Source organism: Lithobates pipiens, unplaced genomic scaffold (assembly GCF_037356315.1).
Source record: "Lithobates pipiens isolate NorthernLeopardFrog02 unplaced genomic scaffold, aLitPip1_a1.2 Scaffold_3, whole genome shotgun sequence".
NCBI lineage: Eukaryota > Metazoa > Chordata > Amphibia > Anura > Ranidae > Lithobates > Lithobates pipiens.
Window position 1 is genome coordinate 266820975 of NW_027507790.1, and position 144179 is coordinate 266965153.

A 144179-nucleotide genomic window follows, 5' to 3' on the forward strand; every position below is an offset into this window, starting at 1 on the left:
GCATAATGTTTGGTGTTCTGCAGAACATCCGAACAATCAAAGTTCGGCCCGAACTTATGCTCGGGCCAAACCGTTCACCCATCCCAACTGCCTATCAGTGTTACCTACTAGTGCCTATCAGTGCCCATCACTGCCACCCATCAGTGCCACCTATTAGTGCCCTTCAGTGCCACTTATCAATGCCCTTTGGTGCTGCCCGTTAGTGACACCCATCAGTGCCACCTATTAGTGCCCACCAGTGCCGCCTATTAGTGCCCACCAGTGGCGACTTATCAGTGCACATCAGTGTCGCATTATCAGTGCCCATAAGTGCAGCGGAGAAAATCTACCTGTTTGCAAAATGTATTACCAAAATATAAAACGGTTTTGTATTTTTTTTTTAAAAAGTTCGGTCTTTTTAAAAATCCAGAGGTGATCAAATATCACCAAAAGAAAGCTCTATTTGTGGGAAAAAATGATAAAACTTTCATCTGGGTACAGTGTAGTTTGACCGCGCAATTGTCATTCAAAGAGTGACAGCGCTGAAAGCTGAAAATTGGTCTGGGCAGGAGGGGGGTTTAGGTACACAGTTAGCAAGTGGTTAAGTTGGTGACGGGCCTCTCCTCTTGTAGAAGCTTGAATACTGATAAGTGGAAGTCTTTCGGAGGTGAAACACTGTGACTGCCGTGCAGGTGGAGGCATAGCACAGCGACCAGTCCAGTGCAGACACGTCCGATGTCACAATGTTTTCTTCCTGATGAGTAAATGATGGTTTGCAGACAGAAAATATGTCATTGGTAATCACTGGAATACATCTGAAGATTAAAGATCTTTGGAGAACCTGAAAATGAAAGAACATTCTTACCGTGCACCTGACTCCCCGCTCCATACCTGTGTTGGGAAACACATTGTTGCTTGGGGGAGTTTGTTAATAAAGCTAGCTGTGACTTCTGGAGTTATAAAGTACTTTTGTTTTTTTAAAGATTCATTAAACATAGGACTAGAATTCTAAATAATTCATAGAATTTAATCATAGATCCCCATCATGAAACCATAATACATTGGGGTTGATTTACTAAAACTTGAGGGTGCAAAATCTGGTGCAGCTCTACATAGAAACCAATCAACTACCATTTTTTTTTTGTCAAAGCTTAATAATTGAACAAGCTGAAGTTAGAAGCTGATTGGCTACCATGCGCAGCTGCACCAGATGAGGCACACTCCAGTTTTAGTAATGCCGCGTACACACGTAGCTGACTATCCGTCAGACTTAGTCCGGCAGACTTCCCGCCGGACTGTCCGTCGGACTTTCCGAACGGGCTACTTGCCCACACACGGCGCTTTTTCAGCGGACTAATACGGCGTGCTAAGTCCGCCGGACTATCCGCCGTACTTTTTAAATGAACGGACTCGCCCACACACACGGAGGAAAGTCCGCTCATTTTGAGCATGTCTCCAGGTAGGCGGGGCCCACGAAGGATGCGTCGCTGGCAAGGGGGACGAGCGAGTGGCCCCCCCCTCCTGAGCCGTACCAGGCCGCGTGGGGGGGTGGGGGGGTGCCTTGGGTAAGGGGGGCCGCACGGCCCCCCCACCCCAAAGCACCTTGTCCCATGTTGATGAGGACAAGGGCCTCTTCCCGACAACCCTGGCCGTTGGTTGTCGGGGTCTGCGGGCGGGGGGCTTATCAGAATCCAGCAGCACCCTTTAATAAGGGGGTCCCCGGATACCGGCCCCCCACCCTATGTGAATGAGTATGGGGTACAATGTACCCCTACCCATTCACCTGTGAAAAAGTACAAAAAAAACACAACACAGGGTTAAAAAAGTTTATTGCACAGCTCCGGGGGTCTTCCGTCTTCGAGGGTCTTCCCGCTGGACTTCTTCGCTATCTTCTGCTAGCTCTTTTGCTAGCGGAGGAGCCTGGCTTTCTTCCTCGCCGGCGGCCTCTTCTTCGGACTTCGGGGGTCTTGTCCCCCTCTTCAGTTCTTCTTGCCGGGCCACCGGGCCTTCTTCTAGCTCTTTTACAAGCGGTGGCCCGGTCTTCTGTCGCCACTGTCGTCCCCGCCTTCTGTTCTTCTCTTCATATGTTGCCTCGTCGCATCTTCCGCTCACAATGGCACGGACCCGACGCGCGGCGACTTATATAGGGACATCACCGGATGATGTCCCCGCCTATTATGATGTCACAGTCCCAGCATCCTCTGGAACTGTGACACCATAATGGGCGGGGACATCATCCGGTGATGTCCCTATATAAGTCACCGCGAGTCGCGTCGGAGCCATTGTGAGTGGAGGACGCGACGAGTCAACATCTGAAGAGAAGAACAGAAGAACAGAAGGCGGCGACGACAGCGGTGACAAAAGACCGGGCCACCGCCTGTAAAAGAGCTAGAAGAAGGCCCGGTGGCCCGGCAAGAAGAACCGATCGCTCGTCCCCCCCTTTCCTGGCCGGCCGGGTAGCGTGCTCGGACAAGGGCCTGATGTGGACCTGGGGGGGACCCCCACGCCGATTTTTTCGGCATTGGGGTTCCCCTTTAAGTCCATTAAGTCCATACCAGGTGGCGGGGCCAGCGACGCATCCTTTGCGGGCCCCGCCTACCTGGAGACATGCTCAAAATGATACATTCAAACATTATAGGCTATTCTAGGTGGCAATAATGAGCACCTATGAATGTTGGATGCATCTCTTCTCTCTCTCTCTCTCCTGCCCAGCCCCTCTCTTCTGTCCCCTCTCTCTTTCTCTTGCTCTCCCCCCTCTCCCTTCCTCTCCCTCTCTCTCCTCCCCCCCCCCCTCCCTCCCTTCTGTTCTCTCTCTCTCTTTCGCGCTCTCCCCCTCCCCCTCTTTCACTTCCTCTCCCCTTCCTTCCTCTCTCTTCTCACCCCCCCTCTCTCTCTCTCTTTCGCTTTCTCCCCTCGCTCTTCCTTTCCCTCTCTCTCCCCCTCCCCCTCCCGTTATCTCTCTCTTTTGCTCTCTCTCTCCCTCCCCCTCTCTCTCTCCCTCTTTCACTCTCTCCCTTTCCCCTTTCTCTTCCTTTCCCTCTCTCTCCTCCCTCCCCCTATCTCTCCCTCCACCTCTCTCTCTCTCCCTCTTCCACTCGCCCCTCTCTCTCTCTTCTCTCTTTCCCTCTCCCCCTCTTTCTCTCCCTCCCTCTCTGCCCTCTCTCTCTCCTCTCTCTCCCCCTCTCTCTCCCTCCCTCTCCCCTCTCTCCCTCTCCCCCTCACTCTCTCTCCCTCTTTCTCTCTCTCTCCCCCTCTCTCTCCCCCCCCTCACTCTCTCTCCCTCTTTCTCTCTCTCTCCCCCTCTCTCTCCCCCTTTCTCCCTCTCTCTCTCCCTCTCCCCTCTCTCTCTCTCCCCTCTCTCTCTCTCTCCCCTCTCTCTCTCTTCCCCCCCTCTCTCTCCCCCCTCTCTCTCCCCCCTCTCTCTCTCTCTCCCCTCTCTCTCTCTTCCCCCCCTCTCTCTCCCCCCTCTCTCTCCCCCCTCTCTCTCCCCCTCTCTCTCTTTCCATCTCTCTCTTCTCTCTCTCCCCCTTATAGATCAGGCCTTTTTTCGCCTCCCCTTGGTCCTTGAAGTCTATAGAAACTTCTAGAAGCTAGTGGGCGAAGGAATGGATCTTTGGGGTGTGTTTGGAGTGCTGTGCTCCAAAAATGCTCCTGCCCATTGATATTAATTGTCAGTGATTAAAAGAGATTCGAAAGCACCGCATAATTTTTTTTTTTTGCTTTAAGGTCACGTGGCATACCTCCCTCTATTCATGAAAGCCTGGGCTCACAGGAAGTGGCTTAAATGACACTGGTTGTTAGGGATGAGCCGAACACCCCCAGTTCGGTTCACACCAGAACTTTCGAACGGACCGAAAATTCGTACGAACGTTAGAACCCCATTGAAGTCTATGGGACTCGAACGTTCGAAATTAAAAGTGCTAATTTTAATGGCTAATATGCAAGATACTGTCCTAAAACAGGTTTGGGGACCTGGCTCCTGTCCCAGGGTACATGGGTCAATGCCTAAAATGTTTTTAAAAATGCCCGTTTTGGTGGGAGCACTGATTTTAATGACGATTAAAGTGAAAAAAAAAGGTGAAATATTCCTTTAAATATCATGCCTGGGGGGTGTCTATAGTATGCCTGTGAAGTGCCATGTGTTTCCCGTGTTTAGAACAGTCCCTGCACAAAATAACATTTAACTGAAAAAAAGTCATTTCAAGCTGCTTGCGTTTTTAATGTAACATCTGGTTCCGGCAATATGGATGAAAATCATTGAGAAAAATGGCATGGGTAGCCCCCCCCCCCCCCGCCCATTACCAGCCCCTTTGGGTCTTGTACGGATACTAAGGGGAACCCCGTACCCATATTAAAAAAAGGAAAGACGTGGGGCCCCCAGGCCCTATATACTGTAACAGCAGTATACAGGCAGTGCAAACAAGACAGGGACTGTGTAGATTTGTTGTGTTAAGTAGAATCTGTGTGTAATTTTGAACTGGTACATTTTTAAAGTGTAGCTCCAGTCAAAAAATCTATTTTTAAGCTTTTTGGAAAACATAGAGAAGGGATATCACCCCTGTATAATTTGTTTTGCCGTCCATATTTTTTCATCTCACTTCCTGTTGTCTCCTTCCGTTTGCAAGTAGGAGACGTTTGTAAGTTGGATGTTTGAAAGTAGGGGCCTGCCCTATATGCTCTGCAGAAATGGCGGAACAAGGTGTTGGTGTTGCCACAACATTGTAAGCCCTCAAAGTGACTCTTGGTGGGCGCTGGAGCGCCCTGCTGTGAACGATTATATCAAGAATTGTAATTACATGCTATTGTTGAACAGTGGTAGAAAAATTGACCTTTGGTGGTCGTGGTGCTGGTGCCACAACACTATAAGTCCTCACAGTTACTCTGGGTGGGCACAGGAACGGGCCCTCCTGTGAAATATTATATCAAGAATTGTAATTACATGCCCCTGTTAAACAGGGGCTGAAAAATTGGGCTGCTGGCACTGGTGCTGGTGCCACGACACTGCAGCCTCTCCCATATACTCTAGTTGTGGTGCAGGAATGAGCCCTGCTGCAAAGCATTGCATCAAAAATTGTAATTAAACGCCCCTGTTAAACAGGGGCTGAAAAATTGGGCTGGTAGCATCACCCAGAACCAAAAATGTTCTTCCAACATATCAGCGGAGGAAGAAGAGGATAGACAATCAACATAACAGGACAGTCACTCAGTATCAGCATAGGCAGTCTTGAAGGGATGTGATATTTCAAAAAAAATTATTCAGCTTCAGGTGCTTGGTAGCTGTGGGTGATCCAAGACTGATTCAACTTGATGAAGGTCAGTCGATCAACTGAGTCGGTGGACAGGCGCACCCTGTGATCGGTAACAAAGCCACCAGCAGCACTGAAGGTGCGTTCCGAAAGAACGCTGGATGCATGACAGGCCAGTAGCTCAATTGCATACTGTGCAAGCTCTGGCCAGTGATCCATCCTCAAGACCCAGTAAGCCAGAGGATTTTCGGTGGGAAAGGTGTCCAAGTCTGACCTTGCCCCTAGGTATTCCTGCACCATGTAAATCAGACGCTGGCAATGGTTGCTGGAACCGATCATACCTTGGGGCTGCGGACTAAAAAATTGTCTGAACGCATCGGTCAGACGGCCACCTTCTCCACCGCTCCTTCTGACCGATGCCTCAGCAACACGTTGTCCAGGACCAGGAGTTTGTAACCTCCCAGTCTCTGGGAACGCATTGCACAGATCTTTCTGCAAGGCCTCCCGGAGATGTCTCATCCTCTGCTCCCTCTGCAACGGCAAGATAAGGTCGGCAACCTTACCCTTGTACCGTGGATCAAGGAGAGTGGCCAGCCAGTAATGGTCCCTCTCCTTGATCCGAAGAATACGAGGATCCTTCCACAGGCTTTGCAGGATCAGGGAGGCCATGCAGCGTAGGTTAGCTGAGGCATTCGGTCCGGAGTCCTCTGGGTCACTAAGGACAACATGATCCGCAGCTACCTCCTCCCAGCCACGTACAATTCCACGGGTTTCTTGGGACTGTAAATCATCACTACAAGACTGCTGCTGCTGCTGATGCTGAGTGCCAGCCTCTACCTCCATGCTGACACAATCATCCTCCTCCTCCTCCTCATCCTCTTCCTGTGTGATGGGTGGCACAGCAGGAACACTGTCTAGATAAAGGGGGCCTTGAGAGGCAAGGAAGTCTTCCTCTTCCTGCCTCTGTTCTGCCTCAAGTGCCCTGTCCATTATTCCATGCAGCGTATGCTCCAAGAGGTGGACAAGAGGTACAGTGTCACTGATGCATGCACTGTCACTGCTCACCATCCTTGTGGCCTCCTCAAACAGTGACAGGACAGTGCATGCATCCCTGATCATGCCCCACTGGCGTGGTGAGAAAAAAAATCGAGCTCCCCTGACCCTGTCCTGGTGCCATAGTCGCACAGGTACTCAATGATGGCCCTCTGCTGCGTGTGCAGCTGCTGCAGCATGGCCAACGTTGAGTTCCACCTGGTGGGCATGTCACATATAAGGTGGTTCTTGGGCAGGTTCAACTCCTTTTGGAGCTCAGCCAGCCGAGCACAGGCATTAAATGATCGGCAGAAATGCACACAGACTTTCCTGGCCTGCTTCAGGACATCCTGTAAGCCCGGGTACCTGCCCAAGAACCGCTGCACCACCAGGTTAAGGACGTGAGCCACACAGGGCACATGGGTCAGTTGTCCCTGTCGGAGGGCAGAGAGGAGGTTGGTGCCATTGTCGCAAACCACCATTCCTGGCTTAAGCTGGCGTGGCGTCAACCACCTCTCGGCCTGCCCCTGCAGAGCTGACAAAACATCTGCCCCAGTGTGGCTCCTGTCCCCCAAACAAACCAGCGCAAGCACGGCACGGCATTGTTTTGCCTGCGTACTTATGTAGCCCCTGGAACGCCTATGGAGCACCGCTGGTTCTGAGGACAGAGCACTGGAAGAGGCCATGGAGGAAGAAGAAGAGGACGGGGTAGAGGAGAGAGGTGTGTCACAACCAATAGTAGCATTTTGGAGGCGTGGTGGCGGAACAACCTCCAACACTACTGCACCTTGTCCTGCATCCATCCCAGCTGCCAGAAGAGTGACCTAATGGGCCATGAAAGACAGGTAACGTCCCTGCCCATGCCTGCTGGACCATGAGTCAGCGGTAATATGCACCTTACCGCTGACCGCCCTGTCCAGCGAGGCAAGGACATTGCCTTCCACATACCGGTAGAGAGCCGGAATCGCCTTCCGTGAGAAAAAGTGGAGTTTGGGGACCTGCCACTGAGGAACCGCACATTGTACAAACTCACCGAAGGGGGCCGAGTCTACCAACTGAAAAGGCAGCAGTTGAAGTGCTAGCAATTTAGCCAAGCTAGCATTCAACCACTGGGCTTGTGGATGGCTGGGAGTGAACTTCTTTCGACGGTCCAGCAGTTGGGGCAGGGACATTTGCCTGCTATAATCGGATGTTGGTGTACTGCTTGCAGAGTGCCCGGAAGCACTTGGCTGTGACACACCTAATTCTACACCTTCATTCCTCTCAGAGCAGGTTTCAGAGAGGACAGGTCTAGTGGGTTTGGAGATCCCAGCTGATGAGGAGCAAGGAGGGGTCCGCTTTGTTCTTTGGTGTGGGTCTTTGAGGTACACTTGCCAACGAGATGCATGGCAGGTCAACATATGTCTGGTCAAGCATGTGGTGCCCAAGCGGCTGATGTTTTGGCCACGCGAGATACACGGTCAGGGCACGCAGACAGCACGCACAATCTCCTACAACTGACTGCAAGCTTTATTAAAAAAGAGCAATATAGCTAGCTATATAGGTGGATATAACGGTGGATATAACGGTGTATACTGCGGTCAGGGCACGCAGACAGCACGCACAATCTCCTACAACTGACTGCAAGCTCTATTAAAAAAGAGCAAGATAGCTAGCTATATAGGTGGATATAACGGTGTATACTGCGGTCAGGGCACGCAGACAGCACGCAGAATCTCCTACAACTGACTGCAAGCTCTATTAAAAAATAGCAAGATAGCTAGCTATATAGGTGGATATAACGGTGTATACTGCGGTCAGGGCACGCAGACAGCACGAACAATCTCCTACAACTGACTGCAAGCTCTATTAAAAAAGAACAAGATAGCTAGCTATATAGGTGGATATAACGGTGTATACTGCGGTCAGGGCACGCAGACAGCAAGCACAATCTCCTACAACTGACTGCAAGCTCTATTAAAAAAGAGCAATATAGCTATCTATATAGGTGGATATAATGGTGTATACTGCGGTCAGGGCACGCAGACAACACCCACTACAGAAGAGCAAGAACCCAAAATCGGCCGATAACGAACGGTGTATACTGTGTTGAAGGTACACAGAACACCCACTAACTCCTACAGATGCCAACACACTACACAAGGCCGCCGCGCTGGCGGCCTTATATAGTGTGGGGCGTGTACTACACAGTCTGAGCTATGATTGACCACAGGCATCCTGCCTATGGCCAATCATGGCTCTCCTCGCTGCCGGCGCTGTGATTGCCCAAGCATGTGGGGTCACAGTGCATGCTTGGCCAATCATGAGCCAGCAATGCACTGCGATGGCGCAGTGCATTGTGGGCCGTGAGCGCCACACGAATTTGGCGCGAACGGCCCATAACGTTCGGTATTCGCCGAACGGGCGAACAGCCGATGTTCGAGTCCAACGTATGTTCGACTCGAACACGAAGCTCATCCCTACTGGTTGTCATTCATCCCAGAAGAGGTGTGCCATCTGGTGGTGAAGAGGACCACCTACTGAGGACAGCACTGGATTAAAAATGATTATCGCAGCAAAAGATGCTTATTTATTTTTAATACTTCAGGGCTACTTAGTTCTGTTTTTAGTTCTGTCCTTCAGGGTGCCACGTGACCTTAAAAAAAAGCACCCCACTAGCGCCCGAAAAGCGCAGATAAAACGCCACTAAAGCACTGCAAAAACGACCGGTGCTTTAGCAGCTGTTTTAGCAGAACTTCAATGTGAAAGGGGTCTTATAGTAGCAAGCTTTCATTGAGACAGTGTCGCTGCTCTATGTCCAAGGGGACAAAGAGCTCCTGTAAGAAGATATTTGCTACTGATCCATTAAGGGCTGACTTTATTCCTGAGGGAGTACAGTCTAGGATCCATTTTTTTGTACATGGAAAAGAAGTTTGTCATCAAGTTGCTCTACTAAGTTCAAGTGAGGAATCTCATAACCCCTCATCCTTATCCAAATTGATTTCCCTCAATAAAACAACAAAAACAAGCCCACAAACTGGTTACTGACTGCATGAAAGTTGTAAAATGTGCGTTGCCTGGCTGTGCAGGACTAGAGGGACCCAAAATCCAGCAACCCTCTAGGAGGTAGCCATAGATACAGTTGTGCTCATACGTTTACATATCCTGGGAGAATTTATGATTTCTTGGCCAACACAAAACAAAAACGTTTCTTTCACTCATGGTTAGTATTTGGCTGAAGCCATTTATCATCAATCAATGGTGTTTACTCTTTTTTGATCACAATCACAACAGAAACTACCCAAATGACCCTGATCAAAAGTTTACATACCCCGGTCATTTTGGCATGATAACACGCACACAATTTTACACAAAGGGGTTTGAATGGCTATTAAAGGTAACCATCCCCATCTGTGATCTGTTTGCTTGTAGTTAGTGTATGTGTATAACAGGTCAATGAGTTACTGGACTCCTGACAGACCCTTGCATCTTTCCTCCAGTGCTGCACTGACGTTTCTGGATACTGAGTCATGGGGAAAGCAAAAGAATTGTCAAAGGATCTGTGGGGAAAAGGTAAAACTGTATTTTATAAAACAGGAAAGGTATATAGAAAGATATCCAAGGAATTGAGAATGCCAATCAGCAGTGTTCAATGTCATAAAGCGGTGCAACCAGGGGCGTAACTATAGGGGGTGCAGCAGTTGCGACCGCAACCGGGCCCTGTGATGCAGGGGGCCCATGCAGCCCCCTCTACATATGGCCGGCAGCAGCATAGGCAGCTAGGGGTACGGACCCGGACCCCCACCTCCCCTGGGGACAGGGACCCCCTTCTCACCTGGGGGCAGTAACTTCATCTGCCCTAGAGAAAAGGACCTCATCTCTTCTGGGGACGGGGGACCCCATCCTGCCTAGGGACAGTCCCCCAATGGGGCACCTAAAAAAAAAAAATAATAAAAAAAAACTACTGATACCAGTGGTGGAACTACAGGGCTCACAAAGGTCATACCTGTGACCACGCCCTGGAGTTCCACCGCAGGACTCGGAGGGAAGGGCCCTGGCTGGGGTTCAGGGGGGCCCTTCATGGTTTCTTGCATCAGGGCCCTGAAGGTTCTAGTTACGCCACTGGGTGCAACCAATAATGTGTGGACTGCAGTAAGGAAGACCAAAAGTGATAATAGTAAGATTGATTAAAAGGATAAGTTATAAACAATAAAACAAACAAGCAAACAACCATGGTGACACAATAATAACATAAAAACTCTCTAAATCAAACATGAATACAGGAGTAAAATATAATCATAAACGTAATCAAGCCAGGGTCATACACGAGAGATCAATCAGATAGAACAGGGAGCAGGACAGGACAGGGAGAGGAAGAAGGGGTTTGTCTGCAAGACAGATATCCAGGGATGGATGCAGGGTTCAGGAACATAGGACATAAGGTACAGGATTCAGGAATACAGGTCAGAGCTCAAGGAAAATGTGTGAGTATCTGCCGTGTATATATACACACCTCCTGCAATCAGTTTCAGGTGACGCCTGATTGCAGGAGACGATGTCGGCTCCAGACTGCTGGGAGATGCTCACTGGTGGACACCAGTACTGCTGCCCAAAGATCTGCAGGTGAAACCTTTCTTGACATTCAAACTCTAATCAAGAAGTGGAAAATGACGGGTTCTGTTGAAACCAAACCACGGTCAGGTAGACCAACTAAAATTTCAGCCACAACTGCCAGGAAAATTATTCAGGGTGCAAAGAAAAACCCACAAATAACTTCAGGTGAAATACAGGACTCTCTGAAAACATGTGGTGTGGCTGTTTCAAGATGCACAATAAGGAGGCACTTGAAGAAAGATGGGCTGCATGGTCGAGTGGCCAGAAGAAAGCCATTACTACGCAAATGTCACAAAGTATCCCGCTTACAATATGCCAAAAGGCACAGAGACAAGACTCAAACCTTCTGCCACAAAGTCATTTGGAGTTATGAGACCAAAATTGAGCTTTTTGGCCACAACCATAAACGCTACATTTGGAGAGGAGTCAACAAGGCCTATGATGAAAGATGTTTTGGGAATGTGTGAGCTACAAAGGCACAGGAAATTTGGTCAAAATTGATGGCAAGATGAATGCAGAATGTTATCAAACAATACTGGAGAAATATTTGCATTCATCAGCCAGGAAGCTGCGCATGGGACGTACTTGGATATTGCAACATGGCAATGATCCAAAACACAAGGCCAAGTCCACCTGTCATTGGCTACAGCAGAATAAAGTGAAGCTTCTCAAGTGGCCATCTCAGTCTCCTGAACTCAATATCATTGAGCCACTCTGGGGAGATCTCAAACGTGCCGTTCATACAAGACAGCCCAAGAATTTACAGGAACTGGAGGCTTTTTGCCAAAAGGAATGGGCAGCTTCACCATCTGAGAAGATAAAGAGCCTCATCCACAAATACCACAAAAGACTTCAAGCTGTCATTGATGTTAAAGGGGGAATACACGGTTTTAATAACTGGGGTATGTAAACTTTTGATCAGGGTCATTTGGGTAGTTTCTGTTGTGATTATGATATAAAAAAGAGAATAAACACAGTTGATTGATAATAAATGACTTCAGCCAAACACTAACCATGAGTGAAAGAAAAGTTTTTGTGTTATTCATATCCTCAGAAAAATGGCCAAGAAATCATAAATTCTGCCAGGGTATGTAAACTTATGAGCACAACTGTAATATATATATATATATATATATATATATATATATATACAGTTGCAAAAAAGTATATGAATGATATGGATTTCTGCACAAATTGGTCATAAAATGTGATCTGATCCGATCTAAGTCACAACAATAGACAATCACAGTCTGCACTGTGAATGTTTACATGGTGTGTTCAATAAAAACATGGTAACATTTAATTCTTTGTGTGTTATTAATTTAAGCAGACTGTGATTGTCTATTGTTGTGACTTAGATCAGATCAGATCACATTTTATGACCAATTTGTGCAGAAATCCATATCATTCCAAAAGGGTTCACATACTTTTTTTGCAACTGTATATATTGTGATATTGGGGTGTTTAGCTCAAGTGGTTAGAGCATTTTTCAGTCCACATCAGGCAGGCGTTTATAGTTAAGGGCCTGGTAGCCCACGTTTATTAAAAGGAAAAACAAAATAATAGTCCATCCAGGAATCCCACGCAGGGGTCCAATCTTAAATTAAATACACACAATCCAAATGAAAATGCTAGCCCACCTGGCTACTCTTCAGCAGTAGTGCTGCTATAGGTACTTGCCCCTCAAATGAGCTGCTTGGATACACACAGTCTTAGGCTCCTTGGATGCACACAGCTTCAAGCCCTTCAACACACAGCTTTGGACTCCTTGGACGCACACAGCTTCAACCCTTCAACGCACACAGCTTTGGGCTCTTTGGACATGCACAGCAGCAAGCTACTCTACTCCCAACAGCCCCTTCGTTATATGGGCTGTGTGCAGCTGGGCACACACCCTGCTCGTTATCATCAAGACCCGGACACAGGGTTGGAGATCCCTTTTTCCTCCAATTTCATAGGGATAGAGCCTCGCTCTGTCACAATATATACATATATATATATATATATATATATATATATATATATATATATATATATATATATATATATATAAAATAAAAAATTGTTGTTAAATTGTAAACATCAAGCTTTAACACCTATAAGCTCCTACATTACTTCTCATTCACCACACATTCACTGGCAACATTCACCACATATATAGCACAATAAATGTGCATGTACTTGAATGTATATAATACTGTAGTTGCATTTTTAGGGCCAATCTGGGGCAAATGTTCAGTAAATGATGAGTGAATATTTAGTGAGCGCTCATTAAATCTACAATGAATGTTCAATAAATGTGGAGTGAATGCACAGTGAATGTTTTGTGAATGTTCAATGAACATGCATTGAGTGTTTTATTAACCACTTCCCGACCGGTGCACGCTGATGTATGTTGGCAGAATGGCACGGGCAGGCATATTGGCGTACAGGTACGTCCATTTCTATGTGCTGCCCTGCCATCGCGTGCGCGCCGCTTGCGGCGCACTCGTGTGCCATTCGGGACCCCCCCGTGAGTCCGGTCGCGGGTCCCGCGGACTCGATCGCCGCGGGGATACCTGCAATCGTCTCACGGGGAGGCTGAATGGTTAGATGCCGTTGTAAACAGCATCTCCTTGTTCTGCCTAGCAACAAGTGACACTGATCTTTGCTCCATGAGATTGGAGCAGAGATCAGTGTTCACTAACACAAAGCCCAGCCCCCCCCTAACACAAAGTAACACGCCCCTAGGAACACTTAACCCCTACACTGCCACCCCTGGTTAACCCTTTCACTGCCAGTGTCATTTACACAGGAATCAGTGCATCTGTATAGCGCTGATTGCTGTATAAATGACAATGGTCCCAAAAATGTGCCAAAAATGTCTGATGTGACCGCCATAATGTCGCAGTCACAATAAAAATCGCTGATCGCCGCCATTACTAGTAAAAAAAAAAAATTATTAATAAAAATGCCATAAAACTATCCCCTATTTTGTAAACGCTATAACTTTTGCGCAAACCAATCAATAATCGCTTATTGCGATTTTTTTTTTACCAAAAATATGTACAAGAATATGTATCGGCCTAAACTGAGGGAAAAATTATTTTATATCGATTTTTGGGGGATATTTATTATAAAAAAAAGTAAAAAATAATGTGTTTTTTAAAAAATTGTCACTCTATTTTTGTTTATAGCGCAAAAAATAAAAACCACAGAGGTGATCAAATACCACCAAAAGAAAGCTCTATTTGTGGGGAAATAGGACATCAATTTTGTTTGGGAGCCACGTTGCACAACCGCGCAATTGTCAGTTAAAGCGACGCAGTGCCGAATCGCAAAAAGTGGTCTGGTCTTAAGCCAGCAAAATGGTCCGGGGCTGAAAGTGGTTAATACACAGTGAATGTTGAATTATTGTGCCGTGAATGCAGAGAAATATTTGCTTTATTTCTTGGCCCCATTATAGACCATCTAGTGGTGGCTGCTGGTCCAGCATGGTACTCGATGACGTCAGCATGGAGGTGGCCACATGACCAGAACAGAGGAGCAGATTTGTGGGTCGTTCATACCGGTAGTAGTGAGCAGGAAGCCTGTTGGATTGGGGAATAATGAAATACACACTATTTTGTCCCTTATACTAAACAAGCATTAAATCCTATATAGGAACAGAGGATTATTTTTTTTTTTATAGCTGACCATAGTCCTAATTTAATGAATGTTCAGTGAATGCTACATTCACCACTTTATACATATGCCCCGTATAACTAACATTACACAGCCAGCAAAGCATTGTATGGATGTAATTAGATCTATTAATGTATGGTCAGGTAATTAGTATATGGTGTAAGCTAAATAAAAATCCATTCCATCCATGTAATTTTTGTGTAAATATCTATAGCAGAACACAGTTATATATAGGGAGGACTTTCCATTCTACAAATCTTTGAAGATGCAGATTCCTGAGCCGTGTTCTATGGATATTGAAATACATCTTTACATCCAGCAGCCGACCCGTGTTTTTTTAGGCATTCGCTGGGCTGGTAGATATCAGTCGCTGGTGACACCTTCCCGGGTGTTAGGTTCAGGCAGCTGACTCGCGGTTGGAGTAGGGTGCCATGTAGAGGACAACGTTACATTATACCACAGACATCAAACATGTCAGAATATCCATCAACACCCCGAAGGAAATGATATGTGGGTAAGACAGAACTCCACAAATAAGTAGCCTTGAAGTATTAAAAATAAACAAGCATCAAGCATTTTGCTGCAATACTCAACTTTAATACAGTGCTGTCCCCAGCAGGTGGTCCTCTTCCCCACCAGATGACACACCTCTTCTGGGTTGAATGACAACCAGCATCATTTAAGCCACTTCCTGTGAGCCCAGGCTGTCATGATCATACCTCCTAATGCAGTGATTCTCAACCAGGCTTCCTCCAGAGGTTGTAGGGGTTCCTTCAGCATTGGGCCATTTCTGCCTCTCAGATAAGTTCCCACCGACACCATTGATCTTTTTAGCTATCTGTAAGGAGGTAATTCTTCCCAATGATCACAAGTGTGAGGACCATTCTTCCCACTGACCATCACACTAATGTATCATGAGTTGTAGATTTTTAGCAGGGGTTCCTCGAAACTGGAGAACTATTTCAAGGGTTCCTCTGTGTTGAAAAAGGTTGAGAAAGGCTGTCCTAATGGGAGGAAACCACATGGCCTAGGATCATAGTACCGATGTCATGTGTCATCCACTGCAAGAGAAAGAACTGCCTACTCCTGACTCTGGAGTAGAAGTGGAAGATCCTGTCACCAGACCAGCCACAAGACTTGTAACAATATATATTCAAGTAATCAAATAGAGAGCAATACCTGAGATTTAAGAGCAATATAGCTCTCAATCCTATATTCAAGCGGGTTTCAGGGGATTCCAAACCTGAGAAAGTCTCCAGGAGCAGAGGCACACTTTAATGGTAAATAAAGCACAATATGACACTTTAAATTTAATTGGTTACCTTTCTTCAGATTGGCTCTATGAGACCAGACAGGAGGAGAGCAGAGGAATGACCCCCTTTATATCAGGCCTCTCTCTTCTGTCCTCTGACACCACAGGCCCAACTTTAAACACTTATTCAAGTCAACAAGTAATGGCCTAAGAGTAATGGCAAGTAATGGCCTAAGAGTAATGGCAAGTAATGGCCTAAGAGTAATGGCAAGTAATGGCCTAAGAGTAATGGCAAGTAATGGCCTAAGCGCCGCTAGTTTTAGCGGTGCTTTACTGTCGTTTTTTTACTGTGCTTTTTGTACGCTAGCGGGGCACTTTTAACTCCTGCTAGTTGCCAAATAAAGGGTTTAAAACACCCGCATAGCAGGCGCTTCGACAGCGCTGCCCATGATTTCAATGGACAGGGGCACTTTAGGAACAGTGTATACCCCGCTCCTAAAGCGCCTCAAGGAAGCTGCTTGCAGGAGTTATTTTGACGTCCTGCCAGATCAGCGCTCCAGTATGAAAGCACTCTGGCTTTCACACTGGGATTTCAGATGAGGCATTTTTTTTACAGAGCCCTGAATATGTATGTGTGGATCCGTATGGCACTAGTGACTTCAGTCCTTTTAAAGACAAAAAAAAATTGGTGTCTTCTGCTAGCCACTCTCGTTGGTGCACTCCTGTATAGCGGGCCCAAACAACACAACTGGCCCAGCTTATCAAGTGAAACAGGCAGGATCCTTCTAAGCAAGGTGAGAGGACAATGAGGTCTGTATACAGTGTCCCAGAAATGGATAGCCTTATCCCTGTGGTACTACAAGTGTCAGCAAGATGACTCCCAGCAACAATGTCTGTATACAGTATTCATACTCCTCCTATGGTGCAGTGTCTCTGTTCCCTGCAGATGGGCAAAATGCCCTCTCACCAAATCCTGTAGTCAAGGCCCAAACGCACGTCCTGGAACAGCAGGCTTTCCTGGTGACCCAACTAGGCACCTCACAATGGAATGCCTCACTGTTGGTGCAGGTGTGCCTCGATATGCACCTGGGATCTAGGGTTGCCACCTTTTCTTCAAGCCAAACCCGAATACATTAACAGCACAGGACAACTTTTTTTTAAAGGGGGAACACTGTGCACTGTGGTATAAAATGGAACTCTGATGTAAGCCCCCACTTACATCAGAATTCCCAGCATCCCCCCTTAAATCAGGGTTCCCAAAGCTCCCCCTTACATCAGAGTCCACAGAGCACTCCTTACCTTTGAGTCCTCCTTACCTTGGTGTACTCATTTGCTCAGGGGCAGAGCAGAGAAGGGAGGAAGGGGGCCTATGCACATGGTGATTGTGATAGGTGGTTAATGGGGAGCATAGGTGTGTGCAACATGAGCAACGGGGGGAATCTGCGCTGCACTGGGTGAATGGGGGGGGGGGGGGGGGTTTGCAGTCCATTTTGAAACTCAGACACATGATTCAAAACTGGTGAATTCCGGACAGGTGGCAACCCTATGGTGAGCCATCATTAGTCCCTGAAACTGCAAATGAAGACCCCTCCATGGAATTGAGGTTCAGGCCGATGTCAAGGAAACAACCAAAGATTCAATACAGACTGCTGAAACATATTCACCCATGTGGTTGAGGCGGGATGTGCACCCTCCCAAGAACGTTGTAATGAGCTCTTTCACTTCTTCTACGATCTCCTATTGTAGGTCTTCACTCAACTGAGCTCCCAGTCTTTCACTAGACTCGCTGATCCACTGTCACTGGATCCCCTGAGCGCTGCCAATCTTCTCACTGAGTATCTTCCTCAAGCCTCACCCCCGCGTCCCTGCTGGGTCCCTAGCTTGGCACTCACAAATACTCCTCAAGCGTCACCCCACTGGTCTGCTCGGTCCCTGGCTTGGTACACAATATTGCTCTGCAAGCGTCACCTCCACTGGCTGGGTCCCTGGCTTGACATCTGCTGAAGTTTTCCAATTCTTCAGATGTTCCCAGGATAGACCTCAGGCTCCGGCCTAGCAGCCCAGGGCAGCACAACACATGTCCACCCAGACAGCCGTCCAAGTGGCACAGAATCCCGATCACCCAAATAAATGGGCTCTCCCAGCAGGCCAAGGGATCCAAGAAAATCCCTGCCCATTGGCTGGGAAACACCATCTATTCCTAATCTGCCCTTGCAATGCCCTTGTCTTATCTAATGCCACCAGATACCCGATCATCTAGTAACAGACGAGAGAAGTGCAGCAATTCCAGAATTAGGGTGAAATCAGCCAAGGCAACTATCACTTGGCAGGTAAATTTTCTACCAACCCTGCCTAACAGTGGCGTAACTAGAACCTTCAGGGCCCCGATGCAGGAAACCTTGGAGGCCCCCCCCCCCCCCCCCCGACCTCCGGACAGGGCTCTTTTCTCCGAGCCTGATGGTGGAACACCAGGGCCCAGTCCCAAGTGGGTGGCCGCATATAAAGGAACTGATTTAAAAAACATCAATTACAGCCACTGTGCCCATCAAACGCCACCACTGTACCATCAAACGCCACCACTGTACCATCAAATGTCACCACTGTGCCCATCAAACGCCACCACTGTACCATCAAACGCCACCACTGTACCATCAAATGTCACCACTGTGCCCATCAAATGTCACCACTGTGCCCATCAAACTCTGCCGCTGTGCCCATCAAACTCTGCCTCTGTGCCCATCAAATGCCACCGCTGAGCCCATCAAATGCTGACAGTGTACCCATCAAATGCTGCCACTGTGCCCATCAAGTGCCGCCACTGTGCACATCAAATGCTGCCACTGTGAATCCCCACCACCCGCTCACTGTCTGCCTGCCACTTACCCTGTCTTGGTGGGGCAGCTGGTAACGGCTATGAGCGGGGTCCTCCATGCATCTCCAGCCATCCTCATCTCCCGTCCTCTCCTCCTGAGATAGGCGTCCAATAGCTGCGCCTATCGTTTCAGCCAATCAGGTGATGGGTAACAGACCCGCAAACCTGATTGGTGGAGAGGCGGTTCAGTGTTAGGAAAGTGAATATTAATTCACTTTTCTAACACACCTGGGTAGACTGTGAGCGTCAAGCATGGCGCTCGCAGTTTACCTATTTTGAAGCCTATTAGAGCCCATGGCTCTAATCAGGTGCTGCAAAAACACCCCCCGCCGCTGTAATTCAGGTGCCCGGCACCCCAAAAGGGACCAGACACCTAATTATGGGGGTGGCAGCTGTGGCCATGGATAGATTCATGCTATGCTAAGCATGAATCTATCCATTGGTCATAGAGGGGGTGGCTGGAGAGAAGGGGCGGCACCTGTGCACCCTTTTGGATGCACCACCACTGATAAACGCATGCACATTCACATACATACATATGCATACATGCACACTCACATGCATAAATACACATATATATATGAACACACACACACACATACAAGCATGCTCACACACACACACACACATACATGCATGCTCACACACACACACACATGCATGCTCACACACACACACACACACACACACACACACGCTCTCACACACACACACATACAAGCATGCTCACACACACACACACACACACACACACATACATGCATGCTCACACACACACACACACATGCTCACACACACATGCATGCTCACACACACACACACACACACACACACACACACACATACATGCATGCTCACACACACACATGCATGCTCACACACACACACATGCATGCTCACACACACACATACAAGCATGCTCACACACACACACATACAAGCATGCTCATACACACACATACAAGCATTCTCACACACACATACAAGCATGCTCACACGCACACATCACACGCACATACAAGCATGCTCACACATACATACAAGCATGCTCACACACACACACACACACATACAAGCATGCTCACACATACATACAAGCATGCTCACACACACACACACACACATACAAGCATGCTCACACACGCACACATACAAGCATGCTCACACACACAAGCACATACAAGCATGCTCACATACACACACACACACATACACACAAGCATGCTCACACACACACATACATACAAGCATGCTCACACACACACACACATACAAATACAGTAACTAGTCTTATTAAAAAAAAACGGCAGACATTTACCTTGGCTCTTACTGCTGGGTACTTGACCAATGCATTAGGGACATACCTCTCCATACTTTCTACCCCAGGTAATTAACCTTCTTTTACTTTATATAATCCCAATAACCGTTATTCTATACATTTTCCCTTATCCCAATAAACATGCCACACAGGAGTTTGGAGTATAACTGGCCATAGCAGCCTTTTATTAACACTCTTCAAACCAATAACTTAAATAACTTTATTAAATATCTATATATATATATAACACTTTTTGGTAACGGCAATTTTAACGAACTCCCAGTCAGTTGGTCTTTGACGGTACCACGCTCCACCTTTTAAACATAACCTTTTACCATTACACTGCGGGACCACCTTTTAACCATACTAGGCCTCCGGCCGTTTATAAGCCTGGAGACAACCACCTACCCGCAATGCCACCAAATCCCGTATCCAGCCTACCCTTCCGCTGTGATACACCAAAAAAGGGGAGGGGCCATATCCCTATGAGCTCCCCCCCCACATTTCCATCATCTGTTTCCTTTTTTGCCCCATCAAAGACCAAGAGACACCGCCGCTACAGCTGCTATGACGACCTTCAGCACCGAACCTGCAAGAAAGAAAACACAAACAACAGAACGACCACAACACCAATGACACCTCATCACTTTTTTTTTTTTTTTTTTTTTTTAATTATGGGACGGGTGGGTGGGCAACTCTTTTCCTCTTCTGCGCCGCGCTGCCGTGTCAGCTCCTCCCCTTCCTTTAAATAACACTCCGCCCCCCTTCCATTCTTTTTCTCCGGCCCCACCCCCCTTACCTCACCTCCTTACCTTAACCCTTTCCGCTCTTCCCCTCAGCCTTCGTCATGTCCGGCCCTCCTCCCAGCCTCTGGCTTAGTTCCGTGCCTCTCTTGACCAATGCATTAGGGACATACCTCTCCATACTTTCTACCCCAGGTAATTAACCTTCTTTTACTTTATATAATCCCAATAACCGTTATTCTATACATTTTCCCTTATCCCAATAAACATGCCACACAGGAGTTTGGAGTATAACTGGCCATAGCAGCCTTTTATTAACACTCTTCAAACCAATAACTTAAATAACTTTATTAAATATCTATATATATATATAACACTTTTTGGTAACGGCAATTTTAACGAACTCCCAGTCAGTTGGTCTTTGACGGTACCACGCTCCACCTTTTAAACATAACCTTTTACCATTACACTGCGGGACCACCTTTTAACCATACTAGGCCTCCGGCCGTTTATAAGCCTGGAGACAACCACCTACCCGCAATGCCACCAAATCCCGTATCCAGCCTACCCTTCCGCTGTGATACACCAAAAAAGGGGAGGGGCCATATCCCTATGAGCTCCCCCCCCACATTTCCATCATCTGTTTCCTTTTTTGCCCCATCAAAGACCAAGAGACACCGCCACAGCCCGCAAGGATGACCCCCCTTATCCTTAAGGGCACCTCCACACCCGCAGGGCCCGTTCAATCCCATCTTGCAATCCCAACGCCCATAGATCAATGCCCACTGCCGTCAAATGGACCCCATCCCCACGAAGGTACATCCCAACATTAACCTCCAACTCCATGTGGCGCGCCACTAAACCCCCATTCCGTGTTACAAACCTCCCCAACACCTTGTTAACTTTTATTCTGGCCTTATTGAGTCTGACTACAGACCGTGCCATCCGCCATGCCGTACGTGCTACAATGTCCGACCAGACTATGACCATGTCAGGGAAATCCCTCCGAAGTGTCAAAAAATCGCACTTCACATCCGCTATGATATCCCGGGTAGACCTAAGCCCCAAATCATTCCCCCCAGCATGGATTACCAGCACATCCGGGGGCCTATCAAGCCTAGCGTACCTGTGAACTTCAGGAATGACCCTACCCCACTTCATCCCTGGGATACCCAACCACCTGATGCAAGCCTCTCTACGTGGGATCCCCAGCTGTCTTCCTTCCGGTCTGACATCTGCGCGCCGAGCCCCCCAAAAAACATATGAGTGTCCGAGAATCCAGACGAGGCGTGGTAAACCTCCATCTGAAAAGACACAGACAAAAATCAACACCCCATCACACCAGCCTGAAGCCCACCCCGACCCATAAGAAACAGCCTACACCAAGTGCGGCCGCACATAGGACCTAAAACGTTTGGACTCCCATCGCCCTATCCGTTTTACCGCAGTCTCGTCCAACCCGCATCTGGCAGCCTCTGTGGCTGCCCCGATGCGGAAGGAGTGCGAAGCAAACTGCGCCCCGTCAAACCCCCCTGCCTTCAAACATTTGCGAAACACCGTAATAAATTGAAATTTGGATAGAAAACTCCCATCCCGATGCACCAGCAGCGGGCCCTCCCCTTGTGGTCGCATTTTTACGAACTCCGTCACCGCCGCCACCGGACAGATCTCCGAACCCGGCAATGCATATAACCAAACGTCCACCCCCTTACCCGACTGATCCGTTTTAGACCGGCGTAGTTTCAAACACAGGTAACCATCCCCCACTGTAACATCCTGTCCCAACAAACCCCCCCCAACAGTTTTTGCCGGGCTGACCAACTCACCCACCCGGAAGGCCCCGAAAAAGGCCAATGAAAAGGCCGTACGAAACAGGTGCGCTTCATAACCTGACGTACACAGACCCCCCAACTGCCGGCTAATCACGCCCAAAATCGCAAAAGTCACCGGCCTCCGCCCGTCCTTCTTCTGATTACCCTTCCGGTACCCCTTCAGCGCCTGACGCACCCAAAAACCTTTTGTCGCATCCATTTCGCCCCGCAACTTAAACCAGAAAGCCAGAGCCGCCAGCTTCCGTTCAATCCCAGAAACCGACCCCAACCCTTCCATCTGTCTGACCACAAAGTACAAAACTAACAAACCACTGTCCGCCCCCACGTCCCCCAGCTCGGCATCCGCCAGCCGTAAAAATTCCAGCCACTCACCCCAAACTCGACTATATGCTGACCAAGTCGATTCGCTCACCGACCTCCTGATCCATCCCGCGGCGATCCCGAAGCAATGGTCCAAAGCCGCTCCGGGCAGGGGACCCCCTCTTCTGCCGCTCCCGGCGCCAAGTCCCGAAACCTCTGCCACTGAAAGCGAGACAAGGCATCGGCCAGGTTATTATCCACCCCCGGAACGTGCACGGCATACAACAATATGTTCATCTGCAGGCACCGCAGCACCAGATGACGCAGCAACCTAATCACCGGAGGAGAAGAACCCGACATCCGATTAACCACCTGCACGACTCCCATATTGTCACAATTCAACCGAATCTTCAGATTCCGGCAGGACCCACCCCACAATTCCAATGCCACTACCACCGGAAACAGTTCCAGCAGCACCAGGTTCTTAGTCAACCCTTCCTCAACCCAAGTCTGTGGCCAGGCCGTGGCACTCCACTGACCCTGAAAATACGCCCCATAGCCCGTCGACCCCGCCGCATCCGTCACCAGCTCCAGGTCGAAATTACTCACCGGCCCATCCATCCACACGGAACGTCCATTGTAGTCCTCCAAAAACGTGTGCCAGACCCGCAAATCCTCCCTATGTTCCCCCGTCAACCGCACGAAGTGAGTCGGACTTGAGACTCCCGCCGTGGCCGCCGACAGCCGTCGGCAAAAAACCCTCCCCATGGGGATGATGCGGCAAGCGAAATTGAGCTTGCCCAAAACCGACTGCAGCCTCCGGAGCTGCACTTTACGCACCCCCAGCAGCTCCCTAACCTCTAGCCGGAGTCCCTCCACCTTGTCCCTCGGTAGCCGGCACTCCATGGCGACCGTATCCAGCTCGATGCCCAAAAAACTCAACACCGTCACCGGCCCTTCCGTCTTGTCCGGTGCAAGAGGGACCCCGAACTTCTCCGCAACGTGCTGCAACGTGGCCAAAAGGATCGCACACACATTGGAAGCCGGAGGACCCACCACCAGGAAGTCATCCAAATAATGGATAACTGAACCCCACCCGGATAAATCCCGCACTACCCATTCCAGGAAAGAGCTAAAAAGCTCAAACAGGGCACAGGAAATGGAGCATCCCATGGGCAGGCATCTATCCACGTAAAAACGATCCCGCCAACAGCACCCCAGCAAACGGAAACAATCCGGATGCACCGGCAACAACCGAAAGGCTGACTCAATGTCCGATTTGGCCATGAGCGCCCCCCTCCCAAAATGGCGCACCCAACCCACCGCCGCGTCAAAGGAAGTATAGGACACCGTGCAAGCCTCCGGGTCAATCGCGTCATTCACGGAGCCGCCTTTCGGGAACGAAACTTGTTGGGTTCCTTCTTAGGCACCACCCCCAACGGGGACACCACCAGATCCGCCAACGGGCGATCTAAGAAAGGGCCACTCATCCTCCCCAGCGCAACCTCCTTAGCCAATTTCGCGGAAACTACCCCCGGATGCAACAGCGCGGAACGCAAGTTCCGCGCCATCGGCGGCACCCCAGCCATGGAGCACGGAATTTTGAAACCCACAGAAAACCCCTCCCCCAACACTCTCGCCGCCTCCCTATTCGGGTACCTATTTAGGAAAGGTTGCATCCTTTCCACCCTCACCGGCGTTGTCCCTCTTAAATGCAGCGTCAGCCCCGCGCTTACCCCGTTTGAAGCACCGGGACAGGGCGTGGCTCCCGCCACAGCCGGAACACTCATGCCGGAAACGACAGGACCCGCCAAACTTGCAAGACCCTTCGTTGAATTGCCAGCACACTCCAAACTTCTTACCGGCTTGCTGTCCAGAGGCGGGGGTACCCCCGCCCCCCCCCTGAAAAAACTGCGACGGAGCCCGTGCCGACGACATCAACTGCATCCACAGGCTGATATCCTTGTGATCCCACCTGATATCCGGCCGAACCGCCCTCCTCTGCCTAAATTGCTCGTCGTACCGCAGCCACGCCGAGCCCCCGTATACCCTATGTGCCTCCCCAATGGCGTCCATGTAGCAGAAGAGAGCCGAGCAGTGTTCCGGAGATTTTTCCCCTATCACGCTGGCCATGATGGTGAACGCCTGCAGCCAGTTTGCGAACGTCCGCGGTATAAGCCTATACCGCCTCTTCTCCTCGTCGTCCTTCTTAGAGTCGTCCGGCTTCACCCTATCCAAATTAAACTTTTCGAGGGGAAGCAAGGAAAATATCTCCACATACTCACCCTTGACGATCTTATCCCGCACTTCCTGTTTCAGATGCGCGCCCAGTGGCCCTTCGTAGCACACATACACCTCGCACTTCGCAGCGTCCGCTATCCTGACCACATCAACCCTGGGCGCCGCTGCCTCCCCCTTCTTTTCTGCCCCAGCCGTACTTACCGCAGCGTCCCCCGTCGTCGATACCGCCACCGGCACTACCACCGGCGGGGCCGTTGTAACGGGCGTGGAGCCTTCCTCCAGCGGAGTTCCCACTGCTCGCGGCGCTTCTTGCCGCGCACCCGGCCCCCCCGGGGCCTCCAGTCCCCCTGGGGACCCCAGCACCCCACTCAGCCCGGGACTTCCCAAACCGCCCCCCGGTGTCAGTGACCCCAGCCCCAAGTGCCCCCCCGGGCCCCCAACCCACGGAGCCGCCCCCGGGTGAACCCCCGCGGCCCCGGCCGCAAACCGTTGAAGCAGCACCTGTAGCCCCCCCAATAAGGAGTGCAGTGGATCCTGTGACCCGCCGGCGTCGGGCCTACAGCCCGTCCCCAACGGGCCCACTGTGTCCCGCGCAACGCCACCCCCAGAAACCCGCACATCTCCCCCATCAATCCCACACAAATCAGCATTAACAGTAATAGGAGAGAGAGTGAAAGCCTTACCTGGCTGCCTGGGTCTGCTCCCGTCAGCCGCCTCCCCGGATGCTCCAGCCGCCGCAACGCCGTCCCGGATCTCCTCCTCTGAGCCCGACAGCTCACCTTCGGATCGCTCACCTGCCGTGGGTAGCAGAGGCGCCGTCAGCCCACTGGGCGGCTCCACCCCAGCGGCCGCAGATCGACCACTGCTCGTCGTAGCCCGCTCGCCGTCATCGGTCCTCCCCCTGGCTCCGCTCCGCGTGGCCGCCGCCGCCATCGGTCTCCTCACCGGTCCGACATCCCTCCCCCGCACATCCTCCGCCACTCTTCTCCCAACCGACCGTCCGGACCTGCCCGCAGCGTCTGGTAGCTGGCGCACAGGCGTTACACTGCTCCTCCTCCGCTGAGTCCCCCCATGTGGCGAAGGCGCCACGCTTCCTTGAGGGACCGCCGTCCCCTCCTGCACTGCCCTCGCTGGCGGGGAGCTGGCCACTTCCGACCCTCCAGCCCGACTCCCCGAGCCCCGCCAATGAGGAGGATTCCGCCCGGACCCCCCTGGCCTTGAGGTGCCCAAACGTTTTGCCGGGGGGGCCGGCGGGTCCGTCACCGGGCTCCTAGGGTGGCGCTGGGCTCTAGTAGAGGGGCCAGGGGAAAAGCGCTCCGGCGGCCGAGACCGCCGAGCGCGTGGAGTAGCCTCCCCCCCTGCTCCCGGCCCCCCCACCGCCGAATCCGTGATGGCCGCCACCTGACTCTGCAGCCAATCTGTCCCACGTGATGCCGCTGCGGCCCGCAGCCGATCGAATATAGCGTCCAAACCCTCCATCCCGACCTGGATTCCTCCCCCGCCTCGTGGCACAAAAAACCCACCCGCCGTACCGGACAGTCCCACCGAGTACCCACCCCCCTTTTGCCGCTTCGCGCCTCCGCACTAGCACCTGATCACGGAGCAGGTCCTCACTCTGCAACTCTTTTCCTCTTCTGCACCGCGCTGCCGTGTCAGCTCCTCCCCTTCCTTTAAATAACACTCCGCCCCCCTTCCATTCTTTTTCTCCGGCCCCACCCCCCTTACCTCACCTCCTTACCTTAACCCTTTCCGCTCTTCCCCTCAGCCTTCGTCATGTCCGGCCCTCCTCCCAGCCTCTGGCTTAGTTCCGTGCCTCTCTGCACTGTAGGGGGAGACAAAGAGCACACACACTTTAATGTGAGGAGCTCCCGCACAGTGCCGATTTCAGTTCGGCTAATGATCGGGGAGCTCCTCTCAGCCTCCCCTCCTATGGAAGAGTACAGGGGGTCCTTGCAAGGGGCCCGGTCGCCATGGCGATCTTGGCGACCCCTATAATTCCGCCACTGCTGCCTAAACATCAGGGTGCTACATCTGCAATCAGGCAGGTTCTTGCACTGCATAGTTGAAGGTAAATCTAAAGGAAATCAAACAACAAAACATGAAATTTCAAACCTTTTTTGGATAAGGTAAGTGAGAGAAAAGAACATTGCGATTGCTGGGCCAGAAAATTATATTATAAAAAAGGAATCTATATGACACCAACTATCAGGTTTGTGCTGCTCCCGAGGCCAATTGACATGGCCACCTTAGTCAGCACTCATGGGGGCACGGTGGGGGTGGCAGAGTGGCCAGAATGTCCATACTGGGGTGGAGGACTGTTTTGGCATTTGAGAGGAGGGGGCTGGGGCAAAAATGGTCACCCCAGGCGGCATGTGCCCTGGCAAGGCCCTGCCTCTGAAATCCATGTCAGTGCTGATGTGGCGATCACATGGCTTTGTTAGAAAACAAACTCATGCAATTTTTTTGTTGTCTAATTAACCACTTGCTTACTGGGCACTTAAACACCCTTCCTGACCAGACCAATTTTCAGCTTTTGGTGCTCTCACACTTTGAATGACAATTACTCAGTCATGCAACACTTTACCCAAATGAATTTTTTGTCCTTTTTTTCCCACAAATAGAGCTTTCTTTTGATGGTATTTGATCACCTCTGGGGTTTTTATTTTTTGCGCTATAAATGAAAAAAAAAAACGCATATTTCTTTGTTTCTGTGACAGAATTATGCAAATTATTAATTTTTCTTCATAAATTTTGGACACAATTTATACTGCTACATATCTTTGGTAAAAATAACCCAAATTAGTGGATATTATTTGGTCTTTGTGAAAGTTAGAGAGTCTACAAGCTGTGGTGCGAATCGCACAAAATTTATCACATCTGATGTACTGGTGGCCTATCTCGCTTCTTGTGACCCGAACAAGCCAGGAAAGTACAAATACCCCCCAAATGACCCCTTTTTGGAAAGTAGACATTCCAAGGTATTTAGTAAGAGGCATAGTGAGCTTTTTGAGGTTGTCATTTTTTTCCCACAATTCTTTGCAAAATTAAGATTTTTCATTTTTTTTATTTTTCTCCACAAAATTGTCATTGTAATAGGTTATTTCTCTCACATGGCATGTGTATACCACAAATGACACCCCCAAAAAAATTCTGCTACTCCTCCTGAGTATTACAATACCACATGTGTGTGACTTTTTCACAGCCTGGCCACATAGAGAGGCCCAAAATGCAGGGAGTGCCATCACGTGTTCTAGGAGCATAAATTACACATCTAACTTGTTGACTACTTATTACACTTTTGAAATACCAGGACAATGACACATGACACTGATGACAGATGGCACTGATACGTGGCAATGATGACACTTATACGTGGCACTGATGACACGTGGCACTGATGACAGATGGCACTAATATGTGGCACTGATGACAGATGACACTAATATGTGGCACTGATGACACGTGGCACTAATACGTGGCACTGATGACACGTGGCACTAATATGTGGCACTGATGACACGTGGCACTAATACGTGGCACTGATGACACGTGGCACTAATACGTGGCACTAATACGTGCCACTGATGACAGATGGCACTAATACGTGGCACCGATGACGCGTGACACTGATGACAGATGGCACTGATAAGTGGCATTGATGACACGTGACATTGACAACAGATGGCACGTGACACTGACAGATGGCACTGATGACAAATGGCACTGATACGTGGCACTGATGACAGATGGCACTAATACGTGGCACTGATGACAGGTGGCACTGTGGCACTAATGACACGTGGCACTGATGACAGATGCCACTTATATGTGGCACTGATGACAGGTGGCACTGGGGACAAATGGCACTGACAACAGGTGGCACTGGGGACAGATAGCACTGGGGGCAGGTGGCACTGGGGTGGGGTGGATTGCACTGGGGTGGATTGCACTGGGGTGGATGGCACTGGGGCGGATGGCACTGGGACAGGATGGCACTGGGGCAGGATGGCACTGGGGCGGATGGCACTGGGGCAGGATGGCACTGGGGCAGGATTGCACTGGGGGAGGATGGCACTGGGGGAGGATGTCACTTTTTTTTTACACTTTTTTTTTTTTTTCTCTGTGCACTGACGGCTGCTGCAGCCGTTCATCTCTCCCCTCTCACACGCTGTCTGTGTGAGGAGGGAGAGCGGCGCTGAGAGATGATCTCATATGTTTACATATGAGATCATCTCCCATTGGACACGCCGATCACGCTGTAAATGGCCGCTGTGATTGGCCGTTTATAGCGATCTGTGTTTGCCTGTCCCCGGGGGACACGGCGAACACAGAACTTCCGCGATGCGCGCCCGCGGCGGCGCGCATTGCGGAAGTAAACAACAGGCCGTCCAGGGACGGCCAATTGCAGGAAAGCGCCTGCTCTAAGGCCGTAAATCGGCTATAGGGCGGGCGCGAGGTGGTTAAATTCACCTAAGCAGTCCACATGGTGAAATATGAGACCAATTAGATGAAATTTTAGCAAGAAGAACTCAGTACAGGGATGGTGGGAACCCCTCATAATGGGCACAGTAGGTGTACAGATCTGGGAGCTCAGCACAGGGATGGTGGGAACCCTTCATAATGGGCACAATAGGTGTACAGATCTGGGAACTCAGCACAGGGATGGTGGGGACACCTCGTAATTGGCATGGCCGGAGTACAGACCCCAGGAACTCTGCACAGGGTTGCTAGGAACCCATTATAAAAGGCACAGCAGGCATGAGGACCCCAGGAACTCAGTGCAGGGATGGTGGGGACCCCTCATAACGGGCACAGTAGGTTTCAGGACTGGGAAGATACGAAAAGGTGGTTTCACTTTCCAAAGTCTACCCAACACTAAAATATCAATGTTGGTGGGGGGACTTTTCATAATGGGCACAGAAGGAGTACAGACTCAGGAACTCTGCACAGGGTTTTTAGAACCCCTCATAATGGGCACATCAGGTGTGCAGACCCCAGGAACTCAGCACAGGGATGGTAGGAACCCCTCATAATGGGCACAGCAAGTGTGCAGACCTGGAAACTCAGCACAGGGATGGTGAGAACCCCTCATAATGGGCACAGCAAGTGTGCAGACCTGGAAACTCAGCACAGGTATGGTGGGAACCCCTCATAATGGGCACAGCAGGTGTTCAGAAATGGGAAGATACTAAAAGGTGGTTTCACTCTCCCGATTCTAACCAATACTAAAATATCAGTGTTGGCTGCAATGACCCTTTGGCGCTCATCTACATGATGATTAAAAAAATATATGGTATCAGTTGGAGGAATAGTGCCCTATCGTTGGTGTGAGTGGGAAAAATGATTCCTCACTGTAGGTGTAAATAGAAGGAATGGTGCTTCATCCTTGGTATCAGTGGGAGGAATAGTGTTCCATTGTTGGTGTCAGTGGGAATAATTATGCCCCACTGTTGATGTCAATGGAAGGAATGATGCTTCATCCTTGGTATCAGTAGGAGGAAAAGTGCCCTGTCTTTTGTGTCAGTGAGAAGAATTATGCCTCACTGGTGGTGTCAATGGAAGGAATGGTGCTTCATCCTTGGTGTCAGTGGGTGGAATAATGCCCCTTTATTGGTGTCAGTGGGAAGAATTATGCCTCACTGTTGGTGTCAGTGGAAGGAATGATGGTGTCAGTGGGATGAATAGTGCCCCATTGTTGGTATCAGTTGGAGGAATTAAGCCTCACTGTTGGTGTCAATGGAAGGAATGATGCTGCATCCTTGGTGTCATTGGGAGGAATAGTGTCCCAAAGGGTGGGATAAATGCAAGCAAAGGGCTGCATCTGTCCCACAGGCCACAGTTCTAGAAGGATATAATGGGAAGAAAAGCTCCCTTGTTCTTCTCTTTTCCATTGTTCTTCTGTGTTCTCGCTCCAGCTTTGAAATGTAGATGGGTCCTCATGAACAATGGAGGATCAATGGTCCTGCCATGATGTTATTGGCAAGGGGGTACCGGATGACCAGTGGAGGTCCAGTCGACTAATAGGAAGGAATCCTGAAGAGCAAGGAATAAGGTATTTATGTATATTACATGTACCCTGCATTAAACGAGCATTAGACCCTTATTATAGAGAGATTGTAGACTGGAATTGCAGACCTTCTGAAAATGTTAGGTCTCTTACTGTAGGTTGATCCTCAGCCTTCCAATTTTTCTGAGTCAATTATAATATTCATGTTACTTGTTTACCCGTATCAAATTATAAAAAAAATTGACTCCCAACAATAAATGTAAGTGACATACTTTAATTTCGTAATAATTATCTGTCCTCATGCAAACCCATTAGTGACTCATGATGTATTGACGTTAGCACATAAATTTAGGCTGGGCTCTAATTACATATGATAAAAACTAGCAGATACTCCAGCCATGCAGTAACACATTTACTAGTGAAGTTTCTCTCAGGAATTACTAAACAAATATTGGGAATAGATCATATAAAAAGGTGTAGCTTTATGAAAAGACATCCTGTTCTACTACAGAACCAGCAATGTCAAGGGAAGAGCGCAGCTGGCAGTCATCATAGTTCAGCATCTCTATCCTTCTCTGTTCCAATAGCGGGCACAGTGCCATGCCTATGCCTCTGGTAAGGGGGGGGGGGGGTATGGGAAAAAAATTATTGGCAGGTATAGCAAAAATGGAAAATTGAAAGAGATGAAAGTGCAGCCATGACCATGCCCCCAACAAATGTTGCGCCATTACAGAGCACTGTCCTCCAGTATAATCCCTCCTTGGTCAGTCTGTCCACCAGCAGGCCAGCCCTTCCCTTTCTTGGTCAGCCTGTCCCCTAGTACATCCCACCCAGGTCAGTCTACCCTCCAGTATAATCCACAAGGTCAGTGTGTCCCCCAATATAATCCTCCCAGGCCAGTCTATACCCCAGTTACAGTGCCCCCCCCCACCAATATAATTGAAAGCACTGGAAGCCAACGGGAGGGGAGAGGGGGATAGGAGGACTGGTGCTGCAAAGCTGCCACATATGTGTCTGGGTTATAGGTCGACTGAAATGTGGACACAGGGTCTAAAACCCGGATTGCCTGGTTGAATCCTGGGGAATGTCCGGGTTGCCATGCCAGACAGATGGCAACCCTACCTCCATGCTGCCGGGTGAATGTAGGTCATAAAGAGAGCAGAAATACAGCATCAGAATGGCAGAAGCCATCTGGTATTCAGCAGAGCATCATGCAAAGGGTTGGGTATAATAGGGTGTTGTGGTGCAACTGCCTCTATCAAGATTTGAGCAAGTGGCAGAGCAGGGAACGAGCTGCCGATCCTCCTGCTGCAATAGCGGCCAAAAGTGGACACAACAATTACATGACCGTTGCTTACATCTGGCTGCAGAGGACTGACTTGTATCACCTTTACAATTAAGTGCAATACGGGTAAAATGTGTGAATATTTCATGGAGTGACATCAATGTGTGAAAAGCATAGGTGTAGTGTGGAGCCCAATGTCCTGTGGAAAGTTGTGACCACTCAAAAATCAGCCTCTCTTGCCATGCAATCTCAACAAGAATCTGCATAAATCTAGATCAGTGGTCTCCAAACTACCTGGCCCTTTGCTTGCCTTTATACATCCCTTGGGGCACTATTGCTCCCACTGACATCAACCATGAGGCATCATTCCTTCTACTGACACCAACATTGAGACATAATTCCTCCCACTGATATAAACTACAGAACACTATTACTCCTACTAGCACCAAAGCTGGGACAATTTTCTTCTCCCTGATACCATAAATTGGGCTCCATCCCTCCTACTGAAACCAACAATAGAGCACTGTTCATCTCACTGATACCAATGTTGAGGCACTATTCCCTCCACCGACACCAATGTTTGGGCACAATCCATTCCACTGACACCATCAATGGGTCACAATATTCCCACTGACACCAATAAAATGATGGGGCACTATTCCTTTACCTGACACCAATGATAGGGTATTATTCTTCCCACTGACACCAACAATGAGGCCCTATTCCTTCCACTGACACCAATGTTGGGGAACTATTCCTTCAAGTGACACCAACGAAATGATGGGGCACTATTTCTCCCCTTGACACCAATGACAGGGTATTATTCCTCCCACTGACACTATGACAAACCCAAATGTGACAGAAGCTTTTGGAGGGGACTAGAGGCTAGCCTTCTACCCACTGATTATGGCCTATAGAGCAGACTGGGGATTTTGTCTGATTCTCCCGCTCAGAGCATGGAAAAGAGCTCAGTTCAGCTTCTGATCCCATGGACAGAGCAAATAATTCTCTAATGATGGACAACAGCGTGATGAACGCTGAGAGCAAGGCTTGGATTACTTCTCTGAATAAGGACAATAAAGCTTCCCTTCTGGAGTGGATGGAAAGCTTTAATATTAATCTTGTACAGGTTAATGGTCAGAGAAAATATAGTGGCTTTTCTGCAGACTTGGCTGGAGAAGCCCTCTACTTGGGACAAAAATATTTATCAACAATATCCCTCAAGAAATCCCTAAGATAAATTAATTCCACTTTGTAAGACTGCTGGGACATTGTATGAACATAGACTGTTGTAGACTGGTGCCAGACAGTCTGAAGTGAGGTGGCATCCCTGATTAATCAAATCATTGTCTAGGTGACTAGTTGTTAATTAGATCACTGTTAACTGTTGTCTGTTACTTAGATGTGCTAATGAGACTACTGTTTACAGGTTGCATTGTTTAGGCCCTTACCTGACCTTGTATGCCCTATATTCTGTGTGAGTTTTCACAATAAAGAGAGTTCCAGTTTGCACCTAAGCTAGTGGTGTCCTGGTTCCACACTGGAGAAAGCTGTATCTTGACGGAGGCACCCAAACCAACAATGGGGTATTATTGCTCCCACTGACATCAATGGTGGTGCACAATTCCTTCCACTGACACCAATGATGGGGCACTATTTCTCCCACTGACACCAGCAGTGGGGGACTAAACCTTTCACTAACAGGTAGATCAGGGGTCTCCAAACTGTGGCCCGGGGCCAGATGTGCCCCTTTGTTTGCTTTTATCTGCCCCTTGGGGCACTATTGCAATCACTGACACCAATGATGGGGCACAATTCCTCACAATGACACCAACAATAGAGCCCAATGACACCAATGATGGGGCACAATACCTCCCAATGATACTAACAATGGGGTGCCATTCCTACCAATGAAACCAACTATGGGGCCCAATGACACCAATGATGGGGCACAATTCCTGCCAATCGCAACATTGTTGGCATTGTTTACTCCAACTGATGCTGAGACATTTTCTACTCCTGATCGCCACAGTCCAGCTCCCTAAAGTCTGAAGGACAGTAAACTGGTCCTTTGTTTAGAAAGTTTGGATACCCCTTATCTAGATCAGGGGTCTCCAAACTTTCTAAACAAAGGGCCAGTTAACTGTCCTTCAGATTTTAGGGGGGCTGGACCAGAGCCAATGGGAATAGAAATTGTCCTGGCATCCAGTGGGAGTAAACAATGTCCTATCTTTGGCAGAAGGAGGACTAGTGCCCCATCATTGATGTCAGTGGAAGGAATAGTTCTCCATTGTTGGAATAAGTTGGAGGAATAGTACCCCATTTTTGGAGTCAGTTTGAGGGATAATGAACCATCGTTTGTGTCAATGGAAAGAATTTTGCCCCATCGTTGGTATCAGTGGAAGGAATTATGCCCTTTTGATTGTGTCAGTGGAAGGAATAGTTCCCCATTGTTGGAATCAGTTGGAGGAATAGTACCCCATTGTTGGAAACAGTTGGAAGGATAGCGCACCATCGTTATTGTCAATGGAGGGAATTCTGTCCCATCGTTGATATCAGAGGGAGGAATTTTGCTTTGTTCTTGGTATCAGTGGGAGGAATTTTGCCTTGTTGTTTGTGTCAGTGGGAGGAAAAGGGACCCATTGTAGGTATCAATGCAAGGAATTATGCCCCATCAGTGGTGTCAATGGAAGGAATTATGCCCCATCAATGTTGTGAAGGGAAGGAATTTTGCCCCATCGTTGGTGTCAGTGGAAGGAATTATGCCCTTTTGATGGTGTCATTGAGAGGAATAGTGCCCCATTGCTGGTGTCAACGACAGGCCCCAAGGGCCGCATAAAGGCAAGCAAAGGGCCGCATCTGGGCCCTGGGCCACAGTTTGGCGACCGCTGATCTAGATCACAAGAATCTTCTTTACTTTTTGCACACATCCCTGAATAAAACCAGACATTTCCTGTACGGTCCCTTAAAGATGAGACAAGGGTGATCTGACAAGCTGATGTCATGTTTCTAGAAACATCTAATAACTTTACTGAATGTGTTCATAGTGGGAGGCGATGGCTGAATAGTGAGTTGTGATGACATATAATTGATCCCCAGTAAATGTATTTTGAGCGGTATCTTCTGTAGTACATAATTACTCTACCACCTCCTCCACCTTTCTGGTCTGTCACCACTAAGTCCCATACTTGTCTTTCATGTTTCTATCAGGACATTTTGTGTAAAGTAAATACAACATCTATTCAAAAGGAGATTAAAAAGACAATTATAGTGGCGGAGCTGCTTCTGATTCTCAGGGATGTGACATCCTGGAACTTTTTCACATCTAGAAGTGTCCTTGGTTTTCAGAACTGCACAGCTGTACCAAAAATACCATAAAGACCCCTCCTGGGTTGCAAGTTAATCCCCATTTATTTTAATTAAAATTAATAAACAAAATTGTTAAAAATTAATTGATTAAAAAACCACACAGGCCTGTGATGGGCAGAATAAATCTACAATGGCTGTAACAATCTGCTAGTGGCTGTGCTTGGGTTGCCGATCACACAGGGCTAGACTATTCAAGAGATTTTGAGCTACCGGAAAATTTCCTTTCATCATGAATGCACAGTTTCTGTCACTGCAGAACTGCCACTGTGTAGCCTATATACCTGATCCTCATTAATTACCTGCAAAGAGAATTCAGAAGTTTTAGGCCATGTTCCCACTGCTGCGACACAGAAGTCACACAACTTCTGATCCGACTTTGCCCTACGACTTCATGTCCAGCTTCTATGCGACTTCAATGAACAGGATCCAACCTTGATTAGACTTAGCCCTTGTACACACGGTCGGACAAACCCTCTGCATTGAACTGGATTGTCCCCAAATTGCTGGGGAAGTGGAGCGAATCCAAACATACCTCTTAGCTCTTGTACACACGGTCGGAGATTCCGACGGAATGTGTCTGATCAGACCATGTTGTCGGATAATCCGACCGTGTGTGGGCTCCATCGGACTGTTTCCGTCTGAATTTCCGACCAACAAATTTTTAGAGCAGGGCTATAAAATTTTCCGACAACATGATCCGATCGGACTTTGTCCGATCGTGTGTAGAGAATTCCGATCGGACAAAGTGCCACGTATGCTCAGATCAAATTCCTAGACCAAAGCTATTGGCTACTAGCCTGAACGTAGTCCCATCGTAACGAAATAACGTCATCACGTTCTGAACGATTGGATTATCCAACAACTTTGTCCAACCGTGTGTATGCAACAGTTTCGGACAAAATCCGTCGGACAAAATCCAACGGATTTGGTATTCAGAATGTCTGACCGTGTGTACAAGGGCTTAGAGATGATTGCAACTTGTCCTTTGACTAATCAAAACAATACCTTTGCTTCTAGTATGTTGGAAACCTCACGCCAAATGTATTAAAAAAAAACTGGCAGACCCCCCCAGATCCATACCAGGCCTTTTAGGTCTGGTATGGATCTGAGGGGGACCCACGCCAAAGTAAAAAAAAAAAATGGCGTGGGCCCCCCCCCAAGACCTTGCCAGACTCTTTAGTCTGGTATGGATTTTGAGGTGACAGGGGTGGGGTCTCTGGGTGACATCCCCAAATGCTATATAAGAATTGTCAGACAGCACTATCAGCTTCCTCGCAAGGCCGTTCTGCTATGCTTTGGGTCCCGGAGGACCTACGCCGCTTCTGTGCCACTCTGGAGATCCCCTACACTGAAGTGCCTGACTGGTACGCGGAATTTCGCCCGCAAACCGAGAGACGCCCTCATCAAGAGAACGAACCGATGGAGACTCAGGAACATCGCAACCGCAGACAACGTTCGCCGTCCGAAGATCGACTTCACGGCTCAATGCCCGGCTCTACGCACAGCACCAGCCCGCTGAAGGCTCCGCACACGAGGAGAGCTCGCCGTGATCGTTAATCAGCGACACAGAATCTTCATGCTTTCAACTGAGCTGCTAAGCTGGCCTCCCCAGTTTTTTGTTGTTTCTCTTCCATCTTCCTGTTGGTCAGGTTTTTATGGCCACAATGTTCCCCGGGGGGTCCTAAATGCATTTTGAACTTCCCGATTATAGTTGCATGTCTGAGGGACTCTCACATAACTGTTGCTAGGCATCTTGATCCCCCCCCCCCTTTTTTTTTGTTTTTTGTTTTGTTGTTCCGTACACACAGGGACCGACACCTATAACTTTGATCTGGACCCATGTTTTCCTCCCTAAACTGCTCCTAATCTTAAGGGAGATTTTTTTTTTTTTTAATATGTTATTCTTTCAGCAGGTACGACCTACACGGACCCAAAGCAATGCTCCGCATGCGACTCCTTCATATAGAGACCGCACACAGTCCATCCACCAGGTACTATACGGTACCGAAGTTATGATTCCAGCTTTCACATGTTGTTTAATCAGGCGGGCGGTCCTCCGCCTTCACCCCCTTCCTCTCATGGATATGCGCTGTGGTCCCTGTAGATCGTCCCCTCATCTTTCTATGATATCATTATTTAAGAATGTATTAGGACTTGTATTTTTGTAATGTGGTTTTAGCCGACTGTCTTTCTCTAGACTATAACCGCAGCTCTCTTATCCCTGCTGGGGCTGCTCTTTATTTGCATGAGTTCCTAGATCGGTATTCCCTTGGGGTACAGAGGTAAAGCCCACAGGACTCAGAACCCAAATATATTACAGAATTAGCCTTAGCTCCCCCCAAAAAAGTCAGGGAGATGGAGGGAACAGGGGGGGGGGGGGGGTAGGGAGGTAAGAAGATGCACGGAAAAGACAGGCATCAGAGAGGAGCAGGAAAAGAGGAGGGTAGAATGATGGGGGTAGTTAATGAAAGAGGTGGGGGAGGAGGGGAGGGGGGGGGGTGAGAGGAAGGAGGATGGAGGTCGAACGAAATGACAACTGAATATTATATCTAGCGAGACTTGCCCCCCCTCTTTTCCTTCTCCTTTTCTACGCTTGTTTCACTTAATCATTTCTTCACATGTTTTCATGATATACACCCAGGTTCCATTCTCTAATCTGTTTCCAACCATTCACTAGAACTCTGGGTAGCCCCCCACCTGATAACCAACCCGGTGCCTATTGTGACAATGGGCATTGGAGGGGCATAAAGAGCGTAGTCTGACCCACTTGGGCACTATGCTCGTTTACCAATCTCCCTGCTAGTACTCACTATTAAAAGTAGCCTGTGTTATATCACAATGTTTATCCTACCTTGGGTAGGAGTCGATTTTGCGCACACCCTTCCCCTTCCCAGTGGGGTCGTAACCGTGCAAAGCATGCGGTTTATTGTAACTGTGTAAGCCAACCTTCTCTCCCGACAAACTATAGCACCGTCCCATGTAAGCTACACATGTATGCCCTCTCTGACACATTCTGAGAAGTCAATCTAATCCAGCGGTTAGAGACATGCTCCCGGTGGAACACATTCGATTAGTCCCCGATGTTACTCTAGTTCAATTCCCGGAAGAGTAATGCCCCGTACACACGAGCGGACTTTTCGACATCCAAACTCCGACGGACTGAGTCCGTCAGACTATCCGATCGTGTGTGGGCTGCAACGGACTTTAGCTTCGCTAAAGTCTGACGGACTTTAGAAATGAAGCATGCTTCAAATTTTCCCGACGGAACTCTGCCGGACCCGGTCCCCTTCGAAAAATTCGCTCGTGTGTGTGCTACTCCGACGGACTAAAACCGACGCTAGGGCAGCTATTGGCTACTGTCTATGAACTTCCTACGTCGAATCCAGTCGTACGTCATCACGTTCGACTCCGTCGGAGTTTGGTGTGATGGTGTGTGGTCAAGTCCGTTCGGTCGAAAAGTCCGCCAGAACTCCGTCGGAACTCCGTCGGAACTCCGGCGGAACTCCTTTGGAGGTCTGTCAGACTTAATCCCTCTCGTGTGTACGGGGCATAAGGCCGCGTACACACGGGCGGACTGTTCGCCCAACTTTGTCCGCTGAACAGTGTTTGGGCGGACAGTCCGCTCGTGTGTGGGCTTTCAGCGGACAGTTTCAGCGGACAGTTTGACGAACAAGGTTTTTCGGAACTTCCGTAAAACTGTCCGCTGAAACCTTGTTTGAGCGAACAGTCCGCCCGTGTGTAGGCTTGTTCGACAAACTAAGTTCCGCGCATGCTCAGAAAGGCTTAACACGCCGAAAGTTATAATGCAGTGTATAGGACGTCGTATTTTTCGTCCCGTCGTACGTGCCGTTCACGTCATCGCGCACGGTTTCAGCAAACTGTTCGTTCGTCGTGTGTGGCCATGTCCGTCCATGCTAATTTTGAGCGGACTGTTTGCCGAAACTGTTTGACGGACAAAGTTGGGCGAACAGTCCCCGCGTGTGTACGCGGCCTAAGTTCTGCATTTATGTTATAGGATGCCAGCTTAGACTGATACACTTGATTCAGGTTTAACTGATGTTTATTGTTTTCTGTTTAGCTCTAATACAGTTTACCTTATGTTTTATGGTCTGCCGTATATCACTCTTTTTTGACTGACCCCTGTCTGTACGTCTATGATAGGTTCCTCTGATCCATACCATGTACCAGCGAGAATGCACCTATAGACCCCTATCCTATTATGTCTCCCATGATCGCGCTTTTAGATAAATGGCTTCTCCTAATGAGAAGACATAATTAACACACATTACCCTCTTTCTCATAGTTAATGGTTTAGACTGTCCCTTGTCAGAATGTGTTTTCCCTCCTACTTCAGCATTCATTTCCTTCCCTCCGTTTAGCTGTTAGCATCTCTCTATTAACTATTTCCACTCCTCACAGCCTCGGATTACATCTCACACAGTGATATTCCGATTTACCTTATTGCTTTAACTAACTTACTTTATTGGAATATCTCTGACCTGTCCTGGTTTAACCCTGTGCACAGCTCATATTGCACAGGGCACAGCGAGCAGGTTCTCGCTATAAACCATTTACGAGTTAATTCCTATACTAATCTCGACCGCACCTTATTTCAAACCACCGATTCTTAGGTCCTTCGAGAATTCGTCTTCCCCCTTCACCCATCCTTACCCATTCCTGATCTCTCCACCTAATCTCTCTTTTACCGCTAGTTCTGCACAACTCAATACATACGCCAGGCTCAAGTCTCATTACTAACCTCAGTCGCCTAGTGCCTAGTGCTTCTCATCGCGTCAAACACACATAAACGCCCCACACACCTCCCACATTCACAAAGCAAGAATGGCCTCCTCTTTCTCCAAGTCACGCTCCACGGCCCTCTCATTGAAGTTGGCCTCTATCAATGCTAAGGGTCTCAATTTACCGGAGAAGAGATCCCAACTTCTACAAGAATGCCATAAACTTAAAGGAAATATAATCTTTATACACGAAACGCATTTCATGACAGACAAAACTCCTAAATTATCAGATAAAGACTTTCCCACGGTTTTACACTCGACCAATAACCAATCCAAAACAAAAGGAGTGTCGATCCTCATCTCTAAAAATACGCCTTTTCAACTAACGGATTCGCTATACGATTCGGAAGGGAGATACTTATTCCTTAAAGGAACCATTTATTCCAAACCGATCACCATTGCAAACATATATTCTCCCAACACCAAACAAGTTACATTTTTTCGTTCCGTCTGTGACCTCTTATCATCCTTCTCAACAGGCATTCTCATTCTCATTTAATATTCCCCTGAATCCTATCTTAGATTCATCCTCTGGTTCCTCAGCCATACCATACAAAGCCTTAAAGCAAATCAAAATTCAACTTCAAAATCTCTTGCTACATGATACCTGGAGAACGCTGAACCCACAAGGGAAAGACTACACATACTTCTCACCTCTTCATCAAAAATACTCCCGAATTGACTATTTTTTTATTTCACAATCTGACATACCTCTTTTAACAAAGGCCACGATAGAACCTATGACCTTCTCCGACCATCACCCGATTACCATCCTTCTAGTATTTCCCGAGACGGTTACCAAATCTAAGACGTGGAGACTTAATCCCTCTTTACTAAAAGATCCAAATAATGTAGCCAGGCTCTGCACTTGTCTTACAGACTATTTCGAATTCAATGACATTCCTGAAACCCCCACCTTAATACAATGGGAAGCTCACAAACCCATCATCCGAGGAGAATTTATCAAATTGTCCTCTATCTTTAAAGGGGAACACCAGGCCAAAATCGCACAACTTACGTCCCGAATACGCTCGCTGGAGGCCACGCACAAGCAGACTCTTGCAATACAGACTTACCAAGCTTTGACCCAAGCCAGGAAAAGGTTACTGGAAGAACTTAACTTGAAAACTAAGAGGCAATATGTCTTAAGACATAAACTCTTCTACGAAAAGGGTAACAAAGTTGGTACTCTCCTTGCCAGAGCAGTCCAAAACAAAAAACATAGCACAACTGTGCATCATATCACTGACAAACACGGTAATGTTCATACCTCAAACGAAGCTATAGCCCAAAGGTTCGAAGAGTATTATCAAATGTTGTATAATATCCCATCTGAATCCACCAAGCCTCGTAGCCTAGACACGAGACAGCTTTTAATTAAAGATTTTCTTTCAAAATTTGGCCCGGCCCCTATTTCCCAGGAAGTTGTCCAAAAGTTAAATACTCCCTTATCTGAAGAAGAATTTGACGAGGCGGTAAAGGATATGAAAGTCGGTAAGGCGCCGGGCCCAGACGGCCTCTCTTTGCTGTATTACAAAACATTTCCGGACATACTTAAACCCCACTTTCTCTCAGCTTTTCGATCCTTTGCTTCTACCTCGCAAGCCCCCCCTCAAATGCTTGAAGCTCACATCACGGTTGTACCGAAGGAGGACAAAGACCCCTCCCTGGTAACAAATTATCGCCCCATATCACTCATCAATGTGGATGTCAAGATTTACGCCAAAATCCTAGCGAACCATTTATTGCCCCTTCTCCCGTCCTTGATTTCCTTAGATCAGGTGGGATTTATTCCGGGAAGGGAAGGTAGAGACAACACCATTAAAGCACTGAACATTCATCATTGGTTAACCTCCGCCGGAAAACAGGGGTTCTAACTGCCTCTGGATGCCGTGAAGGCGTTTGACAGAGTGGCCTGGGACTACATTGACTCGGTCCTCACAGCCATAGGTTTACCGGATCTGTTATTATCATATATTCGGGCACTGTACTGTCTGCCGAACGCTAGGGTCCGGGTCAATGGCCATCTGTCAGATGCCTTCCGGCTCCATAATGGTACCAGGCAGGGCTGTCCCCTTTCACCTCTACTCTTTGTCCTCACTCTCAAACCCCTTCTCAATAAATTAAGACTTAATCCGGACATTAATGGCATAACCATTAAAAGCCGCACCTATAAAATAGCAGCTTTTGCAGATGACCTTCTCCTCTTCTTAACCAACCCGCATATCTCTATCCCCAACCTTCTTCACGACTTAGAGCTGTTCCAGACCATCTCAAATCTTAAAATAAACTATTCCAAATCTAATGCTTTGAACGTAACCCTTCCCGCAGCGACGGTATCGCAATGTCAAATCAATTTCCCCTTCAGTTGGGCCAAACATTCAATCACCTATTGGAATTAAAATACCAATGTCCCTCTCAAATCTTTTTAAAGAAAACTTTACCCCGGCATTGCAAGAGGCCAAAACAGATCTTAAAAATTGGAGATCTCTAAACGTCTCCTGGTTTGGCAGAGCCGTACTCCTCAAAATGACGATTTTACCGTGTTTTCTTTATTTATTGCAAACGATCCCAATAAGCATCCCTTCTTCCTTTTTCCAATCCTTTCGACAAGCCTGTTCCTCCTTCATCTGGCAAAATAAAAAGCCAAGAATTCAATACACTCGTCTCACCCTTCCGAAAACCAAAGGTGGAATAGCTCTTCCTGATCTACATTGTTATTACTGGTCTATGCACTTAGCTAGATTTGTGGACTGGAATGTACACCAGGACGTTAAAGATTGGGTACTACTTGAGCACTCAGTCACTACACAATCTCTAAGGTTTTTACCCTGGATACATCCACGCCATATACAACTACGCAACAAGCAACACCCTTTAATTGGACCCACACTACATGTTCTCCATAACGCATTAAAGACACTCTATCCGCACCCGTGGTTGAGTCCACTCACACCACTGAGGGGCAACCCCGAATTCCCTCCTGGCTTGAGCGTCAACTTTCTTGCCAACATCTGGCCCCCCCAAGGAACTCCTTGCAAGACAATTTTTCACCAGAAGAGGGGGTTTCAGATCTCTTGATGACCTGAACACCACGACTTCCCCTACCCACATCTCTGACTGGACATATCGACAACTTCACCATTTCCTGGTAAGACGACACACTACCGATCATTGGACGAGAGACTTAAATACTCTAGAGGAACTATGTTCACAACACACACCTCAAAGACACCTCATTTCTACCCTTTATTTATTTCTCTTCAGGGACAACTCAGCATTCTCCAGCAAGCCTTTTTCTTCATGGGAGCAAGATCTAGCTATCAAACTCTCTGATTCGGAATGGGAAACTATATGTACATATATACAAAAAGGCTCCCTTAATGTAGCTATTCAAGAATGCGGATACAAAATTCTCTCCAAATGGTACAGAACCCCTTCATTACTTCACAAATTCTTGGATACCACCTCAAACAAATGCTGGCGCTGTGGCATGGAGGAGGGCACCATGCTCCACATTTGGTGGTCGTGTCCTTCCATCCAAACCTTCTGGGGGTAGGTCCACGAGATCATATTTGCAGTTACATCCCAACGCAATGATTTCTCCCCAGCCTCCTATCTACTTCACTACACCAAAATCCCCAAAAGACGCTACCTTAAATCCCTCAATATGATCATGATCAATGCAGCACAACAATGCATCCCATGTCACTGGCGCTCCTCTTCAGTACCAACCTTAACTGAGTGGTTCCGCAGATTGAACAACACTGAGACCTTTGAAGAATTAATTAGCATCTCCAATGACACAGTTTCCAAATTTGCAGCAATTTGGCATGATTGGCGACGTTACAAACTTACAGACGCTTATTCTTCACGAACTGGCTAAATGTCTCACATACACGAGACTAGCTTTCTTTCAATTTACTCCTTCTTCCCCAGTCCTGCCATCCCCCCTTCCTACCCCCCACAATGGATATTCATGTGCTAACTTATTGTCCACAGTAGGTTTCAGATGCTTTAGAATACTCTTTTACCTAGACGAGTCAATACTTCTGCTGCTCCTGAGCCAATTCTAAAGCTGTTCATGATTCTCTTTATTGTATTCTACATAATTGGAAATATGTTATGTACTTTCACCGACTTCAATGTTTTTCTCTAGATGCCTCTTTGTATCTACATACAGTGCCATGACAATATTGACAAGTTACCTTCTTGGACGCCTGTTCTCTGTATGTTTATATTATCTCAATAAAATTTTGTGAAAAAAAAAATAAAAAATTCAGACAAAATGCTCCAATCGGACATACTCCGATCATGTGTAGAGAATTCTGTTTGGACAAATTGCCACGCATGCTCAGATCAAATTCCTACATCAAAGCTATTGGCTACTAGTCTGAACGTAGTCCCATCATAACTAAATAACGTCATCACGTTCTGAACGATCTGATTTTCCGACAACTTTGTCCGACCGTGTGTATGCAACAGTTTCGGACAAAATCCGACGGATTTGGTTGTCGGAATGTCCGACCGTGTATACAAGGGCTCAGGTGCCTGCACAGAGACTGGAGCAGCAGCAGGCACGGCCTGCAACACAGGTTGTACCAGGGCGGCCACAATGAGAGAATCCAGGTGAGCAGTGCGATTCAGGAGCATCTGTAACACTATGGCAAATTGATCCATGCGGTGATCTGGCTCATCCAATCTAGAAAAAATATTACCAACAAGTGTATTGCCTGCAACTTCTGAATTCATGGCCTTTGCCTACTGTCAGGAGCCATGAATCAGACTGAGACAGAAGTGCAGTAAAAATCACACAATTTAATATAATGGTAAAAAGGTATAAACAGATCAAACGTAGTTAAAATATAGCCAGAGTTCGGTAACTGGAATGGATAGTCAGACAAGCCAAGTCATCAGGGAGCCAGAAATCAGCATACTTCAGAACAAGCCAGGAAATCAGGAAACCAGAGATCAGCATAGTGGAACAGTAAACAGGATCAGGAACCAGTAGGGACGCAAAGCCAAGCAAGTCTTTAAAAAGGAACACAGCAGAGAGTCTCTTGATATGTTGACCAAGGCAAAGGTACAGAGGATCTGAACTGAGCAGCTTAAGTAGCCAGCAGGACTGACGAGCAGGATATCATCACTAGGTGAGTGACTGTGGAAATATTAGAGCTGGCAATTAACTGACAGCTGAGCGCCCTGCTCTGAGAAGGAAGGGCTGAGCCCAGCCCTGACATCTAGTTAGGTAGACAGGTAGGCTGTGCTTTTGTGCCCTGGGGCAGGCTTACATCGGACACTTATACGTCATAGACTACAAAGTATGTTCAAGTGAACTTCTTCTGTTTTACTGTCGCCAGATGGCAGCAAAGGAACCAATCTGAGTGAGCAGTAAGTTCTTTATTTTCATGGCGATATGCTTCGGAAATTAATGCTTTAAGTATACTGATAGAATGTATATATATTTCTTGGAAGAATGTGTAACTTTCTAGGGAGTAGAACAAAATATTACAGCACACACATGATAAAAAGACATTTACCTCCTGCAAGGCTTTTTAAATCACCAAAACATTTTCAAAAAATATGGGGATTTGGTCACACCATATTGCTATATGGAGCTTAAGCCCACTTACTGCAACAACATAGCAATATGGTGTGACCAAATCCCCATATTTTTTTAAAATGTTTAGGTGTTTTAAAAAGCATTGCAGAAGGTAATCGTATTTTTTTCATGTGTGTGTTGTAATATTTTGTTCTGTTGTATGGTCTTATGGCTGCACCATCTTTAATGCATCTTTTAGGATGTGCCCCCCAAATATCTTGTTTTTGTTTTTTTGTTTTTTTCTCTCTAGGGAGTGGGGCATCCTTCATGATCTTGATATTTCTATGTACAGTTTTTTGCTAGGAGATTAAAGTATATTAAAATATACTAATGTGTGTTTGCCTTATATATTTATTGCCTCCCTTGGCTGAGGAGAGACAGTACCTTAATTTTGTATAGGAATGCTAATTTTCTATTAATATTGAATAGTCAATTGCATATATGTTTTTTTTATACATTGAGGGTTATTTACGAAAGGTAAATCCACTTTGCACTGCAAGTGCACTGAAAGTGCACTTGGAAGTGCAGTCGCTCTAAATCTAAAGGGTAGATCTGAAATGAGTGGAAGCTCTGCTGATTTTATCATCCAATCATGTGCAAGCTAAAATGCCGTTTTTTATTTTCCTTGCATATCCCCCTCGGATCTACAGTGACTTTACTTCCAAGTGCACTTTCAAGTGCACTTGCAGTGCAAAGTGGATTTGCCTTTAGTAAATAAACTTCATTGTGTCTTCCTCAGCTGAGGAGAAACATTGTCTCCAATTTGCATAATAATTCTTATTTTCTACTAGAGTATAGAATTAGATAGATAGACAGTTAGTATATAATGTAATTTTGCCTATTGCCTTATTCATCTGCTTTCGTGTGGAATTCCACACGTAATTATAAATAAAGTCTAATTTTCTTCTACTTTCATGTGGCATGCCACACGTATTTGTATTTAAAAGGTTATCCTATCTTTTACACTTTCATATCCAAATTTTTGCTAAGACATCAATTCTCAGGCTTGAGAGCATATGCTTTTTGTTTGCAGACTCCAAGGACGTAGTCTCCTTGGCAGGGGTAGAATAGAGCACCCTTGTCTTCAACAGGGCTACCAGTAAATTTAGATGTGCTGGGTGGTATCCAGCCTGGCTAATTTGTAGTCTTTATGGATCTAATGGGTTTCCTCCTAATCCTGTTTGAGCTGTGGCTTCTCCCTATTGTCAGTAGGTGGCACTGTTGCCTTTGGAATTAGTATGGTGAGCTACAGTGAATTTAGTTTATGAATAAACATACTTTTCTCAGCCATTCAGACAGTTGCTATGCATGTATTTGGAGCAGATCAGGTGATCTAGGTTTTCTCCACCCAGCTGGGTGGGTGTGTGAGAAAAAGCTCCAGCTGGGTAGGCCTGAAGCCTAGCCATGTGCTCAAGGATCTGCAAGGAAGAGCTTGCTCACTACCTGGAGGCGATGGAATTCTAAGGAAGCACCAGAGGTGACTCTTCAGAGTCGTGGACTATTAAGTGGCTGGGAGGACTTCAATAGTGAACTCATCCAAAGGATTCTGCGTATGGTGCCATGAGTTGGGTTCAGTTGCTATAGGAGACAACTTATGCTACAAAGTACAGTTGCTGGTTCCAGCTTAAAGGCCCTTTTCCTGCACTACTATCTACCTTTTCTACATTTTTGTCTAAGGAATCTGCCAGTTTGCTAGTTGCTGCTGTTTTTGACTAAGGTTGTCCTGTGCCTTACCCCTCTCTCCCACATTGTTCCTGCTGTGAGAACTAAACTTCTCTTTGTTCAAGCATTAAAGTGACTGGCGTCCACCTTTCTACCTCATACATCACCCACCATGCTTAGTAACCTGCACCCTGAGGAGGAATGTCGGCCCTCCCTGTCTCTGGGGGTCATCTCCAGGCTTCTCAAATTGGGGGAGGGGAGGGGGGCACTACATCGTATATTATACACTGGCCATCATTTTGAAGAACAATAGGGAGTTTGGAGGAGATAGACTTTCTTGGAAAAGGTTAATTGATTGTAAAGGCTTAATTTTTATTTTTTTAAATAATAAACATGTCATACTTTGTTGCTCTGTGTAATGGTTTTGCACAGAGCAGTCTGGATCCTCCTTTTCTCAGGTCCGCTGCCTGCGCTTCTGGCTCCTCCCCCACACCAAGTGCCCAGTTGCTTGTTATGGGGGCACTCATGCATACTCACACCGATTGTGCTTTGGCCCCACCTCCCACTCCCTCCTCACTTGCTGTGCTCTGCAGCAGAGGGAGCCAAAGAGGAAAGAGAGCCTAGGCTCTCTTGCACATCTCTGGATCGAGATTGGGCTCAGGTAAGTATAAGGTGTGGCTAATAGAGGTTAGGATGGTAGTTTCACTGACTATAAAAGATAGGAGGGTTTAGTTCCACATAATGCATGAAGGTATTTGAGATCTCTTTTGACCAATTTCTATGATGTTTCAACCAATGACACACACAACCAAGCTAATAATTCACCTTGACTATTGCAATTCCCTCCTCAGTGACCTCTTTCTGTTGGTAATTAAGGTGCCAAATTTAGCCTAAAAAATCCGGAAGTGGGAAAAAAGTTTGGGAAAGTTGAGAAGTTTCGTAGGTTTACTTCCTCTTTCCTGCAATTGCCTATTGGATACTGCCCATTACTTTGAAAAGTCACTAGGGTGGTGATCCAGAGTTGCTAGTAGTCATTAGCCACACTCAACTGGACTTGTTCTGCAATGTCAAAATCATTATGCTACTTATACAGCGGCTTCTTCAACACTGATGAGTGTTAGGAACATACCCCAGCATTTATATCTACATGAATAATTTGATCACCTTAAAAGCCCCTTACACATGGGCAGCATCAACCGATTCAATAGAAACCAGCTGACATTTGGCCTGTGTATATGGCAGCTGGTCCAACAGAAGCTGGCCGAATGTCCAGCTTCTGTCGAAGGCACATAACAGAAAAAGGTCTGCCGATCGCTATTCAATCAGAGTTCTCAGCCAATGGTTGAAAGCGCTGACCGGTGTGTTCTGGTGGGGGGGCCAACCCCCTGTCAGAACACAATAGCTCAGTGGGGAGATTGCTGTACAAACATCAGATTGTTGAATGAATGACTTGTATAGTGCTGCAAATGTGAACTGAATAGCCTCAATCGTTAGTACAGGACCTACTTCCTAGCTTCGTTTTTTTTCATTCAGCTTGCTGGGTTGAACGAAAAATAAACTGATAATGTGTACTAGGCTTAATATGGTAAGTTCTTGACATCAGAGCTGAAGATGCTGCTGGCTGAGTAGGGAAACCTCCTCATTATTAGAAAATAAAGCCAGTTGAATGGGACTAATTACTATTATCTATACTGATAAGACCTGGATGAATGAGAACCTGCTTAAAGGCCCGTAATCTACTATGGGAAGTATGGCACTTCAAGGAAGATCCACCCTGATGGATTTCCTCTGCTTTTACTCGCTAACTTTGGTCACTGAGTCTTTACTGAGGATTTGGGTTGTTGCAACAGTCCTTCTTTTCTCTACTCTTTTCCGTCCTTCTTCCTTTCTTTCTAGTCCGTTTGCTTTGGCTTTTTATATGTTATATATTTTAATTTTGGGATATTTTTCACTTAAATCTTTTGGCTACAATGATGGTATACTTTTGAGCCATTTTTTATATTTAAATGCTAGCACACTGCTAATTTAGAGTTGAGATGACCTGTTTTATATTGCCCACATTCGTGGTCTTTGTTGATGCACCTTTTCTATTGTTTATGTCTTTTCTTCTAATTTGAAAATGTCTGTTAGACTACTTTTCAGTGTGCTACGAATACAAAATGTCAGCTATGTGCACAGTTCATGCATCTTTCTACTTTTCTAAATACAATTCAATAAAAAATGTTATTGAGAACCTCTTCATATATACCTGAAGCAGAACTAGGACATTTGCCATGAGCAAACAATTAGATTGCCCAATTAATATTTCTGTTACAGTCTGCTGATTGCAACACTCCACCTTTGCTGTTGCTTCTTTCCTCTGGTTTGTATAACTCATGCATGTTTTGAGTAACACTTATGTACATTTAAATATTGGATATGAAAAAACGAATAAATGGACAAATGAGTAAAGAGACGTAGAGTTTCAAAAAAAATAGTCTGTGCACATACCCACTGTACAACTTCTCATTCTACGCAGTCCTGCTATAATGCCCTGTACATACGGTCGGACATTCCGACGACAAAATCTGTCAGATTGTTTCAGACGACTTTTGGCCCAAACTTGTCTCGCATACACACAGTAGCACAGAGTTGTCGGAAAATCTGAACGTTCGGAACGAGGTGACGTAAACCACGTACGATGGGACTATAAAGAGGGCAGTAGCCAATAGCTTTCGTCTCGTAATTTATTCTGAGCATGCGTAGCACTTTGTCCATTGGAATTGTCTACACGCGATCGGAATTTAAACAATTGGATTTTGTTGTCGGAAAATTTTAGATCCTGCTCTCGAACTTTGTGTGTCGGAAATTCCAACTGAAAAAGTAAGATGCCCACACATGATCGGATTTTCCGACAACACGATCCGATATCACATTTTCCTGTCGGAAAGTCCAACCGTGTTTACATGGCATTAGGCTTTATTTACGTTACATGATGTAAAATTTACCATATGGGTATTTGGGTTGTACTAACAGAACAAAATACACTTTTTTAATAACAAATTTGTATTTAATGGCACATAAAATACATCCAAGGCAGATGCAATCAAGAATATATACAAAATGTATGACCTTTGTGTGGAAAACAGAACGACAGGTGGCATATCAATATAGAAAAAGAATCCCCTATATAACCTCCCACCCCAACCCCCGGGGAATAGTGTTAGGATAATCCAACCAAATATTTTTTCTAGGAATTTTTAAGAGGTGTGAATTAATTGTAAGAAATGAAAATGTCCTTGAAGTGGTTGGTGTCTGCCAGTAATATTTCAGCCCATATCCATTGTAGAGGACCTTTACCATCCACATAAAATCCTCTTTACCACCACGTCATTCTCCCAAGGCTTTATAAACATAAAAAGAGATACAAAATAATCACCTTTGAGAGATGCCAAACACATGGGAGTCAGTCAAACAACAGCCGGGCTATGACCTGTAGAGGCCACATGACCATTGCCTTGGTAATGGCCGTGTGTCTTACCGCTGTAAGGGATACATTTTCGGATTCATGGGTAACGTTTTTTGACGTCTCCATTGAGTATTCTATATTACGTTTTAACCAATATCACCAGCAAGCTATTAATTCATTCACTTGTCTCTCTTCTCAACTATTGCAACTCCCTGCTCATTGGTCTACCTCCGCTGTCAGACTCATCCACCTTACTACTCAATGTCTGCTGCCCTTCTCCACCAATCTCTACACTGGCTTCACCCAATGTTTAAAATTCTAAATATTACCAATATATAAAGCCATTCACAACTCTGCCCCACCAACCCAATCTCGAAATATCAACCAAACCTTCCCCTGCACTCATCCCAAGACCTTCTTCTCTCCAACTCCCGCATCTCCTCTGCTCATGCTTGCATCCAGGATTTCTAAAGAGCCGCTTCCATCCTCTGGAACTCCCTACCTCAGCCTGTCCGTTATCACCTACTTTGCCCACCTTTAGACGATCTCTGAAAACTCATCTCTTCAGGGGAGCCTATCTCCCCTCTACTGACAACTGGAATTTTAATTCTCGAAGAACTCATCCCCATACAGTTATTACCTTTTGTTTCACTTGACATTCTCTTGTAGATTGTAAGATCTCGTGAGCAGGGTTCTCCTACTGTCTTCCTTTGTTTTTTTTTAAAGCAAACTGTTGGCACCATGTAAAATTTGGTATAATAAAGATAACATGGCTGGGAAGAATTTTTTTTTTTTTTTGTGGACAGTCCCGGTTAAAGCAGACTTTGCATTAAAATGCATTGCCTGCTTCTGTTGCAGCCCCTCCACACCTGAATTTAAAATTCTCAGTCAAAGCAATAAAGCACAAAAGACTGGAAGAGAACCATGTAAAATCTTCTTCCCTTACAGCCTGACTTTTGGTGCACTCACCTTTGCAAGGTTGACATTACTGGGCCTTCATGCGGGATTCTCGGAAAGCTAAAGACCTCATATCTTGAAAGAATGCACTCCCCTGGGATGTGGGCTCCTCAGCTATCCTAAGCTCCGGCAAGAAGGCCCAATGACGTCACCCACACCTAGGTCAGCTCACTGAAAGTCAGGGTATAAGGTAAGAATTTTTCTTCTAGGTTTTTGTTTTATTTTACTACTTCACTACTTTTACTGAGTATTGTATTTTTGGAGGTGGAGGGACGCAACACAAGCGGACCTTGCATTTTTTATGAAATAGTCCTCTTTAAATAGTATAGTTTAAACATTCTGAGACAATGAATAAATGGACTTGAAGCTTTACTGCTGCATTATATATATATATGTACATAGACAACCCAACTTAAACCTCTAGTAATATTTTCACAGACCTTTGAAAAGTCAAAAAAGATTGTAAAAAGCCAAGGACAATACTGACTTACCGTATGTAATAAGGATTACTCTTCCTAAAGCCTAATACCTGAACTGGATTTTTTAATTTTTTTTGAAAAATGGAACAGATAAAAAAAAAAAAAGGAAAAACTGAACTGGAATTGGAAATATGGATCAATACCATGGTTGAGTGGTCTGCTATTTACATTGAGAAAAAGGGGGGAGGGACAATTCTACACATCCAACAAGCAACTACGATTAGACAACACATTTTTAAGGTCTAAAACATGTGGGGGATCATCCTCCATCTTGTTCTTGGTCGGTTGCAGCCCAAGTGAATATTTTTAGTCCCATGCTGGCTGCGGTTATTTAGATTCTCTCTTTGTGTTTAACATTGGCCAACTTGACGTTTTCTTGTTCGGTGGACTCGGGTGCGGGTTCGATGTGACAGCCAATCATCAGCTGATAGACCAAGACTCCGGCAAGGGCTCCCAGTAAAGGTGACACAACGGGGACCCACCACCACTGATCGCCGGCCCTGGAAATAGAGGTAAGTTTAAAAAAAAAAGATCTTTGGAGCAAATGTGACAAAACATGACAAGAAGCAAGAGAAACTTAATGTAGACCTTGTATTCTGACCACATGAACGGCAGGCAAACAGTTGAAATACTTATGTGTCTGTTTTTGTCAGTCAAGATGTTAGTGACTGCAATTCCAAAAAAAGCCACATGGATTGTAGAAAAAAGGTCACCAAGGTATTAATCACAGTTCCGATATACACTATATTACCAAAAGTATTGGGACACTTGCCGTTACACTCACATGAACTTTAATGTCATCCCAGTCTTAGCCCCACACGGTCGGAGACTCCGACAACCAAATCCATCGGATTTTGTCCGAAACTGTTGTATACACACGGTCGGACGAAGTTGTCAGAAAATCCGATCGTTCAGAACAAGCCAATAGCTTTGATGTAGGAATTTGATCTGAGCATGCGTGGCACTTTGTCTGATCAGAATTCTCTACACATGATCGGAGCATTTTGTCGGAAAATATTTCCGTCAAGTTGGAAAATTTGGTTCGACGGATATTCCAACGGAAACAGTCCGATGCAGACCAGACACAGTCGGAATATCCGACAAAACGCTCCGATCGGACAGATACCGTTGGAATCTCCGACCGTGTGTACAAGGGCTTAGTCCGTAGGGCTCAATATTGAGTTGGCCCACCCTTGCAGCTATTACAGCTTATAGCTTCAACTCTTCTGGGAAGGGTGTCCACAAGTTGACCATTCTTCCAGAAGCACATTTGTGAGGTCAGGCACTGATATTGGATGAGAAAGCTTGGTTTGCAGTCTTCACCCCATATGTGTTCAATCGGTAGAGGTCAGGACTCTGTGCAGGCCCGTCAAGTTTCTCCACCTCAAACTCACTCATCCATGTCTTTATGGACCTTGCTTTGTGCACTGATGCGCAGTCATGTTGGAACAGGAAGGGGCCATCCCCAAACTGTTCCCACAACGTTGGAAGCATGACATTGTCCAAAATGTCTTGGTATGCTTACGACTTAAGAATTCCCTTCACTGGAACTAAGGGGCGAAGCCCCACTCCTGTATAAGACCCCCCATCATAATCCCCCCTACATCAAAAAATTTGGACCAGTGCACAAAGCAAGGTCCATAAAGACCTTGATGAGCGAGTTTGGAGTGGAGGAATTTGACCTCAACCCGATAGAACACCTTTGGGATGAATTAGAGCGGAGACTGTGAGCCAGGCCTTCTCGTCCACATCAGTGCCTGACCTAACAAATGCGTTTCTGGAAGAATGGTCAAACGTTCCCATAGACACTCCTAAACCTTATGGACAGCCTTCCCAGAAGAGATGGAGCTGTTATAGCTGCAAATGGTGGGAGTAATTAACCCCTTGATCTCCGGAAAGGTTTGACCCCCTTCATGACCAGGGCATTTTTTGTTATTTCCGAACTGCGCTACTTCGACTGGCAATTACGTGGTCATGCAACACTGTTCCTAAAAGAAATTTAAACGATAGAGCTTTCTTTTGGTGGTATTTGATCACCACTGGGTTTTATTTTATTTTATATTATGTAAATAAAAAAATACCCCCAGATTTTTTTTCTTTTCTGTTATAAAACATCTCCAATAAAATCAAATTTCTTTATAAATTTAAGCCAATATTTATTTAGCTACATATGCTTTTTGTGAAAGTTAAAGCGTCTGCAAACTCTGGTATATATAGTGGAATTTAAGCAGCTATAGAAGCTATACTGGTAACGGCGGTGATCGGCGACTTATAGTGTGACTGTGATAATGTGGTGGGCAATCCGGCGCTAACTGACACTGGCTGGGAGGGACACTAACTGACTAACTGAAACTGATATCGCTGGTGTCAACACAGTAATCAGTGATAATACTATACTGTAATGTGCGCTGCTTTTACGCACAGATATGGCTGTTTTTTTCTCCCAGTTTTTCAGCCAGATCGCTGTCTGTTTACAGAGCTCTGTGTGTTTGTAATTGCCACAGCCAATCAGCAGGCATAGAGCCAACATCTTTGGCTGAAACCTGCTGACAAAGTCGTGCTGTGTCTAACACAGTGTATTATATTGCACTCTTGTGAGCTGCTATGTGTTTAATTACTTAGCTGCCTACACCTAACACTGCCTTTTAAAATGTGTAATAAAATCACAAAATTATTTGGTGAAGCACTAACTCAATAACATTAAATCTAAAAAAATCCTTGCTGTGTGTTCACTTGCAATATATATACTGTGAGCAGGCGGTTAGGGGTGGACCCTTTGTCAAGTTTTTATATCTGTCTGTGTCACCACTTGCGAGGTTCACCCTTCTATTTGTGACAAGACCATAGAAAGAAAGAAAGAAATCTGGCAAGATATCCAAACAATTTTAATTGTCATCAAAGCAAGAGGTAAGGGAGACCCAACTCAATGTGGTCATATATTCTATGACAGCTCTCTAATGCCGCGTACACAGGATCAGAATTTGGGCCAGCAAAAGACCGATGAGAGTTTTTAGTCGGGAAATGCGACCGTGTGTATGCTCCATTGGAATTTAGCTGTCCAAATTTCCGCCACCCAAAAACTGATAGCATGTTCTCAATTTTTCAGACAGAAAAAGTTTCTATCGGAAATTGCGATCGTGTGTATGCAATTCCGACACGCAAAAAACTCACGCATGCTCAGATTCAACTACAAGACGGAAGCTATGGCTACTGGCTGTTGAACTTCCTTTTTCTAGTCCCGTCGTACGTGTTGTACGTTGTTCTTGACAGTCGGAATTTGGTGTGACCATGTGTACGCAAGACAGCTTGAGCGAAATCCCATCGAAATTCCGTCGGGATAACCATCTGAGCTTTTTCCGTCCAAAATTCCGATCGTGTGTACGCGGCATAAAATGAGAATTCTACTTTGGGAGATTTCCTCTCATTTCCTGTTACATCTTCAGGACAGGAAGTAAAGGGAAATCTTCCTAAAATAACAAAGACAGCAAAAGAGAATCTGATAGGGACTTAATGCCTCCATATTCTCTCTAAAACAACAACAACAAAAGTTTAGGTTTTACATAGCTTAAATTTGAAATAAATATAGTATTATATCAGAGTTGTTTGCTCCTGCTTCCGCAATTGCCTTGCTTTCTCTGTGTAGTTTCTATTTTTAAATTCCATTGAAAGCAGTTGCTCCTATGGTTTTATGCCTCTGCTATCTTCTAAAACCTCATGGGAACCTCATGGGACTCAAAACAATCATGGACCTTTTTTCCTGTCCTTCTCTAGGCCATCTTTACAATTCAGCATTCTCCGAATGCTGAACTCAGTCGACAGCATGGAGTAACAGAGGTCATTTTTTACATATTTTAGTTACTTGATAACACCGTGTGACCTATGTAGAGAATACGTTGGGTATATCTCACGTTGACATGCAAGGTCTTCTTAAACAGCCAGATAATATTCCGATTTCAACCACAGCAGGAAAATTAAAGCAGATAAAGAAGTTTGATATCCTAATATTTTTTTTGCCTCATGACTTTAACATACTCATAGACATGTGATGGTAAATTTTAGTTGGACTTTGCTATAGTTATTGTTTATATATGTAGTGGCAAAAAACACATTTATCTCAGCAATTAAACCATGTTAGCTTACACAAGACACATTTTATGTCATAGATAAATATGCGGCTCCAGAAGACGTCACTCTGACGAAACGCGTAGGGCGTGGCTACGTTACGTGCACCCTTCCTACAGCCAGAGGCGGTCGGCGGATTGTTGTTTATATATAACGCAAACCTTTTAACTTGCAATTGTGAGTCGTTTTCTATACTTTATTAAATAAAAATGTTTAAACGTACTACAACATGGATGTGTTTTTTCCCTCTAATGCACATACCAACGGAGTTTATATAAACTAAAGAGTGAACATTTCCCCAGCGCACCAGCAGCAGAATCCAGATAGCAGCACAGTGGCTCATACTGTGAAAGCCCATCCAACCCCACAGGGGTACAAGTTCTGGTGAGAGCATTCACATTACCACAACACTGAGTGGCGCACCGGGGACGAGTGTTTTCTCTGTATTGAAGATTGGCACTTCCTGCACTAGTCACTTTATTTTGTGTTATTGCTACCTAGGACACTATTATATGGGACATTTTTAGTGATCCTAGGATGCGTTTTTGAAAGTTTTTTCATGCACAATGATTTTGGCATTAATTACTTCTGTATGAATTCTTAAATGAATTTTGGTGCTATTGTCATATGTAACTTATATTAATTTGACACAGCAGTGTCAGCACGTATTTGCACATACCTATTATTATTTTTTATTCTAACGCTTAAATAATATTTCAGCACTGAGTTATAATTTTGCACTACATAGTTTGCATATAGATCACTAACTAGAGGTTCATATTATATATTTGTTCACAGATAGGCTATAACGTGCCAGGTACATAATTTTGGGTTTAGCGCCACAACCTATTATTCATATCTTTTACATTTTATGCCATAGCACAGTAAGGGCTTCTTAGTACAGAAATAAATGTAGACTTACCAGAAGACTTCTGAACCCCATCCAGCTATAGATGTAAACAGACGTGGCCCGAAGTCCCTGGCAGGGTTGACAGCATATCCAGAGTTGAAGCCCATGGACAATCCAATGACGAGGACAACAAAGCCAACAGTGAAGGCCTCCAGACCACGGGGGATAGGGTTATTGTAAGGGTCAACGATGGCCAAGACACAGACCACCAAAGCAGCTGTACCAATAAACTGAAAAACAAAATTTAACAAAGGAGATCATTTCCAGTGGTCATTGTAAATGAAGGTTAGAACTGAAATTAAAAGTTCGACATGATGAACCTAACATCTCTCTAAGGCCGCGTACACACGGGCGGACTGTTCGCCCAACTTTGTTCGTCAAACAATCCGACAAACAGTCCGCTCAAAATTTGCATGAACGGACTTGACCACACACGATGAACGAACAGTCCGCTGAAAGCGTGCGCGATGACGTGAACGGCACGTACGACGGGACTAGAAAAACGACGTCCTATACACTGCAATGCAACCTTCGGCCGTGTAAACCCTTTCTGAGTATGCGCGATACTTAGTCCGTCCAACTTGCCTACACACGAGCAGACTGTCCGCTGAAACCAAGTTTGGACGGACAAAACCAAGTTTCAGCGGACTGTCTTACGGAAATTCCGAAAAACTTTGTTCGTCAGACTGTCCGCTGAAACTGTCCGCTGAAGCCCACACACGAGCGGACTGTCCGCTGAAACACAGTTCAGCGGACAAAGTTGGGCGAACAGTCCGCCCGTGTGTACGCGGCCTTAGTGAGATGGCAGCCATTCTCAACCATTTTTATATGAAGGCACCTTTGAAATAGCTTTCAGGTTTCGGGGAACCCCTGCTAATAATGACTATGTATACGTCTCATGGTACATTAGTGGGAACAGTAAGTTGAGATAACGTATTGGACATTCAGAGCTGCTCTACATGATGACTTTAATTTCAATAATCATACTGAAATTAAATGAATAATAATAATAATAATAATACAGTGAAAACTGTAGTGTTCCCAACATTGGTGGCCGATGGAAAAATACAAGTTTATATTGATGCCCAGTGCTTCCCCCCTATTCTGGTGCTCAGTGAAGGGGCCCTTTATATTGGTGGTCAGTGAAAGGTTCCTTTTCACTGGTGGTATGTGGGAAAACGGTCCCCCCCCCCACTGTTGGTCAGTAGGCAAAGGCCACCATTACACTAATGGTCAGTGGGAAAAATGCTCTTTACATTGGTGGTCCTTGGTCAATGGGAAGAATGCTTCCCTTACAGACACCTTAAAGTGGTAGTAAACCGCAACTACATCAAAAATAAAGTGGGCCCTCCTGCAAGGTTAAATCATGATGCGCTAGCATGCAACACATACTAGCATATCATGACAGACTTAACTGTAAAGCGGATCCCTCCCGCCCAGCGCTATTATGGATCACACAGTCTTCCTTCCGGTTTTGCAAGCTCCGGCTGTATGAATGACCGGGGCCGCGGTGACGTCACTACTGCGCATGCATGTGGGAGTCCTTAGCTCTGCCACAGAGCTCTGAAGGTGCAGCACGGTATGCCATCCCTTTAGAGGACATGCGCCGGTCACGTCACCAGCTGTGAATATCTCCAAAACCGTGCAGGTTTAGGAGATATTCACTGTACCTACAGGTAAGCCTTACTATGGGCTTATCTGTAGGCAGGAGCGTTGCTAGGTCTACAAAAGATCTGGGGCTAGAGCCCAAAAGCAGCGTAGTAAGGTAAGTCATACGCTTGGGCGGGCATACACATGTATATAAGATACGTGTGTGTGTGTATGTATATATATGTATATATATCCCCAGAGATAAAGGGTCCCCAGAGAGCCTCCACCTGAAATCCTGGTCCCCAGAGAGCCTCCCCTTAAATCAGGGTCCCCAGAGAGCCTTCTCTTGGGGACCCCTGCAGAGACTCAAAGCTTTGGGCCCCAGATTCGGAGTTACAGCCCCAAAAGCCACCCCCTAGCGAAGCCACTGTCTGTAGGTACAAGTACAAAGTGGTGTTTACCTCCATTTTAAAAGGTAATTGTTGGTCAGTGGTTACTCTCTGAGAATCAGAAATTGCTCATAACTCAATGATCCCTTAGTAATCTCTGGAGAAACCCTAGTGCTCCTGGAACCCTGATTGAAAAAGGCTGATCTTAAGTGGTCTTCTCCTTGAAAAGTTGTGACCTCTTGAGTCTTATGAGTTGCTCATGACATAGATAGCGTTCAACATGCTGTCACCACAATAGCACCATTGGGTTTACTAGGGACTGGAGAATTTATTGGAAGTTGGTTCTCATGAACAAAGAACGTATTGAAGGGGGAAAAGGAAGAGGAGCATCTGGTCTGGCTCCAAGGCCAGCTATTCAAGACATGTGAGGGTGGATATTAAGTAGCAGAGACATGCGTCAAGGTCAATGAAGGCCATTCAGATAACATAGTAAAGGATGACAGTAGCTTACTGACGGCAGCTATAAAGAGACACCTCACACCGGTTAATGGAACATCCTGTCAGCCAAGAAGACTTTGTATTTAGAATGAAAGAACTAGGTTAAAATTCCTAGTAAACTAATTATATCATAACATTATGCACATTGTATGTTTCCTTAGGAGCTCCCGAATAGGAGCTAAAGTGGTAACCACCCCAGCACAGCCAACTGTGCTGCTTTTTGTGTGTTTTTTACCCCCTCTATGAGAATATTTCAACATTTCACTACTTTTAAAAACAAAAGTCCAGTTTTAGTGAACAAAATCCCCTCCATGGCATCTATAAACACAAAAAAAAAAAAAAAAAACCTTTAACATGTGCTGACCTGCTTCTGTTCATTAGATACTGAGCCAAGCCACTGTGCAAAGTTGGCTGAAAGTGAAAGTGCTACATGGGAGGGTCTGTCAGCTATAATCACATAATCATTCCCAGTGTCGTAATAGGATGCATTGCAACTTCTCGTTATCCCTTTAATGATCTGGTGTGTTTTTGGAGTATCTCACCAGAAAAAAAAAAAGTCTTAACGAAGGACTTTGTTAGGATTACCTTAAACGTGACCTCCAGTTTTATGCATAATTCACGGAGAAGTAAAGAGCCAGTTACAGGGGAGGATAAAGATTTAGGGAAATTCAATTTATAAATTGCATAAGTTTGCCAAGGTTGCAAGCAAGAGGATTCATAGCAAATCTGCACCAAAAAAAAAGAAGGCTGCCCCTGCTGGCTTCCCTCTGAAATTGCTATTTGCATGGCTATCTTTGGCTCCAGTACTGTTTAAGCTTAAACAAGCATGCAGTTCATAAAGTCAATTTAAAGGCCAAGTTCACTAAATCCCAGCTCCCCTATGTACCAATATGGCATTTATGTACTTTTTTTGCAAAAATATCAACGCTTTCTGTCTCTACAGTCACTTACTTCCCTTGTCCTCGTCCATGTTTCCAAACGTATCCATTGCTTCTGCCTTACTTCCTGGTTAGGCTTTAGGTCATGACACAGGAAGGAGTTGACCAGCTGACCTCATTAGCACACACCCTGCATCATCCACCCTTCTACCTACCATCTTGAGGAAATTGAGAGAATGGGACTTTAAAGGTACATCATATACAAGGCAAGACAAATTAAGAATATAAAAATATAAATCATTTATTTAGAAAAGGCATGATAAAAGTAAGGACTGCAGTTACAATCATAGTCCTGGGTATACACACATATCCTAACCCTGACCAATGAGAGAACTGAAGTCACATACAAATTATTCTCATGTCCTGGAATTTGAATGTTTCGCTGTGACGGCTTCATCAGGAAAAAGATGAGGGTATTCAATAAATTAGTATAAAACAGCAAGATATGCACAATTTTGGGTGTGTAAGAAAAAAAAACACAAAAATATTTTTTTTTTCTTACACACCCAAAATTGTGCATATCTTGCTTTTTTTATACTCATTAATTGAATACCCTCATCCTTTTCCTGATGAAGCCGTCACGGCAAAACATGTTGAAATTCCAGGAAGTGGGAATAATTTGTATGTGACTTCAGTTCTCTCATTGGTCAGGGTTAGGATATGTGTGTATACCCAGGACTATGATTGTAACTGCAGTCCTTACTTTTATCTTGCCTTTTCTAAATAAATGATTTATGTTTTTATATTATTCATTTTTTATTGCCTTGTAAATGATGTACCTTTAAAGTCCCATTCTCTCAATTTCCTTGTTACACTACTTACAGGGATGTTGGTACTTTTGTATGTTGTGTCTTTTCTCTGGTGCTGACCTCTCCCCCCCATTGTTTTGAACCTTCTACCTACCCACCCATTCCCAGCTGAAAATTTTGTAAATGAAATGCGATCAATCAGTTATCACCCTTCTCACTAAATACACAATATACAATCAGATTGTATAGAACATGCCTAAAATTACTAGTTGTGCTTTCAGTGCCATTAATTGTTAATGGCACACCAAACACAAAAGCAAACACACATCTTGCCATGTGAAAAAAGGGGTGGCAAATGCTGCACAGTAAAAAACATGCAACTCATAAAAACGGCAAAATGTCCCATAAGCCCCATGTAGTGCAGTCAATTGAAATCAACAGGCTGTGCTATGCGTGTCAAATGAAAAACGCGCCACAAAACGCACGCTCCCACTATGCTAGATGTTAATGGGGCCTGAAAGTGAAATTGGTGCGCTAACACAAGAACAACGAAGCTCACATCTGTGCGTTTCCTTGCATTTCAGAAATGCGCTGCACCAAAAATCACAGTAAAATACGCATCGAGCGCTGCTCTAAAAAAAAGTTCTGAAGCTTCTTTGGAACGATTGCTGTGTGCAGGGCAGCCCATTCAGGTGGGTGGTCTGCCCTATGTTTGGTGAGTGAAAATGCTCGAAAACTCCTCCCCCCTAAAAAAAAAAATGTGGAAATAGTGGCTAAGTGTTTCTGTCCACTCCCTCCTATGTACTTGTATAAAGATGGCCATACACTATGCAATCTGATTGTGTATTATGTATTTAGTGAGAAGGGTGATCACTGATTGATTGCATTTTATTTAAAAAATGTGCAGCTGGGAATGGGTGGGTAGGTAGGTGGTCTGATGATGCAGGGTGTGTGCTAATGAGGTCAGCTGGTCAACTCCTTCCTGTGTCCATGACCTATGGTCTGACCAGGAAGTAAGGCAGAAGCAATGGATACGTTTGGAAACATGGATGAGGACAAGTGAAGTAAGTGTCTGTGGATTTCATGGAAAGCTTTGATATCTTTGCAAAAAAAGTACATTAATGCTATACTGGTACATAGGGGAGCTGGAATTCAGAAAAAGAAAAGGGAAAACGTATCCTTTAAGTCAAAACACGTTACCTGCATGCTTGTTCTAGGTCAGTGAGTCTGACTTATTAAAGGTCCTGAAATGGCATGGCAGTCAGGAAAATTGCGGTTTTAGAAGCTCCAGTAATAAGAGCCACCATATTTCTCTCAGAACAGATATTTAATAGAAATATAAATTTTAGTAAAATACCCTTTTTTTTCCTGATAACAACCGGATTATATCTTTAACAGGGCAGAGCCCTCCCCCCCCCCCCCCCCCCCATACGCACTCTGCCTTTGACCGTTGCCCTCACTTAAAACTCTGCTGCTTCTTACTAATGGTCAATAAAGCCTTCCTGCAGCTGTGTAGATTTGGATATAGCAGTGTGTAGGAGCTATATAAATGCCCCAGCTTTCTGTTTCGGTTTTATGACAGAAGTACAGATTCACTCACCTGGTCAAAGAAACCATTCATGAGGGTCAGATGCTCTGTTGGGAAGGTGGCGAAAATTCCAGCAGTGCCGTTAGGTCCCATTACGTAGAGTTGGTCATTGGCGAAAAACCAAATGGCATCTGAAATCGAATCAGAAGATGGTTACTTAATTCCTAATAAAACTGTCAATTGATGTTGACTTCAAGCACTGATTTATAAAATTAATGTGAACCTTGCACTAAAATTCAAGGTCTGCTCATCACATACTGACTTACCCACCTCCCCTTGTCAAAACCCTTCATTATGGCTGTTATATGAAAACACCTCCAGGTAAAAAATAAATCTGGCTTCTACCTGCAGGCAATATTGATGTCACAATCCTTCTAGTGAGATCCTCAGAAATACAAGTATCCCAAATCTTTAAGAAGACTCTCCAGCACAGTTTAGCTGGGACTAAAGTTGTAGTCCCTTTTAGGCCAAGAGTCATACCCTTGGATGTCCCTTAGTCTAGAGGCTTAGATATATAAGGCAGGAGGCTGCTTCTTAGGTGAGGAAGCAACCCCTTTTTGTTAACAAGGGGTTTCTTTTGTTTTTTTTGCTTTGGGACCCTTCAGAGTACATCATGTAGGGACAGGGCACCCCAGTATCCACTTAACCTGCTGGGGGAGCACTACGATGACTCCTGACTGGGAGGTAAGACTCATATAAAGGAAAGCTGGGATGACTGTTGGCACAGCAGTCTCTTTCACTGTCTTATCCATGTACAGTAAAGTTTTTGTACTGTTCTAAAGCCAGCTTGGTGTGGATTCCATTTATTCTGCCATATTATGAACTACTCCTGGACCTGGACTTGTGCTCAGACTAGAGTATGTGGGCTGGGCAGGTCTTGGATTCTGGCCAAGCCAAGTTGGGTTGTCTACATGGTGACTCAGAGAGGGGAGGTATATTGGTTTCCGTCTAGTGATTGTGAGTACCCTGGTGAGCCCTCATGCCAATTCAAGTGCCTTGTGGATTACCCAAGCTGGAAAAAAAATGTACAAAACTTCTTGTCCTGTTAAATTTTCCAGACATCATTTAGACAAGGGTTGAAGGGGCGAATATGTAATAAGCAGACCTTGCTTTTTTTCTTCACATGGTTACCCTGGTACGTACAGTAGGTAGACCAGGATCAGAATGTCAGGCTTTAAAATTCTGTCCGCAAAGGCCTGTCCCAACCAATAAAAAAATAACAATTCAATACACAAAAAAATGTATATACCGGTACATTTATAATACTATTAGCCCTCCAATCCTTGCATCCAATCCTTGCTTTGTTGCAGTGCTAGGGGTGCCAATAGAATTCTTATGCCGCGTACACCCAACCGGACTTTCCGTCAGACTAGGTCCGACGGAATCAGTCCGTCGGAAAATCCGATCGTGCGTGGGCTAATCCGATCATTTTTTATTTTAAAAATCTGATGGACCTAGAAATAGAACATGTTTCAAATCTGTCTGACGGGCTCAATTCCTATTGGGAAATCCGTTTGTCTGTGTGCTGGTCCAATGGACCAAATACGACGCAAGGGAAGCTATTGGCTATTGAACCTCCTTTTTTAGTCCCGTCGTACGTCATCACATTCAAAGCGAACGGACTTTTGAACAGACTTAGTCTGTTCGTGTGTGGGCAATTCTGTTCGTTCGGAAGTCTGTCGGAACTCCACCGAAAGTCCGTCGGGAAGACCGTCAGACCTAGTCTGCCGGAAAGTCTGGTCGTGTGTACGCGGCATTAGCATCCAACACTTCCAGGTGTGTCAGATTCCTACATTTCCTTGCTACTTGCTATGACTCCCCACCTCCTTCTCCAGCGAGTAGATCACTCATGTGTCCCTACAGCTCTGTAGTGACTATTTATGTGGAGGAAAGGGGGCGCCACAGTGAGGTGGGGTGGGGGTGTATAGGCATCCAAGATACCAAGATACCTGGAAGTGTCAGATTCCAAAAGTTCCTGCAGAGTCTGTTGAACCTCAGAGCATAGATTGGACCCAACAGGTCCTAATATTGGTTATTAGGTTGGATATAAATTTATATTCCAATTCTGTATTTGATTAAAATGTTTTCGGTAAAATGTCCCCTTAATGTCTTACCACATTAGAAAAGTTGGCAGTTTGTTCTCTTTAACTGAAAATCTAAACAGACAAATTTCTTCCCTTTTAGTTTCCTGTGTGGGATCAGCGCTGATCTCTTTAGTAAAGACGTTTGTTAATGAAGTGTGAATTTCCTGTTCCTGACAAACACAAAATTCTAAACTGTGCATTATGCATGATGGGAGTCCAACCAGCATATAGTATTATTCTTTGTCATTAGAAAATGCAACACAAACATGGTCATCCAGCTGTGCACTAGTTGGGCAGTCTAATTTCCAGCAGAAAGCCTCATGACCTCCCGGTAGTGACAGATCATGGCTTTGTGTATGGGGGGGGTTTGGTTCTACTTTTGTGGGTTGTGGGCTCAGGTCATGGGACTGTGCCCCGGGGTACCTGCTATCAGGTATCGGATTTAGATATGGAAGAGACCTATTCAGGACTCCACAACTCCACAAACATTTTATCAGTGCTGCCCACAGAACCAGATATTAGCTGTCATTTTTTAATTCCCCTTTCACACCAGGGCGTTTTGCAGGCGGTATAGCGTTAGAAATTGCGCCTGCAAAACGCCCTAAAGAAGCTGCACCATCGTTTGTAGTGTGAAAGCCCGGAGGGCTTTCACACTACAGCGGTGCGCTGGCAGGACGTCAGAAAAAAGTCCTGCCAGCAGCTTCTTTGGAGCGGTGAAGGAGCGGTGTGTTTACCGCTCCTCCACCGCTGCTCCCCATTGAAATCAATGGTGCAGCGCTGTAATCCCGCCGGCAAAACGCTGCTATTGCGGCGTATTGCCGGCGGTTTTAACCCTTTCGCGGCCGATAGCAGGGGTAAAAGCGCCCCGCTAGCGGCCGATATGCGCCGCAAATCCGGCGGTAAAACGCCGCTAAAAATAGCGGCGTTTTACCGCCCACGCTATCAGCGGTGTGGTGTGAAAGGGGTCAAATTTGAGAGAATAATAAAACCAAAGACCTCATTGGGAGCTCTTTGCTGCATAAAGATGTAGGAGATACACCCTCAAAACTTTGATAAAAAATTTTCGGGCATAACTGTGTGTTACTCCTAACCCCTGCACACTGTACGTTACTTATTCCTGGCCTCTGCTCTAAGGGGTCCATTCTAGACTCTTACTCCAGACCCATGCACACCCTACGTTAGTTACTCCTGACTTCTGCACTATGGGGTTATACACTCCATTATGCACTGCAGGTCTCAGCACTCTGTATGTTACTTACTCCTGACCCCTGCACCCTGTGCATTACTTACTCCTAACCTCTACAGTACACTATGCGAATTATGCAGTCCTGACTCCTGCACTCTCTGCATTATTTACTCCTGATCTCATAATTTGTGCATTGCATAGTCCTGAACTCTGCACCCTCTGCATTACTTACCTCCTAACCTCTACAGTACACTATGTGCATTATGCAGTCCTGACTCCTGCATTACTTACTCCTGGCCTCATATAACAGTGTGTTACTCCTTAACCTTGCACACTCTACATTACTTATTGCTAACCCCTGCACTCTGTGCTTTAAATAGACCTGACCCCTGCACCCTGTACATTACTTAATTTTGACCTCAGCACCAAGTACGTTTTGCAATCCTAACCCCAGCACACTGTATGTTACTTATGTCTAAACCCTGCATTCTGTGCATTACATAGTCTTGGCACTGCACACTGTACAAAACCTACTCCTGACCACTTCACTATGTGCTTTATGCAGTCCTGACCCCTACACTCTCTGCATTACTTACCCCTGACCTCTGCGCTATGTGCGTTTTACAGTCCTAACCCTTGCACTCTCTGCATTACTTACTCCTGACCTCCCAATCTGTGCATCACACAGTCCTGACCCCTGCACACTGTGGTTTACTTACTCCTGACCCCTGCACCATGTGCTTTAAATAGTCCTGACCCCTGCACCCTGTACATTACTTATGCCTGACCTCTGCACTATGTGCGTTATGCAGTCCTGACCCCTGCACTCTGTGCATTATGCACTCCTGACTCATGGCATGGCACAGTCCGGACCCCTGCACACTGTGCATTATGCACTCCTGATCCCCCACACTCTGTGCGTCATGCACTCCTGGCCACTACACTCTGTGCGCAAGCACAGTACAAGGCGGACACCATCCGACGGGGGACAGTATTCGACAGTACACCGGCAAGCAACAAATTTCCTGTCTTATGCCCCATACACACGGTCGGACATTCCGACCACAAAATCCATCAGATTTTTTCTGACTGATTTTGGCCGAAACTTGTCTTGCATACACACGGTCACACAAAGTCGCCGGAAAATCTAATAGTTCGGAACGAGGTGACATACAAAATGTATGACGGGACTACGTAGAGGCCAGTAGCCAATAGCGTTCGTCTCCAAATTTTTTCTGAGCATGCGTGGCACTTTGTGCGTCGGAATTCTCTACACACGATTGGAAAAAGTCCAATCGGATTTTGTTGTCGGAAAATTTTGGATCCAGCCCTCAAACTTTTTCCGTCGGAAATTCCGACAGAAAAAGTCCGATAGAGCCCAACATGCGATCAGATTTTTCCGACAACATAATCCGATCGGACTTTTTCCGTCGGAATTTCCGACCGTGTGTATGGGGCATTAGGGTGACAACGTTTACTCGCTGTACTGTATGGAGACACTTCACACATTGTGAACACACTCAAAATTCCTAAAGGTGCTCAAACCTATTTGCTAAATGCATTGTGGGAACCACTTCAATACCAGGCCTATTCTGGCACTTCTCTCCTTCTTGTAAAAATCATAATTTTTTTTGCTAGAAAATTACTTTTGCTAGATAATTACATTATATATGTTTTTTTCTCGCAGACACCCTAGGGCAGTGATGGCGAACCTTGGCACCCCAGATGTTTTGGAACTACCATTTCCCATGATGCTCCACTACACTGCAGAGTGCTAGAGCATCATGGGAAATGTAGTTCCAAAACATCTGGGGTGCCAAGGTTCGCCATCACTGCCCTAGGGAATAAAATGGCGGTCATTGCAACTTTTTATCTCACACAGTATTTGCGCAATCATTTTTCGAATGCCTTTTTTTTTGGGAAATGAATTAAAAAATAACAAAACAGTAAAGTTAGCTCATTTTATTTATAGAATGTGAAAGATGATGTTACGCCGAGTAAATAGATACCTAACATGTCACGCTTTAAAATTGCGCACAATCAGGGAATGGCGCCAAACTTCGGTACTTAAAAATCTCCATAGGCAAAGCTTTAAATTTTTTTACAGGTTACCAGTTTAGAGTTACAGAGGAGGTCTAGTGCTAGAATTGTTGCATGCACTCTAATGCATGCGGAGATACCTCACATGTGTGGTTTTAGGGGCGGTTCGCTTCTGAGCAAGAGCTACCGGAAACAGGGAAATTTTAAATTTATTTATTTTTTATTTATTTTTACTTAATTTTCTTTATTTTTACACTTTTTTTACTTTTTTTTTTATTTTTTTGATCACTTTTATTCCTATTACAAGGAAACATCCCTTGTAATAGGAATCTATGTGACAGGTCCTCTTTATGGAGAGATGTGGGGTCAATAAGACCCCACATCTCTCCTCCAGGCTGCAAAGCATGAGATCGGGAAAAAAAAAATTTCACTGATCTCATGCTGACAGCCGCGATCGCGGCTTTGTCTACTTCCGGGGCCTCCGACGGTCATAGCGATGACAGGTGACCATCTGGTCCCCGGAAATCTCTATGTTCATCATCCGGCGGCGGGCAATTCTTTCTCCGGGCCCCCGATGGCACAGGAGAGCCTGGAGAAGCACCGGATGGTGACGGGAGGTGGGGGATGTCCCCTTCTGTTGCCTATAAGAACGATAAAGCGGCGGGACTGCCGCTATGATCGCTCTTATCGTGCACAGAATCGCCGGCCGGAAAGATTGATAGATTGATATCTGAATGGTGCCTGTAGCTATAGGCATCATTCAGATATCACTGCACAAACCAGAGGACATCATTTTACTATGGCCGGGTAGGAAAGTGGTTTTAAAGGGCGCCAAGCCATTTAAAAAAAAATATAGACAGCCGCAATTAAAAGGCTAATCTGGGATTGTTCGGGGGTTGATCCAAATAATGGTACGGTAGTATCAGATAATAGAAGGAATTATGGATTTTCTTGTCTTCCAGACAGTGTGGAGTTAACACAAACTTATAGGACACAACCATGAAACAATGATACGATCTTTTATATTGTTCTTCTGCTGTTTGTACTTTATGTCCATTAAGTCCTGTTAGTATCTTGGTTGACTTCCAAGCAATGAAGGCACTGAAGTGAGTCTATTTGTTGGAAGTTTTGGCGTAACCTGTTTTACAGGGTTTACATCCAATTGGGACCCGTGACAAAAAAAACAAGATGCTTCGAAATGCCATCAGAAAGTTCTTGTCATACCTTCCTGTTATGTTCCATCTAATATTTCATTCAGCGATACCCACCTTTTGGGTGGAATCCTGTCCACTTGACAACCTAAATTACATGTTTGAATTTTAGTAAGCTTCTTATTAGTCTTCTACACTTATCTAATTGTGGGGAGTTTGTAAAGTCGTCTTCCTGGATTTTCATGATGGGAAAATTGCTCGTAAAAAACCGCCCCTCCTGACATATTACACATTCAGAAAAGTTATTATAAAAAATATAAAAGGAAGTATTCTAGAGTTAGAGGAAGTTATCCATCTAGTTTTAAATCCCTATAAAATGTTACAAAGCCAACTGAGATAGACACGTAGCAAGCTTAGAACATAATTTGTCACTTCAACTTTGTAAAGCCCCATACACACTATCAGATGTTCTGCTGATTTTTTTTCCTTCAGATTTACCAAAACCATATAATATGAGGTCAAACCTTAGGAGTTTCAATTTGTAGGCAATCAGGCAGGCCCTTGTACTACATGGTTTTGGTAAACCAGTGGACAAAAAACAGCAGAAAATCTGATAGTGTGTATGGGGCTTAACATTTATTGGTCTATAAATGTTATAATATGCAATCAGAAGTGTGGTTTGTCCTCATATTGAACAAATGCAAAATAGCTTTAACCAATCTTTGTTCAAGCCCACTGTAATGCCGCGTACACACGGTCGTACTTTCCGATGGGAAATGTTGGATGTGAGCTTGTTGGCTGAAAGTCCGACCGTGTGTATGCTCCATCGAACATTTGTTGTTGGACTTTCCTCCAACAAATGTTGGCTAGCAGGTTCTCAATTTTTCCACCAGCAAAACTTTGTTGTCGGACTTTCCGATCATGTGTACACAAGTCCGTCGCACAAAAGTTCACGCATGCTCGGAATCAAGCATCGGGGCGTACACACGATCGGGACTTTCCGACAACAAAACAATGGATTTTTTTGGTCAAAGGTTGTTGGCTCCAACTTGTCTTGCACACACACGGTCACACAAACATTGGCCAACAATTATGAACGTGGTGACGTACAAGACTTACGACGAGCCGATAAAAAGGAAGTTCAATAATAGCCGGTGTGCCACCCTTTGGGCTCCTTCTGCTTGATTCAGAGAATGCGTGAACTTTTGTGCAACAGACTTATGTACACACGATCGGAAAGTCCGACAACAAAGTTTTGTTGGCTGAAAATTTGAGAACCTGCTAGCCAACATTTGTTGGTGTAAAGAGTGACAACAAATGTTCGATGGAGCATACACACAGTCGGACTTTCAGCCAACAAGCTCACATCCCACATTTCCTGTGGGAAAGTCTGACCGTGTGTACGCGGCATTACAGTGGGCTTGAACTTAGGAACTTGTGCTCAAAAAGGGCTCTTCACCAGTATTGCAAGTGATTTAACAGCTGCCAATGTTGTCCCCATTACTGACATACTGTGCCATGTTCTGCTTTATGTCTTTATGTGGAGGTGGACATGTTGGTAGAGGCACAAAGATTTGCTTCCTCATTTTAGAGCTGCCCCCCTCTGATCACTGATGGGGTAAATATCAAGAGGCTACAGGGGAAGTGATGGATGAAGCAGAAGCAGTGAGATTCTTGCACTGCAGGTTCCAGGTGTGGCTTCTTCTCCAGCAAGGAGAACAGCAGGCAATACTGTAATGCAATACCAATCCCATTCCAAATTTGATTAGGCTAGCACTCAGAAGCAGCAGTACCTTGGATCAGTGGTCATCAACCAGTGGTCTGTGGACCACTGATGGTCCATGAGAAAATTTTGGTGGTCCCCATGGGTTCTGCTCCAAATCAATATTGTGGCGGATGTATACCACCCAATGTTGTTTCTAATGTTGTTCTCAATGCGTGCTGATAGTCAATACTGTCAGCACGCATTGATACCTGATGCCTCCGTGGTAGCTCCTGTGAACTCAGAGGAAGGCGCTGGGAATAGTGGAGAAAGTGGGAGGTGAAGGAGGGCAATTCCAAAGCCAGTGCTGATTACAGACTGAGGGAGGAGGCGCAGAGCTCGAAAACATGTTCTGTGGGATTCATAATTGTGATTTTAGTGATTCTTGAGCTTTGAAAGGTTGGTGACCACTGACCACTGCATTAGATGATCTCTCCTGCAGATATACAGCCATGAGGCTAAACAACAGGACTGCCTAGGCACAAGGTGTCACAATCAGGGGTCAGGCATGGAGACCAGTAGCTATAGCAGTAGAGAGGCTCCCACTGACCAGCTGAATAAGTGCACAACCAGGTCACCCTGGCAGATGTTTCAGGCTCATCCAAGGCTCTAAAAACTAACTGGTGTTCCCCAGAGCTCCTGATGTTGATGATGGATTTTGCTGCCTGTTAGTACCAGGTCCAGGTCCTCAGGAATGCCTCACCATGAAGTGAGCAAGTCAGGGTCCAATAGCAGATATTGTAGGTATGGATCAAGCAGAAGTGTAGTCGGTAAACAAGCCAGAGGTCGGTAACAAGTGGTTGCAGGTTGGGATCAAGCAGAAGCATAGCCAAGGACTAAGCAAAAGCTCAGTAACAATTAGTAGTGAAGATAAGGACAGCAGCAGGGGCGACAAGAGTGAGATATTGGCTGGAGAGAGTACAATAATCTGGCAAATGGGAAGTGCAAAGGCATGGCTTAAATAGGAAGTTAATGGGAGGAGCAAAGAGTTCAAGGTTGTACCTTGCCTTGTACAAGGCAAGATTGTCCAAGGTAAGCTGTCCAACATCTCAAGTGGCTCAGCAAGAACAGATACAACCAGACGCAGCCAAGGCTGCAGGTTCAGATCCAGGCCCCGACATAAGTAGTACACTGATTATATTTCGGGAGGTTGTGAAGATAAAAGATTGTATTCACCAATGCTTTCTTGCTTGCCATATTGTATATTGTATCACCAATGCCTTATGAAGCACTTATTGTAAAACATGTGAAAATTCATATAAAAAAAACTTAAGTAAAACAAAAAAAAGCTTAATTTTCAAGATACTACTTAGGCATAATTAATATTTTTGAAGTTTGCTATACCATAGAAAATCATCAGTTTTTGAGATTAGGTCCATTCCTCTGATTTATTTTGTCTAGAAAGCCATCATTTATCTATCTTGAATATCAGTACTGTCTTTAACTAGAGGGTTTATATTTTCATAGGCATAGCTCCTTTTTAAAAACAAGTTATACTGTAGGATAAGGACTGTCTTGGTTGTCCATCATGGAAATCATTGCTTCTACAAATTTGAACTGGTAGTGGTCTCTACACTGTCACAGACTAAATGGAAACCATTACTCCAACTCTATGGATCCATCTACGACCAGAACTTTATGACTGTATATGAAAGACTCTGTGATAACTGTTCCTTCTACATTCTAGAGCTACAATAGTCCTAAGATCTCATATGTCCACTCACTAATTTATGAGCAGCTATAGCATGGATCTATGTCATGTTTCTATTCTTTAGACCAGGATTCTCCATTGTTCATTTCAGTCGGAGTAATGGTGCCCAATAGTCGGTATTAGTGGGTGGGGGGGTAGTACTCCATCGTTGGTATCATGGGAGGAATAGTGCCCTATCATTGGTATTACTGGGAGTAGTAGTGCTCCATCATTAGTATTAGTGGGAGGAATGGTGCCTCATCATTGGTATTGGTGGTAAGAATAATAATCCCTATCAATGGTGTCAGTGGACAAAATAGTGCCCAACTATGGTGTCAGTGGGATGAATAGTGCTCCATCTAAGGTGTCAGTGGAAAGAAATAATTGCCCGATTGTTGGTGTCAGTGGGAGGTATAATACCTTGTATCAGTGGGAGGAATAGTGCCCTAAGGGCTGGATAAAGGCAAGCAAAGGGCTGCAGTTTGGAGACAAATGCTTTAGATCCATTTTAGCCCTGCTTTAACTGTACTTACGCCATGAACACCATGGCTTATATAATCTAGAACCAGCATTGGTTCTAAAAGCATTGTGACCCAAGGAACCTCCGATCTAAAGCCATTACCATCCCACCCTAGGGAAGACTTCATCATTGAGACCAGGAACCAGAACCACCAATATCCTATTCTAGCAAATGTAGAACAGTAAGACCCATGGCTCCTGTTATCTTCAATCAACATTGCCAATTGACAGTAGTTGAAACTACACCCAGAGGCCCTGATGTTGGTACTCTGGAGCTAATACTGTCCTACTCTTATTAGATTGTAAGCTCTTATGAGCAGGGCCCTCTTAACCCTCTTGTATTTTATTGTATTGGAACTGTATTGTCTCCCTATAGATTGTAAAGCGCTGTGAAAACTGTTGGCACTATATAAATCCTGAATAATAATAATAATAATTACAGCTTGGCCCCCATAATTAGTTTAGATCTACAATGAACACCATCCTACTCTACTTTGATATGCATCATAACACAATAAATATTGAATCCTTGAACTGTCACTGTCCTATTATATATGAAGATACTTTCTGAAGATCAATGATGATTAAAGAGGAAGTAAACCCTGATGAGTTTACTTCCTCTTTCATTCCCTGCAAAGGTAAAGCATAATGGACTACTATGCATCGCATAGTAGTCCATTATGTGTCACTTACCTGACACAGGAGCCAGTTATGTCACCGCTGTCCCCTGTAGTCCGGCGCATCCATGTTGTCGGTGGGGTCTCGCAGCTCCGCCGCTGTCATTCGGCGAAGCCTCAAAGATGTCACTCCCGCGCATGCGTACTGGACCCGACATGCACGGCAGCTCCGTTCTTGGAAATGCCACGCTCAGTGCGCCTGTGCGCCGCTGTCTACGGCGCATGCGCCGTAGACAGCGGTGCCTGTCTTCGGGCAAATATCTCCTAAACCGTATAGGTTTAGGAGATATTTCTTGGACCTACAGGTAAGCCTTAATCTAGGCTTACCTATAGGTCAAAGTGTGTTGTAAGGGTTTACAACCACTTTAAATTCAGAGAAACAGTCCCACATGGAGCTTCAGCCCAAAACTACAATCATTTTGTTAAAAAAAAATAAAAACCGTGCTTAATGTACCTACCATAATACAAGCCATAAACGATGCCTGCTCCAAGGAAGGCACCTAGGGTTTGTGCCAAGGTGTATACAGGAAACTTGATCCATGGTTCCCGTGCCATTAAACACAGGGCAAAGGTCACAGCTGGGTTCAAATGTCCACCTATAAATTAAAAGTGACATTATAAAACAATCTAATTATTAATTATTTTTTTATATTCATGCTCAGTTCATTTGCTTTTAATGGAAATATTTCATGGCACGTACTCAATTCCTGCCCATCATATTTTAAAAGGGTTCAACCTTACCTGAAACTTGTCCACAAATCAGAATGCCCAGCATAACAGCGAAACCAAAAGCCAGATTAACAGTCAAGAACTGACCATGAGAGCCTTTACTAAGGACCACCTGAGCCACAGAGCCACAGCCAAACATCTGCAGAAGAAGAAGAGAAGTTGTTATTAGAGATGTTCAAGAAGAGACACGACCTGCTTGCAAATCCATATGCACATAATTATTATATACTAGAAATTATCTGAAGAGGACATAAGGACAAAAAGCCAATAAAAAAACAAAAAAAAAAATGCATTACAAAAGGATTTTTTCTGGCAAAGTTTTTGTTTAAGCCCTTGTATACACGGTCAGAGATTCCGACAACCAAATCCGTCGGATTTTGTCCATCGGATTTTGTCCGACGGATTTTGTCCGAAACTGTTGCATACACACGGTCGGACAAAGTTGTCGGATAATCCGATCGTCCAGAACGTGATGACGTTATTTCGTTACGACGGGACTACATTCACGCTAGTAGCCAATAGCTTTGGTGCAGGAATTTGATCTGAGCATGCGTGGCACTTTGTCCGATCGGAATTCTCTACACATGATCAGAGTATGTCCGATCGGAGCATTTTGTTGGAAAGTTGGAAAACTTGGTCCGTCGGATACTCTGACAGAAACAGTCCGATGGAGACCACACACAGCTGGAATATCCGACAAAACGGTCCGATCGGACACATTCCGTCGGAATCTCTGACCGCGTGTACAAGGGCTTAAAGATCACTCAAATAAAAGTCGTTCAATCCTTCATAATGTTATTTCATATCTAAAAAAAACAACAGACTCTCTCCTGTCTCTAAAGACACCCACATTGGCTAGGTTGCTAAAGAACAACACCTTTCTAATCATGGCGAGAAAGGGGGAACTTTTTTCTCCAAAATGTGTTTTGCTAATGCAAAGTTAATTATATGTCCATTTTAACCCTGTGTAAAAATCATGTTTCTGGTTTTCTGAACCCCAGTCTAAAGCCAAAGCTTTGACGTTCCGTGCCATTCAAATGTTTTTTTTTTCACTTATTTACACCAAACCATGATATGATACGTAGACAATACATTTGTAGCATCCGTATGTTGTAATGTTTTATTTACTTTATTTTTTTATTACTTATATTGTTGACGTTGACCATTGCTGGTAAGTGATGAAAGGTTAGCAATGTGTTTGAAGGTGTTTTGTTGGTCTAAAAAAAAAAAAAATTGGTCCTAAAGGTTGTATTTTATTTTATTTGTTATATTGTTGACCATTGCTGGTGTCTGGTGACACCATAAAAGGTTGATTTGGTCATTTTGGGCATTACATTTATTTTAGAGCAAGCACTAGTGTATTGAAATATTTTCTTTTATATTTTTTATATATTTTTTTTAATATATTTTTACCCATTGCTGGTGTCTGGTGATGCAATGATAGGTTGATTTGATTGTTTTGGGTAGTACATTTATTTTAGGGAGAAAGTATGCCCTTGAGGGGGATTATGCGGGTGGGAGTATGAGTAAGGGATAATCCCTTACTCATACTCCCACCCGCACAATCCGATTCTCCACCAAGGGCATTCTTTCTCCACATTTTTTTCCTTGGGATGTGGTGGGAGTTCTTTGGGAATCTACTCATAGGTGATTTCTCTTCATTACTTTATTGTACATTCATTTTAGAGCAAGCATAAGCGTATTAAAATATTTTCTTTTATATTTTTCATAGTTTTTTTTTTTATATATATATATATGTTTGACCATTGCTGGTGTCTGATGACACCATGAAAGGTTGACTTGATTGTCTTGGGTAGTACATTTATTTTAGAGCAAGCATAAGCGTTTTTAAATATTTTCTTTTATATTTTTTATAGTTTTTTTTCTTATATGTTTGACCATTGCTGGTGTCTGGTGACATCATGAAAAGTTGTTTTTGGGCAGTATATTTATTTTAGAGCAAGTATTAGCATATTAAAATATTTTCTTTTATATTTTTTGTAGAACTCCTTTTTTGTTGATGTTGACCATTGCTGGTATCTAAAGCACATAAGAATATGTCTACCACGTAATGAAAGGATAGCAATGTGTTTGGGGTCTGGGTTGAAAGTGTTTTGTTGGTCTAAAAAATGTGGTCTTAAAGGTTGTATTTTATTTTATTTTTTATATTGTTGATCATTGCTGGTTAACCCTGAAAGGTTGTTTTGGGCAGTATATGTATTTTAGAGCAAGCATTAGTGTATTAAAATATTTTCTGTTATAGTTTTTTTTAAAATAGATTTTCGACCATTGCTGGTGTCTGGTGACACCATGAAAGGTTGACTTGATTGTTTTGGGTAGTAGGTAGTACATTTATTTTAGAGCAAGCATAAGCACATTCAAATATTTTCTTTTATATTTTTTTATAGTTCTTTTTTTTTATATGTTTGACCATTGCTGGTGTCTGGTGACACCATGAAAAGTTGTTTTTGGGCAGTATATTTATTTTAGAGAAAGCATTAGCGTATTCAAATATTTTCTTTTCATTGCTGGCAACTAAAGCACATAAAAATATGTCTACCACGTGAGGAAAGGGTAGCAATGTGTTTGGGGTTTGGGTTGAAGGTGTTTTGTTGGTCTAAAAAAATTCAGTTCTAAAGGGCGTCTCAGAAAAACTGTGAGATATAGTTTAGGTTTAGTTAAAGCAATGAATATTGATCCAAAATGGCTTCCAGGTTCCACTTAAATTTGGGGTCTGCTGGTATTTAAATGGCTAATCCAAAATATAGCACACACTTGTTTTTCAATCTACAACAGACCAAAATATAAAAAAATAATAATAATAATAATTGTTTGTTTAAAAAAAAAAAACTTAAAAATATATATCCCTAATAGATGTGCTTTTGGTAAGATTAAAACACCATAGAGCGGCCTTTCTCAATCAGGGTTCTACCAAAGGTTGCCAGGGGTTCCATGAGCAATAAACTATTTCTGACTTCCAAATAAGTAACCATCGGCACCAATTATATTTTTAGGTATCTGACCAATGAACAGCAATGTAAGGAGCATTCTTCCAACTGATCAGCAATGTAAGGGGAATTATTTCCACTGACCTTTAAATGTAAGGAGCTTTCTTTCAACTTATCACAAACGTAAGGAGCATTATTCCCACTGACCCTCAATGTAAGGAGCATTCTTCTCACTGATCACCAATGTAAGGAACATTCTTCCCACTGATCACCAATGTAAGGAACATTCTTCCCACTGAGCACCAATGTAAGGAACATTCTTCCCACTGATCACCAATGTAAGGAACATTCTTCCCACTGAGCACCAATGTAAGGAACATTCTTCCCACTGATCTCCAATGTAAGGAACATTCTTCTCACTGATCACCAATGTAAGGAGCATTCTTCTCACTGATCACCAATGTAAGGAACATTCTTCCCACTGATCACCAATGTAAGGAGCATTCTTCTCACTGATCACCAATGTAAGGAACATTCTTCCCACTGATCTCCAATGTAAGGAACATTCTTCCCACTGATCACCAATGTAAGGAGCATTCTTCTCACTGATCACCAATGTAAGGAACATTCTTCCCACTGATCACCAATGTAAGGAACATTCTTCTCACTGATCACCAATGTAAGGAACATTCTTCCCACTGAGCACCAATGTAAGGAACATTCTTCCCACTGATCTCCAATGTAAGGAGCATTCTTCTCACTGATCACTAATGCAAGGAACATTCTTCTCACTGATCACCAATGTAAGGAACATTCTTCCCACTGATCACCAATGTAAGGAACATTCTTCTCACTGATCACCAATGTAAGGAACATTCTTCTCACTGATCACCAATGTAAGGAACATTCTTCTCACTGATCACCAATGTAAGGAACATTCTTCTCACTGATCACCAATGTAGGGAGCATTTTTCCAACTGATGACTAAGGTAAGGAACATTCTTCCCACTGACCATCAATGTAATGGGGGGCATTCTCCTACTAATCAATGGTTTATTGGGGGCCTTTTCCCACTTACCAACGATGAAAAGGAGCATTTCTCTGATCACCAATATACAGGCGAATCTTCCCGACCACCAGTGTAATAAGGGGGCACTGTTCCACTGAGCTTCAATGTAAGCAAGCAGTTTACTTGGAGGTCATTTTTGTGAATTTTTTTTTTTTAACAGTCACCTTATTTTACCTTGTAAGTTTGATTAGAAGACAGCGGCCAGCCCTGTATACACAGAGGATCTGGGTGGTTCTGATATTAGGTTTATCTGCTGCTAACATATTTAATAGCTCACAGCCCCACAGCTGACTCACTTGTTTGTTGTTTTGTTTGCTCACTAATAAAAAATAAATTCTGGTGTTGACATGGCCTTTTTTTAAAGGTATGTAGTGAGTGCAAGCTCTGTGGCCCAGATTCCCAAGACATTCTGTTTAGGAATACGAGGGTTCTGTAGATTTCGGAGGAGAAATGTGTTTTATGAAGTGTGGAGCCGCTTCCCTGACCAGATCATATTTACACACTGCGCACTAATTGCTGCACACTCACGGCGGTCTGTACTCTATACAACGACGTGCATTGGGGCTCATAAATTATAATGAGCATTGAAAATCTTTATTACACTTTCCCAGCTGCCCTTCATTTAATGACATCAAGTTCTGATGTGCAAGGAGCAGAATCCTGCAGAAGTCAAAAGTTTAACCGCTTTAGACCTCAACCTTTTACATCCTTACAGACCCACAACAATTTTTTACATTTTCACTATGGGCCTATCCATTCAGAATTTTCCTCACGTGAAATAACAAAGTAATCCTTACAATTTTCTTTTGGGGGGGGGTCTTGCAAAAATTATTTTTATTTTCTATGAAATCTATAGACCAAAACACACGATCTGGTTGGCACTTTGGACATAAAGGATTATAACCCCATTTATACAACTGCAGGGGAGTCCTATCTGCTCTGTGGAGCAAAAAGAGATGAGAACGTTGTTGTGTGGCCAACAGTGACACCAAAGGGGCAGCTGGTAGACAAGCTTCCCGTATACCTCCATCAATATTACCTACAGGCAAGGGCTTTGCTAGGTCTACAAAAGATCTGGGGCTAGAGCCCATAGCAGCGTAGTAAAGAAAGTCATACGCTTGGGTGGTCATACACATGTATTTAATACACCTGTGTGTGTATATCCCCAGAGAGCTTCCCCCTTAAATAAGAGTCCCCAGAGAGCCTTCCCCTTAAATCAGAGTCCCCAGAGAGCCTTCCCCTTAAATCAGGGTCCCCAGAGAGCCTCCCCTCCCCTTGGGGACCCCTGCAGAGACTCAGGGCTATGGGCCCTAGATTCGGGGCTATGGCCCCAAAAACCACCCCCTGCCACTGCCTACAGCTCTCTCCCACCCCCCTCTGCAGATCCAAGGCCCTCTACAATGCCCTATGGAACATGGAATAGACCCGAGAAATCATGCCCTTCTTATCGGGGCCGTCTTTAATATTGATTGGACCCTGGGCAAAGTTTTCTTGCCCCCCCCCCCCCCCCTATACAATTTCGCTCTCCACCTGCTCTGAGACATACAATAAATAGCAGCTAGACTTAAGATCAGTTTACTGTATCAGATCAAGCAGCAATTGCAATTGGTTGCCAGAGGTTACAGTGCATCATTACCGCTCACTGACTGGTTACTAGAGGTTACAGCACACATTACGGCTCACTGATTATTTGCTAGATGTTAAGATGTTACAGCACATGATTTCTGCTTGTTGTTTGGTTGCTAGAGATTGCTGTACAGTAATACTGCTCACTGATTAGTTGCTAGAGGTTACAGCACATCATCTCCTCACTGCAGGGAGCATGATATACATATGAATGCCGCCTTTATTTACAGATTGATGCCGCCGGATGCAGCAATTTACATATGAATGCCGGTTATTTACATGTAAACACAGGGTCTGCAGGTGAGTCATCTGTACACAACAATAGGGCAGAGCTGGGCAGCATTAGGACCAGCACTTCACACTGAGATATTGGGACACAGCAAGGGACTAAAACTTCAAGGGACAAGGGAATTTAAACTGGGATAGTTGGCAAGTATGAAGCAGCTGCTTTGGGCCCCACAACAATGACAGGGCCCAGGGCAGCTGCCTCTTTTGCCCTGACTTAAAGACTGCCCTGCTTCTTATCTGTCACCATCAAAGCCTCCCCTAAAATATGAGTTTAGAAGCCCAGGCTTGGACATTTAAGGTGTGTCTCAGTTGCAAGTATTTGTAAAATTGTTTTGTAGGGATATTATATTCTTGTTGTATCCCTATAAAGGTGCACATGAACTTTAAGGGCATCCCAGTCTTAATCTGTAGGGTTCAATATTGAGTTGGCCCACCCTATGCAGCTATAACAGCTTCCACTCTTCTGGGAAGGCTGTCCACAAGGTTTAGGAGTGTTTCAATGTTTGACCATTCTTCCAGAAGTGCATTTGTGAGGTCGGGCACTGATCTTGGACAAGAAGGCCTGGCTCACAGTCTCCACTCAAATTCATCCCAAAGGTGTCCTATCGGGTTGAGGTCAGGACTTTCTGTAGGTCAGTCAATTTCCTCCACCCCAAACTTGCGCATCCATCTCTTTATGAACCTTGCTTTGTGCACTGGTCCAAATCATTTGGTGAAGGGGGTATTATGGTGTGGGGTTGTTTTTCAGGGGTTGGGCTTGGCCCCTTAGTTCCAGTGAAGGGAACTCCTAAGGTGTCAGCATACCAAGACATTTTGGACAATTTCATGCTCCCAACATTGTGGTAACAGTTTGGGGATGGCCCCTTCCTGTTCCAACATGACTGCACACCAGTGCACATAGCAAGGACCATAAAAACATGGATGAGCGAGTTTTGGGTGGAGGAACTTGAACCTGCACAGAGTCCTGACCTCAACCGGATAGAACACCTTTGGGGTGAATTAGAGTGGAGACTGCGAGCCAGGTCTATTTGTCCAACATCAGTGCCTGACCTCACAAACGCGCTTCTGGAAGAATGGTTTGAACATTTCTATAGACACACTTCTAAACCTTGTGGACAGCCTTCCCATAAGGGTTGAAGCTGTTATAGCTGTAAAGGGTGGGCCAACTCAATATTGAACCCTACAGACTAAGATTGGGATGCCATGAAAGTCCATGTGAGTGTAAAGGCAGGTGTCCCAACTTTTGAGGACATAGTGTATCTATCTATCTAATTTTTATAATATATGTTGTTATTAGCAAAATATTTAACAAATGCATTTAATAGTTTAATACATTTATATATATTTTTTTTACTTTAACCATAGCGCCCAACTGTCCGTGATTTGGAGAAATGTCCCTCTGTCCCTCATCCCTCCTCATTTGTCCCTAATTTTGGGATCTGATCTATATAGATGTATATAAAATGCACTTTTTATCTATCAAAAGTTGTTTTCCAGTGCTAAACCTTTCATCCAATATCTAAATTGCTGCATTTGTAAATTCCAAAAACCAATATAAAGGAATAGTAGTGGTACAAAAAAGCACTTGTGGGTTTAACCAATCTTGTTTTGTTTTTTTGTACAATTCTCATTTAAGGGGCGTGGCAAGGGGTGTGTCCTATGTCTGTATACTTTTGCTGAAAAGTGTCCCTCATTCCCATCTCAAAAAGTTGGGAGGTATGCTTTACTGATGTCAAATGCAGGTCACACCTTTGATCTACATATGAAAGAAATAGAAAATACAATAAAACACCATATTGATACATTGTATTTACTCAAGGACACGTGGAGCTGTTCTGTGTCAGACATTTGTGAACACGCTCTGACATCTCAGTCCATGCATGCACTTAAAATAGAAAAATTGTATATGATGATGAGTCCACTTTTTTAAGTCAACAAAATATTGGGATTCCCACCAGTGGGTGACGGGGGGAGGGGATCACATGTGGACCGGTGTCCACTTTCTGGCTGAAGATTGAATTGTTTTGGAGGCCTTGTTTGTACAAACCGGGTGAGAAGTGCAAAAGTTTAAGTTGGTAAATACAGTTGGAGAATGGATAGTGGAAAATTCCATACGTAGCAGGAGAGTGCAAACACGAGAGTGTGAGGTCCTGTTCCTGGAGCAATACACAATACTGAGTATGACCGCTACCTACATTGCCATGGCTAGAGAGTTCTGTGAAGAACACTGATTTCACTGCACACTGTGAGCTTCTTACAATGTGCATTAGAAGTTGCAGCACCGGGGGGGGGGGGGGGCACCATAAATGTCTGAGACCAGGCCACCTGGTCCTCCTCCAAAACCAAGGCCACCATAAACATCTGACACCGCCGGGCCACCTGGTCCTCCTCCAAAACCAAGGCCACCATAAACATCTGACACCGCCGGGCCACCTGGTCCTCCTCCAAAACCAAGGCCACCATAAACGTCTGACACCGCCAGGCCACCTGGTCCTCCTCCAAAACCAAGGCCACCATAAACATCTGACACCGCCGGGCCACCTGGTCCTCCTCCAAAACCAAGGACACCATAAATATCTGACACCGCCGGGCCACCTGGTCCTCCTCCAAAACCAAGGCCACCATAAACATCTAACACGGCCAGGCCACCTGGTCCTCCTCCAAAACCAAGGCCACCATAAACATCTGACACCGCCGGGCCACCTGGTCCTCCTCCAAAACCAAGGCCACCATAAATATCCGACACCGCCGGGCCACCTGGTCCTCCTCCAAAACCAAGGCCACCATAAACGTCTGACACCGCCAGGCCACCTGGTCCTCCTCCAAAACCAAGGCCACCATAAACATCTGACACCGCCGGGCCACCTGGTCCTCCTCCAAAACCAAGGCCACCATAAACATCTGACACCGCCGGGCCACCTGGTCCTCCTCCAAAACCAAGGCCACCATAAACATCTGACACCGCCGGGCTACCTGGTCCTCCTCCAAAACCAAGGCCACCATAAACATCTGACACCACCGGGCCACCTGGTCCTCCTCCAAAACCAAGGCCACCATAAACATCTGACACCGCCAGGCCACCTGGTCCTCCTCCAAAACCAAGGCCACCATAAACGTCTGACACCGCCAGACCACCTGGTCCTCCTCCAAAACCAAGGCCACCATAAGTGTCTGACACCGCCGGGCCACCTGGTCCTCCTCCAAAACCAAGGCCACCATAAATATCCGACACCGCCGGGCCACCTGGTCCTCCTCCAAAACCAAGGCCACCATAAACGTCTGACACCGCCAGGCCACCTGGTCCTCCTCCAAAACCAAGGCCACCATAAACATCTGACACCGCCGGGCCACCTGGTCCTCCTCCAAAACCAAGGCCACCATAAACATCTGACACCGCCGGGCCACCTGGTCCTCCTCCAAAACCAAGGCCACCATAAACATCTGACACCGCCGGGCTACCTGGTCCTCCTCCAAAACCAAGGCCACCATAAACATCTGACACTGCCGGGCCACCTGGTCCTCCTCCAAAACCAAGGCCACCATAAACATCTGACACCGCCAGGCCACCTGGTCCTCCTCCAAAACCAAGGCCACCATAAACGTCTGACACCGCCAGACCACCTGGTCCTCCTCCAAAACCAAGGCCACCATAAGTGTCTGAGACCGCCAGACCACCTGGTCCTCCTCCAAAACCAAGGCCACCATAAGTGTCTGAGACCAGGCCACCTGGTCCTCCTCCAAAACCAAGGCCACCATCTCCACCCACTGCAGTCGATAGAATCCTGCCGCCAATCTGGCCACCACCGCCAACCCACAGCAGGGACACAGAGCCAGCTCACCTGAGCTTCCTCTCGATCCAGCAATGTGCATGAGAGCCGAGCTTCTCCTGGGTCTCTCCTTCCTCATTGGCTGAGACAGCATCAGGGAGCCATTCAATCACAGCCATTGATCCAAAGAGGAGAGAGCGGGGACGGGTGGGGGCTGTGTCTTATAGACGCATAGAGCAGGGCTCGGGAACGAGCATGCACCAGTGCCTCCAGAGCAGGTGGCTTGCTTTTGGGGGCACTGGCTGAAGAGGAAAAGCCAGGAGCTCCGGTGGGGGGGGGGGACCCGAAAAGAGGAGGATGGGGGCTGCTCTGTGCAAAAATCTCTGAGCAGGTAAGTATGACATTTTTTGTTTTTGTGAACCTTTAACGTCTCTTTAAGGTTTTATGGTAGGGATCCACACAATATGCTGCACTGAATATAATTGCAGGGATGGTCACCCTGATGTACTCTGCACTGAGCATCATGGAGCATTCCCCCTGTGGAATCCCATGTACACAGCTCGGGGTTATTACGGGAAGGAGTGCCCCCGGAGCTCTCCCCCCCCCCCCCCCCTCCTATACATACAGTCTCTAGAGAGGTTCCTTTGTTTTCAAGTTAGTTTTTATTGGAACATTTCTTGGCTGTCAGGCCAACTGGCATCGGGAAGCGGAGGATCCGGTCTGGGTGTACACTGCCAGGATCCTGTTGGGACAGAGTTCACATGAACGCAGGAGTGTTCACATCTGGCTGATGGCAGACGCCATACACAGGGACCCTTCAAGGATCTGGACAGACTTAGTGTAAAAGGGCCCAGGAATCATCTTCTTACATTCCCTAAACTTACTGCCAGAAGAAAAATCCTCAGAAATGGCCAAAATTACCATTTTTATTCGTTTTTAATGGAAGTCATGTGGCCGCTAGCTCCCTTCTTCTCCCCCCAGCTCCGGGGGCTGGGGGAGGAGTCTGAGAATGATGCTGGGTGTCGCTGCCAATCTATTGGTGGGTCAGGAGGCGTGTCTCTCTGTCACTGACTATAGCACAGGACATCAGTACCGGTCCTCCAGACCAGGGGTCCCCAAACCTCTCAGTATGAGGGCCAAACTGTATATTTCACAAATGTTCAGGGGCCGAAAAATAAATGAACGAGTCCCCCTCTACATCAGGATCCCTTTCTACATTCCCCTCATTTTAGAGCCCTCCCTTAAAGCATGGCCCCCATCAAAGTCCTCCGTTACATTAGAGTCCCCATCCCCCTTACATTACAGTCCCCATCCCCCTTACATTAGAATCCCCACCCCCCTTACATTAGATTCCCCATCCCCATTACATTAGATTCCCCATCCCCATTACATTAGATTCCCCATCCCCCTTACATTAGAATCCCCATCCCCCTTACATTACAGTCCCCATCCCCCTTACATTAGAATCCCCACCCCCCTTACATTAGATTCCCCATCCCCATTACATTAGATTCCCCATCCCCCTTACATTAGAGTCCCCATCCCCCTTACATTACAGTCCCCATCCCCCTTACATTAGAATCCCCACCCCCCTTACATTAGATTCCCCATCCCCATTACATTAGATTCCCCATCCCCATTACTTTAGATTCCCCATCCCCCTTACATTAGAATCCCCATCCCCCTTACATTACAGTCCCCATCCCCCTTACATTAGAATCCCCACCCCCCTTACATTAGATTCCCCATCCCCATTACATTAGATTCCCCATCCCCCTTACATTAGATTCCCCATCCCCCTTACATTAGAATCCCCACCCCCCTTACATTAGATTCCCCATCCCCATTACATTAGATTCCCCATCCCCATTACATTAGATTCCCCATCCCCCTTACATTAGAATCCCCATCCCCCTTACATTACAGTCCCCATCCCCCTTACATTAGAATCCCCACCCCCCTTACATTAGATTCCCCATCCCCATTACATTAGATTCCCCATCCCCCTTACATTAGAGTCCCCATCCCCCTTACATTACAGTCCCCATCCCCCTTACATTACAGTCCCCATCCCCCTTACATTAGAATCCCCATCCCCCTTACATTAGAATCCCCATCCCCCTTACATTAGAGTCCCCATCCCCCTTACATTACAGTCCCCATCCCCTTTACATTAGAATCCCCACCCCCCTTACATTAGAGTCCCCATTCCCATTACATTAGATTCCCCATCCCCCTTACATTAGATTCCCCATCCCCATTACATTAGAATCCCCATCCCCCTTACATTAGATTCCCCATCCCCCTTACATTAGAGTCCCCATCCCCCTTACATTACAGTCCCCATCCCCTTTACATTAGAATCCCCACCCCCCTTACATTAGAGTCCCCATGCCCCTTACATTAGAGTCCCCATTCCCATTACATTAGATTCCCCATCCCCCTTACATTAGATTCCCCATCCCCATTACATTAGAATCCCCATCCCCCTTACATTAGATTCCCCATCCCCCTTACATTAGAGTCCCCATCCCCCTTACATTAGAATTCCCATCCCCCTTACATTAGAGTCCCCGCCCCCCTTACATTAGAGTCCCCATTCCCATTACATTAGATTCCCCATCCCCCTTACATTAGATTCCCCATCCCCATTACATTAGAATCCCCACCCCCCTTACATTAGAGTCCCCATCCCCATTACATTAGAATCCCCATCCCCCTTACATTAGATTCCCCATCCCCATTACATTAGATTCCCCATCCCCCTTACATTAGAGTCCCCATGCCCCTTACATTAGAGTCCCCATTCCCATTACATTAGAGTCCCCATCCCCCTTACATTAGATTCCCCATCCCCATTACATTAGAATCCCCATCCCCTTACATTAGATTCCCCATCCCCCTTACATTAGAGTCCCCATCCCCCTTACATTAGAATTCCCATCCCCCTTACATTAGAGTCCCCGCCCCCCTTACATTAGAGTCCCCATTCCCATTACATTAGATTCCCCATCCCCCTTACATTAGATTCCCCATCCCCATTACATTAGAATCCCCACCCCCCTTACATTAGAGTCCCCATCCCCATTACATTAGAATCCCCATCCCCCTTACATTAGATTCCCCATCCCCATTACATTAGATTCCCCATCCCCCTTACATCAGAATCCCCATCTCCATTACATTACAGTTCCCATCCCCTTTACATTAGAATCCCCATCCCCCTTACATTAGATTCCCCATCCCCCTTACATTAGAGTCCCCATCCCCCTTACATTACAGTCCCCATCCCCCTTACATTAGAATTCCCATCCCCCTTACATTAGAGTCCCCATCCCCCTTACATTAGAATTCCCATCCCCCTTACATTAGAGTCCCCGCCCCCCTTACATTAGAGTCCCCATCCCCTTACCTCAAAGTCCCCATCCCCCTTACATTAGAATCCCCCTTACATCAGAGCCCCCGTTACATCTGAGTCCCCACCCCCCTTACATTAGAATCCCCTTTACATCAGAGTCCCCCTTACATCAGAGTCCTCATCACAGTCCCCTTACATCAGGATCCCCATCAAAGTTCCCCCTTACATCAGAGTCCCCCCTTACATCACAGTCCTTATTACAGTCCCCTTTACATCAGAGTCCCCCCTTACATCACAGTCCTTATTACAGTCCCCTTTACAACAGGGTCCCCATCAGAATCCCCCTTACATCAGGGTCCCTCCTTACATCTAGATCCCTATCAAAGTTCCTTTTACATCAGAGACCTCTTTAGACTCCCCCCTAACTTCAGAATCCGCCCTTACATCGGGGTCCCTATTAGAGTCTCCATAACATCCAGGCCCCTATCAGAGTCCTCCCTTACATCAGAACCCCATCAAAGTTCCCCTTCAATGAAGATCCTCATCAAAGTCCCCCTTACATTAAGGTCCCCATCAGAGTCCCTCCTTACATCAAGATCCCCATCAAAGTTCCCATTACATCAGAGTCCTCATCAGATTCCCCCCTCACAGCAGAACCCCATCAAAGTTCCCCTTACATCAGGATCCTCTTCAGAGTCCCCCCTTACATCAAGGTCCCCATTCGAGTCCCTCCTTACATCGGGATCCCTATCAGAGCCCCTCCTTACATCAAGATCTCCATCAAAGTTCCCATTACATCAGAGTCCTCATCAGACTCCCCCCTAACATCAGAGTCCCCCCTTACATCCGGGTCCCTATCAGAGTCCCCCCTTACATCCGGGTCCCTATCAGAGTCCTCCCTTACATCAGAACCCCATCAAAGTTCCCCTTACATCAGGATCCTTATCAAAGCCCCGCCTTACATCAAGGTCCCCATCAGAGTCCCCCCTTACATCAAGATCTCCATCAAAGTTCCCCTTACATCAGGATCCCCATAAAAGTCCCCCTTTACATCAGTGTTCCCATCAGAGTCCCTCCTTGCATCAAGATCCCCATTTCCCCAAGTTCCCATTACATCAGAGTCCTCATCAGCCTCCCCCCTTACATCAGAGCCCCCCATACATCAGGGTCTCCATCAAAGTTCCCCTTAAATCGATGTCTAACCTATATCAGAGACCCCATTCAGGGTCCCCTTTACCTCAGGTTGAAGCAGAGACCACAGGCCACCTCTGCTGATCTGAATCCTCAGCCTGTGCACAGGGGTAGGCCACTGACCCAAGCTGCGGGCTGTATAAAATCATGTAGCAGAAACATCTTTTTCATGTACAGTATGGATAAATTTGTCTGCTTTGCTACCTGAAGCTCACACTACACACACAGCTGTGTGCCAGCCTGCTTTAATAAAAGGAAAATATGGGAAAATCTACAGCTGTACTCTCTCTTAGAAAACCCAGATGACTCCACAAAACCAATGTCATGGATGTATACAATATATATTTTTAATTTGAAAAATACAGTAAAAAAAATTGAGATTTTTCTATACTGTAGCACCCTTCACACAGGTAGGTGTTGGAGGTTAGGATTTTTGGTAGTGCAGGCAAATGTAAGTTGTTAAGCTGTTTGTTTTTGGGTTTTGTGGGCTGGAAGTGGCTCAGAGTAGCAGCTTTGACTCACAGGCAGCATCACTTTGCTGTTACCTCCCTCTTTCTTCTAGAGGATTCTAGAAGAGGAGGAGGGGAAGAGAGGTGGAGCTGTCTGGGGGTGTCCTAGGAACCCCTGACCAATCCCCAACTAGGATTGGCAGGGGACAGGCCTCCTTGAAATACCCAGGGTCAGCCCAGCTGGGGAGGAGTTTTCGGGTGGAAGAACTGAGGATGGATTACTCGACTGTTGGGCCTTTGAGGGCGCTTCCCAGTCTGCGAGGTGGAGGGGGTGACCTTGAGCCTGGGACTCGGGTGCAGGATGGAGTCCTTTCAAGAACCCCTGAAGGATCTGAACAGGAGGAGTCAGAGAGGACAGCAGGAGCTAGTACTGCCGGCCAAGTCTTCAGGAGGGAACCACCGGCTGCAGCCAGGAGGGCTGGTGAGTGACAGGGGCAGTCAGGAGGACTGGGGAGAGGCACGCCTGAGAGGACTGGGGGGGGGGGTGAAGTCTGGGATGGGTGCAGAGCCAGTAGTGTGGACTGTGATGTCTCGGGCAGTGAAGTCGGACAGCTGCAGCCAGGAAGCCTGGCAGGGCCTGAAGAGGACAGCTAGCACTAAAGAGACTTTCCATATGTTGTGCTACACCATAGGGGCTCACGGTCCCTGCCTGCAAAGGACAATTCCTAAGACCTGGCTGAGCCAGTGTCAGGCCTAACCATGTGCTATCTGCTCCTAGAGAGAGAGAGAGAGAGAGAGCAATAGTCTGCGAGCAAGAGTTGTGCAGGAGGAGTCTGAAGAAGTGTACAGAGTGTACATAGTTATTCCTAGCAATTTTGCTATTATTCTATTGGGCACCCCATGTTTCCCATTCCCCATCCAAGTTAAATTTCCTCAATAAAACAACAAAACCAACAGACTGTTCATTGTCTTGGAGTGTCTGGGAAGTGAATGCCGGGCTGGGCAGGGTGACAGGTGGGCCACATCACTTAGAAGCCCCTACAATACATACATGATCATATATATATAATTTTTATTTTTACTCTGTCAATTATTGGTATGTGTGTTGATAATTTTTTTTTATTAAAGCACCTACTAATAATTTACTAAAGATATTTAAGTTGTGAGTTAATTTTTTTTTTTTTTTTCGTGGCAGACATTAGATCATAAACTCGTGTGATTGGTTCTATGTGTTCAATGAGATTACAGTATATTAGTGCGGTATATCTATGAAATAAAAGGAGATATAAAATTATAGATTTTAGATATACCATTTACCAGCAAAGCCAACATATTAAATAGTGAGGTTCTCTAGAACCATCAGTTCTAATGGTATTTCTAGTCTTTCCAGTACTGATCAGGGGCCTGTCACCTGCAGCGGGGCTGCCTGCAGTGTGTATGTTGTCTGCCCGTCCCCTTCATCCCATGGAAGACAACCTGAGCTCCGTAATGTGACTCTGACATCCCACGTATGACAGACACAAAGATATATTTACACTCAGGTTGAAGGGATAAAGGCCAATAATTCCTGAGCCTGGGCGACGACGAGCCCCTACTCGTACCCAGGAAACCCTGCGGGGTCCTCAAATATTCTCAGAGACAAACTAGATGAAATTAAAAATTCATTCAGGGGAATAAAACAATAAATAAAAAAATTATATATATATATATATATATATATATATATATATATATATATATATATAATTAAAAAATTATATACAATATATATACATATTTATATAATTTTTTCAAATATAATATATATATATAATATTTGAAAAAAAAAAAAATATATATATATATATATATATATATATATATAAATATTTGAAAAAATTTATTCTTGAAATTAATATATTAATATTTATACTTTTGTTTCAGAAACACACTTCCTGACAACTCTCATTCAGCGTACTGTATCCATGGAGGAGCAGTGTGTCATCCCAGTGTCATACTAGGTAAAATATATATACACATATATATATATATATATATATATATATATATATGATGTATAATTACATCTTATATATACATTTTTATTTTTTATCTCATATATATATATATATATATATATATATATATATATATATATATATATATATATATATATATTTATTTATGATGTATAATTGCAATATATATATATATATATATATATATATATATATATATATATACATAAATATATATATGTGATATAAAAAATAAAAATGTATAATAAAATATATATATATATAAGATAAAAAAATTATATACAGTATATATATATATTTAAATATTAAATAAATTTAAATATTATAATATATTTAATAAATAAAAAATATATGTTTATATATATATATATATATATATATATATATATATATATATATATATTTTTTTTTTTTGTTTGTTTGTTTTTTTTCCCTGAAATTAATATTCATACTTTTGTTTCAGGCTTTTTTTTTTCTTTTACCTTCCTGGTGATCCTGCCAGAAAAACACTTCCTATCCTAGGATGACAACGCTCACTCAGTGTACTGTATCCATGGAGGAGCAGTGTGTCACCCTAGGTATAAGCCACATTGGCTTATCAGATATACATTCACTGCTTTTTACTTTATACAACACACTGGGGTTAATTTATGAAAGGCAAATCCCCTCTGCACTACTTGGAAGTGCAGTTGCTGTAGATCTAAGGAGAAGATCTGAAATGAGGGGAAGCTCTGCTGATTTTATCATCCAATTATGTACAAGCAAAAAATGCTGTTTTTTTATTTTCCTTGCATGTCCCCCTCAGATCTACAGCGACTTTACTTCCAAGTGCACTTGTAGTGCAAAGTGGATTTGCGTTTAGTAAATAATCCCCAGTGACTTTACTATACTATTCCTCTCTGTCTGTGCAGCTCTGAAAGCTGCGGGATGCATTTTTCTTTCTAAACCGGAGTGCTGAGTCTGAGGCCGGGTGCTGCGATGTATTCAGGAAGGTATGTACAGCACCCTGTTGGCTCCTCCCACCAGCCACGATCTACCTGCATTGCATAGAGAAGAGCAGAGACCCAGACCCAGTGATTACATATTTGGCTCTAAAATAAGGTGTCATGGAAATGGAAATATTTTATTGAAAAATGTCATTAACATGTGGATGAGGGGCAAAGAAGGTCAAATATCATTGTTATGCCATTCCTTACAGTGTTTGGTGGCATGCTGTGCCCACTCCTGCTTACTCATGTACTGTGCTTAGACCACAAAGTGTTAATTTCTATAATTGTTTTTGCTCTGGGCACATGGCCATTATTATCTTTTAATCCACTTCCATCTCTGTGCACACAGGATAGACAAATAGCTGGGTGTTCATTACACACACAGTGCCACCAAATCTGGGGGATGGTCGGGACAAGCCCTAAAGTAGAACTCCAGCTAAAGGTTTGTTTGTGATAGTGTGAGAAAAGATTTGTAGGAAATCAATCGATCCCAGAGAGTGACACCTGGCAGTCTTACAAAAGAGATGGTCAGAGACGGCAGACATGATACAGGAGATGGTCAGAGATTACAGACATGATACAAGAGATGGTCAGAGACTGCAGACATGATACGGGAGATGGTCAGAGACTTCAAACATTCTACAGGAGATGGTAAGGGACTACAGACATGATACAGGGGATGGTCAGAGACTGCAGACATGATACAGGAGATGGTCAGAGATGGCAGACATACTACAGGAGATGGTCAGAGACTGCTGGCATACTACAGGAGATGGTCAGAGACCGCAGACATGATACAGGAGATGGTCAGAGACTGCAGACATGATACAGGAGATGGTCAGAGACTGCAGACATGGTACAGGAGATGGTCAGAGACTGCAGACATGATACATGAGATGGTCAGAGACTGCAGACATGATACAGGAGATGGTCAGAGATGGCAGACATACTACAGGAGATGGTCAGAGACTGCTGGCATACTACAGGAGATGGTCAGAGACTGCAGACATGATACAGGAGATGGTCAGAGATGGCAGACATACTACAGAAGATGGTCAGAGACTGCAGACATCATACGTGAGATGGTCAGAGACTGCAGACATGATACAGGAGATGGTCAGAGATGGCAGACATACTACAGGAGATGGTCAGAGACTGCTGGCATACTACAGGAGATGGTCAGAGACTGCAGACATGATACAGGAGATGGTCAGAGATGGCAGACATACTACAGAAGATGGTCAGAGACTGCAGACATCATACGTGAGATGGTCAGAGACTGCAGACATGATACAGGAGATGGTCAGAGATGGCAGACATACTACAGGAGATGGTCAGAGACTGCTGGCATACTACAGGAGATGGTCAGAGACCGCAGACATGATACAGGAGATGGTCAGAGACTGCAGACATGATACAGGAGATGGTCAGAGACTGCAGACATGGTACAGGAGATGGTCAGAGACTGCAGACATGATACATGAGATGGTCAGAGACTGCAGACATGATACAGGAGATGGTCAGAGATGGCAGACATACTACAGGAGATGGTCAGAGACTGCTGGCATACTACAGGAGATGGTCAGAGACTGCAGACATGATACAGGAGATGGTCAGAGATGGCAGACATACTACAGAAGATGGTCAGAGACTGCAGACATCATACGTGAGATGGTCAGAGATGGCAGACATACTACAGAAGATGGTCAGAGATTGCAGACATCATACGTGAGATGGTCAGAGATGGCAGACATACTACAGGAGATGGTCAGAGACTGCTGGCATACTACAGGAGATGGTCAGAGACTGCAGACATGATACAGGAGATGGTCAGAGACTGCAGAGTTGTTGGGGACTGTGGACATGCTTTGGAAGACAGTCATAGTCTGGAGACACATTACTGGTAAAGATCACTGTCATTACAGCTCCTTTACAAATCAGTGCTGCCCCCCCCCCCCCCGTATACTAAGTAATATGTCGGTGTAACACTTACTGATATTCATTTAAATCTATAATACATTTTCTCATGTCATGTGATTCCGTGTAATTTTGATTTTCATGTAAACCAGGCCTTAGACTCAAAGCGTTTACAGATGAATTGACATTGCTACATTTAGATACATTAATATGATGTAAAAACAGAAGATTAAAATAGATGAGAGATGTCCTGTTTGTATTTAATCCTGACCCCGCTCTTATGCCTTCTATTATACGGAGCGGAAAGGAAGAATTTTATCTGTTAGTCTGTCTTTTGTTGTATAAATCCCCCTTTCATAGCGCAGAGTCTTTGCATTGCAGATGTGGTTGGCCTGTGGCCCCCCGGGCCCCCCCCCGCGGGTCTGGCACACTCTGCCTGCTGCAGGAAGGATTTTGGACTTATCATTTCCTCCGCAGTATAAACAGAAACTTCCTGGGCACCCCGCCGTCACCGCCCCGCACACAGCACCTTGGCAGTAGAGGACTCCGATCACACTGGAGTGCCCGTTATCAGCATCCCAATGTGGAGGAATCCGCCGATTGAGGTCCTCCACCCTGGACGAGCGAAACCTTGTGTGACCTTAACCACTTAAGGACCGAGCCTCTTTCTGAGATTTTTTTTCTAGAAAATTACTTAGAACCCCCAAACATTATACTTTTTTTTTCTAACACCCTAGAGAATAAAATGGTGGTCTTTGCAATACTTTCTGTCACACTGTATTTGTGCAGCGGTCTTACAAGTGCACTTTTTTTGGAAACAATACACTTTTTTTAATTAAAAAATAAGACAACAGTAAAGTTAGCCCAATTTTTTTTATATTTTGAAAGATAAGGTTACGCCGAAGTAAATTGATACCCAACATGTCACGCTTTAGAAGAAAAGAGGTTTAACCTTAAACTACGTAGAGGGTTCTTTACTGTAAGAGTGGCAAGGATGTGGAATTCCCTTCCACAGGTGGTGGTCTCAGCGGGGGGCATTGATAGTTTAAAAAAGACTATTATATAAGCTCCTGAATGACCGCAACATACGGTGATATACAATGTAATACTGACAGATAATCATACACATCGGTTGAACTTGATGGACTTGTGTCTTTTTTAACCTCATCTACTATCTAACTATCTTACTATATTATTGCACATCCTTGCTGATCTGTGCACTTGTGTACACTTATGTACTAAATGATCATATGACTCTACCGTAGGCTGTCGTCAGGGCTGTCTTAATGCATGGGCACTGCCCAGGGGCCCGGGTGCATGGGGGGCCCCATGCTAATCGTGAATTACATCATATTTGCCAACTGTCCCGGATCTGCTGGGATAGTCACGCTTTTTACTAAGCTTTCTTGGGGTGGCCAGCATCCCGAGAACCTGTACTTTGCCCCCACTGATCCCAGTATCTTGCCCTCCTGGTGCCCACCCTCTACTTTGCCCTTCTGTCTCCCCCCTGTACTGGGGGCCCTTTGCGTGAAATTAGTCTTTGATTCATGGCATGTTTTCTTATTGTTTAAAATAGATTTTATTGAAAGTGCTAATGAATACGTTATATGTTTAACTCTATTGACTATTTATACTTTATTTCTTGAGAATTGATGCGTGAATTTGGGCCATGCTGGTAGGGGCCCCAGTGCATTACTGGGGCCCAGGGGCCCATGATGCTGTTAAGATGGCTCTGGTCATCGCAACTACAGAGAACGGGATTGTGGGTAATTCCCGGCATATTATTAGTGGTAATAATTCATCATTTCATTTCTCCGTACTTGACAATAAATCGTTCCATAAATAGGAACTCCCTGTATACACAACATCGTCTCACTTGTGCGTCCTGGTTATATATTCCATCACTTCCAGCAATGGATTTTCACACAGCTCTGATGAGGTTTACGTGAAAATAAAGAAGCAAATGGGTTCATTTACTAAAGGCAAAGGGCAAGCACAGTTGCTCCAGAGCTTAGTGAATGAAGGAGAGCTTCACTTTGCAAAGAATAGCCAATCCCATGCAAGGAAAAAATAAAAAAAACAGCATTTTTGCTTGCACATGATTGGATGATGAAAGCCGGAAGAGGTTCCTCTCATTTGCTAAGCTCTGGAGCAACTGCACTTGCACTGTGCACAATCCATTTTTACTATTAGTAAATCAACTCCAGAGCCTCTAATCAGGAGACTATTGAGGTCTAAAAAAAAGTGGAACGTGCTATCAAGGTGTCTCTCTTTTTGGTCTTGTTAAAGTGGACTTCCACCTACTTTCCATCATTGTACTTCAACCCCCTCCTCTGTCATAACTGAACATAATATATATATATATATATATATACAGAGAGAGATAGGATAGATTAGATAGATTAGATAGATAGATAGATAGATAGATAGATAGATAGATAGATAGATAGATAGATAGATAGATAGATAGATAGATAGATAGATAGATAGATAGATAGGATACACACACATATATATATATATATATATATATATATATATATATATATATATATGTACACTAGATTTCCAGAAGTATTGGGACACCTCCCTTTACACGCGCATGCACTTTAATGTCATCCCAGTCTTAGTCCGTAGGGTTCAATATTGAGTTGGCCCACCCTTTGCAGCTATAACAGCTTCAACTCTTCTGGGAAGGCCGTCCACAAGGTTTAGGAGATGTGTCTATGGAAAACGTTTGACCATTCTTCCAGAAGCGCATTTGTGAGGCCAGGCACTGATGTTAGACGAGAAGGACTGGCCTCGCAGTCTGCGCCCTCTAATTCACCCCAAAGGTGTTCTATCGGGTTGAGGTCATGACTCTGTGCAGGCCAGTCAAGTTCTTCCACCCCAAACACGCTCATCCATGTCTTTATGATACAGCATCTCCATCAGATTTAAGTATGGGCTTTGACTAGGCCACTCCAAAACCTTCATTTTGTTTTTTGAGCCATTAGGAGATGGACTTGCTGGTGTGTTTCGGATCATTGTCCCGCTGCATAACCCAAGTGCGCTTGAGCTTGAGGTCACGAACTGATGGCCGGATATTCTCCTTCAGGATTTTCTGGTGGAGCGCAGAATTCATGGTTCCATCAATTACGGTGAGTTGTCCACGTTCTGAAGCTGCAAAGCAGACTCGGACCATCACGCTACCACCACCACATGTGACTGTTGGTATGATGTTCTTTTTATGAAATGCCGTGTTAGTTTTACTCCAGATGTAACGGGAGACACACCTTCCAAAAAAGTTCAACTTTTGTCTCATCAGTCCATGGAAAAATTTGCCCAAAAGTCTTGGGGATAATCGAGAGGTTTTTTGGAAAAATGTGAGACAAGCCTTTGTGTTCTTTTTGGTCATGAGTGGCTTTGGCCTTGGAACTCTCCCATGGAGGACATTTTTGCCCAGTATATTTCTTATTGTTGAATAATGAACCCTGACCTTACCTGAGGCGAGTGAGGCCTGCGGGTCTTTAGATGTTGTTCTGGGCTCTTTTATGACCTCCTGGATGAGTCGTCGTTATGCTCTTGGAGTAATTTTGGTTGTCCGGCCCACCCCTGGATAGGTTCACCACTGTTCCAAGTTTTCTCCATTTGTGGATAATGGCTCTCGCCGTGGGTTTGCTGGAGTCCCAAAGCCTTAGTAATGGTTTTGTAGGCCTTTGTAACCCTTTCCAGACTGATACATGTCAATTAATTTTGTCAATTTTAATTGTTTCTCATCTGTTCTGGAATGATGTGTGGCTTTTTGAGATCTCTTAGCTTGCTTCACTTTGTCAGACAGCTTCTATTTAAAGTGATTGTAAAGGCTCGTTTTTTTTTTTTTTTTTTTTTTTTTAATAACAAACATGTTATACTTACCTCCTCTGTGCAGTTGGTTTTGCACAGAGCAGCCCGGATCCTCCTCTTCTCGGGCCCCTCTTTGCTGCTCTTAGCCCCTCCTTTGAGTGCCCCTCAGCCAGCAGCTTGCTATGGGGGCACCCGAGCCGAGTCAGAGCTCCATGTATCCATTTAGACACGGAGCCCCGACCTGGCCCATCCCCTCTCTCCCCTGATTGGCTGACTGACTTTGATTGACAGCCAATGGCACCGCTGCTGTGTCTCAGCCAATCGGGAGGAGTGTCCTGGATGGCTATGGGGATCATGGACATAACTGAAGAGAGAAGGGGCTCGGGTAGGATTATTGAGTGATACTGGGAGGGCTGCTACACACAGAAGGTATTAGAAGGTAGAATGCATTAAGATAAAAAAACATTCTGCCTTTACAATCCCTTTAAGTGATCTCTTGATTCAACAGGTCTGGCAGTAATCAGGCCTGGGTACAGCAAGTGAAATTTAATTCAGATTTCCCCAAAAATGTGGTTAATCACAGTTCATTCATAATTTAGCAAGGTGGAGCGGGAAATTACTTTTTTCACATATGGCCAGGCAGGTTTGGACAGCTTTTTTCCCTTAAAGCGGACCTCCACCCTAAAGTGGAAGGTCCGCTCATTAGAACCCTCCCCCCCCTCTGGTGCCACAATTGGTACCTTTCAGGGGGGTGCAGATACCTGTATAATCCAGGTATCTGCACCCACTTCCGGGACAAGCTAGCCGCAGCTCGCCGCAGATGCCCGTCCCCCCCCTCCGTTGTGTTCTGGGAAACACACAGTTCCCAGGACACAGCGGGACCAGTGGAGACGTGTAGCGCGACTCGCGCATGCGCAGTAGGGAACCGGGCAGTGAAGCCGCAACGCTTCCCTTCCCAATTCCCTGACAGAGGATTGCTCGTCTCCTGCCGCCGACATCGCTGGACCCTGGAACAGGTAAGTGTCCATTTATTAAAAGTCAGCAGCTGCAGTATTTGTAGCTGCCGACTTTTAATATTTTTTTTGCAGGTGGCGTTCCTCTTTAATAAATGAAATTATCATTTTAAAACCGCATTTTGTATTTACTCGGGTTATCTTTGTGTAAAATTAAAATTTGTTTGATGATCTGAATCATTTAAGTGTGACAGATATGGAAAAAAAAATCAGGAAGGGGGCAAATACTTTTTCACAGAACTGTATGTAATGAAAACTGTTTTTTTTTTATTTTTTTTATTTTTTTTCTTTTTTATATATCATTAGAATGATGATGATCAGATTCAATTTCAATGGAATAAAAATGTTGTTACTGTCAAAGCCTAGCAAACATTTCCAAACTGACCTAAACGATTTTATAAACAGACAAATACGTGAAAAATCTCAGTTTCAACAATTTACAAATGATCAGCCCAGGCCCCTCCCCCTGCCCCTTCCACCAATTGCACAATCTATTGTGTGCGGTTTGTATTGTCATACAATTATATACAGAAACTTGAGTCACCAAACTCATCACCACTAGTCACAAACAGACCCAAGTGACCCACCCAACCCATCCGCGGTGGGAGCCGCTCACAGCTTCCCAGTTGCTGGTTTAATATACTATTAATGATATCGCTTGTTTATTCTAAAGACAGCAAATTACTGAATCATTAATATTACTATTATTGCAAACATTAATAGCGCCAACAACTTACGCAGTGCATTCCATATGGTACGTTCACATCAGTCCCTACATTCTAGGATCTTACCATCTAAAGTCCCTATCTCATATACATACATACACATACTGGGACTAATTTAGATAGGAGCCAATTAACCTACCAGTATGTTTTTTGGAGTGTGGGAAGAAACTGGAGTACCCTGAAGAAACCCACACACATGCACAGGCAGAACATGCAAACTTCATGCAGATAATGTTGTGACCAGGACTGTTGAATAAAACAAACCCTCGAACCACTTCTGGTGATAAATATAAGGGTTGAGAGAGAGCGGTCAAGAGGGCACAGTATGCACGTGGGGGGGGGGGACAGAGTACGGGGGTAGGAGGGCACCGTGCAGGGGGTGGAGCAGGAGGACACAGTACGGGGGTAGGAGGGCACAGTACAGGAGTTCTGGAGGGTACAGTACAGCAGTCAGGAGGGAACAATAGAGGGGGGGCAGGAGGGCACAGTATAGGAGTCAGGAGAGCACATTATGGTGGGGCAGGAGGGTACAGGAGGGGGTAGGAGGGCACAGTACGGGGGTAGGAGGGCACAGTACACAGTACAGGAGGTCTGGAGGGTACAGTACAGCAGTCAGGAGGGAACAATACAGGGGGGCAGAGTATAGGAGTCAGGAGAGCACATTATGGTGGGGCAGGAGGGTACAGCAGGGGGTAGGAGGGCACAGTACAGGAGGTCTGGAGGGTACAGTGGTCAGAAGGGCACAATACAGGGGGGCAGGAGGATACAGTACATGGGTCAGGAGCGTACATTACAGCAGTCAGGAGGGCACGGTACTGGTGGAGGGGAGCAGGAGGACACAGTACAGGAGTAGGAGGGCACAGAACAGGGGGGTGGAGCAGGAGGGCACAGTACGGGGGTAGGAGGGCACAGTACAGGAGGTCTGGAGGGTACAGTACAGCAGTCAGGAGGGCACAATACAGGGGGGCAGGAGGGCACAGCATAGCAGTCAGGGGGGCACATTATGGTGGGGTAGGAGGGTATGGGAGGGGGCACGGTACCAGGGGGGAGCAGGAGGGCACAGTACAGGGGTAGGAGGGCACAGTACAAGAGGTCTGGAGGATACAGTACAGTGGTCAGAAGGGCACCATACAAGGGGGCAGGAGGACACAGTACAGGGGGTCAGGAGGGTACATTAAAACGGTCAGGAGAGCACAGTACTGGTGGGGTGGGGGGGAGCAGGAGGACATAGTACGGGGTGGAGGAGGAGGGCACAGTACGGGAGTAAGAGAGCACAGTACAGGAGGTCTGGAGGGTACAGTACAGCAGTCAGGAGGGCACAATACAGGGGGGCAGTAAAGCAGAGCACAGCAGTCTGGAGCGCACATTATGGTGGGGCAGGAGGTTACAGTACAGGGGGGTCAGAAGGGCACAGTACCACGGTCAAGAGGGCACAGTACAGGGGGGTCGGGAGGCTATAATAAAAGGGGTCAGGAGGGTACAGTACAGGGGGATCAGGAGAGTACAGTACAGGGGGATCAGAAGGGTACAGTGCAGTGGTCAGGAGGGCACAGTGCAGTGGTCAGGAGGGCACAGTACAGCGGCCAGAAGGGCACATTATGGGGGGGGGGGCAGGAGTGTAAAGTAAAGGGGGCATCAGAAGGGCACAGTACAGTGGTCAGGATTTCACAGTACGGAGGGTGGCGCGAGGGTATAGTACGGGGGGTCAGTAGGGTACAGTACAAGGGAGTCAGAAGGACACAGTACTGAAGTCAGGAGGGCACATTATGGGGGGCAGAAGGGCACATTACAGTATGCGGTGCAGTAACGTATAGCACAAAGATGATCTAATCAAGCAGAGCAGCACAGGGAAGCTGCTGTCATAGATCTTACTTGTTCTAGCACTCTGTTACTGGGCTAAATCTGCAATCAGAATGACACTCCCATTCCACCCCCCACTCCACGGCACTTTGCAGAGGTTCAGGGAGTACCCCCGAGGTGGAGCACTGTACTGCTATTGCTTGTGTGGGCGGGATGTGTACTACTCTGATTATATGGGATGAATAGGAGAGGAGGAATCAGAGCAGTACCCATTCTGCTCACACAAGCAGCAATAGTAAAATGCTCCGCCTCAGGCATTCTCCTTAAACCTCTGCAAGACCCCGGAAGAGTGCTGGAGTGGGGAACTGCAGGGGCAGTGCCCAGGGCGTTACGATGGTTCTGATTCCAGGAGCCCTCCGAACACTCTTGTCTTTGATTGTATTCTGTCTATAGAGTCTCTCTTTATATTGCATGGTGCTGTGCAAACTGTTGGCACTATATAAATTCTGTATTAAATTAAAAAAAAAACACAATTTGTTCACAGCACCTGACTCCGAGCACCGAGAACAAATGTGTTGTGAAACGTGACCTGGGAGGGCTGTTCATGCTATTCTCTGTGCAATGGGTTCATCGATGCAGAAGAGGTGACTAGAAGACACGCGTTTTGGCAAAAATAGCTATACACACAGTCAGAATCATATTTCCCCGAAACGGCTTGATTAAGATACTTCAGAAGTGTCAGGTCTTCATCATCATGGTGAATTAAGAAAAGTTTGCAAAGTTGGAAAGTTGTATGCACAATTGATCTCCATGGAACAATTGCACGGAAAGTGTCTTAACAGGAATGGAGAAGTAGTGAATTGTCATTGCGGTGTGAGGTCACCCAAGGACTCTGTATGGATGAAAGTTTAGGGAAAGCTGAGCCTCACTCCTAAGCAAAGCAAAGACATTGTAGACATAGACAATTGTGCTGATATAACATTGTGGTAACAGTTTGAGGAAGGGAATTCTGAGATACAACATGACTGTACCCTAGAGCACAAAGCCAGCTCTATAAAGACTGGTTTGGTGTGGAGGAACTTGAGCGTCTAAGCCCTTGTACACACGGTCGGACATTCCGACGGAAAATGTCCGATCGGACCGCGTTGTCGGATAATCCAACTGTGTGTGGGCTCCATCGGACTGTTTCCGTTGGAATATCCGACGACAAAGTTTTAGAGCTGGGTTATAAAATTTTCCGACAACATGATCCGATCGGACTTTGTCTGATCGTTTGTAGAGAATTCCGATCGGACAAAGTGTCACGCATGCTCAGATCAAATTCCTAGACCAAAGCTATTGGCTACTAGCCTGAGCGTAGTCCCGTCGCAACTAAATAACGTCATCGCGTTCCGAACGATTGGATTTTCCGACAACTTTGGCCGACCGTTTGTAGAGAATTCTGATCGTACAAAGTGCCACACATGCTCAGATCAAATTCCTAGACCAAAGCTATTGGCTACTAGCCTGAACGTAGTCCCGTCGTAACTAAATAACGTCATCGCGTTCCGAACGATCGGATTTTCAGACAACTTTGTCCGACCGTGTGAGTGCAACACCAGTTTCGGACAAATACCATCAGACAAAATTCGACGAATTTGGTTGTCGGAAAATGTCCGACCGTGTGTACAAGGGCTTACACAGAGCCCTGACCTCAAACCTAGCCCTGACCTCAACAACCTTTGGGATGAATTGAAATGGTGAATGAGAACCAGGTCCTTCTCATCCAACAGCAACTGATCTCACCAATGTTATTCTGCCTTAAATGGGCACAGATTCCCACAGACACTCTCCAAAATCTTTAGGAAAGCCTTCCCGCTAGAGTGGAGCATCTCATAGCCTCAAAAGGGGTCCAAATCGATATTAATGTCCATGATTTTGAAATGGGATGTCCAACAAGCTCATATAGTTGCATGATGCATAAAGCAAGGTCCATAAAGACATGGATGAGCGTTTGGGGTGGAGGAAACATTTGGGGTGGAGGAACTGACCTCAACTGACCTCAACCCAAAAGAACCCAAAAGAACACCTTTGGGAAAAATTAGCCTGACCTCACAAATGTGCTCCCGGAAGAATGGTCAAACATTCCCATAGACACACTCCTAAACCTTGTGGACAGCCTTCCCAGAAGAGTTGGAGCTCTTATAGTTAGTAATGAACCCTATGAACTAATGTCGTGTACACGCGGTCGGATTTTCCGACGGAAATGTTGGGTGTGAGCTTGTTGTCGGAAAGTCAGACCGTGTGTATGCTCCATCGAACATTTGCTGCTAGACTTCCCACCAACAAATGTTTGCTAGAAGGTTCTCAAATTTTCCGCCAACAAATCTTTGTTGTCGGACTTTCCGATCGTGTGTACACAAGTCTGTCGCACAAAAGTTCACACATGCTCGGAATCAAGCAGAAGGAGCCGCACTGGCTATTGAACTTCATTCTTCTTGGCTCTTTGTACGTCTCGTACGTCACCGCGTTCTCACGTTCGTAATTGTTGGCCAACATTTGTGTGACCGTGTGTATGCAAGACAAGTTTGAGCCAACAACCTTCGAACAAAAATCCAAGGTTTTGTTGGCGGAAAGTCCGAACGTGTGTACGGGGCATAAGACTGGGATGCCAGTAAAGTTGATGTGCGTGCGAAGGCGGGTGTCCCAATACTTTTGACAATATTGTGTATTTTACTGAAGTTCAAGTGATCAGATATTGCATTTTTCGATCGATGCTTACATGGTAAGGTTGGTTTCAAATAATGATTGTTCTGTCTAAATCATTCTGCAAAGGATTCGGAGTTTGATCTGTTGCAAATTGTTGCATGTACAGAATAAATTTATTAATCCCAAAGGGAAATTGGGAAATTGTTACGACACAGAAACACCTAACAAAGACAACACAAGATCACAAAAATAGACTAAATACACCTCCAGCCCTCACAGAAAATAATGCATTGTACTGTTGGTTTGTTTTGTTTTTTTATCATGAGCTGTGAGCTGGTTGTAGGTATTGGTTGTCAGGAACCTACACACCCCAAGATGTCCTACCTAATGAGTTCACAAACTGGAAGACGTATGCTGGATTAAATTGTCCAGATACAAATTTATTCCACAACCCAATAAATGGCTGCTGCCAGACATTGTGTTTCAACACCAGCCCAGGGGGATAATGTATTGCTGGGGAGTAATGTATTATGTGGTGGGGTAATGTATTGGGGGGTAATGTATTATGGTGTTAATGTATTATGGGGGTAATGTATTGCGGGGGGGGGGGGGTAATGTATTGTTGGGGAGTAATGTATTATGGGGGGTAATGTATTGGGGGGGTAATGTATTGTGGGGGGTAATGTATTGTGGGGGGTAATGTATGGGGGGGTAATGTATTGTGGGGGGTAATGTATGGGGGGGTAATGTATTGTGGGGGGTAATGTATTGTGGGGGGTAATGTATTGTTGGGGAGTAATGTATTATGGAGGGTAATGTATTGGGGGTAATGTATTGTTGGGGAGTAATGTATTGTGGAGGGTAATGTATTGGGGGGGGGGGGGTAATGTATTGTGGGGGGTAATGTATGGGGGGAGGTAATGTATTGGGGGTAATGTATTGTGGGGGGTAATGTATGGGGGGGGGGTAATGTATTGTGGGGGATTATATATTGTTGGGTAGTAATATATTATGGAGGGTAATGTATTGGGGGGAGTAATGTATTGTGGGGGGTAATGTATGGGGGGGGAGGTAATGTATTGTGGGGGATAATATATTGTTGGGGAGTAATGTATTATGGGGGTAATGTATTATGGGGGTAATGTATTGGGGGGGTAATGTATTGGGGAGTAATGTATTGTGGGGGGTAATGTATTGCAGGGTGTAATGTATTGCAGGGTGTAATGTATTGTTGGGGAGTAATGTATTTTGAGGCTTAATGTTTTGCAGGGGGGTAATGTATTGGGGGGGGTAATGTATTGTGGGGGGGTAATGTACTGTGGGAGGGTAATGTATTATAGGGGGTAATGCATTGCGGGGGGTAATGTATTGTTGAGGAGTAATGTATTATGAGGCGTAATGTTTTGCAGGGGGGTAATGTTTTGCAGGGGGGTAATGTATTGGGGGGGTAATATATTGTGGGGGTAATGTATTGTGGGGGGTTATTGTACTGTGGGGGGTAATGTATTGCAGGGGGGGAATGTATTGGGGGTAATGTATTATAGGGTGTAATGTATTGCGGGGGGTAATGTATTGGGGGGTAATGTATTGCGGGGGGTAATGTATTATAGGGGGTAATGTATTGCGGGAGGTAATGTATTGGGGGGTAATGTATTATAGGGTGTAATGTATTGCAGGGGGGTAATATATTGGGGGGTAATGTATTGGGTGGTAATGTATTATAGGGGGTAATGTATTGCGGGGGGTAATGTATTGGGGGTACTGTATTATAGGGGGTAATGTATTGTGGGGGGTACTGTATTATAGGGGGTAATGTATTGCGGGGGGTAATACACTGGGGGGGGTAGTAATCTTCTAGTGGGAACACCTGCTCTGGGAACACCTCACGGAGGGGACTGCCCTGCATTGAGATGACGTTGGTTCCGTTGGCACAGCGTGTTTTTGGCGCTGTCCGGTGGCATTGTGATGTTTATGGCGGTCGGCGGCTCTGCGTGTGAACGGATCGCGTGCTTCCAGCCCGGCTCTGCTTATCGGTGGTTTTTATTTCCCCTCTGGGTCGGATCTGGCAGAGGACGGAGGAGGTGAGTCAGGAAATGAATGGATATTGTGATGGACGGGGAAAGGATTTTCCAGCTCTTGTGGTCGGCGATCTCTCAGCGCTGCCAATGTACACCAAAGCCGGCCTCCCGCCTTCTCCTCACTCTTCCCCTCCTGGGCTGAAATTACTTACTCTGATTTCCCTGCACACTGTCAGCTTCTCACAATGTGCTTTAAAAAGCTGAAGCTAGAGCCGCTTCATTTTCTGGCTGGAGGACATCCAGCATCATCTAGCCCTTTCTTCCAGCCTGACTGTGACTGGCCCTTTCAATTCATTGGATTTTCAGTTCCTTTTATCATGGACTCTCAGCATCACATGTGGGCGTTACCTATGCAAATACATCCTGCCTGTAAACGCCCAGACTGACACCCACCCATCAAGGCATTTGGATATTTGCATAACTCCTCCCAAAAGCCCGCCCGCTGCTTGCACCAGGACTGAAGGCCCACCCATCATTTAGATATTTGCATAACTTCTCCCAAGAGCCCGCCCGCTGCTTGCATCAGGACTGAGGGCCCACCCATCATTTTGATATTTGCATAACTCCTCCCAAGAACCCGCCAGCTGCTTGCAGCAGTACTGAGGCACAGGGGGTGTTTTCTGGAAGCTGTACATCATCCTGCTGGCCCCTCCCACCAGCCATGATCTGCCTGCATTGCATAGAGCAGCACAGAGACCCAGTGATGACATCACAGTGTCTAAAATAAAAGGATGTAATGAAAACAGAAACATATTAATAAATAAAAAAAAGGATTTGCATGCTGATGAAGGGGAGAGGGAGGAGCCGGGAAGATGGAATATAAACAGATTAACCACTACAGATCCGCGCTATTGCCAAATGACGGCATCAGCGCGGACCTACATTTCCGGGACTACGTCTATTGACGTCGTCCCGGATACGAGCGGCCTGCGCGCCCCCTGAGGGGCGCGCGCGGCGCGCTCTGTGATCGGCGAGTCCGTGAGACTCGCCTGATCACCGATCCGTGCAAGGGATCGATCCCGACCCCTTATCACGTGATCAGCTGTCAGCCAATGACAGCTGATCATGTGATAGAACGGAGCCGGTAATCGGCTATTATTCCTCCTCGCGCTGACAGCGCGAGGAGAGAAAAAAAAAGCCGATCACCGGCGGCCGTGATCGGGACATCAGTCCCGATCACGGCCAGCAATACAGCTGACCACCTGCCCCCTGCCAGTGCCCACCTGCCCACCGCCGTGCCATCCTGAATAAAAGTAAGTGCCCCCCATCAGTGCCCCCCATCAGTGCCCACAGTGCCACCTACAATGCCACCCACAGTGCCACCCACAGTGCCACCCACAGTGCCATCCAGCAGTGCCACCAACAGTGCCACCCACAGTGCCCACAATCTGCCTCAAAGGTGCTGCGACCCAGTGCCGCCCATCAGTGCCCAGCAGTGCCGCCCATCAGTGCCCAGCAGTGCCACCTATCAGAGCCACCTATCAGTGCCACCTATCAGTGCCCATCAGTCCCATCTATCAGTGGTACCTATCAGTGCCCATCCGTGCCACCCATCCGTGCCACTTATCCGTGCCACCCATCCATGCCATCTTATCTGTGCCCATCTTTGCCCATCAGTGCCGCCTTATCTGTGCCCATCGGTGCCGCCTTATCTGTGCCTATTAGTGCCGCCTTAACTATGCCTATCAGTGCCCACCAGTGCAGCCCATCAGTGCCCACCAATGCAGCCCATCAGTGCCCACCAATGCAGCCCATCAGTGCCCACCAATGCAGCCATCAGTGCCGCCTAATCAGCGCACTTCAATGAAGGAGAAAAATGACCCGTTTGCAAAATTTTATAACAAACTATTAAAACATGATTTTTTTTTTTTTTTTTTTTGCATCTTTTTTTGTTTGTTTAGCAAAAAATAAAACTCCGAGCTGTAACTAAATACCACCAAAAGAAAGCTCTATTTGTGGGAAAAAAATGATAAAAATTTCATTTGGGTACAGTGTTGTATGCCCGCGTAATTGTCACTCAAAGTGCATCAGCGCTGAAAGCTGAAAATTGGTCTGGGACTGAGGGGGGTTTAAGTGCCCAGTAAGCAAGTGGTTAAACTTCAGCTTTAAGAATAGTGTAAAAGGCGGTATAAAGAAATATAGGCGCCCTTTTCTCCACAGATTACTTTTCATTGGAGAAACCGACAGCGGACTGATGATATCAGCCCAAGTCACTGAGCTGGAGACAAGGGATGGTAAATGAATGATGATGAGGACCCTCTGAGTGGCTGAAAGCTCCTCTATAAGTTGTGTAATGCCTGGTGTTAGTTTTATGGGTTAAAAATAGTTATAGAGAATCTGCATGGTGCCCACACCTCACAAGGGGGGAGGGGGTCAACTTCTTCAATTCCAAACCAACCACACATATCCTGAACAGGGGCGCACAAATGGCAGCACACAGCTGTATTGTGAATTATCCCCCCTCCCCCCGTTTCTTGGAAAAGGCGGTGCCCTAGGCAGGTGCCTAATTTGGCTATATGGCAAATCCTCCTTATCAGTCTGCGGCTGGGTGGGGAAAGAAAAATGCAGCAACCGACATACGGCTCTGTGTCCTCCTATCGGTGTCATCTCAGGTCTGTGTAACAGGGCGATCAGCCAATGGAATGGAGCGGGCGCCGGGGGGGGGGGCAGACAAGATAGACTTCTATGGCTTCTTTTTACATTGTTTGTAAATATTGGCCATTATATACACATACAGTATAGCAGTGTATATATAAAATAGTTCAATAATAATGATTATTAATAGTTAATACAATATTAAAAATGATATATATATATATATTTACACGTATATAACATGCACTTTTTATCTTTCAAAAAGTGTTTCCCAGTGCTACAACCTTTCATCCAATCTCTAAATTGTTGCATTTGTACATTTCAAAAGCCAATATAAAAGAATATTAGTGGTAAAAAAATAAAATAAAACCACTTTTGGGTTTACCTAAATACTTTATTTTTTTGCATAATTCTCCTTTTAAGGGGGCGTGGCAGGGGGTGTGTCTTATACCAACATACCTTTGCTAATAGGTGTCCCTCGTTCCCATCTCAAAAAGTTGGGTGGTGTGTACTATACTATATACTATACCCAACCCCACCATATACTATACATAACTCCACTATATACTATGCTTAACCCTGCTATATAATATACATAACCCCACTATAGACTATACCTAACCCCACCATATAACCCCACTATATACTATACCCAACCCCACCATATACTATACATAACCCCACCATATACTATACCCCACCCACCATATACTATACACAACCCCACCATATACTATACATAACCCCACTATAGACTATACCTAACCCCACCATATAACCCCACTATATACTATACCCAACCCCACCATATACTATACATAACTCCACTATATACTATGCTTAACCCTGCTATATAATATACATAACCCCACTATAGACTATACCTAACCCCACCATATAACCCCACTATATACTATACCCAACCCCACCATATACTATACCCAACCCCACCATATACTATACATAACCCCACCATATACTATGCCCCACCCACCATATACTATACACAACCCCACCATATACTATACATAACCCCACTATAGACTATACCTAACCCCACCATATAACCCCACTATATACTATACCCAACCCCACCATATACTATACCCAACCCCACCATATACTATACATAACCCCACCATATACTATACATAACCCCACCATATACTATACATAACCCCACCATATACTATACATAACCCCACCATATACTATACATAACCCCATCATATAACCCCACTATATACTATACCCACCCCACCATATACAATACATAACCCCACCATATACTATACATAACACCACCATATATTATACCTAACCCCACTATATACTATACCCAACCCCACTATATACTATACCTAACCCCACCATATACTATACATAACCCCACCATATACTATACATAACCCCACCATATACTATACATAACCCCATCATATAACCCCACTATATACTATACCCACCCCACCATATACAATACATAACCCCACCATATACTATACATAACACCACCATATATTATACCTAACCCCACTATATACTATACCCACCCCACCATATACAATACATAACTGCACCATATACTATACCTAACCCTACTATATACTATACATAACCCCACCATATACTATACCCAAGCCCACCATAGACTATACATAACCACACTATATACTATACATAACCCCACTATAGATTATACCCAACCCCACTATATGCTATACATAACCTCACTATATAGTATACATAACCTCAACATATCCTATACCCAACCCAACTATATACTATACTGAAACCCACCATATACTATACCCAACCCCGCTATATACTATACTCAAACCCACCATATACTATACCCAACCCCACCATACTATATACTATTTGCCCAACCCCACCGATCTATGAAAAATCTACTGTTTATTTTGTTATCAATCGATAATAATATGTTGATAATTGGGTGACATCTCTTGATACAATGAGGGCGTTATTGCATGCACATGCAACAGATTTTTTCAAATTCTGAATGTTTTTGACAAACAATTTTCTATCCATGTATGGCCCTCATCACAATAAAAATGTATGATAAATAATTCATTATAAATTTTAAACATAATCACATAATAATTAGACTAACAAATGATGATGATGATTAGCATTATTAATAATACTAATACTAATAATATAAATGATGATATTAATAATAATAATAATATAAATAATGATTATAATAATAATATTATTATTAATGATAATAATGATAATAATATTATTAATGATGATAATAATAATATTTTATATGCAAATAATTAATTATAAATAATAAATGTAATCACATAATAATTAAACTAATAAACGTAATCACATAATAATTAAACTAACAAATGATGATGATTAGTAATAATAATAATACTCTAAATTATGATTATAATAATAATAATAATATAAATGATGATTATATTAATAATAGTATCAATGATAATAAAAATAATAATAATAATAATAATAATAATTTATAGATAGATAATTATTTTATAAATATTAAACATAATCACATAATAATTAAACTAACAAATGATGATGGTTAGTATTATTAATAATAATATAAATAATGATTATAATAATAATATTATTAATGATAATAATAATAATATTTTATATGTAAATAATTAATTATAATGATACATGGAAGATTTTTTTAGGGGACTTTTCAGGTGCTCCGGTGATAAGCTTTCTAAAAAAAGAATACTTTTTATTTGTATATAAAAAAAGAAACATAATTATAAAAAAATAAAAAAAGATCAACCCGTCACGACCAATTATGAAATTCAGGGCTATCCTGACCTATAGGCATTCAATCCACACACTTGATGTTTATTTATTTTGCTTGTTTACCAAACATGCTTCCTCCAAGAATGAATGCACCACACGTGCTATTGCATATATCACACATGTGCTGTGAAGGCATGTACTGCAATGTGTTGTTAAAACTCATTGCAGTGCTTGTTTGTTTTTTTGTTTTTTGTTTTTTTTCACTTTTTAAACATTGATGTAAATCTATTACCTACAGTGCATCACAGTATGTTACGGCGCATCGGAGCGCACTGTGCAAAAATGCTGCATATGCAATGTATGTATTTCAAAGAGCCTAGTTCACACCATTGCGGTGCTTTCACATGCGTTTACAAAAAGAGTACCGCATGCTGCATTTTTTCCCTTTGTTTTGCATTGGAATGCGCAAGAATGCACCGCAAATGCAACTCAATAAGGGCTTGCCAGGAGAGTGGTAAGAGCAGGTGGCTGAGCCACGTTTTACCTCCCCCTGATTGCTCACCTAAACCAGGGCATGTAGCCCATGTGAATGAGCCCTAAAACCAAAAATATTCATGTAAGAACACACTGCTGATTGCAGTGCATTAATAAGTCTTTTTTTTTTTTTACAGTCAATAAAAAATAAATAAAATACAAAAAAAATGTCAAAAGTCTTTTTTTATCAGTTAATACAAAAGTATTACGTAAAAAAAAAAATAATAATATAATAAAATAAAAAATGTTTCAAAAGTCAAGTTAATACAAAAGTATTAAGTAAAAAGTAATAAAATATTACAAATAAAAATGTTTCAAAACTATTTTTTATAAGTTAATACAAAAGTATTAAGTCAATAAAAAATAAATAAAATAATAAAAATAAAAATGTTTCAAAAGTCTTTTTTTATATGTTAATACAAAAGTATTAAGTTAATAAAAAAGTAATATAATAATAATAAAAATGTTTCAAACTTATTTTGTATAAGTTAATACAAAAGTATTAAGTCAATAAAAAAGGAATAAAATAATAAAAGTAAGAATGTTTTTAAAAGTATTTTTTATAAGTCAGTACAAAAGTATTAAGTCAATAAAAAAGGAATAAAATAATAAAAGTAAAAATGTTTCAAAAGTCTTTTTTTATAAGTCAATACAAAAGTATTAAGTCAATACAAAAGTATTAAGTCAATAAAAAAGTAATAAAATATTAAAAATAAAAATGTTTCAAAAGTATTTTTTTTATAAGTCAATACAAAAGTATTAAGTCAATAAAAAAGTAATAAAATAATAAAAATAAAAATGTTTCAAACGTCTTTTTTTTACAAGTTAATGCAAAAGTATTAAGTCAATGAAATAATGAAAAATAAAAATGTTTCAAAAGTATTTTTTTACAAGTTAATGCAAAAGTATTAAGTTAATAAAAAAGTAATATAATAATAATAAAAATATAAATGTTTCAAAAGTCTTTTTTTATAAGTCAATACAAAAGTATTAAGTCAATAAAAAAGTAATAAAACAATAAAAATGTTTCAAAATTCTTTTTCTAAGTTAATACAAAAGTAATACAATAATAATCATAATAATAAAAATAAAAATGCTTCAAAAGTTGTTTTAGTTAGTTATTACAAAAATATTAAGTCAATAAAAAATAATAAAACAAAAACGAATAAATCAATGTTTTACAAATTCATACAATATTAATAAATCAAGAAAAAAAAAGTCAAATAAAAAAGTAGTAAGTCAATTTTTGAAAAAATTAATACAATAGTAGTAAATCAATAAAAAAAAAAAGAAAAAAAAAAAGAAAAGAAAAAAGTTTGTTTTCACAAATTAAAAGAATATCAAGGAATGAATAAAAAATAAAAAATAAATAAAAAAATTTTTTTTTTATTTATTATTAATATTTTACAAATTCATTGTTTTAAACCTTTTTTTTTTTTGCAATTTCAAAAACATTTTTTGATTTTTTTTTAAGCACTTACCACCAGTATGAGTGTCCCTAGGCACTCAGCGAGGGCTTGCCTCACCAGTTTGCTCCTGATCCTTAGCATAGAATTGACTTTGTTGATAAAATCCTTCTGTCGTCCCATGGTGAGCGCTGTCTGTCTGTCTGTCTGTCCAGAGAGGAGATGAGATGCTGGAGTGTCAGTGTGCTGGGATCATGTAGTGGAGATGTGTGTGAGGCTTATAAGTTTAGTGTCAGCCACCTCCCATAGACTGTACACTGACACTCCTCTCCCCACCCAGCCTCTCTCTCTCTCTCTCTCTCTCTCTCTCTCTCTCTCTCTCTCTATCTCTCCATCATACACGTTAAGGAGATTTTCCACCATACACTTGTTGGGTTCTGGAATCATCGGGATCCCTGGGAATGATGAAATAAATGAGAACTCCGCCTGGGTGACAAATACCGAGCCCTGGGAATTGTATCCATTGTCTGATCTTTTGTTACAATGTATCCAAAGTCAAAACTTTTCTCTCTTTTTTTATTTTTATTTTGGATAGAGTATTTCCCTTCACTTCCTGTCCTGTATACACAATAGAAAATCTTTCACGGGTGGGCACTGACGGCCAACCGCCGCATATATGCGTCGCCGTGTAGTTCTGGGTGTGCGCTTCATTCGTTGCCTGCACCGAGCTGTCACCAGCTCATACCAACCCTCAGGAATCAGTAGGATAGGCGTCTGCATGGGAGTGCGCACAGGATGTGCCAGGTGTGCCTACTGCCCTGGCTCCACATCCCCCCCTACAACGCTGCCGGCTTCCCTCCTCTTCTCTCCCACCAGCTGCTGCTGCGGGCACACACAGGGGGCTGTTTTAGGATGAGTGGGTAAAGGGGCTGGTAAATATGTAATTTATTGGCCCCTTCCCTTTCTGAATGAACACAGTAAAGGATCGGTACCGTGTGTTTGAGCTTTGGAGTGCACACCCTAATGCAATAGGCTGTGCTCACCTATGGGCGCCTGTGATCTTTGCACTGTGCAGCAGTGGCGGTGCATCCATAAAGGACTCAGGAACGCCGCCCCCTCTCTCCTGGCACTGCTCTATCACCATAGATAGATCTATGGTCGCTGCTGACACCCCCCTAAATTGCAGCAGCGAGGGGGGGGGGGGGTTGGAAGCACCTGATTAGAGCCGCATGCTCTAATAGGCACCCAAAAAGGTGTACAGCGGGCCTAATGCTGTGCGTTCACTGTGCACTCACCTGTGTGTTAGCAAAGCGAAGGAATTCGCTTTGCTAACACTGAACCGCCATTCATGCAATCAGGTGCTTGGGTCTGTTACCGGTCACCTGATTGGCTGAAACGTCAGGCGCTGTGATTGGATGCCTGATAGAGAGGACGGTAAAAGACATCGAGGAGTGTGCAGGACACCGCCACTGACCCGCTGTGAGACAGATAAGTGCCAGGGCGATGCACACTGGCAGCACTTGATGGGCCACAGTAGCAGCAATTGATGGGCACACTGGCAGAATTTGATGGGGCACAGTAGCAGCAATTGATGGGCACGCTGGCAGAAATAGAAGGGTACAGTAGCTGCGTTTGATGGGCACAGTGGCTGCTCTTGATGGGCACAGTGGCTGCGTTTGATGGGTACAGTAGCGGCATTTGATGGGCACAGTGGCAGCAACTGATGGGCACAGTAGCTGCATTTGATGGGCACAGTGGCTGCTTTTGATGGGCACAGTGGCTGCATTTGATGGGCACAGGGGCTGCATTTGATGGGCACAGTAGCCTAACCAAACTCCCTAACCAAAACGCTCCGCTCTCTTCTCACCTCTGTATTCCAACCCCCCACCCCCCCCCCCCCCCCACCCTCACCTCTGTACTCAAAGCATGCCACTCTCTGCTCACCTCTGTACCCTAAATTCCCCACTTTCCTCTGTACCCCAAACCCCTCCTCTCTGCTTACCTCTGTACTGAAAACATGCCACTTTCTGCTCACCGTGCACCAAAAATTCCCCGCTTTCCTCTGTACCCCCCCCCCCCCGCTTAACTCTGTACCCAAAACACGCCACTCTCTTCTCATCTCTGTACCCCTAATTCCCCTCTTTCCTCTGTATCCCAACCCCCCCCCTCTGCTCACCTCTGTACCCTAAACACACTGCTGTTGGCACACCTCTGTACCCCGAATTCTCTGCTTTCCTCTCTACCCCAAACCCCTCTCTCTTCTCACCTCTGTACCCCAAAAACACCCTCTCTGCTCACTTCTATACCCCAAACCCCTGTCTGTTTAGTGCTATACCCCAGATCTCCCTGTCTGTTCATCTCTGTACCCCCAAACCCCCTCTTTGCTCACCATTGTACCCCCCCCCCATCGGCACACCTTTGAACCCCACTCTCTCTGCTATCCTCTGCAAGCCAATCCCCACCCTCCCTTCAGATCCTCTCTGTGCCCCGCTTCCACTCTCACTAGAGCCCCAGGGCAGGACCATTCTATCACTACAAGCCGCAAGGCTGTGAGTAGTGCTGGCTGGGTAAGGAGTATGTGGCCAGGCTAGTAAACTGCAGGGGCATATGGCTGGCTGCCAGGTGTAGCTCTGCGCCAGCGGCACGTTCCAGAGTTGGAACCCGGAGCACTTAGCATGTATGTACCCCCCCTATAGGGGGAGGCGGAGAGCTCAGGACACAGGAAGCCGCCTCCCCCTTCCACCGCTCTTTATTGCATGCACTGTCTGCAGCGAGATCCTCTTATGCTGAATGTACAGTCCGGCAGAGTGGGAGTTTAGTCAAGCCTGACCGGCCTTTGCCAACCAGGATGCTGCAGAACCCCTGATGACCTCAGGAGGCAAAATCCCAGGGTGCCATGGGCCGCCGGTTGAGAAAGGATGGTCTATATCCATACATGATGGTGTGCTTTGTGTATTTCTTCCAGTAATCCAGTGTGAGACTTTATTTCCTGTAACAAAGACCGTTCACTGCTGCTCTCTTCTCTTTGTGCAGAGTAACTAGTCTTGTTTCCGCCCCCCTCCTGCAGTTTTATGTAGTGGGTGGAGCCTGCTGGGCCCCTCCCACAGTTCTGATCTCTGCACAGTCTATGTACAGCACAGTGATTATATCCCTGCTACATTTACAAGGCAATTTATGGGTTAGCAAAGGCATTTGGTGCTCACAAAGTGGATTTATATCCTGACTATTGATGAATATATTTAACCACTTCAATTCCCGGGGCACTTTCCCCCCTTCCTGCACAGGACAGTTTTCAGCTTTCAGCGCTGTCGCACTTTGAATGACATTTGCGCGGTCATGCAACACTGTACCCAAACCAGGCATGTACTGGCCATCGGGACTACCGGGAGTTTCCCGGTGGGCCGATGGCTCAGTGGGCCACTCTGATGTAAGGGGGCTGGTGATGGGACACTCTGATGTAAGGGGGCTGGTGATGGGACACTCTGATGTAAGGGGGTGCTGATGGGACACTCTGATGTAAGGGGGTGCTGATGGGACACTCTGTTGTAAGGGAGCTGGTGATGGGACACTCCGATGTAAGGGGGTGCTGATGGGACACTCTGATGTAAGGGGGTGCTGATGGGACACTCTGATGTAAGGGGGTGCTGATGGGACACTCTGATGTAAGGGGGTGCTGATGGGACACTCTGATGTAAGGGGGCTGGTAATGGGACACTCTGATGTAAAGGGGTGCTGATGGGACACTCTGATGTAAGGGGGCTGGTAATGGGACACTCTGATGTAAGAGGTGCTGATGGGACACTTTGTTGTAAGGGGGCTGGTGATGGTACACACTGTTGTAAGGGGGCTGGTGATGGGACACTCTGATGTAATGGAGTGCTGATGGGACACTCAAAATGTAAGTGGGCCGGTCTGGATGAAGTCCAGGGCCATATTTCTGTCCCAGTCCAGCCCTGACCCAAACTACATTTTTATTCCCACAAATAGATCTTTCTTTTGGTGGTATTTGATCACCTCTGAGGTTTTTAATTTTTGCTCTATAAACAAAAAAAAGAGCGACAATTTTGAAAAAACAACAACTGATGGGCACTGATAGGCGGCACTGATGGGCACTGATAGGTGGCACTGGATAGGCAGCATTGATAAGGAGCTAGTGACAGGCTTTACTGAGTGGCACTTTGATGGGGCACTGACAGGCATCACTGATGGGGTACTGATTGGCACTTTTTTGGGCACTGTTGTGGGCACTAACAGGCTTTATAGAGGGGGACAGGCTGGTGGGTGATGGGCATTGATTGGCAGCTGATGGGCACCTTTTGATGAGGCTGTGTTGATAATCAATGTGCACAGACCCCCCCCCCCCCCCTTCTCACTCATAGGATAGGCCATTGAAATTGATGGGCCGTCCTAGAACACGACGTGCAGGAATGCGGAAAAAAAAGCACACTCTGCGTGGAGTAAATAAAATCTGACAGCAGATCCAGCTGTCACAAGTGCTTGGATCCATCGCACCTTGCTACCGTACGTGTCAACTGGGAATTCCTTCACTGCGGCTCTATAAAATTCTGTGCTTGTCGCAACATGAAGACATTTTCATCCCCTCGGACAGTTTCTGGTGGTGGGGGGGGGGGGGGGGGGGTCTCACGATTCATTTGGCATTCCTTTATGTAGAAATCCTCAAAGTCTTTAAATGACACAGGTAGACGGTGGAGCAAAAACCCGGTTTAGCAAAGTTTAGATGCGCGCCTAAATTGCGACAAAACCCCTTTTGCTTGAATTGATCGCGTTTGGCAGCCCTACTGCCCACTGAATGCAACAAGGAGGATCAATTTTCACTTAGATGTGCAGTAAATCATGTGAACCCGCCCCCCTCCCCCAGCCACTGCCATTGCAGCTGGAAGCCCCATGCACACCGGAGCGTAGTGGGAACACGCATTCCCGCTCACGTTTTTGAGCGTTTTTCTTACGTTAACACTCGTTGTGCCTAGGGTGGCCTATTCATTTGAATGGGCTGCCCTACGCATGTTAACTGCCCCAAAGTAGCTCCAGAACCTTTTCGGTCGGCCATTTTTTCGGTGCATGTTTTGGCGCCTTTTGTAGTAAGTTTTGCCGAACGTCAAACACGCGGCAAACACGCGTGTCTGTTACCCGCACTTAGGGTGTCGTTAACAATGAATGGCACCGCAAGTGCAACCTGTGATTGCAATGCATTTCCAAAACATGTGGCAAACCGCACATTTTTGTGTGTTTTGTTGCGTACTTAGAAAACATGCAGATGTGAAGGTAGCCTAATGCCCCGTACACTAGGGTGCCCACATGTCCCGGATTGCCTGGTACTGTCCCGCAATTGCCATTTCTGTCCTGGGTCCTGGGCACCTTCATTTTGGGACAACACAGTGTCCCGGAATAAAATAATGGACACAGCCACCCTGCGAATTACATTGTCAGATCTGGTTGCTAGGGCCGCACCCGCCTGGCATCTAGCGACCAGTAACGTCACGTCGGAATAAGAGCAAGGCCAGTGCCTACGGCTGAACTGCTGTCTCCACCCACCGGCACCTCTTCCTTCTCCAAGACTTCGGCGCCAATCGGCATGCAACAGGAGCTGGCCGGTGTGATCTTCACACTCTCCAGTCCAGACAGTGTCTCCCTGAATAGCACTTTGTAAATGTGGTCACCCTACCGTACACACGATCAGACATTGATCGGACATTCCGACAACAAAATCCATGGGATTTTTTCCGACGGATGTTGGCTCAAAACTTGTCTTGCGTACACACGGTCACACAAAGTTGGTCGGAAATTCCGAACATCAAGAACGCGATGACGTACAATGCATACGACGAGCCGAGAAAAATGAAGTTCAATAGCCAGTGCGGCTCTTCTGCTTGAATCCGAGCATGCGGAATTGTGTACACACGATCGGAATTTCCGACAACGGATTTTGTTGTCGGAAAATTTGAGAACCAGATCTCTAATTTTGTGTGACGGAAAACTCAGATGGAAAATGTTCACTGGAGCCTACACATGGTCGGAATTTCCAACAAAAAGCTCCTATTGACCATTTTCCGTCGGAAAATCCGACCACTAGTACAGGGCATAAGAGGGGGTTATTGGCGGGGCAGTAAAAATGCGGCTCAACTGTATGTTTTTTTTTACGCCCTCCCCCAACCACAAGTCTAAATGTGCCGTTCATCCTTACCATCAATGGACAAATGTTAGAGGTGATTAACCGCTTAAGGACTACCCCACGTAAATACGGTGCCTTGAAAAAGTATTCATATCCCACATTTTCTCATGTTATAACCAAAAACGTAAATGTATTTTATTGGGATTTTATTTGATAGGCCAACACAAAGTGGCACATAGTTGTGAAGTGGAAGGAAAATGAAAAACGGTTTTCCAATTTTTTTACAAACAAATATGTGACAGATGTGTTCAGCCTTTGTATTCAGCCCCCTTTACTCTGATACCTCTAATTAAAATCTAGTGGAACGAATTGCCTTCAGAAGTCACCTAATTAGTAAATAGAGTACTAATTACTCCCGTGTGTGCTTTAATCTCAGTGGAAACACAGCTGTTCTGTGAAGCCCGCAGAGGATTGTTAGAGAATCTTCGTGAACAAACATTATCATGAAGGCCGAGGAACACACCAGACAGGTCAGGAATAAAGTTGTGGAGAAGTATAAAGCTGGGTTAGGTTATAAAAAAAATATCCCAAGCTTTGAACATCTCACGGAGCTCTGTTCAATCCATCATTTGAAAATGGAAAGAGTATGGCACAACTACAAACCTACCAAGACATGGCCGTCCACCTAAATTGACAGGCTGGGCAAGGAGAACATTCATTAGAGAAGAAGCCAAGAGGTCCATGGTAACTCTGAAGGAGCTGCAAAGATCCACAGCTCAGGGGGGAGAATCTGTCCACAGGACAACTATTATGCCGCGTACACACGATCGGACTTTCCGGCGGACCAGAATCCATCGGACAATTCGATCGTGTGTGGGCTCCAGTGGACTTTTTTTCCCCCAAAAGTTTGACGGACCTAGAAATAAAACATGTTTCAAATCTATCCAACGGACTCAAGTCCGACGGACTAAAAATCGGGAAAACCGTTCGTCTATGTGCTGGTTCGACGAGTCAAATACGATGCAAGGGCAGATATTGGCTACTGGCTATTGAACTTCCTTGTTAAGTGCCGTCTTACGTCATCACATTCAAAACGAACGGACTTTCAAACGGACTCAGTCTGGTCATGTGTGGCCAAGTCCGTTCGTTCAGAAAGTCCGTCGGACCTCCGCCCGTAAGTCCGTCGGGAAGACCGTTGGACCTAGTCCGTCGAAAAAGTCCGGTCATGTGTACGCGGCATTAGTCGCGCTCTCCACAAATCTGATCTTTATGGAAGAGTGACAAGAAGAAAGACATTGTTGAAAGAAAGTCATAAGAAGTCCCATTTGGAGTTTGCGAGAAGCCATGTGGGGGATACAGCAAACATGTGGAAGAAGGGACTTCACCCCGGCCCTGGGCGCTTCATCCTGGCCATTATCAGTAATAGTAATAATTACCTTTATTTTATTTTTTTTATAAATAAATAAATAAAGATCCTGCTGCCTGTTCCAAGCCTTTAACCTCCTGAATTTCCACCTGCCTGCCCCTGCCTAAATATTTTTATTTATTTTATTTTATTCTAAATTTTTTTTTTTTTACATATTTAAAAAAATAAATAAAAAATGTATTTAACTTTATTGCTGTCACAAGTGGGCTAACAAGTCCCTTATTTGACCACTTTTCCTTCATAGCAATGTTAGGAGGATTGTATCTCGGATCCTTCTCTTTATATGCTATCAAGGATTGTGAACTTCGCTGTGTGTTTGTTGTATGGGAAAGCACTTGGGAAGGCGTTGAGCAATGCGCTTTTTATAAGTTGTTTTTTCCACTCTCATGATGGCTCAGGTAGAATGTCAAGCTCAGATCATTTCACAATGTAACAATTCAGAATAATGAATGTAAAGCCACTGTATATGTTTCAGTCAATCCTTCTCAATGACAGTACTAGAACGGCCGGCATTCAAAAGTGCGCAAGGGGCACGTTATAACATATATCGGACCATGATAGCATGTACTTTATTATGTGCAGGATGGTCCAGGATCTTGTATTGTTCTATTATGTATATTTGACATATTTACATATTGGATTGGATTTTGGAGGATCCATTGACACTGCGCATCGATTCTGCCCGCGACTCCAAGCCACATGGCAATCGCAGCACAACACACGGTCTGCGCTTGGGTGCCGATATCCTTCAATGGCACCCCAAACGCAGGCGCTCCCGCTACACGATTTTAACAGTGCAGTTTTCATGCGATTCTGCAAGTTACTTGAATGGGCTGCCCTATACTTGTTTGTGTCTGAGTTGTCTTTGGTGACAATAGGGTGCGACTTGTCATGAGCTTTGGAACTGTCAAATCCAGTGGTGGCCCAAAAAGTCTTCAAGACACCAGCCAGTGTCTCCTTTAGTTCACACACCCAGTTTGCTGACTTCTATGACCAGAGGGGGATTTCAGCAACACACACTCAAGTCTCAAGGATCCCTTCAGGGTCTGTACTCACAAAATGTCCAGGGACAGCTGGGAGCCTCCTTCCAACTTCCAAGCGACCCGAGTCCATACCATACCAGTGACATAAGACCAGATCCATAGACTTCCTCCCTCAGGCAGCTTGCACAGGAACCCTGGGTTGTAGTTTTCAGTCTTCAGGCCCTCAGGTCTGGCACCTGAGGCTACATGGTCACGTTTGCTGGGGAGAGGCAGCCACCTCCTCCCCACCAGGACCTTTCTCCCTGCCCTTCTAATTGGCCAGGGCTGTATCTGCATCCATGTTATCATCCACTAGGTTTCCAGATAGCCCAAGTCTCCCACGAATCACGGGAGTCTCCAGCATTTGGCTGCGGGCTTCTGGACACCCGTGAGCACCGGGCAATCTCCTGGCTCTATCCCGCCCCCTCCTCGGGCTGCTCTATCTTCTGTCTATGGCCGGGGGAGGGGGTGGTACGGAGCCAGGAGTGCTCCACTGGTGGACACTGAGGCTGCGCTGGTGGACACTAAAGGACACTGATAGGCTGCACTGGTGGGCACTGATAGGCTGCACTGTTGGGCACTGATGAGGAGGCAATTATGGATACTGACTGACACAGATAGGCTGCACTGATGGACACTGATGGGCTGCACTGGTGGGCACTGATAACGTGGCACTGATGGACACTGATAATCTGCACTGATGGACAATGATAGGCTGTAGTGGTGGGCACTGATGAGATGGCACTGATGGGCTGCACTGGTGGGCACTGATAAAGTGGCTCTGATGGACACTGATAAGCTGCACTGATGGACACTGATGGGCTGCACTTTTTGGTGCTGATGAGGTTGCACTGATAGGCTGAACTAGTGGGCACTGTTATCAGTGGCACTGATGAACACTGATTGACACTGATATGCAGCACTGATGGGCTGCACTGGTAGGCACTGATGAGGTGGCACTGATGGGCTGCACTGGTGGGCACTGATGAGGTGGTGGCCCTGATGGACACTGATAGGCTGCACTGATGGGCACTGATGGGGCTGCACTGATGGCCATTGATAGGCTGCACTGATGGACACTGATGGGCTGCACTGGTGGGCACTGATGAGGTGGTGGCCCTGATGGACACTGATAGGCTGCACTGATGGACACTGATGGGGCTGCACTGATGCCCATTGATAGGCTGCACTGATGGACACTGATGGGCTGCACTGGTGGGCACTGATGAGGTGGCACCAATAGGCTGAACTGGTGGGCACTAATGAGGTGGCACTGATGAACACTAATTGACACTGATAGGCTGCACTGATGGACACTGATGGGCTGCACTGGTAGGCACTGATGAGGTGTTACTGATGGACACTCTTAGGCTGCACTGATGGACACTGATAGGCTGCACTGGTGGGTATTGATGAGGTGGCACTGAAGGACACTAATTGACACTAATAGGCTGCACTGATGGACATTGATGGGTTGCACTTAGGGTTGCCACCTCACCCCTTTAAACCTGAACACATATGAATGAATTACACAGGTTCTGAGGCTAATTTAATGCAGATAAGGAACCAAGTGATTTTAATTACCACCTTAACGAGCCACAAAACCCGTGTAATTAATGTGTGTTCGATTTTAAAGGGATGAGGTGGCAACTCAAGCTGCGCTGGTAGGCACTGATGAGGTGGCACAGATGGACACTGATAGGCTGTATTTAATTGGCACTGGTAAGGCTTCATTACATTGGGCGGTGGAGTCGACACGGAAATTAGCTTTTGAAGGTTGGGATGTCTGGGTTTCCTCCCACTGTCCAATATGCCTCCTTGCTATTGGATCAGTGTGAAACATCAACACAACATTAGCCGCACCAGAGCACATGGAGCAGACCTCACTAATCAATCACTGCTCTCTATTAAAGTGGAGTTCCACTTAAAAAAATAAATAAATAAAAGTAAGCAGCTACAAATACTGCAGCTGCTGACTTTTAAAAATTGGACACTTACCTGTCCCAGGGTCCAGCGATGCGGGGGATCAAAGCCCCGCTCGTCTCCCCCTCTGCCCGGCGGTGCCGGCATTTTAACTATGGGCACCCGGCTGTGGCTTAACGTGCCGTCACTGGACGCGCAATCATCTGGGACCTGTGACGTGTCCCAGATGATTGCCTAGAGGGAGGGGGCAGAGCTGATCTACCTTCCTGCGCCAAGGGAAGTGACGTCAGGAGCCCAGGCGCGGAAGGAGGCAGATTACGAGGGACCCCCTAGCAACAGGCATAAGAGGTGAGTAAAACAAAAAAAAAAATTCCAAATGTTTTTATTTTTTTTATGCACATTAACCACTTAAGCCCCGGAAGAATTTGCAGCCAAAGGACCAAGCCCCTTTTTGCGATTCGGCACTGCGTCGCTTTAACTGACAATTGCGCAGTCGTGCGACGTGGCTTCCAAACAAAATTGGCGTCCTTTTTTTTCCCACAAATAGAGCTTTCTTTTGGTGGTATTTGATTACCCCTACGGTTTTAATTTTTTGTGCTATAAACAAAAATAGAGGGACAATTTTGAAAAAAATTCAATATTTTTTACTTTTTGCTATAATAAATATCCCCAAAAAATACATAAAAATGTTTTTTTCCTCAGCTTAGGCCGATACGTATTCTTCTACATATTTTTGCTAAAAAAAAAAATCGCAATTAGCGAATATTGATTGGTTTGCGCAAAAGTTATAGCGTTTACAAAAGAGGGGATAGTTTTATAGCATTTTTATTAATTTTTTTTACTAGTAATGGCGGCGATCAGTGATTTTTATTGTTACTGCGACATTATGGCGGACACATCGGACATTTTTGACACATTTTTGGGACCATTGTCATTTATACAGCAATCAGTGCTATTTAAATGCACTGATTCCTGTGTAAATGACACTGGCAGTGAAGGAGTTAACCACTAGGGGGCAGTGTAGGTGTTATGTATGACGTTATGTTTTTTTTTATTATAGGGGGGCGTGGCCTGGCATGTGATGTCATTGATCGTCCTTCCCTATAAAAGGGAACAGACGATCGGTGACAGCCACACAGCAAAGCACGGGGAGAGGTTTTTTTACACAGACCTCTCCTCGTTCTTCAGCTCTGTAACGCGATCGCGGGACACCAGTGGCGATCGGGTCCTCTGGTCCCGCAGCCATGGTCACGGAGCACAGGACTGGGTCGGGAGCGCGGTGCCGCTCTCCCGAACCACAGCTGGGCACTTAAAAAGCAATGTACAGATACGTGCTTGTGCCCAGCCGTGCCATTCTGCCAACGTACATTGGCGTGAGGCGGTCTTTAAGTGGTTAATGAATTATTATTTTTTTTGGGGTGAAACTCCACTTTAAGACCCCTTTCACACTTAAGCGTTTTGCAGACACTACAGCGCTAAAAATAACGCCTGCAAAGCGCCCTGAAACAGCTGCTGCTGTCCCTCTGGTGTGAAAGCCAGAGGGCTTTCACACTGGATCGGTGCACTGGCAGGACGCTAAAAAAAGTCCTGCTAGCAGCATCTTTAGAGCGGTGAGGGAGCAGGGTGTAAAGATGACCGCTAGCGGGGCATCTTTAACCCCTGCTAGCGAGCCGAGAAAGGGTTAAAAACCAGCCACGAAAGGGTTAAAACCACCGCAAAGCGCTGCTACAGCCGAACAGCGCTGCTGAAACGACGGTAAAGCGACACTTTTTAGCGCCACTTTACCGCTGACTCCCGGGCGCGGCCAGCGTGAAAGGGGTCTAAGCACCTAAATTTGCCTGTCTACCTCTCTGTTAAGCAGAAAAGCCAAAAACAATATACATTCTCTAGCACCTACCTAGGAGGTTGCTACATATGAACCAGGGATGCGGTGACGGGTAACTGGGCCTGGCGGCGTCTGGTGCCAGCTCTACAGCACTGCCCTTAGGAATGTTGCACCAGCACTGCCTCAGGAATGTTGCACAATAGAAGAGAGAAGTGTAATGAGGATCTGCTATCCAGTGTGTACGGAGTATAAAGAGTTAAGGAATTCTGCCGCATATTACAAGGAGTCCATTATTTCTGCGTGGAGGTGTGCCACTTTTTACGGAGAGCGCCGCCCTAACGTGGGTCCTGTGTTATGACATATGCCTCTGTTGTCCACATGGGGCATGAGTGTGCACTCTCTTCCCATCCCCACGGGCATTGCCCACAAATAAGTTGCCCGTCGCTGTCCTATAATAACCAATCCCAGGAACTGCACTCCCGCGGCTACACAAGGTGCCCCCCCCCCTCCTTGATATGAATATATAATTGGCTTCTAGGGGTGACCGCACTTTGCTAAGTACCATCTGCGGCGGTTTGGATTATGGGTAACGCACACACTCTAACGGCCATTTCCTGAGCTGTTTCATGTTTCTCGTAATTAGCAGCTTATGGTCTTTGTGATAAGTCACATTAACATGAAAAGTGTAATGCAGCACTTGTCCTGTGATATAAAACACTGGAGTGATCCCTCCCTGAGCCCAGGAATTATCCAGACAAATTACAGGGAGAAAACCGCCGGATGAGGTTTCTTCTCCTCGGCAGCCACCCAGGGGCCATAAATATTACGTAAGGGGGGAATCTAAGCTCATCAGTCCCGAGGCACCACCGAGAACAGGGCTTAAAGTGAACCTGTGCTATGCCCCATGTAACCAGCACACGTTAAAGCACGCTTTCTCAATCAGGGTTACATAGTTTCGTAGTTGGTGAGGTTGGAAAAAAAAGACACGAGTCCATCAAGTCCAACCAATGTGTGTGATTATATGTCAGTATTACATTGTATATCCCTGTATGTTGCAGTCGTCAGGTGCTTATCTAATAGTTTCTTGAAACTATCAATGCCCTTCGCTGAGACCACCGCCTGTGGAAGGGAATTCCACATCCTTGCAGCTCTTACATTAAAGAACCCTCTACGCAGTTTAAGGTTAAACCTCTTCTCTTCTAATTTTAATGAGTGGCCACTTGTCTTGTTAAACTCCCTTCCGCAGAAAAAGTTTTCTCCCTATTGTGGGGTCACCAGTACGGTATTTGTACATTATAATCATATCCCCTCTCAAGCGTCTCTTCTCCAGAGAGAATAAGTTCAGAGCTCCCAACCTTTCCTCATAACTAATATCCTCCAGACCCTTTATTAGCTTTGTTGCCCTTCTTTGTACTCGCTCCATTTCCAGTACATCCTTCCTGAGGACTGGTGCCCAGAACTGGACAGCATGCTGTTTGGGTTCCCCCCCGGGGTATGTGGAATACAAGACCCAGTTTGCCATGATCAGAGCATGATGGAGGGCCTGTGGTGGGGGGACTGTGTGATTGGGGGATTCTGTGATGGAGAACTGTGTTGTTGGGGGAGCTCTGTGATGGGGAGACTCTGTCTTGGGGTTTATCCAATGTAATAGGTGTCTTTCATGTACAGGGGGACCTCTGATGTATAGGGGGGGACTCTGCTGTCATGGGAGTAGTCTGATGTAATGGGTGCTTTCAGGTATAGGGGGGACTCTGTCATAGGAGTAATCTGATGTAACAGGGGCCTCTCATGTGTAGGGGGGTTTCTGATGTGATGAGGGGGACCCTGACATGAAGGGGGAATACTGATGTAATGGGGGTAATCCCATGTAATGAGGGCTCTTAGGTATAGGGAGGACTTTGATGTAGTGAGAGTAGTATGATGTAATGGGGGCTTTCAGGTATAGGGGGACTCGGGTGTCATGAGGGACTTTCTCATAGGGTTTATCTGATGTAAAGGGGCTCTCATGTATAGAGGGGTCTCTGATGTTATGGGAGTAATCTGATGTAATGGGGGCTTTCAGGTATAGGGGGTACTCTGATGTCATTTGGGACTCTGTCATAGGGGTAATCTGATGTAACAGGGGAGGGCTAATGTATAGGGGAGGGGGTCTCTGATGTGATGGGGGGACTCTGATGTGGTGGAAGGACTCTGACATAAAGGGGGCGCTCTGATGTGATGGGGGGACTCTGACATGAAGGGGGGGAGTGATGTCATGGGGTAATCCGAGGTAATGAGGGCTCTCAGGTATAGGGGGTACTCTGATTTCTTGGGGGGCTCTGTCATAGGGGTAATCTGATGGAAGGGGAGCTCTCATGTATAGGGGAGATCTCTGATGTGGTGGGAGGACTTTGACATAAAGGGGGTACTCTGATGTCCTGGTGGGACTCTGAAATGAAGGGGGGTGGGGACAATGATGTCATGGGGGTAATCCGATGTAATGAGGGCTCTCAGGTACTCTGATGTCATAGGGGTAATCTGATGTAACAGGGGAGGGCTCATGTATAGTGGGATCTCTGATGTGATGGGAAACTTTGATCTCATGTGGGGAGCCTAATGTCATGTGGGGATGGGGAGACTCTGTCTTAAGGGTAATCTGGTATAATGGGGCTCTCAGGTATAGGGGGACTCTGATGTCACGGGGCATTCTGCCAGTTCCCCATCACACTTGCCTCCATCACCATAGCATTAGAGGGAGGTGTTCTGTAGTCCAGAGGAAGAACTCTGGCAGGGCTGCCAACACAGCTTAGGATCTCAGTGCAGTGGGGGTACCTTGTTGTCAGCTTAAACAGGATATCAGGAGTTCTGTCTGTAGTTGCAGCATTTCTGAAGAGACACGACACCTGGAAGTGAGCATGCATTGCAGAGATGTACTTAGAATGTGTCTTTTTGATTTGCCCAGACATACACTTTAATGCAACTTACCTCTTCTTGCTATCATGCACTCCTAGGATGCTTGAGCTCTTGTAGTCCCTGCACAGCAGGGCTGAAGTGTGAGAGGGAGAAGCAGCACAAACAGACAATCAGTTCATGTGCTGACAAGAAGTATGCTGATGTAAAGAGAGAGCAGAGCGACAGAGAGATGAGTCCATCACTGTGCTACTTCTCTTTTCACTGTCCAGTCACAGGATGAGGGCAGGCATCCAAGATGACTTGGGGCTCAGAGGAAGTGGGTTGAAGGATGCTGGGCATCAGACTAAGGACATCCTGTGGACGAAAAAAGGTACTTTGTTTTTTAATTGTATCTTTGATTGGCTGTTCATTTTTATACCGTTATTTTTGGCTGGAGTTCTGCCTTACGGTATTTCTAAAGCAAGTACTCTTTTCTTTTATTTATTTATTTTTGGTAATTTTTGGATTGTGTAGGGATGAGTTCTTTTTTAACCATCACTATCCCATTAGGGAGACTCTATTTTATCTCATGTCATCTTTATTCTGGGGAGTTTCCTTCACTTCCTCCCCTGTAGATACAACAAAAAATGAGATAAACTCTCTGCAAAGTGAAGAATTCTTTCTTAGGCCGCGTACACACGCGCGGACTGTTGGCCCAACTTTGTCCGTCCAACAGTTTGAGCGAACAGTCCGCTCAAACTTAGCATGGACGGACATGGCCACACACGACGAACGAACAGTTTGCTGAAACCGTGCGCGATGACGTGAACGGCACGTACGACGGGACGCAAAATACGACGTCCTATACACTGCATTATAACTTTCGGCTTGAAAATCCTTTCTGAGCATGCACGGAACTTAGTTTGACGAACAAGCCTACACACGGGCGGACTGTTCGTTGAAACAAGGTTTCAGCGGACAGTTTTTCGGAATTTCCGTAAAACCTTGTCCGTCCAACTGTCCGCTGAAACTGTCCGCTGAAAGCCCACACACGAGCGGACTGTCCGCCCAAACACTGTTCAGCGGACAAGGTTGGGCCAACAGTCCGCGCGTGTGTACGCGGCCTTAGAAGAAAACCTGTTAGAGTCTGCAAAAGACTTGGGACTGGGGCGGAGGTTCACCTTCCAGCAGGACAACGACCCAAAACATACAGCCAGAGCTACAATGGAATGGTTTAGATCAAAGCATCTTCATGTGTTATGCCCCGTACACACGATTGGACTTTCCGGCAACAAAACTGTGGATCTTTGTTGGAAGGTTGTTGGCTCAAACTTGTCTTGCCTACACACGGTCACACAACTGTTGGCCAACATTTACAAACGTGAGAACGCGGTGACGTACAAAACATACGATGAGCCGAGAAAAAGGAAACTGCTTGATTCCGAGCATGCGTGAACTTTTGTGCGTCGGACTTGTGTACACACGATCGGAAATTCCAACAACAACACTTTGTTGGCGGAAAATTTGAAAACCTGCTAGCCAACATTTGTTTTGGCAGAAAATCCGACAACAAATGTTTCGATGGAGCATAATCACAGTCTGACTTTCATCCAACAAGCTCGCATCCAACATTTGTTGTCAGAAAATCCGATCATGTGTACGGGGCATGAGAATGGCCCAGTCAAAGTCCAGACCTAAATCCAATTGAGACTCTGTGGCAAGACTTGAATATTGCTGATCACAGACGCTCTCCATCCAATCTGACAGAGCTTGAGATATTTTCCAAAGAAGAATGTGCAGAAATGTCCCTCTCTAGATGTACAAAGCTGGTAGAGACATCCCCAAAAAGACTCGCAGCTGTAATTGCAGTGAAAGGCGGTTCTACAAAGTATTGACTCCGGGGGGCGCCATACAAATGTACCCCCCACACTTTTCACATATTTATTTGTAAAAAAAAATTGTAAAACCATTTATCATTTTCCTTCCACTTCACAATTATGTGCCACTTAGCCCCTGTACACTCGGTCGGAGATTTCGACAACCAAATCCGTCGGATTTTGTCCGTCGGATCTTGTCCGAAACTGTTGCATACACACGGTCGGACTAAGTTGTCGAAAAATCCGATCATTCAGAACGTGATGACGTAATTTCATTACGATGGGACTACGTTCAGGCTAGTAGCCAATAGCTTTGATGTAGGAATTTGATCTGAGCATGCGTGGCACTTGGTCTGATAAAAATTCTCTACACATGATCGGAGTATGTCCGATCGAACCAGTTGGTCGGGAAATATTTCCAACAAGTTGGAAAATTGGGTCCGACGGATATTCCGACGGAATCAGTCCGATGCATACCACACACAGTCGGATTATCAGATGACACGGTCCGATAGGACACATTCCGACGGATTCTCCGACCGTGTGTACAAGGGCTTAGTGTTGGTCCATCACATAAAATCCCAATAAAATATATTTACGTTTTTTTGGTTGTAACAAGACAAATTGTGGAAAATGTCAAGGGGTATGAATACTTTTTCAAGACACTGTATATTGTGTATATATATATATATATATATATATATACATATAAATAAATATATATATATATATATATATATATATATATATATATATATATATATATATATATTTTTTTTTTTTATTGAATTAAAAATAAAATCATATTGTCACCATAAGGTAAAAGAGCCATTCATTGTCAATTCTCTTTAAAAAAAAGAAAAAGAAAGCGTCCTTCGGAATAAACATCGCGTTCCTATTAATAGAACCTCATCTCGCGGTCTGTGTCCTGTTTATACTGAACCAAGGCTCAGGAAGTTATTAGAGGGGAAAACGCAGAGCGATAAGTGGCTGAAATTGTATGACGGAGAATGAAGCCAAAGCCATGGGGACTGTATAAAGGTACATTGTAGAAAATTGACCTTTTCTAGAGTTTTATTGTCCTTTTATGTCACAGGATTTTCCTGTCTATGGCGATAAGGCGTCAGGAAAGGTCCCTTAGAGAGGCAAAGTCCTTTAAATGAGAAAAACTTTTTTGGAAGGCGTTTATGAGAGAGAATGGACTGTAGATGCAGAAGTCCTCTACAGATGACGATTGAAATAGAGCTGGATTTAATGTGACCGGGGGGAAAGGAAGGAAAGGCTCATAATGGTGTGATAAGATCTTACAAGTATCAGATCAGTAGGATCTTGAAATTATTGAGGGAGAGAAAGACTTTTGATTTTCCCAGGAATTGAATCTATAGCCAAAACTTTTTTTTTTTTTGGATAGACTGCCAACATTGTGGTGGCATCATGTTGTGAGGATACTTTTCTTCAGTAGGGACAGGGAAGCTGGTCAGAATTGACGGGAAGATGGATGGAGCCAAATACAGGGCAATCTTAGAAGAAAACCTGTAATTCCCAGTATAAATATGTGTGGGAGGCAATAATTTTACAATTTTGTGTGCCATATCCAAAGTTATAGACCAAAATCTTGGACTACCCCTAGTGGTGGACTTTTAAGGCACGTACAGTAAATATCAAATTTTAAAGATTCAAACAGTTTTTTTTTATTGAAACGATTAAGAAAATACATAAAACAAGGAATGCATAAATACACTGGTAATCTGTACATATATAGGTTACTTGAAATACCCTACGCGTTTCGGAGAGACTAAATTTCCTTCTTCAGGGGATATGTACAATTGTAAGAGATAATATATTCAAAACAGTGTGTTGAATAAACATTAATTTATGTATTTTCTTAAAGCGGGAGTCCACCGGGACTCCGCGTTTTTTTTTTTTTTTTTTAAAAGCCAGCAGCTACAAATACTGCAGCTGCTGACTTTTAAATAGTGACACTTACCTGTCCAGCGCGCCCGCGATGTCGGCACCCGAAGCCGATCGCTCGCTCGTCTGGCGGGTCCTGCCGCCGCCATCTTGGGTATGGGAATCAGGAAATGGAGCCTTTCGGCTTCATTTCCCGGTTCCCTACTGCGCATGCGCGAGCCGCGCGGCGCAATCCGGACGGTCCCCGCTGCCTCTGGGAGCTGTGTGTTTCCCAGCAGGCAGCGGGGCACTTGCTGAAGGGGGCGGGCGCTTGCGGAAAGGGGCGTAACGTACGCCCCTTTCCGCAGAGAGCTAGCCCGGAAGTGGGTGCAGTTACCTGGATTATCCAGGTAACTGCACCCCCCTCCCCCCTGAAAGGTGCCGATTGTGGCGCCGGAGGGGGGGGGGATTCCGATGAGCGGAGGTCCATTTTAGGGTGGACCTCCGCTTTAATCTTTTCAATAAAAAAACAGTTTGAATCTTTAAAATGTGATATTTACTGTACGTGCCTTAAAAGTCCACCACTAGGGGTATTCCAAGATTTTGGTAATGCCCCGTACACACGATCTGCAATTCTGCCAGCAAAAGACAGATGAGAGCTTTTGTTTGGAAAATGCCACTGTGTGTACACTCCATCAGACTTTTGCTGGTCGAATTCCAGCCACAAAAGATTGAGAGCTTGTTCTCAATTTTTCGGTCGGAAAAAGTTCTGTTCGGAAATTTACGATTGTCTCTAGCAATTCCGACGTACAAAATTTCTACACATGCTCGGAAACAATTTTACGCATGCTCGGACACATTGAACTTCATTTTCTCGGCTCATCATAGTGTTGTACGTCGCCACGTTCTTGATGGTCGAAAGTTCAGCGAACTTCTGTGTGACCCGTGTGTATGCAAGCCAAGCTTGAGCGGAAAAACAACGTATTGTGGAGGAAAGCTCAGGATTAAAGTTGAGACCCCACAGCGGCCAGTCATGACACCTAAAATGTGTTTTCCTCTCTGACGGAGCATTATAAGGTTGATTGTTGGATTTTGATTGGCTGGATTACAGTTCTTGAACTTGGAGGGTTTAAAAAAAGAGTAGACCCCATTACTGGCCTATTCATTGACAGTTCATGTTCACTAATTGTTAAAAGGACATGACAGCAGCCAGGAAGTCCACTCTATCGGTCTCTTTACACTGTATACACCAATGCACCATAATACAGTATCATTGGATTTAGTTCCCCTGCGAGCAGATGTAAAGAGAGATTGAATGCAGTACTGAATCCGTGTCAGTCTGTTCTCCTAAACACCAATTCCTTGCTTCCAATTCTCTTTGTTTCCTCTTCCAGCTACCCATTGTTGTCTCTAGATAAACATTCTTCTCTGGTAAAGCTGAACTCTGGGCACAAAAACCTTCATTTAAATATTCTTCAATAGCCACAGAGAATATAAATCCACTTTATGTGGTCCAAATGTTTCTGTAAACCTGCATACTAGTGCTGGGGGTATTACTGCAATCACCGACACCGACGTTGGGGGTTATTTTTGTGTCCACTGACACCAATGTTGGGGTTTATTATTGTGTCCATTGACACCAATGTTGGGGGGTTATTATTGTGTCTACTGAGATCAGTGTTGGGGGGTTATTATTGGGTACATTTCACTTCCATTGACTACCAAAAGTGGGGGAGTTAATAGTATTGACACTAGCGGGGGCTAATACTGCATTCACTGACACCAATGCCGGGGTCAAGTATTGCATCCACTGATACAAATGCTGTGGGTTATCATTGCGTTCACTGACACCAATGCTGGGGTTTATTATTGTATCCGCTGACTCCAATGCTGAGGGTTATTATTGCACCTGTTGACACCAATACTGGGGGTTATTATTGTGTCTGCTGACACCAATGCTTTGGGTTAATATTGCATTCTCTGACACCAATGTTGGGGGTTATCATTGCATTCGTTGACACCAGTGTTGCGGGGTATTACTGGATTCACTGACACTAATGCTGGGGGTTATTATCGTATCCGCTGACTCCAATGCTGAGAGTTATTATTGCGTCTGTTGACACCAATACTGGAGGTTATTATTGTGTTTTCTGACACCAATGTTTTGGGTTATTATTGCGTTCTCTGAATGACCTTGGGGGTTATCATTGCATTCATTGACACCAGTGTTGGGGGGTATTACTAGATTCACTGACACTAATGCTGGGGGTTATTATTGTGTCCACTGACACCAATTTTGGGGGTTCGTATTGCATCCACTGACACCAATGTTGGGGGTTATTATTGCCTTCACTGACATTAATGTTGGGTGTTCTTATTGCATCCACTAACATGAATGGTGGGGGTTATTAGTGCGTCCACTGACACCAATGTTGAGAGTTATTATTGCGTCCACTGACACCAATGTTGGGGGTTATTATTGCGTCCACTGACACCAATGTTGGGGGTTATTAGTGCTTCCAATGATGCCAATGTTGGAGGTTCTTATTGCATCTGCAAACACCAGTTTTATTGTGTCCACTGACACCAATGTTGGGGTTTTTTACTGCATCCACTGACACTAATGTTAGAGTTTATTATTGCTTCTGCTGACACCAATGCTACGGGTTATTGTCAGTGGCAGGTCTGTCCATAAGGGGCACAGGGGCGACGCCCCCCCATCCATGTGTCGGACCCCCCGATCATCATATAGGGTGCCGGATCATGGATTCCGTGTGGGCTCCGATCATCAGGGATGAATTCCCCTGTGTTCTCCGATGGTAATTCTCACCATGGTGTCCCCTGTGTAAGCGGATGTGACACGGGCGACCAGGATGTGACGGAGTTCTGCTGAAGAATGCGCTGAGGCTGTGGGTCGCACATGTAGCACCCTGGAGTTTAGACAGGGATGCTCCTCACAAATTTACTTGCCAGGAGTATCCTGGGGGCATCTGGCTGCTAGGCTGTCTGAGGGTCTATCCAGAAGCAAGAGAGCAGCGCAGGATTGGGCTTGCAGTCCAACCAGAAGTGATGGTTCTGCCGGTCAGAGAACCTGTCTTGGTCGAAGGTAAAGGGGAGGCTGTCGCCACTAAGGGATCAATCCCCTTATTACCAGGGACCACAGTGAGTAACTGAAGCAAGTACTGGAGCAGTATTCTCACTGAACGGACACGGTGGAGAATCGGGAAACTTCAGGCAGTGCTCAAGTCAGGGACCCAACCAATGGAGGTGACGCTTGCAGAGCAGCCTTGTGATGCCAAGCCAGGGACCAAACAGGCCAGTGGGATGAAGCTTGAGATCTAGTGAGAGACCCGGAGCTCTGTGGGCTGAAGAACTACAAGGAGAAGTTGTAGTGAAGGTAAAATAAATGTTACGCTTTTAAAGACTGTTGCCATAGGAGACAGCATTCCTGCACGTGTAGATGTGGCTTCTTGCTGGAGCCTTTCCCTGCACAGCTGTCCTCCAATTGAAGTCTCTGAGTCTGCTAATTGAACTTGCAACTACCCAAGGATGTCCTGGCCCTAACCATTTTTCCCCCATAAAAGTTTGTAAGAGAAATAAACATGTCTTTTGCATTCAAAAAGTGTCTGGCACCCAATAACTTTATCCATCTTGCACCCACTATGCCTCATAACCCACCACATACAGAAGGATGTCAGCTATCTCTGGCTCTGGGGGTTCTCATGAGACTGAAAGAGGCCGGAGACCTTGCTACACACACAACACAAGTCCAGCCAGTACTTCATCCTACAGCACCGCCGAGGATATGGGGACAGTGTGGCCAAGTTTCATAGTTTCAGAGTTTCATAGTTTCATAGTTAGTAAGGTTGAATAAAGACACCAGTCCATCCAGTTCAACCTGAGTGAGTATCTACAATTGTCCCTAACCCTTGCACACTCACATCAGTCCCTACCCTCAAAGAGCCCACAATCCAAGGTCCCCATTCATATACTAGGGCCAATTTTGACAGAAGCCAATTAACCTACCTGCATGTCTTTGGATTGTGGGAGGAAACCGGAGTACCCGGAGGAAACCCACGCAGGCACAGGGAGAACATGCAAACTCCAGGCAGGTAGGGCCGTGGTTGGGATTTGAACCAGTGACCCTTCTTACTGCTAGGTGAGAGTGCTAACCACAAAGTTTACCGGTAAGTCCAACACAGTCCAACACAGTTGCTGGTGTACCTGGTGTTCCCCACCTTCATGTCTCCAGCAAGGGGAAGGGGGTGGTGTTGGTTTGCTGTTCCCCCTCAAATTATTGAGCACCAGCCGCCACTGGTTATTGTGCTCCAACTTCTTCAGTGTGCATAGCAATACACTTAAAGAAATGCAGCAGAACGCTGAAACTGCAAAAAAAGCACTGCTATTGTCGACCACACTTAAGACCCCCCTTTTTTTTCCATTATCTTTACAGTCATGCTCCACTGCATACAGTTTTCTTTAGCAAATCATTTTTTGCGTATTGTTTTTTGCAAAGTTTCTCAGCTGGAGATCCAACGGCACTTTCCGTTGAATGCTGACAATGCTGAGCCACCGCCTTGCAATTATAAACTGCGTTATTAGCCTGCCACTTGCGTTCCTTTGGTTGGCCATTGACTTGCCTATCTAATAGACCTAATAAGCAGCCTTATCCCGCATACACACAATCGGAATTCTCGTCGGAAAAAGCTCTGATGGTTTTCCCAATGGAATTCGGCTCAAGCTATCTTGCCTAGACACGGTCACACCAAATTCCGGTCATTTAGAACACAGTGACGTACAACACGTATGACGGGATTAGAAAAAGGAAGTTCAATAGCCAGTAGCCAATAGCTTTCGTCTTGTAATTGAATCTGAGCATGCGTGATTTTTGGCGTGTTGGAATTGCATACACACGATAGGAATTTCTGATAGAAAGTTTTTCCATCTGGAAAATTGAGAACCTGCTATAAATTTTTGGCTGGCGGAAATTCGGACAGCTAAATTTCCGATGGAGCATACACACTTTCGCATTTTCCAATGAAAAGCTCTCATCAGCATTTTCTGATTGTGTATACGCGGCATTACAGCCAACTAAAACAGTGGACACAGCAGGCTCACAATACTGCTGCTAATTCCAACTAAATGGCTTATGCCACGTACACAAGAGCGGAATTTAGTCGGAAAAACCATCCAAGATTTTTCCGACGGAATTCTGCTCAAGTTTGGCTTGCATACACACGGTCACGCAAAAGTTTGCTGAACTTTTAACTGCCAAGAACGTGGTGGGTGACGTACTACACTACGACGAGCCGAGAAAATTACGTTCAATGCTTCCGAGCATGTGTCGAATCGTTTCCGACCATGCATAGGAATTTTGTGCATTGGAATTGGTACAGACGATCGGAATTTCCAATGGGACCTTTTTCCTACCGAAAAATTCAGAACCTGCTCTCAATATTTTGCTGGCTGTTGCCTTTTCGGAACCAAAAGCTCTCATCGGTCTTTTGCTGGCCGAATTTCCGATCGTGCGTACGCGGCATTAAAGTGGTCAGCCTGCAGGAGGAAGTGCTGTTACCAGCAGGATCTTTAGGTAACTATTATCTGCATGAAGACTCCAATTGCTGTTCTACCAATAGGAGCTGAGTCTCTAACATTTTTTTACCAGATGGGCCCTGCTGCTATTGGCACGCCTACATAAACACCGACACCAAACTGGCAGAAATCAAAGGGGTTTAACAGACATTAAATAGGTACCGTATATACTCGAGTATAAGCCGAGATTTTCAGCCTCTTTTTTGAGGCTGAAAGTGCCCCCCTCGGCTTATACTCGAGTCATCGCTGTCTGCCTGCTCGATCAGCGTGTCGAGCAGACAGACAGCGGACATTCTACCCTTCAAAAGCCGCGCCTCCGCCTCCGCCTTCGCCTGTGATAGGCGGAACACTGAATTTCCCAGCAGTCAGTGTTCCGCCTATCACGGACATCCGCTCATCCTCGTACTACGGACGAGGATGAGACGATGTCCGTGATAGGCGGAACACAGGCTGCTGGGAAATTCAGTGTTCCGCCTATCACAGGCGAAGGCGGAGGCGCGGCTTTTGAATTTTAGAATGGCCGCCGAGGCGCCGACGAAGAGCGGCGATCCTGGCAAGGCACGGGACGGAGGCAAGGCAAGGCACGGCACGGGACGGGACGGAGGCAAGGCACGACACGGGACGGAGGCAAGGAGGCAAGGCACGGCACGGGACGGAGGCAAGGAGGCAAGGCACGGGACGGAGGCAAGGAGGCAAGGCACGGGACGGAGGCTCGGGACACAGGCTCGGGACACAGGTAGGCTGGACACACACACACACACACACACACACACACACACACACACACACACACACGGACACACACACACAGGGATGGATGGATGGATGGAGACACACACACACAGGGATGGATGTATGGATGGAGACACACACACACAGGGATGGATGGATGGATGGAGACACACACACACAGGGATGGATGGATGGATGGAGACACACACACACAGGGATGGATGGATGGATGGACACACACACACACACACACAGGGATGGATGGATGGATGGACACACACACACACAGGGATGGATGGATGGATGGACACACACACACACAGGGATGGATGGACGGACACACAGGGATGGACGGACACACAGGGATGGACGGACACACAGGGATGGACGGACACACACACAGGGATGGACAGGCATGTCTCACCCTCGGCTTATACACGAGTCAATAAGTTTGCCAGTTTTTTTGGGGGTAAATTGGGGGCCTCGGCTTATATTCGGGTCGGCCTATACTCGAGTATATACGGTACTTGTTTTTTTTTAAAGCAGCACTTAAAGCGGACTTCCACCCTGAAGTGGAAGTTCCGCTCATCTGATCCCTCCCCCCCCCCTCCGGTGCCACAATCTATTCAGGGGGGAAGAGGGTGCAGATACCTGGATAATCCAGGTATCTGCACCCACTTCCAGGACAAGCTCGCTGCAGCTCGCCGCAGATGCCCCCCCCCCCCGTTGTGTTCTGGGAAACACACAGTTCCCAGGACACAACGGGGACCAGTAGAGACGCGCATGCGTAGTAGGGAACCGGGCAGTGAAGCCGCAATGCTTCACTTCCCGATTCCCTGACAGAGGATGGCGGCAGGGGCAGCAGAGAGACGAGTGATTGCTTGTCATCTGCCGCCGACATCGCTGGACCCTGGGACAGGTGAGTGTCAATTTATTAAAAATCAGCAGCTACAATATTTGTAGCTGCTGGCTTTTAATATTTTTTTTAAAGGTGCAGCTCCTCTTTAACATATGCTTACATTCAAGGGGCAGCCAGCTCTGGCCAACTTGCTGCAGTTTTTAATGCACATTGTAAAATGCTCACAGAGTGCAGTGAAATCAGAGAACACTATTTCAGTCCAGAAAAGGAGCTTCTACATCTGTACAAGTCTGAAGAGAAGGCTGGAAGCCACATTAAAATGAATAGAAATCTGAAGACTTTTGATAAATCTCATGAGTGGCATGCCTGCCTCTGCAGTAATTCAGTCCTATCACTAGATGGCTTTCATCTTCCGGATTCAATGTCACCCAATGCCGCTCAACCCAGAAGACTGAGAACGTACTGTGAGTGCGAGATCAACATGGGTAAAAAAAATATATTGAATTAAAGAGAGGAAGGAGGGGATTTTTACGGTGCTTACAAATAATAGTTAAAACCAATCATTTAAAATGATATAATAATTTTAATGAGAATATAGTTAAAACACAAACAGGGCCACTTTGTTCACTAGTAATCAACAATTCGTAGTAGAGGGGGCCAATAGGCGAATGTTCAGCTTTAACAAAAGTTGTTTTGTCGTATATTAACCCGACATGTTCTGTATTAGCTTCATCAGGGTTTATACGAATCAGAAAAGCAAAAAAAAAACTGTACAGAAATACAAACGAAAAAATGAATCAAGTACAAAATATACAAAACATAAGTATTTTACAATATATATATATATGTAAAATACTTATGTTTTATATATTTTGTACTTGATTCATTTTTTCGTTTGTATTTCTGTACAGTTTTTTTTTTGCTTTTCTGAACCATATAAACCCTGATGAAGCTAATGCGAAACATGTCGGGTTAATATACGCAAAAATCAACTTCTGTTAAAGCTGAATATTCGCTTATTGGCCACCTCTAATATGAATTGTTGATTACTAGTGAACAAAGTGACCCTATTTTTGTTTTAACTATATTCTCATTAAAATTATTATATTTTTTTAAATGATTGGCTTTCATTATTATTTGAAAGTACCGTAAAAATCCCCTTTCCTCTCGTCACTTCAATAAGTAAAAAAATATATGTTTTTTTTGGGGGGGGGGGGGGGGGAGGCATATATGCCTTTTTTTTCTTTTTTTGCTTAAGCGTTTAACTGATGTCTGATACTGTAAGTGCAAGCTCCTCTGGAACAGGGACTGATGTGAATGAGGGGCATATACTCTGCCACAGTATAGGCCAGAGCTATATCAAAGGGGAAATGTCTCATTTTCTGGCTCCAGTTTTGTTAGACTGTGAGCATATTGCCCATGTCCGTGTCACTGACCAGACATTGCTTGTGGCTTCTGATGTTAATGCACCAATGGGGTCTCAGTCACCCGAATAATCTCTAAATAGACTTCCCGCTGAAGTTGGTCACGGTGGACACAAGGACGTGAATCACCTCTGCGGCAATATGACTCGCTTCTCTCTCAGGTCATGTATGAGTGCATCACACACCATTCTGGCACTTCTGTTCCCAGAACAATGCGAGGAATGGAGTGAATGTTGTGTAATCATCGTCATAAGAGGACGCCGTGCTGATGTAACCAGAGAGTGTTGTAATCTTCCATGAAGAAGAATTAATTAGACTGTAAGCTCTTCAGGGCAAGAGTTTATCTTTATAGCTGAATGCCTGACCTTGTTTGCTTCTCTATCATACATATCTTAAAGGGAACCAGTGAGAATTGGGCTTATGCAACAATCTGAACAGATAACCGTGTAAGTGTATGCACTTCAGTTTTGGATAGAGTAGGGAAGGGTTCAAACTGTTGCCTGTCTACTGTTGGGGAGACCCCCCCCCCTCACTCCCTGTACTGGAGAAGCAACAGGAAGTCAGAGGAAATATATTTTTGATAATCGGCATTGCCTAACCTCTCCAGGGATCCAGCGTCAGGTCTTCTCTGGAAGTTCCCTGGAGTGCCAGCATAGTGACCAATCAGTAGTCAGCTCTCCTCCATGTCTCTCTCCAGTCTTTAGTCACCCCCTGTGCGCTCCGGTGTCTCCATTGACTCCTGTGTCTGCAGTGATCCCAGTGACCGCCCTGCAATTCTGAACCTCCAGTGACCCCTGTGTGTCCAGTGACATCTATGTCTTGAATAACTCCTGTGTTTACAATGGCCCCGGTGACCCCATTGCCTCCAGTGACTCTCCTGCATTTTCAGTGACCTCTGTGTCTGCAATGACCCCAGTGACCCACCTGTACTTCTGAGTCTCCAGTGACACCTGTGTCTCTAGTGACACCTGTGTTTGCATTAACCCTGGTGACCCCTTTGACTCCAGTGTTCCTTCTGACCTCTGGATCTGTAATGACCCTGGTGACCTCCAGTGAGTCCTGTGTCTCCAGTGTCCCCTTGTATCTCCAGTGCACCCCTGAGCACTCGTGTCTCCAGTGACTCCTGTGTTTACAGTGACCTCTGTGTCTGTAATGACCCCAAAGACCCCTGTACACTTCTGAGTCTGCAGTAACCCCTGTGTCTCTAGTGACCCCTGTGTCTCCAGTGTCCCCTTGTATCTCCAGTGCACCCCTGAGCACTCGTGTCTCCAGTGACTCCTGTGTTTACAGTGACCTCTGTGTCTGTAATGACCCCAAAGACCCCTGTACACTTCTGAGTCTGCAGTAACCCCTGTGTCTCTAGTGACCCCTGTGTCTCCAGTGTCCCCTTGTATCTCCAGTGCACCCCTGAGCACTCGTGTCTCCAGTGACTCCTGTGTTTACAGTGACCTCTGTGTCTGTAATGAACCCAAAGACCCCTGTACACTTCTGAGTCTGCAGTAACCCCTGTGTCTCTAGTGACCCCTGTGTCTCCAGTGTCCCCTTGTATCTCCAGTGCACCCCTGAGCACTCGTGTCTCCAGTGACTCCTGTGTTTACAGTGACCTCTGTGTCTGTAATGAACCCAAAGACCCCTGTACACTTCTGAGTCTGCAGTAACCCCTGTGTCTCTAGTGACCCCTGTGTCTCCAGTGTCCCCTTGTATCTTCAGTGCACCCCTGAGCACTCGTGTCTCCAGTGACTCCTGTGTTTACAGTGACCTCTGTGTCTGTAATGACCCCAAAGACCCCTGTACACTTCTGAGTCTGCAGTAACCCCTGTGTCTCTAGTGACCCCTGTGTCTCCAGTGTCCCCTTGTATCTCCAGTGCACCCCTGAGCACTCGTGTCTCCAGTGACTCCTGTGTTTACAGTGACCTCTGTGTCTGTAATGAACCCAAAGACTCCTGTACACTTCTGAGTCTGCAGTGACTCCCGTGTCTCTAGTGACCCCTGTGTCTCCAGTGACTCCTGTGATCTCTTACATCTCTAGTGTGCCCCTGAGCACCCTTGTGTCTCCACTGACTCCTGTGTTTAAATATATAACAAATAATGGTGTGCTATAATTAACTTTCTAATGTAGTGCACAGACTCCTATGGAGTATGAATAATAGGTGCATAAAGTGATAATACCAGGTGTATCGTGCTAATAAATATAAATATAATTATCTTCAGTGAATATAATATGGATGTCTTAGACACCAATACTAGGGGTACA

At 45.3% G+C, this 144179-nt stretch overlaps 1 protein-coding gene across 1 annotated transcript; it reads right to left on the reverse strand.

The window, feature by feature from the left end:
- Positions 1–50822: 50822 nt before the first annotated feature.
- LOC143941131 (aquaporin-3-like) lies at positions 50823–114627 on the reverse strand. Its single transcript, XM_077463117.1, has 6 exons — positions 114430–114627; positions 75314–75440; positions 75031–75168; positions 63476–63594; positions 57724–57941; positions 50823–53179 (listed from the first exon to the last, which is right to left on the reverse strand). Exons 1-6 carry the CDS (start codon positions 114535–114537, stop codon positions 53011–53013), a joined length of 879 nt encoding a protein of 292 aa, XP_077319243.1. The 5' UTR covers positions 114538–114627; the 3' UTR covers positions 50823–53010.
- Positions 114628–144179: the final 29552 nt, after the last annotated feature.

Bases quoted from the DNA above. Each gene is read 5' to 3' on its own strand.
- LOC143941131 (XM_077463117.1), bottom strand. From the start codon at position 114,537: ATGGGACGACAGAAGGATTTTATCAACAAAGTCAATTCTATGCTAAGG. The intron at 57,942-63,475 runs GTGAGTGAATCT...TTTGTTTTTCAG, and splicing joins TGAATGGTTTCTTTGACCAG to TTTATTGGTACAGCTGCTTT. The intron at 53,180-57,723 runs GTAAGTCTACAT...CTCTATTTCCAG, and splicing joins TGGGGTTCAGAAGTCTTCTG to GGCCGGCGATCAGTGGTGGT.